The sequence below is a fragment of the Perissodus microlepis genome, chromosome 7, assembly GCF_051167445.1.
Source record: "Perissodus microlepis isolate ML-2025 ecotype Zambia chromosome 7, ASM5116744v1, whole genome shotgun sequence".
Classification (NCBI taxonomy): Eukaryota; Metazoa; Chordata; class Actinopteri; order Cichliformes; family Cichlidae; genus Perissodus; species Perissodus microlepis.
In genome coordinates this window covers 12,344,736-12,454,254 of record NC_140467.1, presented here as the reverse complement: position 1 = coordinate 12,454,254, position 109,519 = coordinate 12,344,736, and the positions used below count along the sequence as shown (strand labels likewise).

The following is a 109,519-nucleotide window of genomic DNA, read 5'->3' as shown; positions in this document are numbered from 1 at the left end:
ATGCTGGAGACTGTTTGAAGCCGCGATGGGAGTTAACGCATCCAAGTTTCTAGACTTCTTGTTCTTACCAGCGTCGTTGCGCTAAACAAAGACTTTGGGTTTCTGTTGTTTTCTCGCTCGCTCGCTCTCTCTAAGGGGAGGTTGTCTGCATTTCTGTCCTAGGCGTTTCTTGCACAGGATGTTGATGATATTGGAAAGCCGGGTAAGATCATAAAGTCAGTTCTCTCTGATGAGAACGACCTCCTCCTCTCCACCACCACCACCACCACTACACAAAGGGAACCACGGAACAAGTACTTTTTCTTCCCCTCTCACGGGATCATTTTTATTTGATTTTTGTGAATGTCATTAAGAAGCAGAGGGGGCTCTTTCAAAGACAAAATGGATCACTTTGCAGCAGAGTGCCTTGTTTCAATGTCCAGTCGTGCAATTGTTCATGCTCCTAAAGGGAATAGGGAGATTAAACCAGAAATCCCATCCTGCTCCAAGAACGGGGAGGAAATTAAGGAGCCTTTGGTGAAGGATAACTCCTCTCTTTTTGTGGTGGCGCGGATTCTGGCGGATTTTAACCAGCAGACTCCCAACAGTGTTGCCGAGCAGGCAAAAATAAAAGATGAGAGCATGCCGAACCTTAGAGATGATGGAAAATCTGCCACACCTTCCACCATCTCCGATCCTTCGCTCAAACAAAGAGGCAAAAAACCGCGGGGACGAACTGAGCAAGAGCCGCCTCAGAAAAAGCACAAATGCCACTATTCAGGTTGTGAAAAAGTTTATGGCAAATCATCCCACCTCAAAGCCCACCTAAGGACACACACAGGTCAGTTTCATTGGGTGCATTGGATGTTTGTTGCTGTGAACGTGGGTTTCCCTTATGTATCTGAGAACGGGTGGGATGATTTAAAACACTGAGATACCAAAAGTGTGGATTCTCGTACATTCATAGCGCTATGTGTACAGAGGAGGTGATTGCTGTGTTTCGAGTCAGTGACTCATAAATATTCACCCACGGATCCACCCTGAATGGATACTATGAGCACATTCAGTTTAGCAGTGGCCTGTATAGTTTCATAATGCAGTTGTGCGAACTTTATGAAATGTCCTTTTAATTTCGGTTGCAGGGGTTAGAAAACAGTGCCACTCCCACTCATGTCTCAGAGCTTTGTGACGGCTTTCCTTTAACCCCCCACCTTACTCACGCACACGCGCGTGCGCGGGAGCACACACATACTCACAAACAAACCCCACCGCATGGAACACTGTGTTCAAACTGCAGCGCAAATGCAGAACAAAATTACACAGATCAGATTTCGGGCGTTCTTCTGTTCGCTTTAATTAAAATAAACTTTGGGTTGTACCACGGCAACGCGAGAGTCGAAACCCTACAAAATACAGCCTAATGTCCCCATTAGAGAATAAGCCAAGTGTGCAATAAATAAATGTGGGCATGCTGAAAGTTTGCAGTCCAGCAAGTGCGCCGTCACACCGCTGAGAGAAACCCTTGCAAATGCGCTCCGGATCGGCAGTTTGCTATCTGTGACCTTCCCAAAGGATACCTCCACATCTGCGCTTTGCATTCCGCAGAATAGGCTACTGAGATAGTGAAGGATGTAGATCGACTCAAATTGGGGGGTTGATAAGAGCTGTGCAGTAGCCTGTCTGCCCAAAGCCCTTTGTTGTGATGTGCCACACCCCCGCTAGACAGACTGCCAGCTGATCTGGCCAGCAACAGACTCAGCTAGTTGAGCCTCGACTGAGGAGCCTTTGCTTTTCCCCTCCTGCTCTGTATACTGCAGTTCATCATCTTCTACACACATATCGAGCTGACAGACCAGAAACAAAACAAAACCTTTATCACAGGAATCGCATACAAATTTATTGTGTGAACTTGACTCATCTTAATAATTGTTATGAATAGAGAAAGAAATTAAACCAGAAAATTAAAACTATGTGGAATAGATTCCCCCCCCCCCCCCCCCCCCCCATCACTAGATTTACAGGGTGTGGGAAGAACTGTACATCTGAAAATCAGGCTAAAATTAGGCACAGGTTGTGAAAATTTATAAAATAATTTGCTGTTGTCATGTTGCAATCAAGTTTTCTAAAATTGTTACTGAAAATAATAGTTTTTATTTATCAGCTGCAGGTGGTGGCAACTGTAGTAGTAACAGTATGCAATCAGTGTTTGTCAAGGGAAGTTAAGAGAGTGAAACACAGATTTGGTGCATGCATATGCATAAAAAAGGGCTTGAGCTTTTTCTTCAGTTGCATCCTAAAGGAAATGAAAGGTCTCTCTACTGATGCAGTTCTATTGCTGTCACTCAGCCCTGTCCTTGTCCTTTTGCCTATTAGCCATTTCCTTTCTTTTGGGATTCACTCCCCTATTTCTTTGTGATTGGTTTGCAGTCTATAATTTCTTATAATTGGGATGGTTTCTGCTTATTTTACCGGATAGTTAGAGAGCGTGAGTCATCTCAGTTAAGCTGCCTTTTTTCTCAGCCAAACTTCCAGCAGGACTCTCAAAGAGCCAGCATTCAGCGGTGCTTCTCCTGAGCCCAAACCATGTGAGCTTAGTGCAGTTTCATTGCTCCGTATTAACCCTGCCCTTGTCTCTGTGCCTATTAAGCATTTCCTTTTTTCGCCTGCCTTTCTGTTTGGATACACTTCGGCGTCTGGCTTCACGATTGGTTTATGTCCCATAAATTGTGAAAATAATGACTGTTTCTGCCTGTCTGATTGGATAGGCCCAGAATGTGGGTCATTTGAGTTCAGCCGGGATGCCTCAGCCAATCTTGCAGTGCTTTCATAGAGCCAAAATCTGGCAGCGTGCTTCCCTTCAGCCCCTACTAGCAGAGTCAAGAGAGAATGGATCCCAGCCCAGTCAGTTCCTGCCAAACACCACTATCTAATTGAGGAGGAAAACACTGTAATAGACACCAAACAAAGAACCGGGGACAAGACGTCCTTACTTGACTCCTGTAACGCCCAAAGCCTCATCATCCCAGCTTTTGCATATCTTATGAGTCTTATTCGTTAGCATCTTAAGAGAAGATGAAGCCTGTAGGTTGTTTTTGTAAAGCAGTTCCATAAATAGGTCAAAACAAATCTTCCCCTTGAGTCACCATCATTTTTTATCATATATTTACATGTTTTATGTGTTATTTTATGAATGTCATTTACATGCGCTTACTTATACAGTTTATAGCAAATTTAATTAGAGTTTAGTGTACTGTCAATGTAATGTGTTTTTGTGTCTTAAACAAGCTACATTAGCTATGGAGCCTGTTTTTCCTCCAACCTGTAAGTTTTTAGGACTCTTTAGACGAGCCTTTTGCGGCCACTCCAGTTACACTCATAAACAGTATACTGAGCATCCCTGAAATAACTGTGATTGGTTTCATTAATGAAAACTGTCCACAACAAGGCCCGTGTTACTCAGTGTGATGTTTGGGCTTTCATTTACTGTCTTTGTGTAATTGTTTGTCAGTAGATTATGTGGTTACTGCTGACAGTAGAAAAATTTGCCACTCAGGGAGAGCAAAGATGTTCTTGATCCTCTCAACGGAGATTATGAAGGGTTCATTGTAGGTTTCTTTTGAGACTCACTGTCTAATGCAGCAGACATCGAGGTACACACTGAATTTAAATTGCTCATTATGCTGCATTGAGTTGTATGGTGAGGAATGCGCAGCAGTTTAAGGGTCAAAGGTGACCAGACAGCTTTTTGTCTGATCTCCTGGTGCAGGAGGTGGGCCTTTTCTGTGAAACATGCATTAGCCCTGCAATATGGAAAATGAAGTCATGTAACACCGATGTACATATAAACTATTTACGGTGTAACATTTGAATTCATTCAAATTATTTCTTGCGTTCCTCTCATTTTCATGTTCTTTCTGGCTTTTTAGCACCCTTTTCACCTTTTTTTTTTTAAGAGTGATGCTCTATTTTCTAAATAGCGTGTCTAATAGTGTGTCTTGCTTCCATAGAGAGTACATGATGTTCTTTCTGAAGCCTCATTACTCTGTTGTGGTCATCTCACCCAGACTACCATCAAAGGAGAGATGGGCCTTGACTATTCTTCGGCAATAACAGCTCAGACTTTCTGTGTCCTCCACAGCTGGGTCGTACAAAAGGCCATCTTGTCAGTGTAGAAGACCTATTCAGAATCTACTGGAATCACAGGGAGGAACAGCGTCAATATTCCTCAAAGACAAAGAGTCTAATGCCATATTTTACACTTGGGTTGATGTTTTGTCTGAACCTCTTTTGTGTTCTGCTGGAGTATCTCTAATACTGTGAGATGGCTGCAAAGCGTGCCCTAAAAATTAGTGGGAGCACCTGGTAGACCCAGTTATTCATACATGCTGTCTATTTTCAGTCAAATAACTGTGGTTAATTACGCTTTTTAAATGTAAAATTATCCCAAGTTCCGCAATGGAAAAAGCAACAGGACTCTCTGATTATATATACAACTTCACTGCCAGTGGTTTTATATTTGGCTGCACTTTTGCACAGAGTGCACAATGTTCCTGTGTGGCTGGTGGCATTGATGAGGTAGCAGGGGGGAGATGGGGTTTTCCTGCTCTTGCTTGGGCCTTAACCTTGGCACAGAAATCGGTAAAAGCTCTACTGGGGCAGGTCTGTCTGTCTACCTGCCACACGGCAGGATTTCCACCATTGCTCCCATTTGAGCTCTAATTCTGACATGTAATAAGAAGCTCATGCTTCAGTCTTGAGACAAGTTTCCATTTGTCTCCATCCAAATGTTGTACGAGGGATGTGGTGTAACAAGCTACTTCAGGTTCAAATTGAAGCTATGGGATGGATTGCCTTGATGTTATGATTCCCTCATGGTAAAACCTAAAAAACCTGCGGCTTTTCCTGTTGTGTTAGCAGCAGGTTTAAATCTTTGTTTTTGAATTTACTGTCGCAACTTAACTGTTTGCTATTAGATTCGATTTGGGAGATTTGTACATGTTAGCTACTCTTTGTTTCAAGGGTCCTCTTTTCATTTAGCACCATAAACAGGTTGAAAGTATCGTTTCTCCAGTGTTTGGTCAGCTTTACTGCTTTATTTTTCATAGTAAGTAGCAAATGTTCAATGCCAATATTCGAAACCATGACAATATAGTACTGCTGTAATAGTGTACACCTTGTTCTCTAATGATTAGCATGTTAGCAATGTCAATTTGACAGGAATTTACAGATGCAAACATTCAAGTGTTTGTTTTTTCTGTCGTAAGATTTCAGAATGGCATCTCTCCTGCACAAAATGTTGTTGCCTTATAAAGGTCACATGTAGGACGGTATGTGTCCAGTAGAAATAAGGAATCCTGTCTACTAGGGTGTAAATAAAACCAAAGTGGCGCCACCATTTTCTCTGTTATTCTGCTGGTGCAGTGTTTCTGCTCCATGGAAGACATTTCCAAGGCATGCGCTGGCGCACGTGCTGTCCATATGCTATCCTGTATATGCCCATGTAAAGCTGATAGTAGGATACTTCCTTGGTGTTGACATATAAACCTGATTTCACTGTGATTAAGCACCCAGGCATGCATAGAGGACAATCATAATACTGAAAGGTCGCTGTCAGGCAGTACCCTGAGCTGTGCTGCTTTCAGTGGCCCACAGGGCTTGTGTATTCTTTAGTTAGCTCTGGAGTAGCTCTATAAAAGCTGCTCTGTCTGTTTCCCCCAGCAGCCCCTCCCGCCCTTTTCCAGCCTGAAAAGCAAAATAGGTGCTGAAGCCTGCTGTGTTGCGAGGCTGAGCCCGGCCACGTTTTGTGGTGTGGTGTTGATTACCAGCGGCAGGAAGAGAGGGATACAGACCTGTGGAACACTGTGCATTCTTCATTTTTTTCCCACCTCCACCGCATCTCGTATGTGAGGGAGGGATCTGTAGTGCAAAGACAGAATATACAGTGCGGCATGGTGGGGGTGGGGTCAGTTACCAGGATATTCACTGTCAATGCCCTCCATTGATGTAGGTCATTTATTCAGCTGCATCTGCATCTAATCTGATTAACGTCTGAAGGGCTGCGACCTCAGCGGCAGAACCTGCTCCTGTCATCCTGGCACTTGCAGTGTTCTGTATGAGAGTTAGACTCTGACTGCGTCTGCTGCGTTATATTAATCGGAGCTTGAATAAGAGAGGAATGGCTGTGAGCTAACGTCAGAGGAAGTGTTTCGTTTCTGGCTGTGCTTCTCGCTACAGTACATAAGGTGTGTCCCCTTTCTCTGCATGATAAATCAGACTTGTGGCAGACCATATCATCATGGGGTGTGGTCCCTGGGTGCAAAATGAGGAGTATTTCATGGAGTCTTTTGAGAAGGATGGCCTCATCAGTCACTGTAAGACATGAAAATATTTCTGTCCCGCTCACCATAAGAGCATCAGGCATTATACTGGGACAGTTGGTATTATCTGTCTGTCCTCTTATTTCAGTGTGGTGGGGCCTCTCAGGATCTAACAGGGTTGTAGCCCTTTGTGTGATGGTGGTTAAGGATGTCTGTCTCAAATGAGCTATAGTGTGAGACTCTATCAGCAGAATAAGCTGGCACTGTACCGCGTCTATGCTCCCACCTGCTTCTGTGGACCAACTATAAACACCCTTTAATGGCAGCAGCTGTTTGCATGTCGTCAGTTTAACCGTTGTTGTTGTTTTTTTCTTTCTTTAAAGATAAGTAGGTTGCCTGCAACATATCAAGGCGGCAGGTTGTTTTAGCATGCACTCAAGGCTGAAAGAGAGTTCCCATTCCAGCTAATTGAGGCAAATCTGTTGAGCTGCTGAATGCAGGCAACCCCTCCCCGTTTTTCTCTTAAACAGTTAAGAGGATGAAGTAATGTATAGCAAAGTGTGTGCAGGAATCAGATGCTTGCACTCGACCCCTGCTACATGTCTCCGTGTGAACGTCGGTAGCCCGGCGCGGTGTGGACCGAGTGGAGTGAGTTACGGTTAGTACTTGCAGCCTGTCTGATTGAAATGCATTACAGGAGTGCTTCTCCTGCTGGAAGAGAGTCTGCTGCTATTGTTCACAGCCTGACAGCTATAGGCCCCACAAGGATAGGCACGCTATTCAACCGCGAGCAAGGTCCCTCTCAATGACGACAAAAGATGATAATACATTAAATACTCTTGTTTTTGAGCTTCTCCTGAAAAGCTTAAGCTGATTCTCGTCACAAGCACCTGACACACCCAGAGGTCCTTTGTTGCTCCTGGTGACTTATTCTTGTCTGCAGCAAACTCTGAATGGAGTCGTCTGAGAAAACATGTTTTGATTTTCTGGTAATTTGTCTGTTCTCTCACTCGGGTACAGCTGTAATTTTTCATAGACTAACATTCACAGAAACAGTTGGTTTGATCTCAAGTGTGCAGACCACAGAAATTTGTAAGCCTTTGTTGTTATTTTTGCTAAAGCGTTGCCTCCATATACCGCTTCGCGAACAAAAGAAAGGAGGAGCTGCAGAAGCCTTAATGTATATTTATTGTTCTGTGCACACATGTTAGTGTTTATATCACCTTGGCACATGATGGTGTGTGTGGAGGGAGAGGCTGGGCACACTTGGGTTAACCCTGTCTGCTCCAGTGGTTTATGTTGATGAGGGCCCCAGCAGTCATTTTAGTACTACCCAGAATCCCCATCAATGGCTGTCTGCTGGCAGCAAAGATGGCTTCTGGTTGTTTTCAGGTCATAGTCTGTTGTAAACATGGATCCAAATTATAGGATTGTGCTGCGCCCTACCATTGGAGTTAGTGGTGTCCCATTTCATGTTGCCAAGCTGGCTGTGCCACCAAAACCAGCCTTGAAGTGAGGTGGCTCCAACTGTAATGAGCCGTGATCTACAGCAAGGCTCCATACTTTCTCTTTGTGAATTGTTTGCCTCTGTGTAGGTGTAAGGTGCACCTTGTTTTTCTTGTAAGCTCCCTGAGAAAGATATTTCCTGCTCTGGTTCTCGCTGTGCAGGCACAGTTAACTTCAAGGTGATCTCTGATGTATTTTTCCCCCTCCTCTCACTCTGCACAGGTATTTAATCTAGTGCTCTTATAGCAAGTTCAAATGAAGTTTGCACATGTATGCCGTGTGAGTTTGGACCATGCCTGAGGACACACCAGGAATGTTATCTGCTCTCGGTCGGCGACTGAGCTCAGTTTCTCCACTGCAGTGCGCGTCAAGAAGAGATTTGATCTTTTCTTTTGCTGGCAGCATCCCTTACACCGGGAAGTCAGATTCCATTTCTCTTAAACATTTCTCTTGAAACCAAGGAGCCCAACTTCTCAGATATGAATGAGAGGAAGATGGAGGGAGAGGAGCAGAGATGAGCTGTTTATTCACTGACCCAGTGGACTCGCAGAGAACAGTTATACAACAAGAGTACCTGTGACATAATCTCATTGGCTTGGAGGGGGGACACTTGTGCTTAGTAGAGGTACAGTTTGTGTGCATGATGTATGATGTAACTCATTTTATGGGTAACTGGGTCACTGTGTTCGTTAGGGAAAAGCTTCCCTCATTACCCACCCACCCCCCGCTCTGCTCGCCCTCTACACATTCGGAGAAAGACAAACCACACCCTTGGCATGGCATGATGCCAGAGATGGGATAACCAATGGGTGGGTCCTGGCGTCACAGTCACTATGGTGCTGTGCTGTGACAACACTGGAAGTAGATAGGAAGAAAAGCTGGGTAAGTGGAGTAGCTTACCGCATTCTCCTTTCTACAGAAATGCTGAGTAATAGCTGCAGTCTATTGAAAAATTCTGAAAAGTGACACCCTCATACCACACAGGCTGATAGGCTCTATCATTATTTCCACTCATTATGAAAGCGTTTTGTTCTCTAAACCATCTCAATGTTAGCAGAATATATTTACCAGCTTCATGGAAATCCCAATCCCGGTGTTACGAAACAACACTTGATTGGGAAGTTGTATGCTTTTCCTTTATGGGAGTTGATATTTCAAGGCTGGCAGGTTTTTTCTTTTATATTAATATTCATATTGTTGGCTTTAAAACTCAAAGCTGCTCAGCGAGAGGTGAAAATGGGCACCATGTCTTTCTTTCTGCCCTTTCCAAGAAGTCACGGAGCTGCAAATAATTTGACCCATCTCAGAGAGTTGCTGCTGGATACCTGATGCTTCCACTACGCATTACTGTATCAGGGCAGATAGACTGGATATCTCAGTCTGGCTCTCTTGTGTCTGGTTAAATATTAATGTTGCCAGATCCGTTACACTGCTTATTTAGCTTTAAGCAGCCTGCAAAACTTAGCTGTGCTTTTAGGCCAATAACTAATTTTGCAGTGCCAGGTGGCAGCACTGGACTCTTCTTTTAGTAATAAAGCAGTGAATGAAATCACTCCATTATGAGCCATGTCAACCAGATGAGCGCCTCACTGCTTACTTTTTCTCCAGGAGCTCAAACAAACACAGTCACGTCGTTCTTTATACATTGTAATGCTGCATCACGCATGAAAGGATGTGTGTCTTTGTTAGCTTTGCTAAAAACTATAAATAGCTGCTATGAAAAGGGGACAGGGCTGTGTTTTGGTGCGCAAATGTATACATGTCAGTTACAGTGTTTAAATATACTGAGCCTTGTGTGAGCCTGCAGGAACTATAGTGGGCAGGGCTGACTGAGTTTGTCTGGAGCTGAGGTGAGGCGTCAGAGGCAGGAACACAGACCGGACTGTCTAGACTTGCGCTGTCTGTCGGCGTGTTTTGTAACCATGCAGTGTATGGGGAGGTGGGGAGGTGGGGGGAAGGGACTGAGACTTGTGCACCGAGTTCTTGTTGTTGAGACTCTCTGGCATCAGGTAGCATTTGAGTGTTTGATGCTTAACAGCACTCTTTCCATTGTGGCCCAGAGGGAAACCACAGAACAAAGAAATCATTTGGCAGCCTTGTTCTGATGTGCCACCTATAAACATCCACGCATCTCCTTCCATCTTTTCCCTTTCATACTTCAAATCCCTGCCATGGGCGTGCACATTATGATTGATTATTCTTATTCACTAGAAAGAGCCTAACCATTAGAAGAACACATCCTGCGGTTTCCTTTCGCTCTGTGAAGCCAAGCTGGTAAAATTAGACTGCTGGATTTCACTATTGTTGGGCAGGAGCTCAGTAAAATGGGGCTAAATGGAATATAGTATTGACCAGTAGATGCAGGATGCTGCATTTAGGTTCACTGCATACTGTTTCCATATTAGTATGGTAGGAAAATGCAGGATATATTGCAGTATACTGTACCATATGGCCTTGAGTATATTTCTGTCAGAGCCCACTTTTATTGGCTGTTGGAGGAGGGGGAAGGTTGTAATTTCCCATGTGCCGAGTCACAGATAGTTGCATGCTAGAAAATGGGCTGGGTAACCATTGTGAGCGTGATTAGCATCTGGAGCTTAGATAATTAAACTTTGGCTGCTCCTCCAGTACTCTGCCAATTTGTAGGTGATTTACATCCAGGTCTTATCGCTCAAACCTCTTTTTTTTTTGTTTGTTGCATGTTTCTTAACGGTTTGAAGTTATCTCTGTGGCTTTTAATATATTATGGAATAACCTTATGACTGTTGTTCCAGGATGAGTCAGTACTAGCACTGTGGTGAGCTGTTTATTATGTGGCGAGCACCATTTGTGTCACCAGAGTGCCGAAATATGCACACTTCATCATCAGTTAGTTTCATTTGATTTGAGTGAGACTCACCAAAGCCTCTGATACACGTGAAAAGCCCCGATGCATTACATTAAACTGTATTTAAAAGGCTAACAACGTAAGCATTGGAGCAGCTTTGGCATGTTTCGGCTCATTTACCACAAATCACATATCCTGTAAAATCCCGACCCACTGTTCGCCCATTAGTTTTTAAAAGTATTTTCATTTTGATTCTTTTGTGTCGACCTTTACAGCGACCGCTGGCTCCTGTTTATTTCACTACAGTGGTAAAATCAGCATGCGGAGACTTGAAATGTGCTCGAAATAGCAACTCTATCATAACGCAGTGATCCCATCAAGTTATGCTTTGGCCCGAGTTACAAAGTTTGTGTTGAATTTTAAAGACGCTGGAAACCACAAATGGGTTTGAAAACATGCAATCATGTAAAACAGCAACTAGGCTGCTGGCAGGGTGATGTGTATGGGCATAAAACCATGGACTCGTTCTAAAGGATGAATGCAACCACCTTGAAGTCACTCACTGGTTTCTGGTTTCTTGATTTATGGCCAAAACACTAGGTTTATGACCATCGCCATCTTGATTTTCCTGGAGCCATAATTTCTTAGCAAGCTTGATCAGCATACTGCATATATAGACTATATAAATGCAGCACGTAAAATCCTGTCATTTCACTCACCTAAAATTCTTAGAAAAGCAAGCCATATTATATGTCAGCTTATTCCTGCAAAAGGCACCGAAACTGCAATCAAGGTCTGGGAATCCATCCTACCTGCCAAACCATCCTACCTTTGTTAATGTGACCTACAAGTATACTTTAACAGCTAAAATTTAGTAGCAAATCGTCCTACCTTTGTTAATCTCAGCTAGAAGCATACTTTAACAGCTAAAATTCAGTGGCCAACCATCCTACCTTTGTGAATATGAGCTAGAAGCATACTCTGACGGGCAAAATTAAGTGCCAAACCATGCTACCTTTGTGAATGTTACCTACAAGCATACTTTAACGGGTAAAATGAAGTGGCAAACCGTCCTGGCTTTATGAATATGAGCTACAAGCATACTCTGATGGGCAAAGTTAAGTGGCAAACCGTCATACCTACTTAACTTTGTGCTGGAATTACTATGTGACAGCAGGTCCAGTTCATGTCTGAAATTAGCATAGATGAGACCTAGCAGGCTGCTGTGTGCTACTCCTGCCGGTATCAACACTACTGTCAAAGCAGCTACAGATCTAGCTTTAAGCCTTAATAAAATCCAAAAAGGTGCATTAAAAATGATCATTTCATCTCTGAGGTTGGGTATTTTTGCCATGAAAGTCTATGAGCATTGACTGTCTTGTGATTATTTGGTGGTTTTTAAAAGTATCATTAGTTTCATTTTAGAAAGTGTACTTTATTGATCCCCGTGGGGAAATTCCTCTCTGCATTTAACCCATTCACTCAGTGAAGCAGTGGGAAGCCATTGGGCGCCCAGGGAGCAGTGTGTAGGGATGGTACCTTGCTCAGGGGTACCTCAGGGTAGCTGTTCAGGGGAATCAAACCCCCGAACCCTCCGATCATGGGGCCACCACTCTACCTACTGAGCTATCCCTGCCCCTTTTCTAATTTTCTAAGCCCTAGTGGCTGGTGCTTGCATGAAAACTGTAAAAATGATCAGCTGAAATTGTCTTTAAAAAAAGCACAAATGTGGATATGGTTCGTCTGACGCTCTGCCTCTGTTTTTGCAGGAGAACGGCCTTTCCCATGCACCTGGCCCGACTGCATTAAGAAGTTCGCCCGCTCTGATGAGCTGGCCCGCCACTACCGCACCCACACGGGGGAGAAGAAGTTCGGTTGCCCCCTTTGCGAAAAGCGCTTCATGCGCAGCGACCACCTGATGAAGCACGCCCGGCGACACTCAGATTTCCAGCCAGGAATGCTGAAAAGACCCCACGGCGGCAGCGCCACACGTCCCAGCTCCCTCAGCGACTACAGCCGCTCAGATGCCTCCAGCCCCACCCTCAGCCCAGCCAACTCGCCTTAAACTGAAACCCGGTCGCACTTTTCTGCCTCGAGACTGTGAGGCCCGTGTTTTCATCATAACACTTTTGTTGCACAGTTGTCAGCTACCCCCCTTCCCCACCCTCCCCTTTGCTATTTCTGCGCTTGCTGTGGTGTACCATAATGTACATAACTGCTTATTGTAGTGCAATTACTTGCGTGATCCTAAAAGAAGATAATGCCTTTCCCAGATGGCAATATCTGCATTCAGTCTGTGTGTTTTTTTGGCTTCTGATCACGGCTACTTGTTAAATGTACAGTCGCAGTCAGCTAAACAAGGTCTAGACGAAGAAAAAAAAACAGACACCCTGACAGATCTTTGAAACATTTTTGTTTTGTTTGTTTGTTTATTTTTGCTTTGATTTTATTCCATTTATTTTTGATTTTTTGAAAGGGTTAGGAGAAGGGGTACACACACACACACACCTCAGGATTGAAGACAGTTGTGATTTCTGTAAGACCACAGTACTTAACAGTACTCACATTGACTGCACAATATACTCATCACTTTATTCTGAAATTCAACAGGGGTTGAATTTTACGCCCTGCTCAGGGATGGCCTTGTTAGCTTGAAAGAATGAACACGGTGAAGAGAAACATACAGTTCATATATAGCAGCCTTACACTCAACACAATTTGCACTCTTTGTTTTTTCTTCTTTTTTCGGCTCTCATATTTGAAAAAACTAGCCCCGCTGTCATGTGTAACGCATACACAAACATTTGTTTTCTCCCTCATGTTTGGGGAGGGGTTTCATATTTAATGTGATTGCTGTGTAATAATGGAACAATCAGAAAGGCCCCGCCACAGAAAACAAAACCCAAATCTGTTTCTTTTTTGCAATGTTAATATCTATTGACATTACACTGGGTTAAATGTGTACTGCATGAAATGGTTGTGTGCAGTGTAAACTGTGTGAATCTGCACTGTAGAAGGATTGGGTTAAGAGTTTTCTTTGTATTTATGAAGTTAGAGAAACGTTCCAACCACAGAGACAGTCAAGTTTCAAAGCAGCTGTTCATGCTTGAAAAGGAAGAGAGAGAAAAAGAAAAAAGAAAAAGCCGCCTCATCAGCCTACATTTCACTCAAAACGGACACAAAGGGACTTAAGTTGAAACAAGGTTTAGCCATCTCTCAAGCACATCAGAAAAAGTACCAAAGACAAGAATGAATGAAAGCTTTTTATTCAGTCCTGTAAGCCACCTTTCACTGAGGCCTCGAGCTGCTGGTTGGCAGTATTGCAGGTAGAGCCAGATGCCGGCTCACTTCCCTCCTCCTGGCTCTGCCTTTTGTGGCTTCCCTGGAGGAAACAGCTGCACCCAAAAGAAGCAATTCACAGCCTGCAGGAGGGGTGCTCGCATGCCATTCCCCAGGGAATCCTTACTCATCTGGCTCTACCTGTCCTGTCAAAAACCGGTAAAGCTCCGAGCCTGCTAAATTGCGTAAGGTTGCCTGACTTGTGGGTCAAATGTAGGCCACCGTGTTAGGCAGGCCTGAGCTGGGCTCTGCTGTGACACTGCAACATTGAGTACAGAAGGAAGAAAGCAGATATCTGCTGTAAACAGGCAAGAGAGGGCAGGCCCTGATAAAAAAAAAAAAAAAGGAGAGGTTTATCATGAGCTGAACAGCACAAAAGAGGAGACACCCAGTCGCAGACAACCCCCATTTCCTTCTCCTTCCCCAACTCCCCTCCTCCCACCAACTGTAGAAACAGCCAGCAGAAAAATGGCTGTAATTAGTGGGCTGATCCAAACTATAGGATAAGACTAAAAAGTCTATGAACAACAGTTCAAGCAGTGTGGGTGGGATGTATCCAGCTCCATCCCGAGCACAGACAGAAACCCCTGCTGCTGAGGAGTCAGATTTCACAATTCCAAGGAGGACGTAACAGCTCCAAAATTCATAAATCGGAGGTCTCAAACAGCTGCTTTCAAACTTCTTTCTCACAACGAGGGGGGCTTTTTAAAAACTTGTTGTCAAAACATCTGAACCAAAACGAACATATCAGCAAAAGTCCAGTGCTCACCAGCCTCACGTCGTCCTGCCTGTGAAGCTCAGATGTCCCGTGAGAAAGCTGACTTGTGTTTCTAGACAGACATGCCTCAATAGGTCAGGCGAAAGGCACAGTAAACCTTCCACGGAAACAGGCACGGCTATCAAAACTGCTGCTGCTGCGCCGCCAGTCTGTGTTATGCCTACATTTTCCTTTAATGCTTCAGCACTACAGTTGGAAATATGGTCAGCCTTTTAGCTCTGTCCCGTCAGACCCTTCCAGGCCGCTGTCATCACGAATCGCATGCGCTAGCTTCATCGTCTTGCCCCGCAGTCCTGTGCTTGACACTATATGCATGTTAACTTTGCCTTGAAAGCGTGGATCTTTCTTTCTTTTTTCTTTTTTTTTTTCCTTTGAGGCAGTCTGGCAGGTGGAAGTCCATGAATGGCAGACCTTGTCCCCCTCGTTCCTCACAGCAGCCATCGCTCTTTAAAGTTGTGATGAATCAGCTCTGTCACATTCTCGAGAAAGAAAACAGCCATTATTTCGATCGAATGCAGTAGTTTTCTCTCGCGACGCCACGTGCAGCATAATTTCTCTGCCAGATGTTTCAATGGGTTTCCAGACTGCAAGATGACACTTTGAATGCCACTGATCAGCAGCTCTGAGTGACAGAAGAAGCGAGAGGATTTTACACAGGAAAGAAGAAAAAAAATTGCTGATTTTCACAAACTAATTCTTGAAATTGCTGTTGAACGGCTTTTTGTGTCCATTTTCTTTTAAGTTTTAGGTTTGACCTGGTTTGCAGAGTAAATTTCTCTTGCAAAAAGCAAATATTTTCTCAGTTGCTCACCCTCAAGTAGGTTTCAGTAATCAGCTCTTAATCCATAATCTGCACATTTTCCTCAGGGTTGACATCTGCCAAGCAGATATGACACAGTTTGTGGATTTTGTTGTAACATCAGTTACCGCACAGATAAAGTCTGCCAGCCTCCTCTGATGGTCCTGGGTGCTTAGTGTTCACTGCTGGTCAGTGTCCGACCACACTGGAAACACAGGAATGCCTCGGCACAGGCTCGGCTCCTGCCTATTATGTCGTCATAAACCTACAGTCCCGCTATCGAGCACTCTGGAGTGAAATGTCCCTTTAAACACCTTTGACCCCTTAGTGTCAGTGGACTGTGTAAGGCAAACACAGCTCCCACCATCTGAATTAAAGCGACTGTGACAGTGTAATCATCCCAGTATATCAATCCATCCAGACAGCACCGGTGACATAAAGGCGTCCACAGGCAGTTTCTCAAAACTTTTTCTTCTCACTGTACCAAATGTACTTGAATAATTCAAAAGAAAAGGCCATTGAACACAGTTTTGTACATGTCCATTTTTTACTGTACTTGTGTTTGTTGTCAAATAATTATTAACCTCTCTGTAGAAAGATGTATAGTCCGTGCTTTTCGTTTTTTTTTTTTTCCTTTTCGTTTTCCGAGATTTTGCATCGTCTTCAGGTCATTTCAGCTTTTGAATTTGGCGGTTTTCGCAGAGCAGTTCAAAGCACCGTTGATGCGGAAATCTCAATTTTAGCTCCATTCATGGGGTTCATCCCTTTAATCAGGAACAACTAATACTTTGTTGATGTCAGGATGCAGGTTATTGCAGTTAGCCTGTCGTCCAAAAAAAGAAGAAGGAAGAAAGAAAATGAAAGTTTTAGGTTTGTTTGGGGTGATTATAAGTAAAGAAACTTAGTGACCTCTGTGTAAGTTGGTTTCAGATTTCGAGTGGCTATTTTTCTTTATTATTTTCAGAGCTTTCCATAAGAATAGAGACCACCGCATTGTGAGTTAGCAATGTAGTCTTACTTTTGTTTTGCTTTTTTTTGTCTCATGAAATATTTAAGGTTGTATATTTATCAAAACTCATACCTCTTGAAATACTTTTGTTGTACTTTAATATCTTTTCAAAACATCCATCATGTAGCTTGCATTTTCTTGACGAGTAGCACAAATATTTGTTGGTTTCATTTGTTCCTACTTGAATGAAAAAGTAAAGACGGAGAGACTTTTTTTGTAAAAAATAAATAAATAAAGAAACAAACAAAAAAATAAATAACCAAAACACTGGGCTACATTTTATATAATCATTCGATAATGCCAAGTCCTGCACATACATCCTTGTAGATGCAAAAAAAGGTAATATTTCAAGGCATTTAAAAACTGATTTTTCTGTTACAAAAATCTTAAAACATCCCTTCTCAATCTCATTTTCAACTTTTGCTCATGTAATGGGGTGATGTCATCTGTAAATTACTAGGAAACCTTATTTCAGCATTTCTTAATCCAGCTTTATGATTGTTATCCCAGTAAGAATCGAGATTTCAACACCCGTGAGAGCAGAAGGACTTGCAGCCGCAACAAGATACTAACTGTTTACCAGTTAACATTTTCCTCTTGATTGTAACATATATAAAAAAAAGTGAATTAAGTGTTGCCTAGTGTGTGAACAACTAACAATTTTATTTAAGGAGTTCATGTTAAAGACATCAGTATATCTCACAGAACTCTTCGTCACTGATCTCGAGCATGACGCGATGCAATTGTGTGCCAAAACTATAACGATAACTTCATAAAGAGGATACAAATGTTAAGGGTAAAAAAGAAAAACAAAAAAATAAAATAAAATAGCTACTATCAGACATTAAACAAACATGTACAGTTTTATAAAGTGTGACACGTCGTTATGTAATGTACAGGATTTAATAAAGCAACGCTGCGTATTTGATATGTAGGTGTTCTAAGTTAAATATTTCTTTTCCGCGTTATGTAAACATTTTGAGTGTTTAGCTTTGTTTTTGTTTGGTTCTTATTTACATTTTTTTCCCCCTTTTCTTGCTGTTCAGTACTCAAGCAGTGTATAATGGCTTAATGCAGGTATTTTCTTTGACAAAATCAGTCTTAATGAAGACAGACGCCCAACCATTCCAAAGGATTGACGCATTGCATTTACTATAAATGTGCTGCTTGCATCAACCCAATGCATTTTTTTTCTTCGGTTATGACTAGAAGTCTGTCTCGACTGTGAGGTTTTACACATTGTGAGTTGTGCACAAGGTACGTTTCCTGTTGTCCCAAATCTAACCCCTTCTTTGTGCTCGGAAATGTTTAAAAGTTAAGGATGAATAAAGTCTGTCTTAGGCTTTTTTTTCTTTCTTTTCAAGAAGCAGCCATAAAAGTATAAAGTGGTTCTTGATTGTTGTTACCAAAGGCTTTGAAGGAAAAGATGAATGTTGCAGTAATTGTGAATCCAACACCATTTGTACTTCTGGGTTCAGTTTTACGTGCTGTAATTGTCGATCAGTGGATGTTGTGCTCGATATGGACCTCCTTTCGCTCAAGTAAGCGACTTTATTTTGTTTTTGTTTGTTTTTTTTACAGCGTAAAAATAACTTGATGAATCAAATCCAATTTATTCATAAAAGTAAAAGATAATTCAGAATTTGTGAGTCACAAAAAAAGAGTGGTATGTTATGAAAAATTGCAGACCATATTTGTTGGTGGTCTAAGCTAAGCTGATATTTCTGCCCTTAAAAGATTAATCTGTTCTAGGTTATACAGCTCACAGTGCTGTCAGTGACCTCACCTTGAATACAAAGAGAGAGCCTCTCACCAGCCTTTTGGTTCTGTTTCCTGTACCTGTTTGTCCTCAGTGTACCTCCTCAGTGTAACGTTGCTCTCTTGATACCTCTGTGTGTCCCTCTCTGCCCCTCACCATCAGTTGCCTGTTGTAGTGACTCCATGGTGCTGCTTCCCCTCTAAGCACCAGTATAATCTATATTGTAAATAACTCTCGACTCAGCTATGGCCAGTACATTCTTCAATGACCTCATTCTAACCTTCAGGTGTCACTTGTTTTTTCTCTCACAGCAAACCAAAATCACTACATTCGAGTATTACAGTTGTACATTTACTGGGATTCTACACACATCTAATGTGCTGGTCTTAGCTGCTCTGCTGTACCTTTTTATGGCATTATTTTTTACATGTTAGACAATATATTGTGACCATGTCCTATGCAAATATGAAAATTAACAGATTGTTGAATAATGTATGTTGTCATAACTTGTATGCATGAAATAGTGAAGTTTACATTTGGAAATAAATTCATAAAATAAGCAGCCATAATTTGTTTCAGCATACTTTCACTGTGTGACTTTTTATTGAACTGTAGTCATGGTGACCATAATAGTAGGATATTAAAACAAGCGATTGTGTAACATTTTTACTAGTAGAGATATTAATTAAAGGAATAGCTTAAAATTTCATGAAATAGTCTACTTTTAGTGCCCCAAAAGACGACAGCACTGTCAGGTCTCTATGAAGTTACTCCCTGCAAACAGTTAGCTTAGCATAAAGGCAGGAAACACTGATCGTATATAAAAGATGGGCATAGCCACCTTATAGTGGTAGCTTTTTAGCAACTAGTGTCTTGGATGTTTTGGAGAAAGAAGTATAACCATATTTAGACACGAGGGTGGAATGCTAAGTAGTAACATGTTGCTGGTAAAACGAAATGACAGCTAGTAGCTAGTAGCTACTAGCGTGATCGGTTCAATTCTTTGTTTTTCTTGGTTCAGTATGTAGTCCATCTTTTTTGGGGGGAAATGAAAAAAATATAAAATTTAAAAATGTAAAAAATGCTGGACCGTTATTTATTAGGTATCGGATTGATACCAAAATTTGCAGTATCGCACAGCACTCCAGGGGGCAGCGTCACAAACAGTTAGCTTGTGGGCCACTACTGTTTGGGCTGTTGTTAGTTGTGGTTAGCTACAGAAAAGAGCAAAGTTGTAATATGAAAAGAGCTGAAATTTGTTTTTCATGCCACATTTTTAAAATCTCTTTGAGCTTTTCTTCGTGCGTCTTCCATTTCTTTCAACCAACCAGCGTTCAACCTACACATAGCGTCATCCAGCTCATTTAACAGGCTGTTGGTACCTTGGAGGACTCCACACAAGTGCATTTGTGTTGGTTGCATACCACTTTGCGTAGACTCTGCGTAGGCAAATACCTACCCAAATGCAGTCCCATAAAACAAACATTAGACAGCAGGGAAAATCTCCTCAGAACCCTGAATTGGATAGGTGGAAGAAATGGATGGAACATTGTTAGGGCAATTAACTACAGAAAAACCTTTTTTTTTTTTTATCAGTCAGGTAATTACATTAACACCACAGAGACAATCAAAAGGTTTGGTTTAGTGGCTTCAAATGAGCTCAGGTGACATGTAGCTTCTACATGTCACCTGCTAGTCAAAGCAGCCTCTAAAAATGTACACCTTAGCCCAGTTTAAACAGGTGAATTATATAAACATTCAACTCTCACTATAGTGATGATAGGGTAAATTAGCTACTGTACAAACTACAAGAGTTGTTTTAACCAGGTTGTAATAATAAAGTTTGGGTCTTCTTACTTGGTGATTGACTTGGTTTTGGTGCCAGACTCAAGTGGCCATTTCAGAAAGTGCAGTTTTTGGCACCTCTGTATTTTCTTTGTTTTTCACACCTGCAGGCTGACAGGACTAGACCTGCAGGCCTACACAATGCTATACTAGGAAGTCTAGCATTGTGTAAAGGTAATATAATGCACCCCTCCAGCTAATAATGCATTAAATTATATGCTTGTCATTCCTAGTCTAGGTATAGATATATCAGAGAACTAGATAAGCAACTATTATCCAAGATTAGCCACAAGCTGAAGTGAGCGCTTCACTGCTTATAAGTTGAACTCAGTTTTATTTGCTGAAGGGAGAATGTCTTTTTCTTTTTCAGAAACACATTCCTCATTTTCATATTGGCAAAATCCCTTATTTAAAATTGTAAAGTACTGCTAACGGCACAGAACTGTAGAAAGCTTTTTTTTCTCACCAGCCTGTCATGCGCTTCAGTATTATTCTTATAACAGGAAGTACACCTTGTTCCCTCATTTCACCCATGCAAATATTTACTGTAACTGCTGGGGTATCAACAGTGGGTGGGGCATCGAAAGCTGGGGACTCCTTCCTTCCTTATTGTGTTTCAGACCAAATAGATTGTGAACCGTGTGACGTTTCCTGCACACACGCATTCACACAGTGCGTTTACAAGAATGGACAATCTTCCTGGTGTACTTTAAACACCACATGACACAGAGAAAGCAGACTGCCTCCAACCTTCTGCATTTTACTGTTCTGCAAAAACCCTGCCAATATCTCTTTATCCCACTCTTAAGCTAAGTTTGCCAAACAACATCAGCAGAGATCACAGGCGTGGCCTTTCCTGCTCATACTGAATCGTGCTGAGTGAGACAGGAAGGAAGAGGAAGAACGCAGGCATTAAAATTCTTGATGAGGAGCATGGTGTTCTCCCTGCTCATGCTGCACACCTCCCGTCTCCGAGCAGGTTGGAGCTACCAGCACACCACGGTACGCAAGCAGACAAGCTGCCACCCCTGGCACCACCGCACAGTGACGGGGCATCACAGCCGGCATGTTGCTTTTTTTTTTCAAAGCCTGTTTGTCTGGCAACATGAAGGCCTTCTGCATAGTTCAACATCATGTGTTTATATTAAACTCTCTCCCTTTTTTTCTTCTTTGGATTGTTTTAAGCATTGAATAAAGGCAGGGAACTACTGTCAAGGAAAACAGAGCTCCTACACAAATCCTGCATCTTTCCACATTGTTGCAAAAGTCCTGCTAAATGCAAGAGTTGAAGACGCAATGGAAACTAGTAACTGAGTTAATTCACACATATCTCTGTGTTACAAGAACATCTCAGGTGACGGCTTGGGTAACGTGTTTGCTCTCAAGATGAAACGTTGTCTACTTCTTAGTGTGTTATTTTGCTACAGATGCAGGGCAAAGTACAGACAGCTAAATGAGTAGCAGGAGCACATATCTGCTGCTGTTACCCTGCAGACAGGATGTGGGGGTGGAGGAGTTGGTTTCACTTTGACTGATTTATCATTTTAGTCGCACCTTTTCTTTGGATTATCTGCTCTAGAGCATCAGGTTTCCAGATGAAATCCTGCTTGCTGAGCAAACTTTGCTTTCGTGCCATCTGCGAGTTATTTTCACCGCGGTTGCTCAGTGAAAGTGCAGGACAGTGTGTGAGAGAGAAGGAACACAAGGATGAGGGGGCGGTTTTGGTGGTGCTACCCAGCGCTGATTGGCGCTTAGAAACACTCAAAGTCTACAGCGTGGGAGGCACTGCAGGCTGGAAAAGGGTCTATGCTCCACTGAGGTGTGTGGGCATCACTGACTTTGAGAATCTATAAAATTTCTCCACAGAAAAAAAAAAGAGGAAGAGATGCAGTCAGCAACAGCAGCAGCGGGCCTAATCACATAGTAGCCATGTGTGTGTGTGTGTGTGTCTTCCTACATGCCAAACCCCAGAAGGCAGCCTGAAGGGCCATGTGATGCCACCCACTCTCAAGTGCAGTGCATGGCAGGGCTGGCGCTAGTTCTTGCGGAGAGCGGGTGGGATGAGCTCAGATATTGGAGGCTGGCACTGGCTGAGAACAAGGCTTAGCTTTGGGGAGGGGGTGGTGCTGTGTGGGGCATACAACTCACTGCAGCAGAGACATCAAAGGCAGCAGCCCCTCTTTGAAACAGACCTGAAAATACTGCGAGGTGCTTCCAAACTTGAAGAGAAGTGTGCAGAGAGGATTTAAACACTCAAATTGCATGCCCATGGATATGCATATTTGTCCCACATTTTCATTTCACCATCATAATGAGACAACTGCTTACCCAACAAAAATCAATATTTATGGACTATTGTGTTCCTTTAAGGTCTGTAATGGGCTCTAATTATGCTGAGGAAAGAAACAGATGCGGCGGGGTGTTTTTTTTTAGCATGAATCGCAGTTAGAAATGAGCTGAGTGAATTTGACAACATGGAGGCTGTGCAGTTTCGAGAGAAAAAGCAGGCCTGCCAAAATCCTGCTGTATGCCTGATAGAGCTCTTTGTCACTTTTGAAAACCAACAGGGGGGGTCTCTCCAAGGACATTCTGAGAAGATATTATCCAAGAAAGAAGACAATGCCCTCTGTCTTATTCAGTACTTGTTCATAATTCAAGAGCTTGGGGTATAACTGCTTTGATGACAGAGGCCCCTGTGTGTCATTGTGTGACTAACACTGGGTATCACGTGGAGATGTAATTCATCTTAAAGACCTGAAAAAGTCATTTCATATTCATATTCATTTCACATTATTAGCAGCCACAGTCCAAAACCACAGAGCAAAAGCTGGAGAGGTAAATCCATCCCACTTCATCATCGACTCAGTCACGAGACTATACACTCAGAAGTATGCAGTTCATCCCACACATTAGAGGACTGCTGCCCACCCTCAACACCAACTCCAGCCTGCTGCTACTGTACAGACTGTGCACATTTTAAAAGCCCGGTTTTGCCTCATTATAGGAAAACAAGGGTTTTAGTGTATTTCATAAGTCTGTGAGAAACTGCAGGCACTGATTTGTTTGCACTTCAAGTCACTCTGACAGGCATTTGTTTCTCTGCTGTCTCGCGGTTGCATTATGGTTTAATTTTAAAGACTAAGAGTAAAGCTCTAAGGTCATACGTGTTGCTTTGAGGTTTTTCTGACACAAGCGGTGGACAGCAGTGGAAGAAACTGGCTCTCTGTGTGAAATGAGCTCTTGTTAATTGGTAACAGCTTCTTAATGCACTGGAATGAAACCTTTCTTACTTCACTATTCTCACAAGCACCTCCTGCTCCGTGCATTTAAAGATTAAATTGAGCCGTAATTAACTTCATCCCTACATTGCTGTGATGACAAGTAAATCTCTTTGAATATCCTTTGAGTCATTTTGTGTGTGTGGTGTTTGATGTTGCTAATCTTGATATATGACTTATGGCTCACGTGCAGAAAGCCCTCATTGGATTTAATCACTGAAGGCGGGGGGCACTTCTCAAGAATGCGCTTGGAGATTTGTTCGCTGTTTTGTGCCATCCTCTTCAGTTGCTGGGTGTCAATCCTCTTGCCAGTGCAGGCGTGTCTCCGAGGGGGGATTACAGCTCCGAGCCTCAAATGCTGACCTATTTTAGAGTTCACTCAAGAATCCCAACTCCATAACCCTGATTTCGGTGGGAATTTTCCCCTCGTTGTGTTTGGATTGACTCATTCAAAAAACGCTGACTCATGATTCACGACCTGTTTACGGGAAAAAAGATGCCTTTGTTTAAAAATAGGCGAGACTGCTGAGTTGTGTTGTGGAAAATGTCAGCTATGACCGATGAGTCTGACCCACATTATCAACCAACAGTAAGGATATTTCAGTGCAAATGTTATGAGAATTCTTTTAAAATGCTTTTGCCAGTGTTTATTTGTCATCATAAAATTCATAAAGTTAAAGGGCACATTCTCATGTCAGGTAAAGACTTTATTGGTGAAGTGGATGTTGACAAATTTGAATTTTAGTGCCGATAAGGCAACTAGCATACTTATTTAATAGGTCAGTGCCCTACATTTATAAACTATGAGTAGCTTATTAAAGATAAACCTGATGAAATTCCTTTGGTTCTCATCTTGAGCTACAATATATTTAATAATAATATTTTACTCTTGTTCTTGTAGAAATCAAGTCTCCCCACTTGCCAAGGTGAAATCTTCAGATACAAATTCTGCGCAGTTACTTTAAAGTATTATCTAAATAAAACCCACATATAATATCACTGGTCAGTTCTGACAAAAGTGAACTGAACTGTTCAGTGTAGGATACTTTGTGTCCTATATCTCCCTCTCTCATCAGTTAATCTGTAATTGAGAAACTGTTTAACTCACCTTTATTTGGAAAACTGATATATCGTATCTTCAGTCGGTCAAGTGCAATTCTTATGTGAAAAAAGGCTTTTGAAAGACTAAGTGCATCCTTGCTGCTTCCATAGGAATTCAGAGGGTAAAAGTAGAAGTCATGTGCTGCTAAACAAATGTATTTGATTAACTAAACATCAGTAAGTGTGAGCACCTCTATAAGCGCTAAAGGTTTGGCAGTTTGTTGGTCGGGAGCATTTAGGTGCGAGTTAACGCAATGGAGAGGAGGAAAGAACAATGATCTCAAAGAAGCATTCGTTTCTGCCCATCGGTCTGGGAAAGGTTATAAGAGCAAACTAGCTGAAGTCCATCATTTTTCACTGAGAAAGAGTATTCACAAGTAGAAAACATTCAAGACAGTTGCATGGCGTCCTGGGAGTGGATGTCCCAAGAAATTCAGAGAGCGCAATGCTCAGAGAAACAACAAAAAACACCTCTGACTCTACAGGCCTTCATTAGCACGTTAAACAGTATAATCAGAAAAAGACTGAACAAGTATGACTTGTATGGAGAGGTTGCTAAAGAGCTTTAAAAATACCTTCTGGAAAGTTACGCTTTAGAGAGGAGACCAAAGCAGAGATGTTTGGCAAAGACAGCGTATTGGTACAAAAACCTCACATCATCTATCAAGCACGGTGGAGAATGGGTGATGGTTTGAACTCGTTTTTGCAGTCACAGGACTCGGGCAGTCACTAAGTTGACCACAAACTCCTCTATGTACCAAAGTATTCAAGAGTTTAATGTAAGGCCTTCTGTCTGACAGCCAAAGCGTGGCTACAACTGGATTGTGCAACAGGATGTTGCATGCCCCAGCATAATACTTGCAAGATCCCAAAGCACAGCAGTAAATCTGCAACAGGATGGCTGAAGAAAAAACTTAACCTGACAAATGCAAACCTCGAAGCAACCTTGAAATGAAGATTTGGAAAAGAATTCTTCCACAGTGATGTGACAGACTGATAAAATCACACAGAAATTATTGCTGCTAAAAGTGAATCATAGGTTTTCTTAGGACTGTAGCCCTAATATGCTCATCTACCAGTTTAGGGATGTTTGGTAATTCTAAGCAGTGATTATGGCAGGATAAATCTGGAACAGTTTTATCTGGAACAGTTTTAAAGGGAACCAAACCAAACATCCCCTGCTTTTATGCCTCTAGAAAGAGGACCAAAAGGTAAAAAAAAAAAAAAAAAAAAAAAAAAAAGCAAGCAGAAACTGCATGTAGAGCAGATTCTCATACATGACTCCAAACTCTGAGAACGCAGCAGTGAATAAAAATATTCTTAAGTCTCAAAATGTAATTTATCCGTCCAGATTTCTCCCGATCACTTTTTGGAGCTAAACAAAAATAACACAGACACACCACATTTGTAACAATAAACTATTCTTTTTCTCATATTTACATTCGTACCTAATGTGCAAATCAATAATTTAAAGTAGTGTAAAACTCTTAAAGAAATACAAAATCATATCTTACAGTCCTAAACATGGTGGAGAGTCCATGAACTAGTCGTCACATAGAAACAAAGAGGAGCAACACTGCAGTGTGTACAGGAGAGAGACAGAAGCAAACTGAGAGAGCAGTGGACATCCTTGGCCAGGACACACTAAGTTAAGGACAGCATGGTACATTATCCAAGCATCACCAGAACAAACAGCAACACAAACACTGCGTCTTTACAGTAGTCATGTCAAATGAGCAGAAAGCACTTGGAGGCCTGGGGTTTCTTTTTTTGTTGGTTTTTTTTTGGAAAAGCCCCTCTGATTGGTTAAAGCACTGATGATCACAAAGGCTTGTGGTGCTCATAGCAGCAGGTGCTTCTTTTTAACGGCCTCTAGATATGGAAGAAGAACAATCTCACACTGGACCGGTGACACATCTATACTGCATGTCACCACATAGTGCTAGTAGCATGATTGCACATTGTGTTGTGTTTGTGTGTGTGTGTGTGTCGGGGGCAACGGACATGTAAAAACACTTCAGACAAACACACATCGACCTGCTCTCACTACCCGCAGTTCTTCTCATCTAACACATTTACCAAGTAGCGCAGTCAACAGCAACTCAGAGAAACACACCATAAGCACTGCATATTTGAGAAGCAAATCATCCTATGCACATTGTTCAGTGTTTGGCACAAAAAAGAAACATTTTGAAAATCTGAACTGTACTTTTTTTTTTCTTTTAAGAAGCCAGTTTGGCAGTGCTTGTGGACTTTTAGGAGGTCGACTACGGGCAAAAATGTGAAACAATGTCTTACACAATAGTTTGAGTCCAATTCCGAAACGGCAAACCTTTGCAACTTGGCTAGAACAAAGGTACACTTCACATATGAGAGTTTTACATTTCATCCTAATCCGACATTACAATCTATAATGCTTACACATTTCAATTCCTGTAGTTCAAATTGGTTTACAAAAGCACACTGACGATCTTTTACAATGTACAAGACACAGTTAACCTACAGTAACTATATTATTGGTGCATAGACAAAATTGAGAGAGGGTGTAGCAAAAGAATCACCAATTTATTGCTTGAAATTCTAATATTATTCCCTCATTAGATTTATATTGATTGCAAAACAACTACAAATTTTTTTTTTCCACAGAGATTTTGAAGAACCGAGCAGAGGTATTGCATTCAAACTGATTAAAAGAGATAAAATGTTCCTTCCTGACGAGATGCAAATGTTCTGCACTTTGAAAAATAAAGAAATTTCCTTTCCACATACAGAAAGTTACATCACAGAGATGACTTTTACTCTAAAACAAGTAAAAGACTAAATTGAATGAGACAGAAGTCAAACAAAACTACGATATCTGGCCAAAGCTGCTCACTGTTTCAAGTTCTGCTTCCCCCATCATAAAGTAATAACCTTTACTAACAAGGGAAGGGCGACGGGAATACACAAGCATTCTTCAACAAAACAGGATAATGTTTGCCATCATGTTATTCTAAATGCAGAGTGCAGATGGTGTTGTTCCCTCAGGTCTCCTGCAGACTTGTTGACAAGCTGAAGTAGCGGTGATGGCTATACAGGCCTCTGCATTTTGCTCTCCCTCTCCCTGCGTTTCACCTCCTCTCTGTAGCAGTAGGAGCAGTAGTTGTCTGTCTCTGGCCTACCGTAGAAGGAGCAGTTCTCCCTCTTGCAGCGGCGCTGCTGAAAGCAGTACAAAGGGCTTCCAGAGCTCCGCCCTTTGGTTTTATCTTGGTTGAGCCAGGTGTGAGATGAGTTGTCCTCATCGGCAAACTCAAGGCAGTCCTGAATGTCTCCCGCATCGAATCCATTGGTGTAGGTGTGGGACTTGTGTTCGCCAGGCATATTGTAGGACAGCGAATCTATGGTGTTAACAGTGCGGACCCCTGACAGGCGAGCAGGGCTGTAACTCTGGGATGAAAGTGTGCGGTTCTGCTGGGGGTAGGTGGCGCATGTCTTTAGAGTGCCCACCACAGGCTTGTAGGGGTCATCTTGGAAGATGGAGGATTGCATGTTGACATCTTGTAAGTGGATCACGCTGTGCCTCTGGATGGGCGGTGTATGGCTGTAGTGGGCAGACACAGGAACAGGCCCAGGTCTCTTAGCACCAATACTGGGGGAGGAGTAAGGCGCAGGGGTTGGGGCCGGGTGCGAGACATGGTGCAAGGCTGGAGGTGGGGTGAGAGGAGGGGCCGGGACAGAGGCAAGAGGCGCCGCGGGAGTGGGACTGTTCCTGCCCTGCATCTTGAGACCCGGCGGGGGCTGGGAGTTGTTATAGGGGTGTGTGTGGTGAGGCAGGATGGGAGAGCAGCTCTCCGGAGGTGAGCTGTCTGATCTCTCCCTCTGGAAGACACTCTCATGCTCAGGCTTCTTGACAGCTACCTCATTGGTGACAGCGGGCTTCTTTTCGGCCTCCTTCCTTTTCTGCTCCTGCTCCTGGCTGAAGCGCTCCTGGGCGTTTGTCAAGTAGTAGCTGATCATCTCTTCGTGGAACTGGTGTCGATGGCTGGTGAGCAGGAGTCCTGCAAAAATGAACTTACGCTCCCCCTGCATGGCAGCCCGTAGGATGTTGAGGCTGAGCTTGACATCGGTGCTGTATTTCCAGTTTTCCAGGGTCTTGTCCCCTGAGCCTTTACCTGCACTGTCCTGTCTCTCAGTGGGCGAGGAGCTGGAGGGTCTGTCTCTGTCTGTAGGGGAAGGACTAGTGGCCTTCTCAGAAGAAGTGGAGCTTGCAGACTGGCCCGAGTCCTCCTTGCTTCCCTTGGTTGACTTAGACTCCTTTTTCTTTGCCTTTTCCCCTCCGTTCTCCCCACTGCGACCTGAGCCAGAGTTAGATTTGTTCATTTTGCCATGAACAAGGCCACCCAGACCTCCCATGTTCTTCTTCAGCTTGATTCCAAGGGTTTTGCTGAAGCTACCTAGTTTGTTGGCTACAGAGTCGGCCCGGCTCTTGTCTTTGTCTTTTCGCTGCTTGTCTTTATCCTTCTCCTTGCTTGGCTTGCCAGTGTTGACGTTAGAGTTGCTGCCGACAGACTCGCGGTCAGAGTCCATGGACTCGGCCAGAGACTGGACATCCTCACCTGCGGAGGCTGTGGGAGACTCTGGCTGAGCAAGGGGAGCCTGCACAAAGACACGCAAACACACACGACTGAACAGTTGTTCAAAATTCACCTGTGGATTAGCACCATGAAGATTTAAGGGGAAAGCTTGCCGCAAAACTTTACCTACATATTTTCAGCGAATCCATCTGAATTATTGTGGGGTTGACCAGTTTTTGCCTAACAGAACGACACCTAGACTGCACTCGCCTTGTGGTGCTCAAAACATGCAAAAAAATATCAGCATCGCTTGACCGACCTTGTAGCTCATAGTGAGCACCTTCATGTACTAACTACCTTTTCTTCTACCAGACTAGACCTGCTGTATCTGGGTCATGTTTTCTGATAAGAAACACTGCTGCTGAATTTTTTCACTTCTATTTTACCATGACCATTTGCACCATGAAGCAAGCGCCTTCTACTTCCATTCTATTAAACAGAAGAAAGACTTATCTACAGATGATTTTCCAAAAATTAAGCAAATCGTGGAAGGATAAACAGCACTACAGACCAAATATGCATTTTTAATTTTGAGGTAAACTTTCCTTTTCATGTATTCCCAATGAATTCCAAACAAAAAAAGAAGAAGAAATCAAACATGTATAATTGCCTGTTTTCTATTTTTTATAGCCAGTAAACACATAAATGTCTAAGATTATTGCTTTCTGAGAGTAAATAAAGCCAACTGATTGGACTCTGGGGCTTCCAGAACATCTGGAATGGAAGAGTCCCTGCATAGCGCTAAATTAACCATGACAAACAAGGCACACTTGTGTGAAGAAGAAAAAAAGGTTACCCTTGTTTCAGATGGAATTCGGATCCATGTTACATTCATGTAGTTGTGCAGCAGGTTTAGTTTGGCCTCCAGAGACAAGATGAGACTGGAGGGGGGGGGGGGGGACACACATGAATTAACAACAAGCAGCGGTTACAACACGTGTGTGACATTTGTGACATATGTTCACCAAAATTTTGTGGCACATGTGGGTGTGCTATAGCATTTGTAGAAAATACTGACAAACTCTTTGAGCCATCTTGCACGAACGTGTTTCATTGTTCAAATGCAGAAGTGGAACCACGGCGCAAACAACGCCCACAACGTATTGAGGGCAATATAAAGTCTTTTCTGCTTTGTTCACACTACAGCTTGTTGGGAGGATAAAATGACACCCTGACTGACAGGAATGTGAAACAGAAACTTCTTGCATAAACTCTTTCTTCAGCTCAGGCTTTCGCTGTTTCAGTGAGGCTCTACCTATGGGAACCTCACAATTTGCTCTTCCAGTGCTCTCATTCTTTTAAAGCGACTTGATCCTGAAGTAAATAATCTGAATTAAATCCTCCACATAGCACCTTGTAGGTGAACAGGCAGGACTCTCCTGACCTGCAGGTTTTACCCTCTCACGCCTTGTGACGCCGTGCGCCTTGTCGATAAGGATCGCCGAGTGATATACTGTACAGGACTTACTTGGCTAGCTTGGCATTATCATTGTCGTCCCTCCCCCACTCCCAATCCCTGCCGGGGTCCACGGCAAAATGGAGTGCCAGCAGCTTGTGCTCCGAGTCGGTCAGAGGGATAACAGCTGGAAGACATGAGATTATCAGAACATTAGCTTGGTCCAGCTTTACCACTGGAGACAAAATAGCATGCTACCACTTCTCTCAAGGCCATCGCACCGTCAGAGCGAAAGCAAGCGGCACCGTAATGACACACTAAAATAATAACACGTTAATGATCCCAGATGCCTGTCAGTGTGGGGTAAAGTATACTGGAGGTGTATTCACGCCGTCATTTATTTTTCAGGCAGAGAAGTGACCATGACCTGTGACTGTCATTCAACATGACTCATTCAAACACAGAAGGGCCTCAGTCAAACTTGATTGTTTATGATGTAATGCAGACTGGCGTGTTTAGTCTAGTCTAAACAGACTTTTATCTTTTCCACAAATAAAATGAAAGGAAAGAATTTCTTTATTATAACTTGGGTTGAAACTGGTCTGGACCCCCAAAGTGTTTTTATCATATAATACAACTGAAAGTTCTAAAAACAGTGACCAAATAGACATTATGGTGAGACTGTTTTATCAATTACTGCTTCCAAAATCATGACTGAACGTGCAATCCCAGCTTACACGCTGAAATACAGATGTGCTTACGTGTCTACAACACTGAACAAACTCTGGTCAGACTGCTCTTACTAGCTTTGTTCAATGCTCTCCCATTCTTTCACTTACATTTACGTGGCATAGTGTTAACATTACCAAAATGAATAACAGCCCAAAACGACTAAAATAGGACCAACCACTCTGGAAAAGAATCTCAGAAACCCATATTGCATTCATAATAGAACAAAGAAAACATATCAAATGTTTAAACTGAGAAAATGCACTATTTTAAAAACTTTTTAAATTTGATGGCAGCAACACGTCTCAAAATACCAGGAACGGGGACAACGCAAGGGTGGAGAGCCAAGTGGTACTAAGAAGAAACAGCTGGAGGAACTTTTTGCACATAATTAGGTTAATTAGCAACAGGTCAGCAGCATGATTTAGTATAAAAAGAGCATCTTAAACAGCCAGAGTTTCTCAGAAGTAAAGATGAGCAGAGCTTCACAATCTGGGGGGAAAAAAGAGGTGTCGACAAATTGTGGAATAATTTTAGAATAATGTTCCTCAATGTGAAATTGTAAAGACTACAAATATCTCATTATCTACACTACACGATATATTAAAAAGAATCATCACTGGATGCTTGTGATCTTTGGACTCTCAGTTACCACTGCATTAAAAACAGACATGGAAATCACTATATGGGTTCAGGAACACTTCCAGAAATCTTTGTCTCCACAAATGGAGGTTAAAGCTCTATCACGCAAACAAGAAGCCTGGGCTGAAACTCATTTAAAATGGACTGAGGCAAAGTGGAAGACTGTTCTGTGGTCAGACGGGTTTTGAAATGTGAAATTCTGTTTTTTTGGAAAACACACATGCAAGATCCTCTGGACTAAAGCGAACCCTCAGGTTTGATTGTATAAGGTTGCATTAGTGTCTATGGAGCTGCCAGCTTGCACATGTAAGGCACCATCAGTGCTGAAAGGTATTTACAGCTTTTAGAACATACGCTCCAATCCAGATGACATCAATTTCAGCGAAGTCCTTTAAAAATGCCTACTGCATCTGTTACAGCAGCATGAATCCCAGCGCTGAACTGGCCAGCCAGCAGTCCAGACCATTCACCAACTGAAAACACATCTGACGCATCATGAAACAAAAATATGACAAAGATGACCCAGGAGTATTGAGAATCCTGTATCATACAGCATTCCTCTCCCAGAAGTCCAGCAGCTGGTCCCCTCAGTTGCCAGACCGGATGTTAAACAGTGGTAAACATGGCTGATTTTTGGAAGCGTGTCGCTGCCATCAAATTCAAAATGAGCTAAATTTTGTCTTAAAACAGTACAGTTTCTCAGTTTAAACACTTGGCCTGTTTTCTACGTTCTATTTCTAGTTTTCAAGATTTTCAAATCATTGCATTCTGGTTTTATCTACGCACAATCCAAACAATTTCAGAGCTTGATCGTTCTACATTTGACTGAAGCTGCATAAGCTAAATTTGGTTCAGTAATAGACTGCAATCAGACACAGCAGCAGAGGATAAGAGCCGGAGTGCTGAAATAATTCCATTCATGCTTATCTGATATGATCAACTACTTAGAAGCAGGAAGAGGTTTTCAACAGTAATCACTGGACACAGAACATAAAACAGACACCTACCTGGCCTCCTCTTGTGGGAAATGTGCTTACAGTGTGTACACAGTGCAGGCATGTACAGTACTTGTTTTGGTCTGAGTGTGTGGGTGCCTTTTAAAACAACCGTACATAAGGAGGACTAACTAGACCTCGCTGGCCCACATGACAGCTCTCCTCAGGCTACCTAGTGTGGGGGTTGTTGTCCACATGACAGCAGAGAGAGGCAGGCTGTTCGGGCTGGGGACATTCCAGCCTTCACTGTCAGACCCAGATGGAAGACGCAGTCTCCTCCCTGCTTCATCAATTCTTCCACTGCCAATAGGCTGCTCTGCTCTCCAGGCTTCACGGAGACACAGATACCAGCAGCAACTGCCCCTCCTGCGTCCCTGCACGTCAAATCCTCACTCTGTGCCCTCTTGCGTGTCTTTTTTTAAGTTCATATGCATAATGAAATGCACGCGATTAATCATGCCAGGTGTCAAAATACTGGTGGGACATGCATCCTCGTGACGCTTGAAGCTCTTGAGACACAATTAGTCCAGCCACACCCACGCCAGCGTTAACCTGATCACTCATATATATCTGGCACCATTAGTCACAAATAAATGCCTGCTGGGTAAATATATTAATAAGAGCACTGATGACAGACATTTGTCCTTAGAGGTCACCGCTGCCTTTGACTGCTTGCAAATCACAACATATTAAACACAAATTTAAAATAAATAAATAAATGCATGACCTATGCCTGCAGCCGCACCGTCAGGCGGTAATGAGCACTGGCATGGCAGCGCTGTAAGCTGAGAGGAAAAGTGGTTTTCTTCATAGATGTTTTTTCCTAGAATGTCTTGCCCAGAAAAATTCAGTCATAATCGCAAACACACACACACACAGCCAGGCAGAGGACAGTGAACCAGCTCCCACTCAGTTCCCACTCGGGTCATACAGCAGGCAGCGGAGGTCTGCGAGGTGCCGTCCGGGCTCCCACGATGCAGCTGTCCGTCTTTCTCGCCATTCCAAAGAGCTGTGTGTGCTGTTGTTCCCATTTGGGCCTGGTCCAAATTTAGAGATTCAACATTGCCAGTTGAGCTCTGGGGGACTAAAGTGTGCTGTAATGTATTTACTCTCCCTGTTGGCAGCTTTGTTTTGCTGTCCTTGAATGACCGATTTCCTACTTTATGGATGGATGACATCACAGCGCTGCATGGTATGCAAGCTGTGCACTCAGCAGCATCGCTGATAGCTTGCCTCGCTGATAGCTTGCCTCGCTTTGCTAAGTTTGCAGTTTGATTCGGGGAGATACGAACATACAAAACGTGGGTGTGACATGTAAGGAAACAGCTGCTGGAAGTTAAAAGTCAAATGAAAATCACTTGATTGGTCATAAACATATTTGTCCTTCTTTTTTGTTAGTCAAGCAAAACAGCAGAATAAGATGTCAATGTGGCTTCTCCAACTTCTCTTTTTCCCCTCACTTAGACAAAGTCACCTTTTACAAGGTTTGATTGGCAGCAGAAACACGGAGCCAATGTTTCCCTCTGTTTTGAGATTCAAGAACAATTTGTACTGTCTGGAAAATGCACAAATTTGAAATTCCTGACTTTGGTCACTATGCACAGCTGCAGATTTAAAGGGCTCAATTCACCAGGGTAAACAGCAGTCATGCATATAAACAAGTCTGAGCCTTTTCCCCAGAAAATCATGGTGGATAATAGAAGTGAATCACATCTGAAGCAACACAGAAAACTAGAATAAATACAATTTTAATGGCCATTCCCATATTGTTATAATTTATACTGTAGGCACAATGTCAAAAACCCATGTTCACATTTTGCTTTCAAGGAGCCAGAGCTTCTTGTGTTTTTTAAAAGTGGTCTTGAGCAATAGTTGTCCAGGCTTTCTGAAGGTCTTTCCATTTTTTGTTAGACACTAGCTGTTTGTTTACTCTTTTTTTAATCAAATCCTTATAACTGACCATTTTCAGAGGAATGTTTTTTTCCTTTGTTACGCCACTTAACGCTGACCTGTGAATCACTCAAGCATAAAAAAAGGCATCAAACAAGGGATGAACCAGTTTTGTGTCTACACATAACAGACAACTTAGCAAAGAACTTTTTTTAAATTGTATTTTTAGGCACTTTGTTGCTAGCAGCCTGTAATTTGTTCCCATTTCTTACCAAATACCAAAGATAACGCAGTTTGAGTACCATAAAATAGCAATTTTGCACCAACAAAGTACAAAAGAGCTATTACGTGAACACTTGATGTGTTTTGGCATAGTATGCAATGTGTCCTTAAAAAACTCTCAGAAACTGGATGAGTGGAGGACAAAAAGAAGAAGTGACAGGCTTTAAAAAATCCAGTGAACAGTTTCTGAAAAGTCAAGTCCTTAAGTGACAGGAAACAAATCCAGGCAACAGGTCTTAAATGTGACGAATCTAAAATGTAAAAATCTGCACAGAGGTCAGGTGGAGGTTCTGTCATGGTTTGGAGCCAGTGGTGTTGGTGGTGTTACTGCCAGTGCAGCAAAAACATATATGCAAAGAGAAGCACACAGTGGCAATGAATGTGTCATGGACTGACCTCACCAGAGCCCGGGCTTCAACATTATTGAGGCAGTGTAGGATCATCTAGACAGAACAGAAGAAAAAGCAGGAAACATCCAAAGACCAGCTTTGAATGAACTATTCCTGAAGACTACTTGAAGAAATCACAAGAAAGCTTGCCTAAGAGAGTTCAGGCTGTGCTGAAGGATAAAGGTGGTCACACCTTTATAGCTATACTGTATTTCCGTGTATGTTTGCACATATTTCAATACGTCACTGCACCTACGTATTTTGCAAATATAAAGAAATGAGGGGTGCCTCAAGACTTTTTCACAGTACTGTATACTGTCCTTTTTTAATAGATGTGAATCTGGAGAGAAGCTGTGTAGTTAAATGACACTGTTTTGTAGGTGGTCTTTGCATAAAAGTTGTCCATTTACTTTTCATTCAAGAGAGTGTTAGAAGTGTGATGATGTGATGCCAAAGAAAACCTGGAAGTGTTTTGGTTTTAGGAGCAGAGCTTGAAATAGCTCCAGAGTTTTCCAGAGGGTCAGTTCCTCTTATAGATTTTTTAGCCACAGAAGCACAAACAAAATGATGAAAGACAGCAAGTGGCATCTACTGAGGAGCTAGTCATTATTACACAGCTGGTGACCATAGAAATGTGCACAGGTCTCTAGGTTCACCTGACTTCCTCACCCAAGCAAACCACTTGACTCCTGAGGGGAAAAAAAGAGAAAAAAAAAACCTTAACAAAACTGCAATAACCTCTGGCTTCAGTCACTCCTCACGTGTTGTTTTTTCATCCGCCATCAGTGCAACCCCAGAAGTCATGCAGGCATGCTATAAAAGGAGCAGAAGCATGATCTGTCAGGGTGATTTAGAGTCAGGTTACTAGGAAGGACTCCACTATAATCTTCCACACAGAGGGCGGAATAAAGAGCCACTATTCTAACCCAGTCCCTGACACCTGAACACACACAAGGCCAAGAGACCCTCGGATGCTCTTCGCTGTGGAAGGGGGAAATTGAGAGTAAGCATCCACCTGAGACGTCCACACAGTGGCCTTACTGTCAGAAGAGTGGGTTGGTTTGCTGGGGCCCCAAGCATCCCGGGACCCTGCCCATATGTGGTGATGTGGTGAGGTCTTCGGGGCTGGCTGGGTCTGGCTCTGCCCTAGTTGGCAGTGGAAGATTAGGTCTGTCAGTCAGACTGACCGCCTGTCTGTCTGGCAGCCGTACAGAGATATGAACCAGCATGGCCACACAGTACTGCATTGAGAAATTTACAAAATCTATTAAAATGCAGACGCACGTTATAAAAATGTGTGCATAAAAGGGAAATATGCATAACACATTTGCAGATGCTGACACTCATATTGAAAGCAGTCCAGAATTGTATAAGAGCCATGCAGTACGAGTTATCACATGGCATACTGGAGAAAGACTGCAGATGAAACACTTTCTGATCCTATCGCAGTACACTCTGTACCAGAAGGAAAAAGTACAGCCACGCAGTGGTGTTGTGATCAGGCTGCTGTGTGTTTTTTGGGTATATGCACCATCTGGTGGACAAGAAGAGAATCCATCAGCCTGCTAAATCCCCAAACACTAGTGTAAGTATTCAGTAGTTCTCGGCTGTGGGGTAGACTGGCTTTGATGTGCTGCTGGGGCATTAAAGGGAATGACTGCAGGGCAGGAATGGCAGGTTAGTAATCATGTCTGTCTGCTAGCCTGCAGTGGTCATAGACGGACTTAATAACTAGGTTGGTGTTTGATGACCCAGATTAGGACCTTGAATATTCAAAAAAGCACGAGAGAGAGAGAGAGAGAGAGAGAGAGAGAGAGGGGGGGGGAGAAGAGGAAAGAGGAAGAATGAAACTGCTTGTTCGCTTGCGAGTGAGAAAAAGAGACAGAGACGGAGTCAGCCAGCTGCCCCCGCAAATGACACGTGAGTTCCACCCACTGAGTCAGATACAGAAGAGTGCCGTGACTACTAAGACTGGTTGTCAGGGAGATCCACTCTGTTTATCAATTAAAGACGTCCGTGTGAGAAATGCTCTGACCTCAAGAGCGAGCAACGCACCCAGAGTGGGAACGCTGGCATCTGAGTGAACAAAACAAGCCTTGCTCAACACAAGGGACAATCCACACTTCCTTACCACAACATAACACAATCAATATGCTCTGCACAGCACCGTGTCACAAATTCCTGTGAAAGAGGCACACATATAAACACACACCCCTACTCTGACAAATTAAACTCACAACAGTGACTGCAGGTGAGCTTTGAATTATTCGGTCAGCTCCTAATAAGAAGAAGAAGCGTGCTGTCCACTTTCCTGCATGTTGGCCACTTTCTGGTTCCTGCTGCCAACTGGCCTGTTTAAATAATGGATCACGAGTAATTAGACTGCTGTCTCATACATTATTCACCTCTAGCAGGACAGGCAGACCACTCGCCTTCCCTCTCGCAGTCCTCCACCCACCAAGTTAAAAGCAATGGCTGTCAAACTACTGCAGATGTTATCAGGAAAAACCTTGAATTTTCATGAACAGGAGGTCAAGAAAAGGTTTTGCATTAAAGATTCCCACCTGAGGATGCCGTCGGCTCTTTCTGTCAGGGTATAGAAGCGGTTTTTGGTTTTTTGCTGGACATCTTCTTACCTTGCTCGCGCTGCTGGTCTCTCTGCTCCATGGACACCAGTGCGGAGAAGTGCGCCTGATCGTAGGCCAGGACCAGTGGGGAGCAGTGACAGCGGCTCGGAGGCACCTCGAGGGGCAGATAGAGCCCTCCAAACGGGATGGGAGCAAATGCTGGAATTCAGATAGAGAACCATATTTAGTTTCACTCTATCGCTTGAACTACTGTACCACAGAGGAGTGAGTCGACATGCGTTCAAGTCTACCTTCTCCTCCCGAGTCTCTGAGCATTGTATCAGCCACCACTACAATTGGCCTGCGTAGCACGTGGGCCAGCACAAACACATGGAACTCCTCCAGACTCTCATAGACCGGATCCTCTGAGTTATCCACCCTGAAGGGAAAAACCCCAAAAACATTACATTACACACTGCAACACTGTAGCAATTTCCTGCTTCTGTATTGAGGCCAGCCAAAATAGCAAATGTCCATGCCAATCATATGCCTAATCTGATCCTCTTGAATCCATTTCCCATTTGGCTCGCTTTAACAGACAGGACAACGATGCCCATCCTGTCATACATGTGTTTCAGTAAAAGAGAGCAGGAGAGGAAAACGAGAAAAGGGAAGGGAGAGCCATAGCTCTCAGGCATGCAGCCACCAGGGAACCAGAGGATGTACAACAATTAAGTTGTCAGCCACACAAACAGCCACGCTGCCAAATTCACTCTAATAAAGAGCCTCTTAATATGCGATCCCACTCATCCTATTTAGGGCCTCATCTCACACTAGGACCATCAAACATCCCTAACCTGATTACCGTATCACAGTCAACCTCACTGAGAGGTTAAAAACACCAGATTAAATGAGGAAATTATTTCTTTTAACAGAAATTTTTCAGCACTGGACAGCATTGCACCAACATGAGGAATAACACAGAAAAACTGTGCTGTTTTCAGATGTCGCACTCACAAAGAAACAGTTTGCAAGGAGGGTTTTTTTTGTTGTTGTTGTTGTGTTTTTTTTACATTTCACTTTCAACTGAACCAAAAGTTAGTGATGACGAGCACAGATAACCACAGCCTCCTTAAATGGCACTGTATGAATTTCAGCAGACACCGTGATGAGCCTGTCTGTCCGTCAGAGCGGTTTTCACTTCACTATAGCGAGCACCTACATGAGAAAGTATGTATGTTTATTTCAGTGAATATGGAAACAGAGACAAAACCACAAGTTTCTCTGCGTAGGAGGAGGAAACCAGAGTACGTTTCAAATCTGCCTCTGTAGCCTGAGATAAACCCTGCGTTACGCTTATTTATGCAGCTTTCTGCAGTAAAAGTAACCCACAGCTCAGGGGAGGTTCACAGCTCAGATGATTAATACTGACGACAGCCAGTAGATGGCACAGTTTCACGCGTTAGCTTCAGCAATGTTATTAAATGGAGGCAGCGGTTCTGAAGAGAAACTGTCCAAGTGGAAACAATGAGTTTCCCTGACAAATTGATTTTACTGAGAAGGTCACTTTTGTTTTAGCTGTGGGCTTTGTGCAGCGCTTCACCACACAGGGTTAGGAAACAAAGGAGGAGGGTTGTAATGTAGGATTAAAACGGCACTGCTCGCTGCTGCCTTTCTGTTTCGTTCCGTTCATTTTATGCAGTGATTCAGGAGCAACTTTTGCTGAATTTTTCAGCACATTCAATTTTTCAAAAATTGAATGTGCTTGTGGGCTCGATTGTAAGCCCGTACCCTCCACTGGTGTTCCCGTTTTTGCTGAGGTGAGTTCGAGGCTCGCTGGAGGCCAACTTTAGCAGTTCGTTCCACTCTTTCTCCCACTCCTCTTCGGTGTACACCAGCCCCGACTGCAGAAAAAAAAAGCAAAGAAAAGGAAATTCTGATTAGTATGCACATTGTTCACCCAGACAGTCCATTTTTTGCCATTTCATCTTGCATTTGTGGACATTTTGTCATATTTCCACGTTAATGAGTGTTTGGTAGATACGGGTAATTAGAGACAGGTGGCTGACATGAAACAATGCTCCGTGCCCAGACGCAAACCAGGACGCTGCGTTACATGAGATGCATCTTAGATCACTGGGCCACCAGGACGCCTTGGGCGTTTTTAAAACATGAGCATCTGGACTACTTCTTAGGGCTGAGCTATCTTTGGTGACACCGTTTTTCTAATAGATTTTAAAACTCTTTAATACATGAATATCAAGAAAATGGAGGAAATGTAGAGGATTTGACAGTATTAGCGGCACTGCTACTAATGCACGCTTGCGATCGTGGAAAGATCATTTTTTATCAAAGCAAAAAAATCAAAAAGTGCAAAATCAGAGACTATTAACTGCGGCTCATCTAATGCTTGCTTGCTCATATGGATTTATTAATATGTCATTAATGAAAGAGGATGCGGTGCATTTAGGAGTTTCAGTGTGTGAAGACTGACGCTCTCCCTACCTCCTTGTTCTGTTGCGTCTGCTGCCACCTCCATCTCCTCTTCAGAGCGTCTCTCTCCGCTCCGCTCTTCATCATGGTGTACAGGGACTTCCTCAGCATCAGGTCTCTGTCATGGAAGCCCCACATCCCTGATAAATGCACACACATGACATGTTGCTGAATGGTAGGACAGAGGAGATGAAACAATATGGATATTACACACAAAACAAGATTATGTTGATAAATCATTCAGAGGTGTCCATGGCTTTTTATTAAAAATGTCCTTCATCACTCCTCAAACAGCCTCAGTTGTCTGACAGACACAGTAGATTGCATTAACTCCGGTGCGCCTAACCCTGTGCTGCTAGCAGTCCTCACACTGAGGAGTCAACCACCTCTTTCAGCAGATACCTGAATATGGCGTTGTCTCTTAAACCCTACGGCTGAAAGTCTCCTGCAGTGTATAGGTCACTTTCCTCCTTCCCTTCCTTGGCTTTCTCCAGCTCCATCTTTCACAGACTATTCCTTATATTCAGCAGCTGCTCTGCAGCCCTGACATGGTTTTTAGATAGACATGACACCAGCTCGCACAGCTGATGCTTAGAGAAGCGCTCCATTATTACCGGGTTTTTGATTCAAGCGTAAATTATGAATAGTGAATAACTTACCCAACGAGGCAGCATGCAGGAGGCAGTTCCCATCCCCTGTGGTGGCCAGAGGGAGCAGCTTCTTGCAGCTGGTGCACATTGTAGACCACCAGTTCAGACGACCTGCGCACAAGAGCGAGAGCAACATGAGGATGTCAGAAAATACACTTATTAATTACACCACAGAGGCAAGGAAACACACAGTTTTTCCAACAAGCACAATTTGTTTCAAAACCAGCACGTCTCCCTAAAACAAGTTCCTCCTCAGCCCAACTTTTACAGTATGTACAGCTTTCCACTTCATCATAGCCGTGCTTGCATCCCTGAGGGAGAGACGACTGTTTCACAGCCCTGGGCACCACACAGTGCTTTACTGCAGCTAGCCGCACTGCTCTGAGCCCAGGGTGATCTGACTGCATCATTTATTTAACAACATTAAACACAGAAGAGTGTCTGAATGATTTACCCCTCAGTGTGGATGGGCTCAGAATGCAGATGTTTTCTCGATTTGCAGCTCCTGATTTTATTTCTCACAATAAATATTCGTTAATTGTCTAGAAAGTTGGACTAGCTTGACTTAGCAGCGGTTTTTATGACGTTACATCAAAGAGTAATACATGTGCCCTGCACATGGTATATTATGGCTGAGAATCAACCACCCATGAAGAAAGGCTAATTCACAACCGGTTGTACTTTACTGTACCTTTTCCTAATTGCAGAGATATGCACTTTATAGTAGTGGCTAAGCTTTGGTACCCACAGTCTGCGATTTATAAAGTTTAGAGTAAATTTGCAGCAGTAAATCCTTCACTTTTTCACAAGAGATCAGATAAATCTTGTGTTTATCTAAATATTTAACTATAAAGAGACTGATTCTGTCCTATTTATGTGTTAACGGTTAATTGACCCAATATTTCTCTGGCTGAGTGTTCGCAGACCTTGAACAGAATCAAATTTAGGAGGTTTTACAGTCTCTGCAGTCCCGGTGTGGAAAAGTCTGCAGGAAGATTGGAAACTTCTCTAACTAGTTTCTCGCCGTAGTTCAAAGCGTCGGCTGGGATATGAATCCTTTGGGGTCCCGGATGCTTTGAATTAGCTGTTGTCATCTCCCTTCCAGATGATGCTGCTACTCTGATTTGCTCAGTCTCTCTGTCTTAATTTCAGTCTAGCCCTCTACATCTGTCTGCTTCACTGACTTTCAGAGCATTTTCTCACTGCTACTGCTTTGTTAGACGAACATTTTATTCTCACTAAACTGAGAATATGGGGAAAAGCACGTATCCCATATCAGTAGGAGCAGAAGGACTTTAAGTGAATGTATAACATCCTACAGTACTCACCAGCCTGCTCCAAAGCCATCATGGTTGACTGCTCTATCAGATCTCTTTCTATGAAGCTCCTAAAGTCTTCGCTGTAGACGCTGAGGTCCGGTAGCTGGAATGTGTAAATGGGCATCTCAAGAGGGAACTGCTCGCTGGTACACTCACTAGCCACCTGCAACCGTGCCAGGGAGACGATAGCAGAGCTGGCATGGGAGATTCCACGCGAGAGACGCTTCTCTGAAAATGAGGGACAAATGAAAAGTGAAGGGACAAGTGGAAAGCAAACTGAAAGATGAAAGAAAAAGATTTCTTTGGATCTTGGCGATGGTCGCGCTGAGGTGGCCTGGCTACCTTGTGCATTGTCCTCCTGCTTCTGTGCACACGGTCTGTCGATCTTGCTGACATGGGTGGGCGTGTCACGCGTCTCTGGCTGTTTGTAATAGCGGCCCTCGTTAAAGACCTGCGGCAGGTTGGCAGTGTGGACCTGTCTGAGCTCCTCGTAGTCATTTAGAGCAGCACTGAGGTCCCAGTTTTTACCTGGAGGACACACACACACATTTTTTATTTTTAAAAAAAGGCTTTTCACAAAGAAAAAAAAAAAGCCAACATTCACAACAAGACACTCTTAACTACAGCTTACAGTAAACAGGGTTATCTCATGGTAAAAACACTACCTATGCTACCTATTGTGGGAAGTAAAGGGGAACCCTGGGACAGAATGCAAAAAGCTGCTGAGTATGCTGCAGATAAGCCACATAAATCATTTAGCACAGATAAATTCCGACAAATTTCTATATCTTAAAATTTTTAAAGAATGAGCTTCAGTTATAACGATGCAACATCCATATGGAGCAAAGTCACACAGTGCTTTTGCCCGAGGAAAACACGCTGCTTCACGTAAAATACAGACTTGGATATTGAGGTTATAAAGACAGTGAAGGGAAGCAGATCCATTAACATTATGACAGCAATATCCTGATGTGCAAGGAGGGACCCACAAAGAGACCCACACACATACTGGCAACACATGCAGAGACACAGTTGTCTCCTCTGGGTGCTGTCTCTCTAACAGAAATCCCCTCAAGGCTTTAAAGACACGAGTCAAGTCTCAGTCTTATTATACCACAGTGTGATATTTTTTAACAATGCCATAGGAACTCTCTGCAAACCAGTCATTTCAAAACCCACGGGTGTGTCTTCGTGTAATCGGAGCATGTTCGTGAGTCAGAGTCCATTAATGGAATCTCTTTGTAAAAAGAGACCTGCAGGAAGTTGTCCTCTCTTGCTGACTTCCAGACACGATGATTGCGAAGCGTCTGGATATGAGAACCGACACCACTAATCGCTGTCTCTCGCATCAATCAATGCAAAGCTTATTTCGCTCTATGGATCTCGGTATCTTGAGCTACACAAATACAGGAATACAACTTATGGTCCAGCTGCACAGCCACTCAGCACCTAATGCACTGTCTTTAAAAGCTTCCACATTAGCCTGCTATTAACTTTGGTTTGGAAAGCACTGTTTCAACGCTTTCATTTATAATGCCTGTCGTCTGCAAAAAAACAAAACAAAAACCCAAATAAATTCATGCAGTATGAACGTACATCACAATCTGAATACAATAAAGGCCCCAGACCAATTCAACAGTGTAGATTCAGTACTTAAACAGGCCTCTAGGGGGAAGCACCACATGTGCTCTGTCATGTTTCTCTGTCTCTTCACACCAACTTGATTCAGACCGCAGGGTCACAGAGCAGCTGTTTGATTCAAGCCTCTAAAGCTAAGACAACATCAGACCAAAGCACAATACTGAAACAGCTCACCCAGGCTCTTGTCTGCCTTGTCTGAGTGCACTGTCTTGTTTGGTGTCTGTGAGTGTCACGTGTAGTCCACCGAGGTTAAGTGCCAAAACAGAATCAGGAAAAAAACTGACAGTAGCAGAGAATCGGACGCTCAAAACTCTCACTCTTCATCCGAAGAGATGAAACTGGATGTACTATATACACCCAGACAAAAAAAAAAAAATTCCAGGACACACGCGTGCTGCCAGGGCTCCACGAGGATTTCATCACCCTAATGGATGCCTGATTACTGTGGTGCACGCTTTTATTCCTGTAAAGCAGACAAGAATGCGTTTGCACTTATGGTTCAGCGTGCTTCGCTTTATGCTAAATTAGATGAAATCACAGAATTTCCTGTGGACGAACGAAGAGTAGAAACGCACAACATATATATCTACTGAAGCTGATTCAACCAGCTATCAATCAGCTTTCTGAGGCCGTGTGCATTTTGCTGTCCTTTTTTTTTTTTTTTTTTTTTTTGGAGCTGCACCCAAGCTATACAAGTGCCAGTAACACTGTGCTCCTCAATGAGTTCCAATGAATGGGCACAAAGCTTTCTCTGGGGAGCGCCCTCGTAAAACTGTCACACTGGCCTCTAAATCAGCAAGCTTGCTCTCCGACGCAGGCCCCTCTCCTCTCCGCCCGTCTTCTGTTTTCTTTATTTTCCGTTCCGCTTATTTCCTCTTCTCTGCTCATGGCATAACTGGGAGCAGCCGATCAAAACAATACATATAAATATTTAGATTTCGCAAGAAAAGAGCACGTAGTCATCTCTTACCTTCCAGCAGGTCTCTTGCCAGACCTGGTTCTGCCCCGGTGGACCGAACAAAGTCTGACAGGACCGCATCCATGTCCAGAGTCATGTGATCATGTGTGTGTGCTGCCCAAGGTGCAGCGGTGGCCTTGGTGGACGCCAGCCTTCACGTTCTCATCTGAGGTGGAATATGGAAAAAAAAGGCAAAGAAAAACACAAGCAGGTTTTAAACACACTGTTCAACAGCATCGGCCACACCTTTAAAAACGGATTCCTCACTAACCCCTTTGAGAAGAGACTGCCCCGCTGCCTCGTTTTAATCCTAGCCAGCAGCCCAAGCCAGCTTGTACTGGTGTGCAATGCTTTATAGAGCATAGTTCATAGTAATGTGAAGAGCACTCAACTCCCAGCACTCCTCCCAGCCTCTTCTAACAGTCACAACATAATAACCAGCATCACAGATGCAATATGAAAACCACAACCAGGACTCACCTGCTTATGCCCAAAGAATCTGGCCAACTGCCCATGAACATAACAACACTGAGCTTCTTCCTGCCACTGAGTGTCAACCTGTGGTCTTTGGGTATGATCCAGTATCTGAACACATCAATATACGGATATTATTGATGTAGACAGAGGAAGGATGCCTCTGACTATTAGTGTAGTTGTGTGATTCAGTGTGATGTTATTTAGTGTGATGGGATTTTTACATCATGGCTATAACACCCGAGCTCTAATCATCAACAAACATTGCCTTGTTAGGTCATAAATAACACAACTGCGCACGCGCACTCACTCCCTCGGTCTATGGAATGAATGAGTCCACGCATAGCTTTCATTCCCCTTCCTTCTGTGTGGGTGACGGGGAAGCTGAGCTCAGAGCATTGTCAGTGAAGAAACAAACACCTACAGACTGGAGCTCTGACACCAGGCCTCTGTGTACTGACCAGAGGTTGGAGAACAGTTCAGATGTGAAACTTTGACCTTAAGAGGAGTGAGAGCATGTTGGAGCCATCCAGATACTCTGCCCACGCATGAGAGAGGCAAGCAAGACAGAAGCGCTAGCTCCAAGTGCGCCACATGGACTGGACTTTCCATCAGGGTTCAGATAAGCTTAGTGGGCCGGCAGACACTCCCACTTCCGAGGTTACAGAAAACCAGTGAAATAATCAAAAAGCATAATGAGGGACAGCGGAATATCGTGGCATCTTTTGCTGAGCACTACAGAAAAATTTTTATTTCAAAGTGTCCCCTCAGTCAGTATTATCAGCACATGGAAATTAAAGGCACGAGACATAAAAGAATATAACTTGAGTGCTTTTTGATTGTTGGCATTCGATTTAGAAACATCATTCTTCAAGACCCAGCAACTTCAGTCTTTGTCATATGCATTATTAATGAGTTAAAGCTGCACTTAAGCTTTAGTTTAGCTGACCTACTTAGTGTGCATTGTGTTGAATGTAGATTATTGTACCGAGAGAAACAGGAAATGCAACATTTACAGTGTTCAACTGTGAACATTTATAATAAAGCTATGAGCCAACGTTTATAATTTTGGCTTTTTACATACTTGAAATTGGACATTTTCTTTTTTATAACCAACAAACTTTTTATTTCAGCCATAAATGCCACTTAGAGAAACATCTAAACCCTTGAACGCAGTCTGTGAGATATTTATCTTCTTTGAGGACTTAAGAGGCACCAATTGTGTGCGTAATTACACTCTAAGGGCTCAATATGGATTAATAGGCTGCCTATCAGGGTATCAATAACGCTTTGCAAAGGAAAAATCTTTGACGAACGGTGGAGAAGGAATGAGAGAGAGCGGATTCTTTAGAAGCCAGGGTCTCATCTTTTCCCATAAGAGCAGCACTACTGAGGTCATTTTCCCTGTGGGAGGTAATTATGACTCAAACACCCAAATGTATGCTTTTCTACTTGATGTAAAAACATGTGGGCCATAATAACTATAGGTCTATCTAGCTTCCTGTTAGTCACCAACTCTGTTGGCTTTTTCGCACTTCTGCAAAATGTGAAGGCAAGTTGACAAATGCAGCAAAAGGACTGAAACTCAAATGCAACTTCTGTACCTCTCAGGGTCATTTTTGTAGAATATGGATGAACTACTTTGGAAAACTGACCAGTAACGTTTCTTTCAAACTGTAATATCCAGATATAGATCAGTGTAAATTCAGGAGTAAGCAGTTTTGGAATGTAAATGAGTACAGTCATTTGGCTGCAGTTGTTAAACAGGCTTTTTTTCTCTTTACTTTACTTTGATTTATATCGTTATATAAACTGTAAAAAATGGGACTTGTAGTAGAGGTAGTACTTGGACGGTGCTTCCCTGAAAACCTCCAAACCTGTGGAGATCTGTGCTCGCATAACAAAAAACTGAAGCTACACAAAAGTTAATGCAGAGCTTTGTGTACACTTTATGATGACCATATATGTCTGACTCTGACCTGAGAAGACCCTCGCCTTTTTGCAGAAGCAGAAAGCACATCACTTCCAACACTTTTCTGTTAAGCGTTCTGTGTACACATCTTACTATAAGTGTATAAAATGTGCCCTATTGTGACATTGTACACATCAAAGCGGTCAAGTTATCTCCAGCTTGATCAACTGCCATGAAACAGTAAAACACTACTTCCACTTTAAAGTGGATCTTACACGCCGTTTCTTATTTTCTTCCATAGATTTAGCATTACAGTGGTGAATAATCATGTTAAACATGGCCAAAGTTTCAAATACTGTGGTCAGCACTGGATAGGTAATCCCACAGTGTCAGAGAGATAATATTCCTTATACAATGATCTCAGGCACAGTTCTTGCTAAGAACACAGAAGCCCCACCCACCTGCTTGTTTAAACCTTCTGTATGCAAGAGGCAGCCTATCACAAGAAAGCTGGCTCAAGGTAGTGACATATAACATGCATAACTGTTCTGTTATTTACAGTTTTGATGGTGAGGTTTTTGCTCTGTGAAACATGTGAATGGACGTCACACAGAGAAGGCTGGAAGTGAAATCAACTATAGTACCCATGCCCATCACTCAAGGAAACAAGATGCCCACTGCAGAAGTGCTGCTCACTGATGTGTTTTTGACAAAGTGGGTGTCTATGACAGCCACATCCAGCCAATGTTATTATTGTCGTCTACCAGCTGAATGTGACAACATTGATGATGTGATGCAACTTTTTCTCTTTGGGTGGTGAAACATACATTCTGTATTTTCGCTGAGGGTTGTTGAGAAGCCATCGGATGACCCACAGAACTGCCAGGACCAGACGGTGGGCTAGTCCATGACTTCAGAGGCAGCAGAGGAAAGGAAGACACTGGGGATGCAAAGAAGAGAATCCTGAAACACACAAAAACACTGAACATTAGCATCCAAAAAAAAACTTCAGTTGGCGAGTCTGTGGAGCAAACTCTATGACAATCAGCACTTCTTGGTTTTCAAGTATTGCTCACAAAGGTGTTTTTAGGTTCATTACCATGCTGCAAAATGAATGCATCTCCACAAAGACGCAAACCTGTACACGTCTCTGATGACTGGAGTGCTACTTCTCTCTTGTCAAGGTGGAGTGGATTTGAAGCAGGTGGCCAACTCCAGAGAAGGCAAATAAATGAATACATAAATCATTTTGCAAGAGTGGTGAAGTGATTTAGAGACCACTACTCATTTTCCAAGACCACAACTAGACTATACTTTTGTTGATTTGGGGTCTTGCTATTTTCATTTTACGAATGTGGTTTGTGATAAAGTTGCTTTTCCACCTCTCTGTGACTAAAATGTGATTTCATTTTGTATTTACTTTACTTGTGATGCTTGTGCTTTGGACAGCTGACCCAGCATCCTTAAAAGTGCCATGCGTTGCCCACTTATGAACCTTAAGTCTAATGATCCACTTTCTGTCACTCTCTCTTACTAACGCCTATCACAACACTAATTAGTTAACAAGGTTTGACTGGAATAACAGGTGAACAACGGCTACAAATTAATTCACTTAAACAAATCTCTAGCGACTTAATCAATGCTTGAGTGGCATCTGATTCTTTTTCATATGCACTGCATGTGCCCTGAACACCCAAGAGAGCTGTGTGTGAACGCCTAGCGGCAACTTCCAGGACTGAAAAATAAAGCCAACATGAGTGCCAAAAACTTGAGGCTGAGTCTAAAAGTGAGTCAACTGCCAAACACTCCAAATTAAAATGCCCAATGTAACGCATACTTCTGGATACTGGAGTAAGAGGCGTGGTTGCTTTGATTGACAGGCGTCCTGGCTTTACTTGCACTAATTAAAGTCAGTGAACTGGACCTCTGTCGATGGTGTTGGTGCCCTTGGGAGCATTTTTAATGAAATTATCTGACACATGGCTTACTGAGCGGTGAAGCCTGTCCAAGAAGTTTGTGCTTCACCTTTCAAGAGTGAATTTCTAGTATTTTCCTCTGAATTACCTCTAATCACCACAGATGTTTCCCTGTGTGTTGTATCTGTGGAGTTTAGTTAAGCAGCTTGGTACACAGGCATGCTGGTGTTACCCTCCCAACATTAGCAGTTTAGTGTTGGGTTGCAGATGTGTGATTAGGCAATATAGCATATGTACACAAGAAGTGAGAGGACAGTAAGCAATAAGTCCCAGTTCAAATACGGCAGTGACTATTACGCTATCCTCCAATGGGTCACACCAACCAACGCCTCTCTCCACCCTTTCAGCACAGCACTGTGAAGTGCTGAGGAGTTAGTGTGAAAGCTAAGTGCTACTAAAATATCCTTCAGTGTCATGCATTATTCACATCAACAGAAGAAAGGTTCGTAAACTCTGTATCTTGTTTACTTGTACAAACTCAAAATTTGGCAGGAGCACTCTACGTTACCTTGAAATCTGAGACAATCCTCACTTTTAGTTTGAACTTGAATTTTTAATAAAAGGCACGTTGACCTCAGGTTATATGGAATTACAGCATTTAAGACAGGTATTGAATATGTCACCAATTTTCTAAGTAAATATATTTCTAAATGTGCTATTGACATTAAATTCTCACCAGATGTTGATAACAACCCATCGACTCCACTCAAGCACAAAAATCAGACCATCAATCCACAGATCTGAGCTGGTATCATGACTTCCTGTGCCTTTTTGCATCACCCTTTATTCACGTGTTAAATACATTTTTCCTTTGTCATTTCTCATTGTTACACATACCTTAACTGGCCATCTATGTCTGCCCTCCAGGTTTGATTTCTTTGCATGTGTGAATTTGATGGGTTGTTACCAACATCTGTTGAGAATTTCATGCCAGTAGCACCTTTAGAAATACATTTTCTTAGAAAATTGGTGGCGTGTTCAATACTTATTTTGCTCAGTGTATATGGTTTGAAAAGAGGAGTCAAAGAAGCCATTTACGTCCACTGTGAACGACCCTCTTTGAACAGAGGCGGTGGCTTATGACACCAACTGTCTGCCATCTATAATCAAGTTTTGAGATCCCTTCCCAGACGCCTTAACGCCCACTCACATCCTGGGCCTTTTGACATCAGGAAATCACATGATAGGGTGGGGCTAGATTTCACAATGAGTTCACCTGAAACCTTGGGTGATTGTGACCTACACCCGTTTTCACACCTTGGCTCGTGTGATTAGTTAGAGGATTGTTAGCGGGTCTATTTCCCTCTTGGGGGAAGACACTCCCATAGGGCTTATATCTGGGACTCTCTACCATTTAACCTTAGAACTGAAGAAGGTGAAGCATCGTCAAGCAACTTAAAGAAGTCCAGATGTTTTCTTTCCAAGCTCCTTAGACTACAATAACCTGGATGACTGCGAACCTTCACAGACAGTGTATATTAGACTTGTTAACAGTCACTCTCAAAGGTTCATGCTGGATCCTGACTAACTTTCAATAAAAGTGCACACTTCTGACCAAATGAATTACCACCTCTCCAATCTAGTGCACTCCAGAGGGGTTCATCTGCCATTTACGATTAATAGTTCAAAATGTAAGTGTTAAAATTTGGAGTTGCTAAAAAACACTCAGGTATTAGGAGCCCACAAACAGACCATCAGTCTTACGATGAATGAATGGTGAAATGCTTTGCCGCCTCAGCTCCAGCTTTCCTTTGTTTATAGTTCTTTCACTGGTGGATTGGTGACACTGACAGGAAAAAAAATCATTTTTGTCTAAGTAGATGTTCTTCTCCTTCACATCTGACTATGGGAAGTGTCGTATGGCATGACCAATCACAGAAGGTGCTTCCCATAGATTAAAAAAAAAAAAAATCTCACTTGAATTTCAGAGAACTAGGGTTAGCCTGGTAACCAAATGTTACTACCTTAGAAAGCTTTATTTTAATAATATGCAATAATATTTTAAAGTATTATTATAGCTGTTAATTCATGTCCAGAATACTTCTTTCGTTTCTAAAACTACTGAGAGGTTAAACAAAAGAATTTTCATAGTGTCCAAAAGAAGCTCATCAGTCCCAATATATGTTAAGTACATGCTGAACTTTCGACGCATGCTAATAAGTACCCTTTTATGCCAGTACTCTATATATCTGTCTCAGAGAGAAACTCGTTTGCTGCAAGCTGTATGTTCTGTAACTTTGATCTTGTGGTCTGAACACTTCTACTTGCAAACTAGAAGTGAAAAAAACAAAAAACAAAAACGTGTGGTCTTGCAACAGCCACTATCTCATTTTAACTTAAGTGTTTGTGTTCACTCTCCCTCAACTTTCGAGTAGCAGACAGATACACAAATAACAGAATAGAGTCAAAGTGTGTATTTTAACTGCATTTACAAAACAAAATTACTTAGATATAAAGTTTAGCTCAGTTACAAGTTTTGATAGACAACAACTTAAATTTAAATAAAAGGCGAGTTGACGGATCCACCCTACAGAGAGTAATTCGTTCCTAATGTTTATAACTGAAATACCAAAGATGCTTTTTATTGGGTGGCATTTAAGATGATTTATCGAACTATATACCACCAGTAAATAAAGCTACCTGCGTGAATCCTTTACTTAAAGGCCCTTATAGCCACTGAATTTTAATGAACCTTTTAAGAAATGCGGCATTATTTTTGAACTTATTTTTTTACCTCAACACTAAGCTAATACTCACACTCGGGGTCCCACCCACTACTTCCGTTGATATGTTCAACACTGCGTATTGGGTGATTAAAATGTGTGAAATTAGGTAACTGTGAGTGAATCTAAAAAAAAAAAAAAAAAACACCTAAGGAAAAAGTGCAGTTCTCTCTTTGCGAATAGTTAAATGGACAGGAAAAATCAATTCAACGCGATTTGTTCCACACAGATTATTTGTCATCTATTAAAGATGTCATTTTCCATAAATTACGCCATTATGTGAAAATGTGCCACCGGCCTCTTCTCTTTCCGTGATGTGCATGTGTATGTAGCCATTTTACAGCGAGAGGATGAGTTATAGCTGAGATAATTGTCTCCATAGTGAACGCTGATCGCCCACGTGCAAGGCTGATACACAGCAGGTGGGAGGTGAACATACTGTACAAACACTCACACTCTACTCTTTGCACTGCATCTGCTCCATAACTGGAAAATAGCCAGGCAGCAAACCCTATATGAGGTCAGCAGCAGTGCATGCATGTGCAGTTATGCTCTCAAACAGGATTTTCAAAAGCCTGCCTCTGTTTTGATTTAGATTTCCAGGTTTTGCAAATGTGATTTAATGTAGCTGTCAGATTACACAACCAATTGGTTACACGCTTTGCAGACTGTTACATTAATTTTCAGTTTGTTCATGGGTTATATGGCCATAAAAATGCCCTGTCTGCTTCCACTTTGGATTTTGATTGCCTCCTCCTTACAGCATGCTTTCCACAACCACCAAGCACTGCTTCTAATCAGAGGAGAGCAAACACACATACAGTATACTATTCAGAGGAGGGAACAAAAAAATACACATTACACAAGAAATACTCTATTTTGGTCCATTGATGGCATTGTCACTGGAAAAAATTGTATATATAAGTGGTAAAAAGAAAGAAAAGCTTTGTAAAGCTGATTTCACAATCCAGTACCTACCAGTGACACTAGATGAATGTCAGTAATTTTTATAAGCTGCTTATTATTACATCCAAAGAAATAATTTAGCATCAGGTGAAACTACATTGAAGAGAACTACACAGTTTGTATTACAACAGAAAATACTGTGCACTCGGCAGAATTGTAGCACAAAGCTGTCAATTTCCCATTAATTTCAAATATTAAATATTAAGATTTTATGTTTATCTCTCAGAAGAAGACAGAAAACACACACGCACACAAAGTCCAGGTTTGGTGCATGTTTTAACAAATTTTGCTCTTTAAAACAACACATAAACATCAGTATCCAAATTATCTGATGGCACTCTGGCTCAGCAGGAAGACTGGCATGTCTTTCATTACCTCTCCATACTCCAAATCTAGCTTGGTTTGATCTGATTGGGCTGATCTGAAACATTCTCCTCTGAGAAGGTGATTCACGGCGCCATGTCACACATCACCAGCCTTCAGCTAGCTATGAGAAACGACCAGTTTTGCCTTCTCAGTTCATCGCCACCTACTAGAAAACCAAAAAAGGGGGAAAAGATTCCAATCTTTTTAATTAAAATGATCAAATTTCCCCATTGATGCATTATATCAATATCATCCTTTTGAGATTCACAAGTTAGTTAAAACTGCAAAGCCATAATTTCACGTCACACCTCCACACAGATCAACACTTGTCACATAGCTGTCTGAGTGTGCATGGGTCTGCGGTAGGGCTGCCACAAACGATTATTTTGATAGTCGACTAGTCACCGATTATTTTTGCGATTAGTCGACTAATCAAATCATGCATCCATTGGACGTAAAACGTACAGCTTATTGCTTCTGCTTCTTCTTCTTCTTCTTCAGTGTTTAACGGCAGCTGGCATCCTTGTAGATGCATTTCTGCCATCTTCTTTTTCAGTCCGTTATTACACTCTTAAATCCTACTACTTCTTCCTGCATCTTTCAGCATCTTACAAAGTTTCAAACGACGTGTCGACTAGTAAATTAGCCATCGACGATTTTGATAGTTGACGTAATCGTGACTAGTCAACTAATCGTGGCAGCCCTAGTCTGCACCACACAACCTTATGCCTTGTCTTCTGTATGATTTGGACTTCATGTGTGTGCATGTAAATATTCGTGTGTGCGTATGTGTAGTTTTTAAGCTTGACATGATGAATGAGAGATAGATCACACTGTAAGAGTGCAGATTTTCTCAGAGTAGAAACTTGTCAGTCACAACGTAGACCTGTCCTGAAGCCCACCGTACCTTATCCACTTCTCACTCTTGGGATCTTAATTAATAAAATGACCATCACGTTGGTACAGCTTAAAACTAGACATTAAACTCATCAGGAAAATATTTATTGAAGACACGGATCAAAGGAGTTAAGGCATAATTTCCTGAAGGCCAAACCATTAGAAAGAATGTAGGATTAAGGCATGTTTTGCATAAACAGCCAAAGTTAAGAGAGCAAAGTTTCTGAGCAATGTTTTTCACCTACTTTCTCACCAGCTCTGCTCTTTCCCTCTTCTCCGTCACGTTTGTGTCAGCACCTAACACTCTCTATTTTACCGACTGAGCTACTATCTGTGCACTGTTGCTTTACCCTAATAACGTTATCCATCTTAGGATCCTGAGGTTTAAAGTCATTAAGAGTTAACGTCACTGGTACTTTTGTTTGCACATTTGGCATCTGCTAACTTTCCCGAAACAGCAGATGCCGAAAGTGCAAACAAAAGAGTTTGTAACCTCACAGAGAGAGGAATCGAGAGCACGCCAGGCGTTGTCCTAGTCGACCGTCGGCCCACCTCTGCAGCGCTTCTGCATAGTTGCTCCTCACTAGTGCAAAATTTGGGCTAAACACTATAATATTGCTGTGGTAACTTCCCAAAATAAAAGTGCTAGAATATTTTTTTGGTCCTTTTGTCTTTTTTTTGGTAAGACAATCTAGCCCATAAAGGAAAGTGAGGGAGAGAGTGAGGGGGCAAAGACACACAGAAAACAACCCAGGGTGCACTCAAAGGAGGCTGCAGGAGGGGCTCGGCTTTGCTATAGGGATACCTGTAAAGGTGCTAGATTTATGAGATCTTAATTATGCACTACCTACAATCCTGCACTTATATTCATGCATCAACTACAAAAGCACATTTACATGTAATTTTCATGTGGACGTGTCAATATTGAGGTAAAGACAAGTAATTCTTCACTGTCAAAGCAATGGTGTTTGCAACTAAGCTATCATTAGCTAGCTATCGAAGGCTTCAGTCTCATAGGCTGAAAGAACAATCAGTAACCTACTGACATGCTCTGGTTGGTAGGAAAAATGTGTATTCTCCATCCAGTTGGCCAGTGGTTGCTGGCTGTCACTGGGGCAACCAAGCAACCTCTAGGAATCACTTAGCAATTGGAATCCATGCTTTCCCCGATGAGCAGTGGTTACCAGGGGGATCCCTGACTGTTCTCTGAGCTGGTGTGACTGGTGCTTTAGCAAACAGTTTCATAGCTATTCCCAGCAACCACTCCAGAATCAGTTGGGGAATACTCACTTCCTTTAGCCATGTGTGACAGGGGCCTATCACCGATCCATCAGCTACCAGTTTCAGGGTCACTGTAGTCAGCCCTGTTGGCCAGTACTGACAAGGCAGTAGCAGTACATCTGATACATTCTCCTCTTAGAAGTTGATTTATGGCATCAGGTCACACATCACCAGCCTTCAGCTAGCTATGACAAAGTTCATCGTCTTAACATTGGTTTCCACCTAATACGAAAAGAATTCAACATTTTTAGTCTGACGATGGTGGATGAAACCTTTTTATAAAGACTTGGTGTGACATGGTGACAATCTACTGCTAAACTTGCCAATGGCAGAACATCTGGTGTCAGTCTTCAACCCAACGCCAGCATGAGAGGAGACTGTTTTTCCTTTTCTTTTCTCTTTATAAGTGTACATATAAATTATCAACTTTGATTTACAATTTCTTCTGATCTGATTTTTGTTTTTCTGCTGATTGCTCATTGTGCGATGTGTCTTCTTGTTAAAGAAAACTGACTGATTGGCTCAAACAAAGATTTTTGGTCGATAAACATTTGTTACTGTTGCAAAGAAAATGACATTCATAAATAAATAACAATGCAATCACAGAGGCTGACTCAGCGCATTCTGCTCATAAACAACCTGTTCACTATATAGTTTCCCATCAGTATACTAGTTCAGTGTCAGCAGAACATCTGAAACCTAAAACCTGAGCCTGGTTTATAAAACAGTGGCATGAGACCCATGCATCACGGTTGGATGGAAGATGTGGGCTCGTTGTTTAAACACAAATTGAATCAAATCAGCCTTCGAAGTGTACAATCCCTCCGCTAGTGGATGGAATATTTTGGATTCTTCAAGGCAAGCAGGGAATAAAATCTTATATTCTGGCTCGCAGAAGCAGCTTCCTCAAGCCAACTGTGGCTTCATCACCAGCGTGTGAGCTGAGCTGCAGTTAGCAGTTTCAGGAACCGACAGGCCCAAACTGCTGCGCTCAACACTGGTAGATAAACACCCTATGATCCCCCTCTCTGGAGTTCATGAGTGTGTGTGAATGCAAAATATGCACACGTTTTCCTGTTTGTGTGGAACACTGTGGCATGTTCACTCAGTGTTCCCTCGGTGTGTTTACCAATCTCAAAGCTAACGGAGCAAGTGCTTCCACAAAGGGCTGCCAAAACACAGAAGACAGCTAATAAAGGATGGCATTCATTCTAACCCAGTACTTATTCACATGCCTGTGCACAGCAAAATGTCAAGCCACCCTCTCAGTTATGGTCTGAGAGAAACACAAAAACAAGCCCGTTATTTTTGCAACAATGGACACAGTTCAGACATTTTAATATACTACAAGATGAAAACAGCAAAAGCAAACAACAACAGCATTAGCTATTATTGATGAAGCCAATACATAAATGCACAGACTGGCAAAATACAGTAATGGAAAAACATTTAACTCGGGGTAATTATATGTCGGAGAAACAAATGAGCACAGCTCCAGGAAAACAGTTCATTTCCACCTTGCATCGGTACCGAATAATCAATGCAGTCCATTAGCATGCTTCAAAATTACAATGCACACATTCCTAGCATGGGAAATGCATGTAATGGGATATTATAATGTCTCGCCAAGCTAAACACTAAGCACTTTGACTGTCCTTGCTTGAGAGCACAAAATTCAATTAGCGAATTTCATTGCAGAGTGGTGGAAGTGCCACTTGCTATTCAGACTTTATATCAGTTAGCCAGACTCAATCTCTGTCCCTCCTTAATTGCAGCTATAATAACAACCTTGCAATTGTGGTGACTGCATACGTGCTTCAAAAGTGTGTGCATGCGCCTTCACGTCACAGACTGTAGATAAAAGATGGGCCTCAGGTTAGCTTTATGGCCATCGTCATCGTAATTTCCTGGAGCTAGAAGTTACCATATTTTTGATGAGATCTATCAACGAATGAGGACAAATTTGTTAGAAAACTGCATAAATGAACTGTATGACTCCAATGCGCAAACACAGATGCCTGCTAATCCGTGCTAAAGCAGCCACTCACCAAAACTGGACCGATGACTTCTTTGATGTGCTGTTCCATGCAGCAGGCCGTATTATTTAGACAGTTAATGCGATTTTTTTTTAAAAAGAAGAAGAAAACACTGCAAAAACCAACAATGCCTGAAAAACCATCAGGCCCGTGTCAAAGCAAATGTCAAAGCATGTCAATTCAAGTGGCCACATCTCTAACTTAAAACCTTAACAAAATCCAAACATGTGGGTTAAAAAAGAATAATACTAATATTTGATGCAGATGTTATGAAGGGAGAAATTAGCAATAGAGACCAAAACCATTTGAATCTCTGAACACGGACACTGCCTCAAGTGGCTTTTTAAAGAACTGCAGTTTTTTTTTTACTTCTACATTGTTTCATTTTTCAAGGTCCCCGTTTGGTTTAAATGCGTATATCCCATCATCTAGACAGTATAATAGGTGGACTGTGGAATGCATGCTGTGTTTCAATCAGTGCACTGGACAGCAGACGTCTTGACCAGGTGTCAGCTCATCAAGGTAAATCATTTTGATTTTTGCGAGCACCCGCCATGTCTGTCCCTCCCTCTCCAATCAGCATCTGGGAGTGCGCTGTGTCCCTGCTTGCCCCTCCATAATACTTCATTCAGTAGCGGGACTTACCCTGCCATCAGAAAAACCAACAGATGACACGTCTTCGCAGGGATTTGAGAGCATCCCCACACTCAGAGAAATCAACTGCTGAGAAGCACTTCCATGGACAAGAATATGGAGGAAGAGGGTAAGCTGACAATGTGGAACGATGCGCTCTGTTTTACGTCAAACCCTAATTACTTTTGTTTAATGCAAGGCAAAATTTCTTGACCTCTTGACAGTGTCTATAATGAAGTGGCGTACAGTGTACACTCATACCGTTACCTTTTGTTCTTCTCTCATACTTTAAACTTCAAAAAAAGCACACCTCTGCGCAGATTACTGTTAGCTGCTGTGAGAAAGATGCTGCCAGAAGCAATAATGTCACTTTGCATTTCATTACTGCGCTGCATACCACCACCACAGCAAATTTATGTAGTGAAGAGATTTTGTCAATTAGCGCTAAAATGTATTATCACATTATTATTATTTGAGGTAAATTGTGATTAATGATGCATTCCACAACATGGATAATGTGCTGTTTACAGTACCTGAGGGACCTTGATCGTATAACATCAGTTAAAAGGAAGAAAAAAAACCAAAAAACCAACCTACTATCAGGTTTATTAAAGTTTACAAACAACTTTTCTGCTTTATGCTTGTTTTGGATTATTTACAGAGACAAAAACAAGAGTTCGCACCTCATACATCATTTTGGAGTCCTGTTAAAAATCTAAGTACACCCTCGGGGTGTACTTAAACGGGGTAAGGAGCAGCCCGGTGCTGTTAATCAAATGCACTTGATTAAATGATCATCAGCAAGTGTGAGCACCTCTATAAAAGCATACGTTTTGGCAGTTTATTAGTGTGGAGCATTTAGATGTGCGTTGACACAATGCAACAATGTTCCCAGCAAATACACCCCAAGGTCAGACTGTGTAATGCTCAGAGAAACTGCAAACAAACCCCGAGAGGTAGATCTTAAGACTCTACAGGCCTCAGATGGCATCTTAAATGTTAAAGTTCAAGGCAGTACAATTAGAAAAAGAAAAAAGAAAAGGAACACGCCAGCACAGCTTAGATTAGACAAGAAAGAGCAGCATCCGCTTGACAGAAGAGACCAAATGAAACTGAAAATCAGCACATCAGAGCTAACACCTCATATAAACTGTCAACCACAGTGGTCAAGAGGTGATGTTTTGGGTTTATTTTGCTGCTAAATGACCTGGGAATCTAGCAGTCATTGATTTGACTACGATAAGTATTCTAGAGTCAAATATGAGGTCATCTGATTGCTAAAACTAAAAATTGGCCAAAACTAGTTCGTGCAACAAGACAATGATCACAATTGCAGCAGCAAATCTATAACACAATGGCTGAAAAAGAAAAAAATAAAGGTGTTGCAATGTCCAAAAGTCCAAACCTCAACCTGACTGACAGGCTGTGGCAGGACCTTAACAAAGCTCTGCATAAATGAACATCCACAAACCACAATGAACTGAAGCAATGTTGTAAAGACGAGTGGACCAAAATTCCTTCACAAGAATTAAGAGACTGATAAAGTCATACAGAGTCTTTCCACAAAACTTTCCTTCTCACATGACTGTGGAGTGAAATTTAATTTCTGGTTCTGGCAGAGCTGAACACAGCTCAGCTGTGTGTACAGCGTGCACCCAAACAAAGAGCTGGTTGCTGAGGGGCACAGAACAAGATCATCACCCCTTAAAATGTCAGTCCCTTCAGCCTTCCTGCTGCAGCGGCCAATTCCTCTTTTCCCGACTGGTTCCTTTTAGAAAGAATGCCACAAGCAGACAGCTGCGACTACAGACTGAAGCACTTCCAAAGCAGGAGCTTGACTTTTGTTGATTTGAAGAAAAAAACCAAACAAAGGCAAACAAAAAACTTGCATATTGTGGATATAAATAGTACTTAGCAACCTACGTCAGGTATACTAAAGTCTTGCAGAGAGTGTTTCAAGCACGTAGGGTAAGATATGCACAGATTAGATATATAGAAATGCTTGTTGTCTGAACATGATGAATCTTCTGATGCCACGTGAGATAAGTGAAGCCAGCTGGTGTTTCCTGTTTGAGTTTCTGCTGAGGGAGAGTGTCCTCTGTTAGTGCTTGCTTTCACTATTCTCACAAGCTCAAAGGCCTGCAAGTCTTTGAGTACTCTCAGTTCTTGAGGAACTCTTGTACGATGGGTTTATAAGCTTTTCATCTCCTGCAGATTATCCAACTACACTGTTACTTTACTTGTCTATGACCAAAAAATGTATAAAGTAGGTTCGAATGATGTCCCTTCAATTCACTCTTTGAATTTCAGAATGACCACACAGTTATGGAAAGAGGATATACAGTACTTCAAAATATCTTGCTAGCCTGATTATTTCCATGATTTCATCTTGGTACCATGAGAAATCGGGAGAACAATACAGTGTAGGGCGCCCTTGTGCTGCTTTTACCCTTTGATGAATGGACTGAACGTGCCCTCTGAAGATGTCCTGTTGTACTGGGCACTGACACGTTAGAGGCAAATCCATGTTGCAGTATATGTTGAATTCACAGACCGGATCCAACACATCCCACAGATGATTACACTGAAACCCGCGGAGTCTGGAAACCAAGTCCACAACATAAACTATTTCGGGCCACTGCTACCAGGAAATACTGTTGCCATGAGCGGCTATATGTGACGAATGCAAGGATGAAAGATTTCCCAGGAGAACATTACCTAAAGCTTCATACTGCTTCTCCCAGTTTGCTTTTTTCCCCTAATGTGCATCCTTCTGCCATTTACTCCCAGAGTAAACAGTAACACTGCACCGAGATATCCACATGATATAGTTTGGTCCATAATTCCTTGGACAAAGACAGTTTTTTGCAGTTTTTCGTCTGTACATCACCACAGGAGCAAAGCCAATATGTGATTGAAGTGATGGTACCAATGATGGTATCAATTTAAAAGGTTTTACGAGGATTTTGTTAAATGTTTAGTAATTAGAGTGATTTTTATACACAGTCTGCAGCATCATGGCTACATGAAGCCTGTTAATTTCATTCTTGCGTGATAAATAAAGGAGATTTAATATGTGAAATTGATTCAAACTGCGACCTGTCCAGGGTGTACCCTGCCTCTTGCCCCAAGACAGCTGGGCTCCCCAGCATCGAAAGGTCTGGCAGAGCTCATCAAGGGAGGAATGCAATTGTTCTTCATGGGTTCTAAACTTTAGGGAGTCATTAACTGCAAAATACTTTCAAGTATTAAAAGCAGTCTTTATGATTAAAATTACATTAAAGTATGTTTTACAATTAATGTTGAATTAATTCCTAAACAGTTAATGCAACCCTTTTGAGAAACCACTTGATTACTTGATTTAAAATCCACTGTGGTGGTGTACAGAGGTAAAACTGCAAAAACTGTGTCTCCGTCTGACAAATTATGGACGTAACTGTAAAAAACAACACAGAACTCATCAGACTGAGCCACCGGTTGCCATCGCTCAGTGGCCTAGTTTGGATATTCAGGCCCATTGTAGATGATTTTGGCAACAGACAGGTCAAGATGGGCACGTATACCAGCCTGCACTTACAAAGCCCCTTATGAAGTTCTCTGTATATTCTGACAGCTTTCATTAGTATTAAGTCTTCAGCTATTTGCAAGACAGTAACTCTTCTGTGAAATTGGAGCGCAAACCCAGCCCTCTCTCCCCCAAAAGGATCAGTCAGCCTTTAACACCCTTGACACTGTCACCACTGGCTCTCCTTTTTTGTGCACATTTGGATAGGGAGAGCTGCTGTTTTGAAGATGCTCCTACCCAATCACCTACAAAAATCCTTGTTTGACAGATGTCTTTGTAACAATATAATCTATTATTAAAACAATACACTACATAGGCAAATAAGAAATTTCATGGTCATTCGAACAAGAAGGGAAACAGATAAAAAGATATTCTGACACCTGTTATATATCAAAATCTACATCACACAATACCAACATTGTACAGAGTTTCATCACTTTTGGATTGATTGTGTGGGAGGGTGCATGCATGGCTGTGCATGTACACTCAAGTAGGTGGAGAGGGCAGTATCACATAACCTTATCCTTAATATAGTACTCAAAATAAAAAATGTCAGGTATACAAACCCCTAGGGAGCATTTGTACCTTTATACTCTCCTTTGCTAAGCCCTTCCTAAACAGCCTCTGTCCAATATAAGGAACCCTAACAGGACAGTTAAGTTTTAATATGCAAAGATGTTGAAAAAGTATTCAAATAACTAATCATAACAGAACATAATCTTGGTATTAAATGAATATATATCACTCAAGTAAACTCGAGTGCAGTTTAAGAGACAATTAGGTTTACTAACCAAACGAGATGAAGAGGGATGCCCAAGGAAACAATTTCAAAATACCCCTTGTTTGATCTGATTCATAACATTTGTGGAAATCTACCGTTCTTCCAAAGATTCGCTTATTATTTGGTGACCATCAGAATTATGATCAGGATAGAAATGTTTTGTCACAGGATGAAAGCGAATAGAACAAAACTGCGGTGACTCTTCCTTTTAAAGAAAAAGGGGACCCAAATCCTGCCAGCAAAATGCCCCCACAACGTAAGAGAGCCACCAAATCCCTTTAATTGATTCACTATTTGGGTTCAAAGGCTCAGATTTTCCCTATATTTCCCATTAATCTGTACATTATTCACTTCAACACCACATTTTCCTAATGTGTTCCTAACTCTCTGCATGTTATCGAACCCATACCAACCTATTATCACAGAGCGAGCAGGACCTCTGAATGCCCTGTTGTGTCTGCCACCAAGGCATACGCAGAAGATCCTTTAAATTCTGTTTCCAGTTAAAAGTTTGTCTCTTCTCAGAACACAGTTATTAGGGAATCACCAGTGGAGATCATAAGTTCACCTTAAATCTTGCTATTTTGGTTGTTTGGCCTTTTACCAACTTCCCTACAGCTAGGCTAGCCACTTCCCCCACATCCTAATGGCTGGTTACAAGAGCCAGCTGTTCAATTTGCCAGGAAACCTTGAGGATTACAATCATAAGACACTAAAATCTTACGCACCACAGCAGTTAGTGTTGTCAAACTGACTAAAGCGAGCACGGTATTTTCAAAAGTATCACTGAATTCAAATAAACTGCACAAATTGAAGCACTACTCCTTCTTTGTACGAGAAACAATTAAACCATCTTTTAAAAAAATGCTCCGTGACCCCAGCCTACACGTACTGTGACCTCACATGGAGTCCAGACCACGCAGCTAGAGTATGTAAAAAGATGCACCAAAAGCTGGTGGGAGGAAACCAGCTGCAGGGAAATGATCAAAGCACACCTCCCACCACAGATTCTTGTGAAATTATGAATGTATAGTATCTGCAGCTATGTGACTAAAAATATAGGGGGACATCAACATGTTCAGCGAAAACGTTCATAAGTAAACAAAAACTAAAGTTATTCCTGACACAGTCGATTTCTCTCAGACATTTCTGAACTGGCTCCTGATTGGTCCGTGAATGGGTTTCATCAAACATTCAATGATATATTCTTTGGCTTAACAAGCAAAGAGGAAAGGCAGGGCAGTGACAGTGATAGACAGCGTAGCGTTTTCTTTCTCTACTTAAGAAAATGAATGACGTGAAGACTACAGTCAAATACAGCACGGCTGCTTCTCCTTACCCGTACCCGTGAGTGCGTTTGCCTTTTAATATGTGACAAAATGGAGAAACACAGAGTTTCTACCAAATACAGCTGGAATTTGCAGGAGAAAAAGAAGCCTGACCTATTTCTCGGAATGAATGGAAATGACCTACGCTGTGGGCCTGCATGAATCTAAATTGAGTCACCAAGGGTATCCTGTGCAACAGTGTTCTGTTTGATTTAGAAACTGCTCCCCTGCTGATTCGAGGCAAGACAGGGGATGGCTGTGCCCACTAGGCCTTGAGGGGGGAATGTTTCAATGGCAGACGTCTCCAGCAGCACCCTGCTCCCAGACTCAGCACCAGACAAGCCAAGCAACACAAATGCAATTAGGTGCAGGAGGAGCAGACACAAACGTGTTCACACGCATACGTCTCCTTGCTACAGCCTAAAATCCAGTTCCTGTAGCCCCCTGTCTCAGTTGAGCCCTCTTTCTTACAGGTTGCGTTTGAACAAAGGTCATATCGAACCATCTGTTGAAACCTGGTAGATTCAAGAAGTTGTTTCTTAAGTGGCTAATAAAAGGAAGTAGAGTGAGTTTCAGAGGTTATTTTCTAAATTAAACATCAGATTAAAAAGTGAAGACAATGGGGAAAATACCTTAAGTCGCTCACGGAAAGCTGACTGTATTAAACATTATTCGACATTAAAAGGAAAGCTCTGAAATTCTCTGAATTTAAATGCTTTTCATTTAAACGTGGCTTGTGGATGCCGTTCCTGTTAATCGACTGACAAATGATTCATTTCGACAACATAAAAGGTGAAAGAGGGCCATCTTTGTGGGAGTGTTTGCTTGATTGGCATGTGTCTCAGCTTATCACTTTAAACAAAAACGACACAAAAATGTCAGCGCTTCGTCATGACATAATTTTTAAGGAACCTTAAGGTTGCGTGGCTCCCCTTTGGATTTTGGTTGCAAGCTTATACGTAGCTCTAAAGTTATTCAGACATCAAAAACTCGAAACTGTAAAACACAAGCCCTTTCTAGTAAACGTGGACAAATATAGAAACTACAATAAAGGATTTCCACAATAATCTTATTACAACACTTCTGTGAATGAAGCCTTTACCGCAGTATGAAAGGAAATACTTCTGTAGGGATTTATTGGAGCTTTATGAGACAGGTGATCTGTAATTTGGAGGTACACGTCATATTTTCATTCATACGCAAATTCAACAGTGTGCTGAATTAGGGCCTCAAGAAAAAAGGCCTCACACTGGACCAGAGCGCAGTGGCTGGAAAGCTAACCACTACCTGCTATGCTGATGTGTGAAAGAAGCCCCTCTGCCTGCATCTTTGGCCTCTAGCTGACCTCCCTCTGCCTGCAGACAGACCACTTAACACTGCCTCCCCACCTGTAGAGACGTCTGAAGAACAGGACCCACTTCAGAGCTACGCAGTCAGTGATTGGCCATGATTACCATGGGCACTTGACTCATTTCATCTCCTCTGAAGCACTAAACTTTGGGGCATCAGGCAAGGAGATGGATTCTTCTTCCCATCTATATTTTTTGATTGTGTACATTAATACCAGTGTAGAAACACTATAATTAGAACTTGTTTCTGATGCAAAATATGCATGAATGTAAAATGCTGAATATCTGAAATGTTGCATTTATTATGCATCTAATGTTGTTGGGGTGTTTTTCCATAGTGATGCATTGTGAAGGGAATTTCTCTGCTAAGGTTTTCGAGTAGGTAGTGGAACTGGCACCGATGTTTGCAAGGAGGTGTCATTCTGTATCAGCCGAAGAGCAGTTTGATAAAGCGGCACTGCCTCGGTGACATGAAAGCCCAACTGAGTTCAACAACAGCCGTCATCTCTGCTCTGCTTTTCTGTAGATAAATGCCACTGACAGGAACAGAATTCACTGTGGTAACTGATCAGGTGCCAAGTGCCCTCTCCCCAGTGCCCTGCTGCACCGAAGCCCTCCACGGAGCTGGCATTGGCCTGGCCTGGCCTGGTCTTGCAGCCACAGGCCCAAGCTTTGTAGCTCTACCCTCGACTATTCAAGCTATCTCCAAATCACACCCGCCTGCTGTCAGCTGCCCGACTCACAAACCTAAGCAAACAATTTAAAACCCGGCAGTAAAGACCTGACTAGGAGGCAAAGTTAAGACAGCAAAGTTGACTTCATCGGAAATCTAATCTTGCATATTTATGTGGTGTTTATTACACCAGCGTTGCAACTAGCTCAAATATAATTAGTGATAGAAGAGGTGTTATTATGTAGGTCTTTGTCAGAGGACGTGAATGTGTTTTAAAAATACCACAGCAATGAATCAGTGGCCTCACTATCTTTACAGGCAGGCAGAGCTGGTAGGTTTTGTCAACCAGGGTAACAATAAGAGAAGCATACAGGCACCAGAATGAAAGAGGCAGTGGTGTTTGCACTTATTGTTTGGCTTCAGCTGAAAGTGAGACTGCTGTGATTTAATATAAAACAACCAGCCGTTATGCATTTTACCACCATCTCCATGTAAAGCCACCTGGCCCTCCAAAAGAAAAAAGAAAAAAAAAACATTGGGATGATTAATATCCCATGTCTGGAATACTCAGAAAATATACATATTATAACCTTCACGGTTTCACAGCCTCATAAACCTAATAGGATATTTATTTGATTTTATGTTAGTTTAAAAAATTATTTAAGGCTAGGCTGCAAAACATATACCCAGCTGCCTCGGATGAAGCCTATATTATATTGCTACATCACAAAGGTCTGTGACTAAGCATTGAGGTCCATGTTTACAGCATCCCAGACCGTCGAGGAAATCTGTGGCCTCGGTGCGTTTGTCTTCGTCCAAAGAAAATTAAAGGTATTCGCACAGGAGCTGAAGTTGAATGCATCGAGGCACGTACTCCCATAAAGGCAGGTGCACCTGTCTGCAGTGGCAGCCTTTTGTGCTCACTACCAAATGAGCCACGAATCTACGTGTCGCGCCGTGTGTGCGAAATATAGCATAGACGTACATGTAAAAGGAGATGAAACCATCCGTGTCTCTTACCGTTCTGCCTTCAGTCATGGCTCCCCATCATAGCGTTTGGAGTCCAGACCTCTGACGAGCCGTTTATTCCTATCAGGCTGTGTCACTCACTCCCTCTCTCTCGCTCATCCCCATGTCATGTTTCTCTCCGCTGCAGCAGAACCAAGCCACGCCTCCTCCGGTAACCGCGTGACGTCTGCCTCTGACGAGCCCTTTTTTGCACACGCCCTCGCATGCGCGTCCGTCATTTGGCCGCCAGAGGCCGCTGTGCATGAACCAATAAAGAAAAAAAACAGAAGGAAAGAAATGAAAAGCCAGCGTAATCACAGCCTGTACGAAACTCCAGCGACTGCAAAGCTATTCTCCTGAGATTAAAAGCACACTGAAGACTGCTGCACTCATTTACCACTTTATTAGGAACACATGTGGATATATAAATCTGTCATACATTTCACAAGGCTTCTAAATGTTATGTTTTAATTACTTTAAAACAAAAAATAAGATAGAAAAAGGGGGATCAGTCTGCATAATGTTTATTACTGATGTCAAATTAGGTGACGATGGTGGTGGTGAAGTAGACCTCTGGGCTAATGGGTTAGACAATAGGTTAGTAAATCTTTTTTTTTTTTTTTTTATCTTTTTTTTTTTTTTTTTTCATTTTTCTTTAAAGTTCTGTCATACACAGGCAAAATCTCGAGTTTCTACAAGAAACAAATTCTCCAACAGTATTTCATGGTGTTATTTTAATAGACGTACCTAACAGGTAGACGTTTGGTTTGGGATCTACATTCCAGTGCTGGGGAAATTATTTATCTATCTATCTATCGTGACTCACAGAGAGTGGGTGTTTTCTCATTTTCTTTGGCTCGTTGACTAAATGCTCACCGCGGTCCATTCTCATTGTCCAGTGTTTCACTTGAACTGGTCCAGCAAGTTATCTCTGGGCTGGTGCCTCACACCGAGTCCCCATATCGATCCGCCAGCTTTACCTGCTGCACGGACACTGCGCCTTTGGAGACAGTCCTCACTGTTTGCCGTCTTTCTCACTTTCAACCGAAAGTCCTCGGGCACAGCCATGAGGTCCTTCGTCGCGTTTGTCATTCTCCTGGTCTTCTGCGTTGGATTTACTGGATGTAAACCCTCGTCGCCCTGTCCGAGTGGCCAGTTTATGCTGAAGAACCAGTGTGTCCTGTGTCATCCCACCTGCTCCGAGTGCTACGGACACGAGCTGTTTGAATGCACTACCTGTGGAGTTTGTGAGTAGGATTTTCTTAGCACGTATAACGCAGTGAATATGGGGCTGTTGTTGATGGCTTTCTCAAATGAAAAAAGGCGATGTTTATTAAATATCCATTACATTTTCCCCACACACTAGCTTACAGTGCATTTGATATACCCACGGATTTGTTTAAAGTCGTGTATCTTATGTGACAATAACTTAAGTTTTCATCATCATTGGCAAAAAGATTCAACACAGTACCTATGAAATGAGGACATGAGAGCACTAAATTTGCATACCATTGTTCATATAATTGTTTTTTTAAAGGATTTTATTATAATTTGTTATTATTTTACCACACCTATACCAGATTATGACAAAGACCTGTTGACGACTCAGTAATCCAGTTTTTTTTTTTTTTTTTTTTTTTTTTTTTTTTACTAGTCTATTTAATGATTACCCAGCTCTTTAAAAAAGGCTTTTGTTCGATGAGGAGCATTCAGCTCTGGTTTACCATTTACTCTTGTTAAACAATCAGAGAGGCTGGCTGTAGGACTTGCTGGCTACCCATGAAATAGGGAAGGGTTGAATGTATGATCGTTTTTCACCCGAGTTTTCACGGTGTAATGTGATCGTGTCAGAAAGAGGCCTTTGTTAATCAGAACAGGGAAAAAATATCTGGAAGAGCTGGAAGTAGTGCTGTTGCAGTTGACTAGGCTCAACCTGCAAAAGCTGCAACTCTGTCCCTCCTTCCCTCACACTCTCCCTCCCTTGAACACACACTGCTGATTCTCTTACTATACATTGTTGCTGGGTGGACCTATGCTTGGTTGTCATGTGCCATATTTTTCTGATCATGCTGTGATTGAGGGAAGTGGAAGGATAAGAGAGGCAGCAGCTTGCAGCCGCTCTCCTCCCTGTCTCACACGTCTTCTGTGTGGCGCTGAGCAGATGAGACAATGCTGTAACTCGGCTGCTCTCAGAGATGCCTCAGGTGCCACAGGTGCCTTGCTAGGCTAGTGGCAGGTGGCAGAGCATTAATCATGAGGGCCAACACAAGGCTGTCTCTGCTTACAGCTCTGATCTCTGGTCTGCCGCTAATTGCCAGTGTTTATATTAGTTGGAGCATCAGTCAAGAAGTGATCTGGCACTGTTGCTGTCTGCAGTCAGTCTGCAGTCAGTTTATAATGATCTTTATGCCTTCCATTCGCCTGCCGCTATTCTCTGTTTTTATTAAATATGCATGTGAAATCTCTGAATCCAGCACCTCCCAGCAGTTGCCACAGATTCCCTCAGCAATCCTCATCTTTCATTAGGCACTTACTTTTACACAGTTGCAGTGTCTTTTTAACTTTCCTTCATCCGACTGGCTGTCGGATGAAGGAAAGATTAAAGCTTACCTCTGTATTTATTACGAGAATCTGAATGTTTTTCACTCTCAGAATACGGCAAACAGCATTTTTATGATAAGGGAAAATAGAGTATGCTAACAGCTCCTCCGTGACCTCCTCTTCCTCCTCAGATGAAGACGGACAGGAACGTTTCCTCCACCAAGGTCGCTGTCGGACACACTGCCCACGGGGATTCTATCCTGACAGGGGTCACTATGCCTGCCTGCCCTGCATAGCCAATTGTGAACTGTGCACAGATGGCAACATATGTGCCAAGTGTCGAGGACATTACAAACTTCACAATGGGGTCTGCCAAACAGCACTGTGCGGCATAGGTAAGTGCAAAACAGAGTTTTTGTGGAGGCGATATCTTTGCCCAACAGAGAGGCATTCAGTATTCTGGACCTCTGTGTTTCAGGGCAGGTGCAGGACCCTGATACAGGAGAGTGCATTGACTGTGAAATTGGCTGCAAAACATGTTACACAGGTAAACATGCTTTCTGTATGAGGCCCACACACCATTACTGTTTAGCGATGTATATTAAAACGCTGATAAAGGAGCACAATGCAGTTTGTTTCTCCCTATGAATGCTAATTAATCACCTTTTCTCCTCTGTTCCCAGAAGACCCAGAGATCTGTAGCAGCTGTGTTGAAGGTTACTTTCTGTGAGTGTTTTTTTTTTCTTACCTTATTATTATATTTTGATAACTGTGTCTTCCTGTTCTGCTCTGAAATCATCCACAGACAACGGCGTCAATTGGGAATTATCTTTTCATTGTTTATGGATTTGACAGGTATTTTCTATTAGTTTGAATATTAGTAATTATTAGTAAAAAACACAAAAAATTGAAATCATTATTTTCTGTAATTTCTTTTCAGATTTTTAACAGTTTTAAAATTAGTTAATCAGTTTACGCTTATAAATTTGAGTTCAAAAGGACTGAAATGTTGCAAATAGTAAAATGAGAAAACTCGACTTAGTTATTTGTTTATCCGGCATGGAACAGTTATGCTTTTGCACGCTATGCTTTATGATTTTTCAAACAGTTTTTCTTATTTTATGGAGATTAAATATGCTGCCAAGAAGCAATTAACCTCACAATGACCCTGTAATTGTTTTTTACATTCAGTGGTATTGCTTTGCAGGAAAAAAAACAACAACAACAAAAAACGGGTCTTGTAAATCTACATGCACTGTGAGGCATTATATGGCCAACCATTTCACAAATTGCTTATCAGAATATGCTTAACTTTCTTGCCTCTACAGAAAATTGCATCTATATTCCTCTTTACGCCAGCTTATCAATTGGACGCAGTGTGTAACACAGGTTATAGAGCCAGAACAGACCCCCCAATTGTGCACTCCTCCCTCGAGTTTAGGCCTCCTGGAATCGTGTGAATCAGGTTACCTTCCATTCAGAATCATACGCTGTTACCTGAGCCTTGGTTTTGAGCTCAGAAGAGACTTAACAAAGTGTTCTTATGTGTAAGGAGTAGAGAAAAACAAGTAGAGATGGAAGAGCTGCAAGAAAATCCAGCACCTGCTTTTGTGGATGCTACACAGGTTTATTGGGATAGTCTATTTTTCTGCATCTGCTTGTGTAGTTTTCTTTAAAAGTATGGTTTTAGAGATTCAATATGACTGTTCATCTTAGCATTTTATGTTGTTATAGCTATTATATATATCTACATGTGTAGCAGACAAAAATAAAATAAATATAATCCAGCAGGGAGCTGTTATAAATTGGAAAAACAGCCACACTGCGACAGATTGTGACAGTTTTGAGCACTAAAAGAAATTCCACCTTTTGAGATTTTGCTGGTAGTGGTAGTGAAAAATGTTAAAGTTCGACAGCTTTGGCATAACCATGAATCAGTGAGGCTAGTGTTACTCTTGCATTAAACGCCGCCTTTTAAAAGAAATCACAGCATGATGGATGTTTGGTATTTATTGGCATTTACTTTCCTCCCCCAAGGAACCAAAGAAGTGCAGCAAAACCAAAAATTGCTGTGATTCATTCTCACTATAATTTAAATCCTTCATTTCCCAGGGCTTTCTCTTTTCTGAGACTACCTGCAGTATATTTTCTTCCTTACTAACAAAGTCCAGGAGTAAAAGACCTAAACAGAAGTTGCGTTGGAAATGCAAATGTGCTCTTCTGGAATGGATAGCCTGGTGTTTGCACAGGGGGATTCTTAAACATCCTGCAGATTTTAAAGCAGAGTAGTTTTTCCTGGCAAGAAACGGGGCCTGGTTTGTACCAGCTGCTATTGTGAACCACTTGATGGATGCATCGTGGCGCCTCCAGCTGTTCCTCCTCAAACAACCCCCACATCTTAGCACCAGATCCACGGCAACGCAGTAGGAAGGGCAGGTTGGGCTGTCACTGGTCAGGTTCCCTTATGTAGGAAGGTGGTGGAATAGGCTACACAAGATGCTGCATCACATATGTTAGTGGCTTATTTGCTGCTTGGCTAAGTCCCTCTTTCTTTAATGTTTTAGCGTGACATCTTTGCAAATCAAATCTTCACTTTTTTTAAAGCTCGTTTCTGGGGCAGCTGTCTCATGTTTAATAAGACAGTTAAGCCCCGAAGGACTGATAGGATAGGTTAATGACAGAAATCACCCCATACCTACGGGCTACAAATAAAACACCAATTATCTTTTCACCTTAAGAAGAAAGTAGAACCACAATATGCTTGAAGAAAGCCAGCCTACATTGTGCTTCCTGTCCCTACTGTTGTTCGTCTAAACTGCATGAGTTGGGAGAGGAGTGCTCTGAAGTCAACAATTCATCTACAGGTGTGCGGCTTACTGACACAATGCATGTTGGGATTACCGCTTGTGTGTGGTATACCTTGTGTTTCTGCTGCCATCAGATCATGGTGCTTTTCATCGGCTTTTTTGATATCACAATAGTTCTGTTCAGCATGTTTGCTTTGCAAAACAGAGTCTACTTTCATTTAATAGCTGTGGCAGGGAGTTCAAGTAATGCAGTCACTGACCTATTAAAAGTTCTACTGAGGAAAAATACTTTGCTAATTGCCAGGGATTATTATTGCTCACCACGTGCAAACAAGTTAAAGAAACCAATGGAAGATTTTCAATGAACCTTTTTCTACAGTTTCAGGCACCAGTGTCGCAGACATTGTCCTCAGAGCACCTATGAGGACAGAGGCAGGCGTGTCTGTCTCTCCTGCCCAGCACCATGTGAAGACTGCAGGAATAACACGCACTGCTTTGCCTGCCAGCCTGGTTACTTCCTCAACGGTAGAAGCAAATAACAATCATATATCTATGCTTTCCTTACTATCAGTATAATAAATGATGCAGACGTTCCATACCATACTAAAAGAGTATATTCAATATATTCTTTAATCACTTTGTTTTTGAGACTAACCAAAGACAAATGAAAGCACTCTGTGTCTTAATTTGGCTTGCAAAACATGTTCATTTAAGCAAATCTGTAACATAAGATATGCAAATGTATGATTTATGCAAACAAAGAAGAAGGGATTGTGTTTTTGTGTTCTGTAGGCGTGGGAGAAAAAGGTCGGAGACTGTAAATAAAGCCTGGAAACAAAACTATAGTAAAGAAAGGTTGGCGAGCCCACTGCTGCACTAATCGGCCTCCACCTTCTCGAGCTACAAGGTCCAGTTTCCAAAAAAAAAAAATAAAAAATCTAGGTCATTGTTTTGTGCCTGGGCAGTCAGATGGAATTTGGAGAGAGAGTGATCCTGTAAGGGCAAAGGAGAAGGATTTACACAGCAGTGAACAGCTCACTTATGAGAATAAGTTTATCAGCACCATTTAAAGAATAAATAGTGTTTTACAAATCAAAGTAACTTCTTATGGTTTCTCTTGACTTATTTCTACAGAAAAAAAGTAGAGGAGAACATGTAGAGAAGTGCTTTTGTCTGCTATAGTATCCATGTTTTTAAGATTGTCAGTATAGAAGAAATGCTGTAATGGAATAATGTCGTAATAACATTAGTCCCTCTCTGTGCCTCTGTGTCTGTGTCAGAGGGACAATGCATTAAACAGTGTCCTCAGCAAACCTTCAGCGACTCCAGCGGGTGGCGCTGTCAGTCTTGCCACAGCTCGTGCCAGACATGCCACGGACCTCGTGCAACAGACTGCGACCTTTGTCCTGGTGGGAATTTTCCTGTACATGGACAGTGTCCTCACATTAACTGCCCACAGGGACAATATTTTGATGGTAAGTAGAAGAAGCACGATGAAAGCTGACTTAGGCTGGTTAAAAAAGAAGTTTTATGTGATCCACTGTAATCCAGGTAAATTACAGATTTACAAATTTACCAACAAAAGTACAGAATGACATATCAGGTCATAGCTGAATCACAGATAACACTCGTAACACGATACTTCTCTGAATCTCGGGTGGAAATGATTGCTTTTCTCCTTTGGGTGACACTGGAGGTCAGTACACTGTGCCAGAAATGTGGAGGGATTCATCGTCTTGCTCAAGGACACTTTAGGAAGTTGATACTTGCTGCTGAGCCCACAAGCTTGAATCCTGCTGAAGGACCTCTGGGGTCATCTGCCTCAAGCATCTACCTCTCTAGCCCCTTCTCTTTTGTGTCTGTGTCACCAGCACTTGGATACAATACTCCATTGTTCTTGTTATCAGCCGTACACGGTTAATAAGTCGATTGTTTTAATTTCCACATCATTGGTTTCATTATTTGCTTACGTGTGTGGATAAGCCAGCTTCGTCAGGAGCAGTTCGCATTCAGCCATCAAGTATTTTTCCAAGAGCTGTTATTGCGCATTTGCAATTTAGTGTATTTTCTTTTTAAAACACTAGTACCTGTTTTATCCTTAGGCAACACTGAACATGAATGGTTTTAGAGCAATACCTTTTCTAAATGTTTGCTTTTGAATACAGAATGCAATAGTCCAAAAGCTCCTGATTATCAATCATTTCTGTTTATTTCTGCCCAGAGCCCTTTCTTATACAGTCTATTTGTGCCTGAGACACTAAAGTTAAATCTTGTTATGGTTCCCTCTTGTGGTGGGGATGGTTAAAACAAGCTGTGTGCTGTATGTATATTTTTTGCATCCAGGGAAATATGGTGAATGTCACACGTGCAATGTTTCCTGTAAGACCTGTTTTGGCCCACAGGCACTGGATTGTTCTTCTTGTTTTAAAGGTAATATTTACTGCTTTTAGCCTTTCAGAGTAAACTATCTTAATCGCAATGTTAATTCTTGATGCCAATCGTGCGAGTGTGGATGTGTGTGTATTTGTGCTTCACAGGATATTTCCTGGACCAGGACAGTTCCTGCGTAGAGCAGTGTCCACCTGGCTCATATGCGAACTCTGCCACTCAGCTGTGTGAGGACTGCTCTCCCAGCTGTGAGGCCTGTGTGGACGCCAGTGATAACTGCATCAGCTGTTCCAAAGGCACCGATAAACTTTTTCTCCACCAAGGCCGGTGCTGGTCCAATTGCCCAGAGTAAGCAGTTTGATAAGCGGTGAAACAAACACGGAGCTATGCAATGATGACACGATCTTCTTCATGCTTCGCTTCTCTTTTGTTTTCTCCCAACCGTATTGGGGTTATTTTTGTTTTGTTTTTCTTTAGAGGTTTCTTTGAGACAGCAGAGGGGTCGTGTGAAGCCTGTGATAGCTCCTGTCTCACCTGTGATGAGATCAAATCCCAGTGTCTGTCCTGTGCTGACGGCTACTACCTGGAGAGTGGTATGTGTAGACTCAACTGTTCGCTGGGAATGTATCCTGCAGATGATGGTACCTGCAGACGATGTCCTCCCCACTGTGACGTTTGCTCAGATGACAGGACCTGCTTCCGTGAGTTATTAGCACAGTCAGCAGATTTAAAAGATATAATGTTTGATACAGGTGAGAGATTTGAGTTACAAATTTTTCACTCCTCCAGGGTGCAGTTTCCTCTACTTGATGCTGAATGGTGAGTGTAAGGCTAGTTGTCCTGTGGGCTATTATGAGGACATGGAGGAGGGCCGCTGCGGTCAGTGCCACCCTACGTGTGGCAGCTGTTCAGGGCCTTCAGCGGATGATTGTGAGACCTGCTCAACCTACAGCCCCAAGCTCTATAAAGGTGTATGCTCAAAGGACTGCCCCGCTGGTACTTACTATGAGACTGCAGCTATGGAGTGTCAAGGTGAGCACCTGGATTCACAGATTTGATTTGGTTTTAAACACCAAATATGTGGAGTTTTCTTGTTACGGCTTCACCGTTCTACAGCGAGAATTCTTGCTAGTTTTCATGATGCTACTATGTCAGTTCAAAGACCATAAATGCAGATGTCAAAATGATTAAAAAACATTTTTAATCATTTAATCATTTTAATATTTATTCAATTTTGATGAAATTGAAATTTTAGAAATTGAAACTGTAGCAACTATGAAATGCAACTGTCAAATTTCATTTCATTTAAATCCAATGATATTACCTCTGTTCGAGTTTTGGATTTGACCTTCCTAGTAGCAGGAATTCTGCAGTGTTGCAAAGTTATTTGTTTTTATCCCTCAGCCGTAAAAGGCTGATGGGGTGTGGTTGTCAGCTTGCGGAACAGGTGGCTGGCATGAACACTCAAGTTTATGAATGTGATAACTCGAGAAGGAAACCACCTAAGACTTTCAAATCGATAAAATTATTAATTATTTAATTATTATTTAATTAATTAATTATTAACTAAAAATTTCAGAAAACTTCAAATCTCGGTGACCTCGACCTCAAGGTCAGAAGTCAAGTTTTCTGAAAATCTTGTGAATGTGATAACTTCAGAACAAAGCAACATAGGATTTTCACATTTATACCATAGGTGCATCTACTAGGAGCCTGAGGGGTACTACTGGCACCACCAGAATTTTTAAGATAATGTTAAGATAACCCCACAAGTAATATTCTCTAATGTTTTTTCACAATGTGTTGCTGAAAGTACTTTGACTCACAGGACTTGCATCTGTGTAATATAGAGTTGGGATATCCCTTTGAATAAGTAGTTGGATAAATTAACATGTAGATGTGTTGCAATAATCATGCCATAATACTCTGGGTAATTGTTCAAACTGACCCTTTCCATGTCATAGTTTTTAGTGAATTGATGTAAAAGTTGATGTATTATTGTATTTTCTGATTCATTTTTATTTGATTCTTTGATTTCAGAGTTTCATTTAGTTTCCAGAGGGGGTTTGCTATTTTCAGTTTTGGTTTTACTGTTTGAAAATGTTGCCTTTTAGTTTAGTTTGTATTAGTTTTAGTGTTTATTTCATGTGCTGGAGGCAATGTTTCGGAAAAAATCTGGCACAGACTTTTTAAAAGCAGTTTACTCCTAGTCCTGCAGTATTATAGTATTTATACTATACTGTAGTGTTTATACAGTCGTACCTATACTACTGTATAAATTAGATCATAATGTAAAATAAATCAGCTTGCAGCACCACATTCCTTTCAGCAGAACTGCTGATTTGGTCCTATTGTCACCACTTGAATTTGTATATCAGCAATCGGTTCTGGATCTCCTCCGCAACGTTAGAAGTGTGACCCTTCAACTTGTCTTTCATTTTGGGGAAGAGGATAAACTCACTAGGAGGCAAATATGCCAGAGTTGGGCCAGTGGTGACAACACCACGTAGCACAGTGGAGATTGCTAAAGTTTCTCTCCCTTAGACAGCTCAGCGTAATATAGTAAAGCTCACCACAGAGAATCAGACAAATTTATGGTCCAAGCTCTGTAAAAGTATAATAAAAAAAAACAAAATGCACATGTGCCGCCTTGAGGTTTGAACACTGTGGACTCCACACACGCTAATGTCCACAGACATGAAAGTTAGGTTAGCTAGACTCAGAAAGTTAAATGTTTGCTCTGTGCTTGAGGTCCATGGAGTGGTTAGAATGGCACTCACACAGAACCGTCTATAAAGCGTGCACTAGAAGTCCACACCAAGTACACAAAGAAAAAACCTTGAAAGCGAGATCATCCAATTTTTTCCTCACACCTTCTATTAGACTTTCTTTTCCATACTAATTACCTTGAATAATGTTAAAGCTTGAATAAGCGTTAAAAATAAAATAAAACAGAAAATGTGTAACAAAGGGAGGTTAATGCAGTGGCCAAAAGCATTTACTAAACTCACAACTGAGTGATAATGAAATAAGCTATTTGCTTAAAATGAAATCCATTCACCTCTAAAACATGATTATTGTACCCTCTTGTGTAAATGTGGTAATGTGACATGAAGGTGTTGCAATCTGCTTTGCTTGGTTGTATTTAGAGTGCCACCAGACTTGCCTTAGCTGCACCGGGCCGGACGCCAACGAGTGCACCCAGTGCGAGAGAGGACTCGTGTTGGATCCAAACACGTTACTGTGTGGTGTGACGGGTGATACAGCCTGCCCACCGGGGACCTACCTACACAACGACCAGTTCACCTGCAAGGGTTGCCACCGACACTGTCTTTCGTGTGAGGGGCCAGGCAATGATGAATGCCAGACCTGTGCTGTCCCCAGATACCTTTACAGTGAGCATTTTCCACAGGTTTATGTGCAGACACAGAGGTGATTTGTGGTATAAATGAAAATCAGCACAAAACTGATTGTTTTAAAGTTGATTTATCATGCAAAGACAAAACAAATCTGAATCATTTATCTTTTAACTGTTAGCTCTACATGTGCTTGAAAAAGCCTTTTCTCATTTTAATCACTAATGAAATTTTTGGCCCGAGTTATAGACTTTGCTTTTGCATTTAGTGCTCTCACAGCTGGCTTCATAATAATGGCTTTTGTAAGACTATTTGACAATTTCAGGTTAAACAGATTTATGCAGTTGTACAACTATTGGACAGACTGGTTGCTTCTCTGAATTGAGTACGCCACCAAGTTAAGGTGCTAACTCTGTTGCTGTATGCTTTTTTCCAGACAGCACATGTGTTAATACGTGTCCTGATGGCACGTATACCACAAGGCAGGAAGCTGATGGAAAGACGTTGGGACTCTGTTTGCCTTGTGACCACGTGTGTTCCTCTTGCACTAGTGCATCACCAAGAGATTGTCTTACGTGTTCTCCAGGATATCTGCGGCTCCTTCAGCTCTGTGTCACCCATTGTCCCACTGGGTAGAAAGCTCTGTTACTATTTGTGAAATGTTTACCTTAAGTAGACAAACAATTTCTGCAAACAGACCTTTATGCTTCAGTGACCCCAAACTAGAGATAATACAGTATTTGTTTTGGAAGTGAACCAAAGTTTCTTAGGAAGAAAGGGTGTAACGTGGTTTCTCCTTCTTCAGCAGCAAAGTAACTTTTTCTTAAAGCTTTTTTTTATCAGTTACATATTTGACAAACATGGAGGAAATGTTTTAACCTGTTTTTTTATGCATTTCTTCAGGTATTACAGAGAGGGCTCCCAGTGTCATAAATGTCACCAGTCCTGTCAGCTGTGTACAGGACCGGGGCCTGAGTCTTGCAGGGCATGTTCCCCTCCTCTGCTGGAGCTGAAAGGCACCAAGCTGTGTGTCGAGCGCTGCCCACACCGCTTCTATCAGTCTAACGACATCTGCAAAAAATGTCATATCAGTTGTCAGACATGCATAGGTAGGTAGAGGTGAAATGTCAAACCAGTGAGTCAACAGAAACCCATTTTTAAGCATTCAGGCATGTTTTTTTACATTTTATTTATTTTACTGTGTTACATACATACAGCTTTTTGTTCTAATCATTTCATTTAATTTCAGTTCAGCAAACAGAAAAAGAAAATTCCTTCTGAAATGTAACACTGATGTAACTATTTAGACCATTTGCTTTCATTTTAACTCAGGAGTCTCTCGTTTCTCTTAATCATCTTTGAGATGTTTCTGTACCTTGATTGGCACATGAAAACAAAATCAAAGGGGAAGCAAAAGGAACTCAAAAGCCCTCCCTAAAGTGCTTGTAGACATGACTGTGTGGAGGCACAGATCCATATTCTTACAGGGAGCACATTTGGAGCAACAAGCACTCTTCCTGTAGACAAACGATTCCCAAACTGAGGAATCATGAGAGCAAGATTGTGGTACTAAAGGTGGTTAGGAACCTGGTGACCTCCAGAGAACCTGTGGTGACATGGGACAAATAGAATATGCATTATAGCAGCACTCCAGTGATCTGGGTACAGTATCTAGCAGCACAGCTTCATTCAGTAGTATTAAATGGGAAAAAAAAAACCCTCAATTGTTACTTTATTTTTTATTTTGTAGACTGACTGTTGACTGTAGATGGTTTTCGGATACTAAATGGTGGTATGTTGGGTAAGACTATTACCTCACAGGGTCCTGGATTTGAATCCAGTCTAGAGTCCTTCTATATGTGGATGTCTGCATGGGTCTCTCCAGTTACTCTGGCTTGTTCTCACAGTGTGATGAACTGGGTTGCAACCACCACCACCTTTGACCCTGAACTGGGGCTTGAATAATTTCTGACTGTACTTTATATTTCCAAACTGTCAATATCGTGGATTCACTTTCTCATTAGGTATCTGCTCAGTGCCTGTATGTGTGTTTGCAGATGCCTCTCCTCAGGGCTGCTTGACTTGTGACTGGGGCAGCATGCTACAGGACAAGGTGTGCTATCCACGCTGTAAGGAGGGACTGTACTTTTCTGAAGAGGTGGGTTATGATTAGGGCTGTTCGATATAACGATATATATCGGATGACAATATAAAAACGTCTATCGTTTCATTTTATGCTATCGTTTGTTTCGTGGTGTCGCAAAATAAACTGTTTACGGCAATATTTTTTCATCATTTTGATGGTCACTGTAGTGGCTATATTAATTTCTTAAAGTTCTCTATTTCTCTTATATTTAATATAACCACACTACAGACGGACAAGCGCCTGTTTTATGCGTTGTGGTTAGCAACAGCGACGGTAACACCATCGCGTGTCCGCTTGTTTATGTTCCACATAAACCTTTCACAATAAAGCTCAAGATCCTGTTGAGACTTTTCAAAATAAATTGAATAAAGTGAAAGAGCAGATTAGTTACGGATGAGAAGTAAAAAGAGAGCCGCCAGGTGCTAAAAAATAGACCTTAGACTCAAACGTTAGAACAGGTTTTTCCCCGCAGCACGCCGTGTAATAAATACTCACAAAGAAAACGGCGGGCGTTACAATTTATGTCTAAAAATGTATAGTTTCATGCATCAGTTAAAACACTCGACTCCAGGTACGACGCCCAGCTGGAAACACTTCCTGCAAGTCGAGCTGCCCGAGATTCACAGAATTTACAGAAAATGTTACATTTTTGTGATTTATATCGTTATCGGACGATAGAATTCTCATATCGGGATATGAGATTTTGGTCATATCGCACAGCCCTAGTTATGATTTAATGATCGTCTTGTCATTGTACTACTCTATGTATCATAACCATTGTATTTAAAGGCAAATGGCAGGTGTTCTCGCTTAAATTGATAGCATAGAATCTGCCTACAGACACTAATTGATCACACCACCGTAAATGAGTGAAATAATAAAAAACACTGATCCAAATTAATATTTTAGTTTGGCTGCCACATATATTCGTAAGCGAGCTACCACGGATGTTTGCTGTATGCCTACTAGCTTGTGACAGTACACAAAAGAAAGTACATAGACCTCTCAAAACCAGGATGTAGTAAAACAGGATTAACAGTGAGTAATACTGACATACTGAATTGTCAGGTTAGAACTGATAGTGGTGAAACAGGCTGGGCTATTTGCCTTCCATTCTCTTCAGAGCATAACATAACCTGTGGCATAACCTTTTATCTAATGTCTGTATCTAACTGTTCGATTGTAGGAAACATGCGAGCCTTGCAACAAGTCATGCAGGCATTGCTACGGCCCCGGACCTGACCACTGTCTGACTTGTCACACTGACTCTGCTCTTCATGCTGTGGAGAACCGTTGTGCTCCATGCTGTCAGACTGGAGGCAATTACACCAATTGCTGTGTTTGTGACAGCCGCTCAGGTAGTGATGCTGTCTTTCATAAGCGAAAGAAAACTGTTTAGATGTGACAGTTTACTAAAGGAATTTTGTGTTTTTTCTAGCACTGTGTGTGGAGGCCCCCCACCCTAAATCAGGAGACATCCAGGAAACCGATATGAGTTTGTCCTCCAGAACTCTGAAGCACACCTCAGCTGCCTTGCCTATTGCTCTGCTGCTGGCAATTGGTTTTGCTCTGGCTGTATTTGTCTTGGTTAAAGCCCATGCTAGGAAGAGGCTTTGTTGGAAACGAAGCTATGAGAGATTGAGTGGTAGTGCGAACATTAACATGCCCCACGGCGTGCCTGAGCCAGATAGCGGAGATGAGGTAGATGTGGTGTACACCAGCAAAGGTGGATCCGTTTATCGGCGTTACAGCTTCATCCACGAGCAGGACACAGATGCAGACCAGCATGTGGATGAGAACATCCGTTTTAGTCATTCTTAGATGCATTTAGAGCTCAGAGTAATTGAGGAATGTTTCGGGATGCTCAGTATCAAGACGGACACGTAGTCAAAGTTAAAATAGTTAATGTTTAAAAGAGAATGCCGCAGTAATTTTCTTTGGTATGTTTCTTTTGACTTCAGGTGAATATTTATTCTATGAAGTGCCTGTATCTGTATAATGGAAATTCTTAGACACGTGAAACAGTACAGACCGTACACGTTTGTGTAAATGTATATGGGTTTTTTTCAACTTGATATTAAAGTCGTGCTTGTGAAACAGTGAATTGGTCATATACTGTAAGTTAAACTTGTTTGTTGGAAAGAGAAAATCTTTTCTAATTTACACCGTTTGAATGCCTTGAAACAACTGCCTTAAACCCTGTCATCCTGGTAATGTTATCAGTGGCATCTGGTCTATCAGTGGCATCAGTAGAGTTGAATACAATTCTGCAAACTGTAAAATACTCCAGGAATGTTTTTCGGTTTTCCACACCTTAGTTTTACATATTTCCTTATGTAATGAAACAGTGCAGCCTCTCACCATTTAGTCGAACTGTAACCTGCACTGAAGACAAAGTCACCTGTGCGGCAGTCCCCTTCAAACAAGGATATGTATTTTAAGAAGCATCGTATGTTAAGAGCTCGTTTTCTTACCTTGATGGTTTTGTTCCTTTCTTTTGCTCTTTGGAGATTTGGCTCTGAACAGTCATCGTCTGATCTGCAAATACCTCCTCAGTTCTCAGCTGATCTGCCTGGTTGTTCGACTATTATCACTGGTGATGTGAAAGGTAAGGAAGGTGAATTAGAAAGGCTTCTGTCATCCAGGAAAAAGAAGAATGTTTTTTCTGAGGACTTCTACATTAATGCAACAGTGAACTGTCAAGCTTACATTGAAAAAAGAGGTTTCATCACAGCTCCTCTCAGTGAGGAAGAGAAAGATTTCCCCATTGCATATTCCATGGTGATTCATGACAAGATTGAGATGTTTGAGCGGCTTCTACGAGCTGTTTATGCTCCTCAGAACATTTACTGTGTACACGTGGACCAGAAATCCTCTGCAACATTCATGAAGGCTGTGGCTGCGATAGTTTCATGCTTTCCCAATGTGTTTGTAGCCAGTAAATTAGAAAGAGTGGTATATGCCTCGTGGTTCAGAGTACAGGCAGATCTGAATTGCATGAAAGATCTGCTAAATACTCACATCAACTGGAGGTACCTGCTTAACACCTGTGGGACAGACTTCCCCATCAAAACAAACAGAGAGATGGTGAGGGCACTGAAGCTTCTCAATGGGAGGAACAGCATGGAGTCCGAGGTGACTTCTGGCTACAAGAAAGGTCGTTGGCAGTATCACCACAATATCACAAACAGTGTTATCAACACAAATGTGAGGAAAAGTGACCCACCAATCAGCATCCCCATGTTCTCAGGAAATGCCTACTTTGTGGTCACAAGAGCTTTTGTGGAACATGTGATGAAGGACAGAGAGGTTCAGAAGTTTCTGGAGTGGGAGAAGGACACATACAGCCCTGATGAGCACTTGTGGGCCACCCTGCAGAGGATGCCCTCTGTTCCTGGGTCAATGCCCCAAAATGGGAAGTATGACATGTCAGACATGCTAGCTTTGGCTCGAGCAGTGAAGTGGTCATCTTCAGCAGGAGATATGAATAAGGGAGCCCCATATTACCCATGCACTGGTGTTTACAGAAGAGCTGTTTGTGTGTATGGAGCGGGTGACCTCCCATGGCTCCTGAAACAACACCACCTGTTTGCAAATAAGTTTGATCCAGAGGTTGATGATGTTGCCATAAGGTGTCTGGAATCAGTGCTGCGTTTCAAAGCTTTAGGCCATGACCCACTGTCCACTCAGGAAGATGTGACCATTGAGTAATACTTACAATGATTAAAAAGTGTAATTTGTGATATTTGAGTTATTTAAGTAAATATCATAGCATTGATATGTAGTTTTTGAGATTTAAATAACTTATTATAAAGATTTATATTAAGTTTTTTTGTCATTGGTTTTAGCAGAATGTGATTTGAGGAGATACCAGGAAGGCAGAGCGCTGGAGTGGTCACATAAAGCCAAGCAGCATTAACAACTGAGCAATGAGTTAATCTTTCTCAAAATATTGAGAAACATCTAAAATGTGAGTCATGTAACATCTAAAAGCCTGTGGTTGTTACTGTGCTATTGTTTGCTAGATTGACATAAAATGTTTTGGGGGGGTTTATTTTTGCCTTTAGTGATTAAAAAGATGATAAGAATGTTGGGAGGTGTTGTAACAAAGCAAAGGGGTCTAATGCCTTGCTCTTTCTACAACAGAAGATCTATTTGTGTGTATGGAGCGGGTGACCTCCCATGGCTCCTGAAACAACACCACCTGTTTGCAAATAAGTTTGATCCAGAGGTTGATGATGTTGCCATAAGGTGTCTGGAATCAGTGCTGCGTTTCAAAGCTTTAGGCCATGACCCACTGTCCACTCAGGAAGATGTGACCATTGTGTAATACTTACAATGATTTAAAAGTGTCATTCATTATAAGTGAAGTTTGCGTTGTTTGTTGTAAGTAGAAAGTCCTTTCTAAGTTACACCCGTAGAAGATCCTAAAACAAACAACTGCATTATACCCGCTCTTCTTGGTAATGTTATCTGATTGCATTTAACACTACTCTGTCAGCGGCATTAGTAGTGTTGATGCTCAACTATGCAACAGGCAAAACAGTCTCGGATTTGTTTTTAGGTTTTCCACACCTTAGTTTTAGATATTTCCTTATGTAATGAAACAGTGCAGCCTCTCACCATTTCGTCGAACTGTAACCTGCACTGAAGACAAAGTCACCTGTGCGGCAGTCCCCTTCAAACAAGGGTGTGTATTTTACAAAGGGTCGTATGTTAAGAAATCTTTTTCTTACCTTGATGGTTTTGTTCCTTTCTTTTGCTCTTTGGACATTTGGCTCTGAACAGTCATCGTCTGATCTGCAAATACCTCCTCAGTTCTCAGCTGATCTGCCTGGTTGTTCGACTATTATCGCTGGTGATGTGAAAGGTAAGGAAGGTGAATTAGAAAGGCTTCTGTCATCCAGGAAAAAGAAGAATGTTTTTTCTGAGGATTTCTACATTAATGCAACAGTGAACTGTCAAGCTTACATTGAAGAAAGAGGTTTCATCACAGTTCCTCTCAGTGAGGAAGAGAAAGATTTCCCCATTGCATATTCCATGGTGATCCATGACAAAATTGAGATGTTTGAGCGGCTTCTACGAGCTGTTTATGCTCCTCAGAACATTTACTGTGTACACGTGGACCAGAAATCTCTGACCCTCTGACTGCAGGTTTTCCCGAATCGTATAAACTCGTCGCATATTAATAATCAAGGAACTGGCCTCCCAGCCCATTGTTCCTTCAGTGGTGCTAATTTCAGTCATTATGCAATGTACTGTTTATAAGATTGGGGAAACCTGCTGAGACCAGCGGAGGTCACGCTGAACAACGGCAGGACGTTTAAGCTTGATCAGCTGTTGTTAGCATTTATTTAATATTAATTTCTAGTATCAGCTGATGTTCGGTGGAGCCACAGCTGTAAAAGCTGCTGGTCATGATATCGGTTGGTGTATGTGGTGAGAGGGAAACATGAAGATGAAACCAGGAGATGTCCTTACTGAATCAGTGTTTGTGTGTACAGAGAGACAGCCAGGTTCACAATGGATATAAGAAAGTTTTTTTCAAAAAAAGGAGCCACATTCAGGTAAACTTGTAAAATCAAATGATCCGTGAATCAGCAATAATGTTCGATCAGTGTTTCAATATTTATATCTTTTATTAGATATACATGTGGTTTGGTTATTTGCCTTTGGGTTGAAAGTACACTGAGAGAGGACTTTTTGTTAGTGATCTTAATAGTATTTTTTTCATATTAATTTAATTTTTCATCTAATTGTATATAATCTATTTGTGTAAGATTGTCAGTCCAAAGAGGGAGAGAGGAAAGAGGGGAACATGAGGAGAAAGTACAAGGTCAGGAAGCACCAGGTAAGAAGACAGACAGGGAACAGTGACAGGCACAACAGAAACTGTTAAACTGACAAAGAGAAAAAACCTGTTAAACTGACAAAGAGAAAAAACCTGATTTTACTCATACAGTCTGGAAGTTGTTTTCTCCCTATATTAAACCTGCTATGCAGAATCTGCAAAACCAACATAACATTATCATTGATTGGGGAGATTAAAATTAATGATATATTTTTATGTGGTTCAGCCACAACTCTACTTAAACCTCAGCCAGTAATAGGTAGGCCAACCTTTGGACCGTCCAGTTGTCTGTATGACTGCCGCAGTACGTACATCACATTTGCACACTATCAGAAAGTGCCAAACAGCCCTGGTGGAGTGAGGAGCTGTAGAGAGAAGCAGAGTGCTCTGTTTCTATTCTAAAAATGTTTTAAGCTTGTTTCAAAAGATTCTGTACTGCAGCTTTAAATGTTTTCCAAAAGCACACATACACTTATCAGTGTTTCTCAAACTTTTTACAGTGTGTACCACCTGATAAAATGTCAAGCTCTCCCAAGTACCACTATGAATGTATGAAACTCATAAATCTTACAACACAAAATTAGAATTATTAAATTAGTAAAATTAGTATCTGCAGTAAAGATTTTTTCATACATTTTATACATTCTACCACAGGCAAAGTTGCCTCACTTTTCATAGTTTTTTATTAATATTTTGTAATAATTTATTTGTAATAATTTATTCTGTTTTGGGAGTGTTTTTTTTTATGTATCCAAAAAATGCAGTCAGTTTACTTTTTACTCACTATGAGCATCATTCATTATTCTCCCCCAGTAATTAAGGTTAGGATATGTATTTTTTTTTATTCCAATTCATTCTTCTTTTGCAGCATTTAAATAACCTTTATCAGATTTGATGGTTTTGCTACAGACTTTTCAAAAAAGTGTTTTGCATTTCTTCCACAAATGTGGGGATTAAATTGTGTTTAAATGTACAAAACAGTGATGTCATGTTTTGTGACGAGGACCCAGGCACAGAGAGTAGGGATGGGTATCGAAAACCGGTTCTTGTTGAGAACCGGTTCCCACTGTTTCAATTCCTTGGAATTGTTTGCCATTTTTGCAAACGATTCCCTTCTCGATTCCAGTTTCCCCGAATGACGTCACCACGTTGCGGAGCGTCATTTACCTGGCAGGAAACATGGCGGCTCAAACGCTCAAAAGTTTGGTTATACTTTTCGAGAACGGATGACAACAGGGCAACTTGCAATACTTGCAAAGTAGATATTTCATTTAAGGGAGGAAACACTACGAATATGCAAAAGAATTTGCTCACAAAACACGCGATAACCTTAAATGAATGTCGTGTTTTTAATTCCGCTCCGGACTCGTGAATCTCAACCCAGCAGCAGTGGTAACATTTGCACGTCCTCTCCCGTTAATGCGGCAGGTAAATAATCAACTAACAGTGCATATTATGTTAGCGCGATCTGCCTTATTACAAAACCTGCTATTACTGTGCATTTAGGTGACCATGATGAGAGAGACAGACAGAGTCTGGCTGGCTCAGATGCTGGCAGTTCTCGCTGCAGTCTACCGGTAGAGTCTCCTTTCAGGCCAGGATAGACGAATGTCACCGAGCAGTGACTAAGTTTGTGGTAAAAGGCTTGCACCTATTTGCCACGGCAGATGCCCCCGATTTTCGGTAAGTGAATGTGTTTAATTGTAGGCAGGGACATTACTGGATATTCTTGTGTAATTGCTACAGAATAATTTATGTTATACTTTGTTATTGCTACAGAAGAATATTTATTTTATTATTTTACATTTACAATTTTTTTTCCTGGGGACCCTGTGACACCCCATTGAAGAGCCATAGGCTGGATCTCTTAAGATCTCACTGTTGGGTTTGTAAGGCCATGTTACTCCTAAATTTCTATCTTGTTCAAAGAGAAGATATAAAACAAAGTTCTAAGCTAATCGACCTTAGTGTTCTCCTTTTTTTAAAAAGAATCGATAAGAGAATCGATAAAGAATCGAATCGTTAAACAGAATCGAAAATGGAATTGGAATCGTGAAAATCTTATCAATACCCATCCCTAATTGAGTAATACTTACAATGATTTAAAAGTGTAATTTGTGATATTCGAGTTGTTTAAGTAAATATCATGGCATTGATATGTAGTTTTTGAGATTTAAATAAATTATTATAAAGATTTATATTAAGAATTTTTTCATTGCCTTTAATAAATAGTGAGGTGACGAGGAAACAGGAAGGCAGAGAAATGGAGTTACATGAAGCAAGGGTCCAAAAGCCATGCAGCATAAATAATTGAGCTATTGAGAAACATCGACTAAAATATCAGTCATGTAATATGTAAAAGCCTGTGGTTGTTACTGTGCCATTGTTTTCTTGAGTTTTTTTTTTTATTTTAGGATCAAAATGTTAATGCCTCAGATGCATCTAGAGCTCACCCTAACTGAGGTATGTATCATGGATCCTCAGTATCAAGATGGACAAGTATTCAAAGTTAAAATGGTTAATGATCAAAAGAGAATGAAGAGTTAATTTGTTTTGGTAGGTTTCTTTCGACTTAAGGTGAATATTTCTTCTATGAGGTGCCCGTATCTGTACAGTATATTACAATTTCTTAGACCACGTGAGTAATGTCTGAAAAGTAGGGCTGCCACAAACGATTATTTTGATAGTCGACTAGTCACCGATTATTTTTGCGATTAGTCGACTAATCAAATCCATTGGACGTAAAACGTACAGTTTATTGCACCAGCAGCATCTGCTCTTATATAACTATCATTAGCTTACAGCTTTAAGTGTTTAAGGTCTGTGCTAACTAAAAATAAAGACAAGATGATAGTTTATTAAATTTTAATGAAATTTGCAGATTGTTTCGGTGAAGTTTAATAAACTCCTTGCTATCTAAAATATAACAGGACACCGGAGTAAATTCTCGAGCATCTCACACTTCTGATAATCAGCTGTCTGCTTGAAGTTTATTCAGCTGTGTAAAAACTATAACTTTAATCTCAGCCAAACCGATTTACTCAGGAACAAATAAAATACTAAAAAAAAAGCCAAACAATAACATATTTAAGTTATCTAAGTGACTTATATATGTTTAACCTGAGTAGCGAAAGACAGCGGTGGGTTTGGAAACGATTTGCCGGGAGTCCGGTGTTCTCACGGCTCTAGTGAGCCTTGCCCCCGGCTAGCTATCGAGCTAGTGGGTAACAGACGTCTCCGAAAACGTCGGAGCGCTTTTGAAAATATGTGGTGTCTTGATAAACTGAGCAGATATTTGAGGTTTACACAGCTACATTCTCACCTGAAAATATGTTAAACGTTTATTTTGTGACCCAGAAAGAATAATAAGAGTAATATTAAAACTAACTAGCTGCCGCCATTGTTGGAAACTGAGCTGGGCTGCGCTATGAATTCTGGGACACAGCTACTTCTTCTTCGGGGTTTAACGGCAGCTGGCATCCTTGTACATGCAGTGCTGCCATCTTCTGTTTCAGTCCGTTATTACACTCTTAAATCCTACTACTTATTCCTGCGTCTTTTGGGATCTTACAAAGCTTCAAACGAAGCATCGACTATTAAATCAGTCGTCGACGATTTTAATAGTCGACGTAATCGTGACTAGTCGACTAATCGTGGCAGCCCTACTGAAAAGTTACAAGTTTGTGTGAATGTATATATTTTTTTCAACCTGATATTAAATTTGTAAGTGAAACTTGCATGATTTATTGTAAATAGAAATAAAATCTTTTCTAACTGATGCAATCAGTACACCTTGAAACACACCAGCGTGTTATAAACTATCATCCAGAAAATATCATCTGTTTGAATTTGCACTGGTGTATCAGTGACATCAGCACTACTGATGCTGTAAGTAATAGAGAGATATTTTTTAATGCGTATCTGCTCATTAGATTGTTTTATGTAAAAAGAAGGCCAGCTTTGAGACTAGGTCACAGGCTGACAAGAAACTGCATGTTTTTTGTAGAGAAACTAAGTTCAGACAGGTTGCCCTGGCAGCAGACCTTAGAAAGGGGAAGTTATTGCAAGCTGCACATGAAGTTTTAGTGCACAGGCATATTAATAGATAAGACACAGAAAAGAGGAACTTTGCCATATGAGGAATGTTGGTATCAAAACTGTGTGACGTGTAAAGTACCAAAATAATATATGAGACAGTTTATGATTCTAATGTTAGAGATCCTGCAACTGGCGTTTGGGCTGTGCAGGGGTCTCTCTCTTCCGGAAGATGATTGAATAAAAAGAAATATAAATGTTTTAACACACTATGAGTTGGTTTTCTCTGTTCTATCATGGGGACAAAAGAATCAGGGTTAATAGATGTAATAGGCATAACCTCCCAGGTAATGTTTTTGTCTCCGCCTTAGCTTGACACACCTCCCCACGGTGCAGCCTCTCACCATTTAGTCAAACTGTAACCTGCAAGACAAAGTCACCTGTGCGGCAGTCCCCTTCAAACAAGGATATGTGTTTTAAGAAGCATTGTATGTTAAGAGCTCTTTTTCTTATCTTGATGGTTTTGTTCCTTTCTTTCGCTCTTTGGACATTTGGCTCTGAACAGTCATCGCCTGAGCTGCAAATACCTCCTCAGTTCTCAGCTGATCTGCCTGGTTGTTCGACTATTATCACTGGTGATGTGAAAGGTAAGGAAGGTGAATTAGAAAGGCTTCTGTCATCCAGGAAAAAGAAGAATGTTTTTTCTGAGGACTTCTACATTAATGCAACAGTGAACTGTCAAGCTTACATTGAAAAAAGAGGTTTCATCACAGCTCCTCTCAGTGAGGAAGAGAAAGATTTCCCCATTGCATACTCCATGGTGATTCATGACAAGATTGAGATGTTTGAGCGGCTTCTACGAGCTGTTTATGCTCCTCAGAACATTTACTGTGTACACGTGGACCAGAAATCCTCTGCAACATTCATGAAGGCTGTGGCTGCGATAGTTTCATGCTTTCCCAATGTGTTTGTAGCCAGTAAATTAGAAAGAGTGGTATATGCCTCGTGGTTCAGAGTACAGGCAGATCTGAATTGCATGAAAGATCTGCTAAATACTCACATCAACTGGAGGTACCTGCTTAACACCTGTGGGACAGACTTCCCCATCAAAACAAACAGAGAGATGGTGAGGGCACTGAAGCTTCTCAATGGGAGGAACAGCATGGAGTCCGAGGTGACTTCTGGCTACAAGAAAGGTCGTTGGCAGTATCACCACAATATCACAAACAGTGTTATCAACACAAATGTGAGGAAAAGTGACCCACCAATCAGCATCCCCATGTTCTCAGGAAATGCCTACTTTGTGGTCACAAGAGCTTTTGTGGAACATGTGATGGAGGACAGAGAGGTTCAGAAGTTTCTGGAGTGGGAGAAGGACACATACAGCCCTGATGAGCACTTGTGGGCCACCCTGCAGAGGATGCCCTCTGTTCCTGGGTCAATGCCCCAAAATGGGAAGTATGACATGTCAGACACGCTAGCTTTGGCTCGGGCAGTGAAGTGGTCATCTTCAGCAGGAGATATGAATAAGGGAGCCCCATATTACCCATGCACTGGTGTTTACAGAAGAGCTGTTTGTGTGTATGGAGCGGGTGACCTCCCATGGCTCCTGAAACAACACCACCTGTTTGCAAATAAGTTTGATCCAGAGGTTGATGATGTTGCCATAAGGTGTCTGGAATCAGTGCTGCGTTTCAAAGCTTTAGGCCATGACCCACTGTCCACTCAGGAAGATGTGACCATTGAGTAATACTTACAATGATTTAAAAGTGTAATTTGTGATATTTGAGTTATTTAAGTAAATATCATAGCATTGATATGCAGTTTTTGAGATTTAAATAACTTATTATAAAGATTTATATTAAGTTTTTTTGTTATTGGTTTTAGCAGAATGTGATTTGAGGAGATACCAGGAAGGCAGAGCGCTGGAGTGGTCACATAAAGCCAAGCAGCATTAACAACTGAGCAATGAGTTAATCTTTCTCAAAATATTGAGAAACATCTAAAATGTGAGTCATGTAACATCTAAAAGCCTGTGGTTGTTACTGTGCTATTGTTTGCTAGATTGACATAAAATGTTTTTGGGGGTTTTATTTTTGCCTTTAGTGATTAAAAAGATGATAAGAATGTTGGGAGGTGTTGTAACAAAGCAAAGGGGTCTAATGCCTTGCTCTTTCTACAACTATGGTGAATTAGATTTTTTCAGATCAGCAATAATTTATATTAAAATGTCAGTCACGTAAATGTAAAATCCCGTGGCTGTCACTGTTCCTTGTCATTTTTGTTACTTCTTTCAAGCCTTCTTGTCAAGCTGTCAATAGTTTCATGTCAGTGAAACCTGTAATTGCAGTGCCATCTAGTGGAGCTCAAGTATGGCAGAAGAGACATGCAAAGGTGAAAAACATTGCTTAAAGTATGTCTATTAAACTTTCACTACAGATCATTTGAAATTCAAATCTTTTCTTTTAAAGTGTATTGTCTTTGTATTGCATTTTTTTTTTTATTGCATTTAAACAGAGGTTTCTCTAATTTTGTCCTTGCAATTACTAGGTAGTTAACTCAGCTCACATTGTCTCAAGCAAAAGTTTTAACCTAACTGAAAGCACATTTACTGCAGAACTACTGCATTAGGCTACATTTGTATTTCCATATAGACAATTAATAGCTGATTGCACGTTGCCTTTTGTTTTTGTTCTTGTAAATTCTCATTTCCTGTTAAACATAGTTTTTGCGCAAAAACTATCTTGTTATTCCCGAAGATTTTGCATTACAAAAAAAAAAAAAAGATTTAAAACTAATAATAACAACAATAATAAAAGATACAAAGCAATCAGAATGGATCCATGGCTTTACTTTGAAGGAAATGAGAAAATAAAGACCTACATCCTTGGTTCAGATAGTTTCTTTCACAAGTGTTCACCCCCAACAAGCAAAAACAGTACATTCAAGTGAGGGGCCAAAAAAAAAAAAAAAAAAGAAGATAAAATAAAAACAAAGATTTCCTTTCCCCAGGCAGGATTTTAACAGAGAACATCAGCAGTGAACAGTGAACAAGATGCTATTAAACGTGTTCCATCCAATGCCACTCAGTGAGTCAGTGACCTAATACGCAGTTTAAAATCAGATCCATCATAAAAATATATTAATTTATTTCCTTTGACACCTTTTGAATATAAATATATAATTTTAAATGTAATAAAGTAGAACATGCATCAACCACTTGTAACAAGAGTGCCTCAAATAGTGTACATACACCAGTAGCTACAGGGAAACCAATGCGCTTAGTTTGACATGAGATACAGGAGTAAATAAAAAAGGATTAAAAAGTTTATGACAGCATGTGGACAAAGTGCCGCAGATCAAACTGGTTGACACAGAAATGCAGCACAAAAACAAAAACAAAAAAAGTTCCAACATGTAACAGGCAGCATCATGTCAAAAAGGCACTTTCTTGATGCAAAGAAGCCTCCAGTCCCATCACCCAGAAAACAAACATGAATGGCTGCAGTCCTCAACATTCTTCACCGTTCCTTTCCACGTCTCGAAGCGTGAGCCAGGTCACTCCGGGACAGTAGCAGCTGCGCTCTCCGTTTTGCCGTGCATGTCCTGATCGATTCTGCAGACAAGTTTAGTGGTCATTAAAACTGTACAAAATCTGTAACACTATCAAAATGGGATTTTTTGATGTCAGGATTATTTCTATACACAGGAATGTATAAAAATGATCAGACTCACTAGACCAGTTTGCCCCAAAAAAAAGAAAAAAATGAAAACGCTAAAATATATACAAATCCCAATTTGTATATATTGTATATACACATGTATATATTTTGTATACATGCAACTTCTTAAAATGTCTGATCAGTACAAAGATCAGTACCAGCTGTATCGTTAAAAGTTTTCTGTTTCCATTGAAAAGTGAAAAATTTCTACTTTGGCTTCTACTTTAGCAGTAAAAATACATTAAATATTGCCAGAAAAGCCTTTGTCTTGCTGAATACCATCTCTTCCTGAGTGGTCATTACTGAATCAACAATAAGCAGAATATTAAAACTGAAAGAGGTGGCAATTACCAAAAATCAGCGGGCAGCGGGTAAGCAGTGAGTCATGCAAAGAGCTGTGAGAATGAACAAACCGTGTGTTCAGTGAGAGCCAGTTACTAAACCATGTGAGGAGACGGCTGCAGTGCAACCAAAAACCCACAGTGACTAAGGCAAGCTACTTCCTTACTTGACCCCATTCATTTGTACACACGAACAAACTTACCAAACACCAACCTCCTCAAAATACGAGCCTGTTTTTCACAAGATAAATGCAAGTAAGTGCAACTTAATGCCCTGGCTTTTTTTTTACCTTAACAAGCAGCAACACATTCAGCTTCCTTGAAACCTTATCTTCATGTAGCTTGTGAAGTTATGACTTGTGACAGCAAGTATGAGCTGTGAGCAAGCACGCTCTGCGGCTTTAAAAAACAAACAAAACTATAAAGTGCTGAATACAATTTTAAGGTAGCTGATTTACTTTGAGGTAATAAATGTAAATGCAATAGTTTTTTGGGGATGATCTTCACAAAAGTGGCTCAGAAAATCTATTTAGCTGGTTAAATAATCACCAAGTCACCTATTTTTTGGAGACCAAAAAATGTACTCTCAATCTGTTAATTAGGAAGGTAAATCCTGAATCAAATCAGATGAACATGTGGGGCGTTGAAGAGGAAAGCTGTTGATTCGGGACAAGCAGTAACTGGAAATCATCCAACTATGAAAATGAAAGAAAGTTAGGTGTCTTGGTGCATTTCTGAAAGCCAACTCATCATTTCTCTGTTAGTTTTATGAAATGCAGAAGATGCGGAAGCTGACCCTGGGTGAAAGTGCATATACCTTTTACGGCTTTTCCTATTTTTTTCCTCGTCAAACCTTAAGAAGGGGGCAGGGAAATCGGGTTAGGCAGAAGAAGAAACACACAGCCGACAGCAACCACACATCCAAAAGAGAAAAACATTTTACTGAGTTTCACTGAGTCAAAATGAGTTATTTGTGCTGCCTTTTTAAATGCCGTGACGATACAAGATTTGTCACGTGCAGAGCCTCAAAGAAGAAGACAGCATGAGTAATTTGTAGTGCAGCTCAATAATTATGCATATTAGCAAAGAAATGAAGACTACGATATTTAACAGCAGCTTATAGAATACTTACAAAACAATAACCTAAGCTGTGTATACACTGGAAGCAATATGTAGTGACGTGGCAACGTTTTTGCTATTGTAACATGGGATCATGCATATATGATGATGATGATGATGATAATAATAATAGTAATGCTTATGGGCTTTGGGCAGACTGTATCTCCTGTATAATGACGCAGTGTGCACATTTAGGTCAGTGGGACACAGCTAACTTACGGCCTACCCTTGCCACGAGGAAAACCACTATAATGCAACACAGACATCAGTGCTACAAACACCATACTTACTGTTTGATACAATCTGGTATGGACACATACTCCATTGGAACCAGGTCAGCAAGGTCTGACAAGCTGTACACGTACTTGATTTTCTGACTAAATTTGGAGCTGTGAAAAAGAAATCAGAAACATTCAGAATAAAGAGATTACACCACGAATGTCTTTGACTTGTTATTACCTTTTTACATTACAGTTACCTTATGAAAGGTTTGGTGAGTGCCAGCAGGGTGCGAATGAACCAAGAGGGGTGTACGATTATCAAGGATTTCAGGTTCTTCCGTAGCCTGTACAGAAGAGTGAGGACAGGTGTTACCATCTGATGCTTATTTGTCTGAAGTGACCCAAATATCTATGTTCTCATATTGTCTGTCTTTTAAAAAACAGTTTTCCAAGTTGTGCAACTCACTCACCTCCTATCAATCTGCTGATAGCACTTTCTAAGCCAGCCAACAGTTGGCATCTTCTTACGAGAAGTCGCCCCGTTTAAATACACAATCATATAGTTCTCAGCAACCAAAAGCTCCAGTGTGCCAATGACGTACCTGAAACAAGAATATCGCATTTGACACAGCTCTCTAAAATGTGTGAAGGAACTAAATTTCAAATAAAAACTCACTTGAATAAATTCTCCATGATGTATCTGTAATTTGGCTGATTGCTCTCCGGCATAAAGCACACAGCAAACACAATTACGGCATTCAAACCGTCTCCATAGTAACCTGCAATGAGAGATTCAAACGCCACAAAGTCATTTTTAATATTTAAAAAAAAAAAAAAGGAATTAATACTGCGAATACACACAAGCTGATTTAATCATGTCAAACGTGTAATACAGTTTATTCATCCACTGCTGCTACCAAAGAACTGATCGGATAAAATATGAGCCAATCATAACATTGTTTTGGGTTTACTGTGTCTATAACATTAATTAGCATGCCATTTGTTCTTTGCTCTGGTGGGAGGAGCCAGACTATGGCTTTGATTGTGTCATCACTGGATTTAACCGTTAATGAAGTCATAATCTTGTGAATCAACGTTTTGTAAAAGTGTAACCTCTGTGATGAAAGTTTTTTAAGCCTCAAGCTGGGGCAGATATACCTAAGTGTCTTTGTTGTCAGATTTCACCGATGACTCTGTAAATGTAGTTTTCATGTCCTGGCTGCCGCTGAAATTAAGATTAGGAATCACTCATAATTTATTTAGAGAGGCCCTTAAAAATAATACTTCTAATAAGTACAGTGAGATGCTGCCAAATTGTATGTAAAGTTTCAACACTTGCTACTAGAGGTACTTCAATGGTACTGGCCTCCATGGCTGATGACTCTCTTGTAAGGTTCAATGGCCTTCATGTCCACTCTGTGTTCCTGGTCTCCAATACGAAGCATCTTCCAGCGTCGACTGTCTTCCCTCTCCTCTGAGGCCGAATACTCGTGAACTGACTCCACGCCTTTCTGTAGTAGTTCTGTGGGTTTTGGCTTAGGAAGATCATCTGAAGGAGAAGAGGCAAGTTAAACTAACAACTTGAATGCTGCAAACTTAGCACATGATTCAAATCAGATTCTTTTTGGTCAAATGTGATACAATTTTGAGATCACTCGATAATTCGTATTTTAACTTTCAAAGCATATGCACATTTATTTTCTTGCTTTAATCTTGTGTATCTTGAGGGATGTTCTTTCTCTGAATCAACACCAACATTCACATCCTCAATTCCATATGCCCACTTCACTTTTTCTGGGGAGAAAATTCATAATTTCCTGTGGGAAAGCAAAAGCAAAACACACTGCTACTGTAGAGTGCTGCATTTGCTCAAATGCCCAAGGATATCTGAGGATCGTTTGTAAGATTTACAGTATAGCTGCATGATGTGCAGAATGTCAAGTTCATCGTGATGCAGACATCAAGGAAAGTACTCACATGATCACATGATATCAAGCATGCAACAAGCAAATCAAAACTTATGAAACCGTGAGATTAAATCAAACGGACAAACTTGAGTGTGTTTTCTGTGAAGAGGACCAAAAATGTTCTTAATTTAATTTAATTCTAATTGTCTGGTCTCATGTCTTGTCTGATTTTGGAACAATATAACTTAATACAAGTTTAATTTAAGTTTTATGCTTAAGGCATTTACTCTTTTATTACTGTGTTAAGCAACTGTGGCAAATCAATTTTCGTGCAGAGATCAATGAAGTTTTCTTGTTCCAGTAGTTATTCTCTGAAATTTGAATGCTTTTAAATTGTGACTCACTGAATAACTGATAATCAAACAGGACAAAATGGCCAACAATTTCACCATTAAGTGATAACCTGCTATTGTTTACTCAAGCAGGAACAATTGAAAGAAAGGGGGAGAGGAATCAAATATATTAAGTAAAAATGAAAGGGTATGAAATATGGTGGGGAGGAACAAACCAAACCAAACCAAAAGAACAAAAATGGAAAAACAAAGAAAAAAAACTTGATTTGTTTGAAAAATAAAAGACAGCTGTCCAAAAGATCTTACCACAAGGAACAGAGAAACCTGTTGCTGGCCTGCAGCCTGTTTCCAGGCAGAGAATGGAAACAATTCTTCCAAGTGAAAAAGAGGAAGGCAGCAGTGTGGAAACAAAAAACAACAAAGCATATTTTAACCACACTGCAGGCAGTCAGCTGCCTAAGCAAACCTGTAAAAAATACAGGAAGAAAAAAAGCACATGGACGCAAGAACCCAGATATTAAAAAAAAAAAAAGGAAAAAAAAAAAGACCGGAGAACTTCTGTTTGTTGTGAAAATAACTTCCCAACTAGACCTCATCTAAAAGATGATGTGTAACATCTGCCTTTAAATAAGCAAAGTGAAACAATGAGGGTTAAAGGATAATACCAGAAGTACCAGACCAATATTTTTAATTATTTTTAATTATATAAAATTCCTACCTTCCCATTCAAATTCATTGCTGTTGTCCGAGGGCGTGTCCATGTCACTGAGGTCTAGCTCTGTGCTTTCATCCAGCTCGTCAGAGAGAAGAGAACCTTCACTGCGGTCAAGAGTGAGACTGATGTCTGGAGCTGCAAGTTTTTTCTTAGTCTTCTTGCCATGATTCACTGCGTAGCCTAGGGTAGGATGTCAAATCAATAATGATTATACGGTCTACTGTGAGAACAGCTTTTTGAAAGGTTCAAGCTTTTTCAGGTCAGAGGTAACACAGTGATTACATGTGGTGAGCAGTTCTTTTCTGGTGTGTCTCTTATTTAAGTAGGGATTGGAATCATGGGTTGGTAGGAAGAGGCATTTTAACCTATTGCATCGGCAGTATTCTTGTTGGTACTTAATGTGTGTGTGCATCATATGCTGTAATACTAAAAGCTTTGGAATAACCTTTTGCTGATAATAAACTCTTTAAATATCATTTTCAACAAAAAATGAATGCAGGGCTTTTAATTTTGACAGTATTTTTAATGTGCAGTCTTACCAGTTTTCCTTATAAAAGAAATTATAAAAACTTTCTACTGCTAATACCAAAAAAGATCTATTTTAAATTGGTATTTAAAGACAGAAACGGAAGAGCAAATTTAAGAATTTATGGAGGGAAAATATCCAAAAATAGTTAGAAATATGCACTAAAATATGCTATAAAAATTATTTTTTGAAACTGGCTCAGAGAAATTAGTCCATGTATTCATACTGGGGAAATGAAACTACTGTAATGCTCTATTTGGCAGATTATCCAAATCATCAGTAGCTTGTTCAGAATGCAGCCAAAACCTTCACACATACTTGTAAATTTGAACACATTACCCAAATTTTGAAGTGCCCCCAGTTCAGTACAGAATTTACTTTAAAATGCTTCTATTAGTTCATAAAGCCCTCAATGGTTTGGCTCAACAGTAGATCTCTGACTTCCTCAGTATCTATAACCCAATTAGACCTCTCAGGGCATCAGGTGCAGACATTTTAATGGTTCCAAACATCTTGGATATTTGGCACACAGAGCAGCAGATGCAGATGGGGATCGAATCACCAACTACCTGATTAGTAGGTTAGCCTGCTCTACCACCTGGCTGTAGCTCAGCACACAGTGTGTGTGAGTGTGTGTTACCTTGTATTTCTTTGTCAAGGTTTTTTTTTGTTTTCATCTTTTATGACATTGAGTTTACATGTCATGAAATGTGCTATATGTGCTATTAATCGACATTAATGATATTGTTTATATACTCATAACAAAAAGGAAATCTCTCTTCCAAATTTCTATAGCAATGAAAGCAGAACTGACAATGCCAGGGATAATGAGTACTAAAGTATTTAATTAGCTCCAGAGCCAGTTTAATACTGTGCTTTGGTACTTCACAGAGCTTGTTTATGAAAAAATACTTTTCAAATACTTTGAAGTTCAGCCAACACTAATGTGAAGCTTGGCTGCTATAGAAATTAAGTGACACTTTCAACATTACAGTCTTTTAAAATGGAAATTTTGGTTTCAGCAAACATCATTCCACTGCAGCTTGGCAAAGAAATATCACGGTATAATTTGAAGCATGTGCGGTAACGATATATATATCGCGATATATTCTTTTCTTCTGTATAACGTATTTTTACACACCATTGGGCACACTTAAAATCATTTAATTTTCTCAAAGATCGACAGTGTGCCTTATGTATGAATTCTGGTTGTGGTTACTGACCTCGAACCGATTTTATGTAGTACATGGCGTGCAGAAATCTGTCAAAAATGTTTCAGTACGACTTTGGTAAGCTATGAAGGCGCACCGCTTGATGGATTGCCGGAGCATTACGGCTGCCGTAGTGAGGAGCCTTGCGGAGTAATCTGGGTCCAAAACTCTGTCTGCTTCAGGTCCCAAAGTCAAACAAACACTGCGGCATCACTGAGAGTTAAAAACTGTCTAAATTCTTTCACCTTTAATAAAATGATCAGCGTTGCTGCTTTACCAGGTGTAATAATTACGTTTAACATCCAGGCATCCATAAAAACAGAATTTATTAAATTTAACAGAGTTAGAAGTTAGCAGGAAGTTAGCTCGCTAGTTTCCACCTAAACATGATATAGCATGTTCTGACTGAGAGATCTCTGAAAAAATTCAAACGTACAGCTCTGCTATCACTTCCAACATAAATGAAGACAGAAAACGAAACAGCAGTGACTTTGTAGGGTTACTGAAGTTGAGCTAGCTGGTATATAATGATGTGCTACGTGATCGCTAGCAAAACAGCTATGTTAGCATAACATTAGCACAGTGAAGCTGAAGGATGGCCGCTAACTTTTTTCCACTCGATAAAAGTTAAAATGAGGGTTTCTGGTGGTTAGGGACATATACAGTCACATGTCGGGATGCTTGGGCAAACTTCAGTCAGGAGAACAACTGAGATAATCCATTCACAATACGAGGTTAGTCATTAATATACTGCAACAACATGGGAATAGAGCAGCTGCGAGAGAATTCAGTAAAAATGAATCAATGGTACGGAAGTCTAGGAAGCGCAGTTTTTGGCTTTCCCCATATTCCAAAAGTGCTTAGTCTCTTTGCTATTACCGTCGCCCGGCATAATTTGCAGATGATATTGTTTGCAGCCGCTGCGATGCTTTCGACCAAAACAGGCGCAGCTTGATGACACCATCAACTAGCGCTATCGCAGTAAAGTCAAAATCTCTACCGTTGGCCAATTTTATATTGTTTCTACCGTATACCTTTTATACTGCCCACCCCTACCTGAGAGGATTTTGTACTAAAAAGACCACGTCAGAAATGACTCTTTTGATTTGTAAAACTCAGACTGCTCAGGCCTCAGTTTCAGCTGAATGCACATGAATGGAAGAGCAACCAGTATGTCTTTTAACTTCAATATGGCCATGTGCATTTTAAAATGCAAAAACTTTGTTCTTCAGTGTTCTGTTTTTGACTGTAGCAATGCAAAGAACAGTATTGTGTTTTCATTACCAGAGTTTCCTGCCTCAGAAGCTTCTGCGAAAAGCTCATCTTCAAGCTCCTCTTCCTCTGGGAGAGGCCTAAGATTCATACAAAAGATAATGATACATTCAGCAGAGTCACGGTTAATGGGACTTTGAAAAACCCAAACATGTGATGCAAAGCTATGAAGCATGATATAAGTGTGATTGAGACAGTACCGTGGAAAGTCCTCATCCTGCCACTCTTCCTTAAGTTCAACTCCTTCCATTCTGAGGCGGGCTTCTGTTGTGGCAACTGACTCTTGACGTTCAAGGCTGGGAATGAAAAGGGGAAAAAGGTTGAACAATCTGTTATGGTTAACAATCTCTAACTGCTCGATTGTTGTCTTGCACTTGAAAATGTATCAAGATCAGGAGGAGGGCAAGCGGAAATTATCTGTGAAATCCAAACGTGTAATTGGGCATCTTAAAACAATGACTTGTTTAGTCTTAAAATGATTAAGGGGAAAATGTAGACGCACTCCTGATGTGCTGAAAGTAAGGCAATTTTTGTCCTTGGGCTAATACATCATCAATTAAAATCTTCAAAAAGTCAGTGTATAATAGGTACACTTGGCTACACAAAAGCACATGAGCATACACTGTACAAATAAAGAAGGAAGAACATCTGCCATAATAACTGGATTTATTCGAAACAAATCAATTCGATTTTAAATTAATAAACTGACAAGGAATTTTACTTAAGCTATACTAATGCAAAAGGTACCCAACAAACCCAAAAAAACAAAACAGTCCTCTAATACTCAAAATGCTGCCAACTTACAGAATCAATATACGTTTACAGGTCTGTAAGTCCAAAATAAGGGTTGGCATTTTTGAGTAATTTTTGACCCCCAAGAACTGTAAGGAGGTGAAAAATATCTTTGACCCTTACAATGAAGGCGCCAGAGCCTGCAAGTATTGATTCACCCACCAATATTACTTATAACTGCAAAACTAAAATCTTCTTTACATATCACTACTATGCAGTGTCACATTCATGTTTATTAAAGGAAAAAAAATATCTAAAATATTGAACTCATAAAATAACTAACTATTGGTATTGATCCTAAAAATCATATATCTGTCAGGCTACATTTTCATTGCCAACAAAGTAGAGCAACTGTAAAGTGTGGGGTAAAAAGATTATGGAGATAAATGCATGTTTTTGGACTGTATATTCAATATTCTGGCTTTTAATGATTAAAGCAACCTAAAAGGAAGCTTATCCTCATTGCCTGTGTTTTCAATTAATAAAATGTCTTAACATGAGACAAAAGTAAACATATGAAAAAGATGCTTGAAAATCTCAGTTTCAGGTTGCAAGTGACAACTTAATCAGAACCATAGCTTCTTAAAAAGCTTACAAGCTTGTGCTAAGGGCTTAGTTTATAAACCGACTGCTCACCAGTGCAGACCAATGGTATCTGTATCCATGTTGTACCAAGCTCCCTTTGATGCATTAATCATATAGACTGCGGAATTTGTACTTCCAGACACAAAAACATTCTGGGCATTCAGTACTCAACATTTCATAATATGTCAGTTTAGCTGTCTACTTGTACATGGTGCTAATCCTCACATTACATCTGAAATCCAACTGCTACAGGAATGTAGTTTCCTGAGAGGGAACCATTGCAATCAATGCAAATGGAAGCATATAGAAAGAAATTAGCTACATTAAATAGTCAAAAGGAAAAGATGACAGAAATTTTAAAGGTGTAATTATTATACTGAGCACAATAGAGAACTGAATTAATATGGATATCAGTGGGGGATGGTTCAACTATGGAAAAACTTTAAAGATGCAATGCTAATTTGTTTAAATAAAGCTCAAGGCAAAAGTAAATGTGTTACCAGTTAAGAAGTCATTTTTCATATTCAGAATTTCAACATAAATGAAACAAATACAAGATTATTGTAAGATTATCATTCCATCTACATTTATTTTTGCTGTGTTTTTCTGTTTTAGTTATGTGAAGGGTTGAAGTCTGTTACCATTCTTTATAGCTCCCTCCAAGTTAAAATTCACAATACTTAGTTTAAAAATCTCTCAGAGGTGCAGAGCAAAGTGCACTAATGTCTGTAGAGAAGACTTTCAATTTCACATCTTAACAAGTTCAGAAGTTAGGCAAACCTTTGTAAATGACCAGTTTGGCTAAACTGAAACAGCTTTTTCTGAACTTAAGATCTGCAAAGTAATCTGATGGTCCTGAATTAGTTTTGGGATGGCTGGTTTCCAACAGTTTCTGGCAAGATGTTGAAGACAACTATTTTTAGAGCAAAGTACCAGTGCTACAAAGACATAGATGAACTCTGAGGTTAAATGATGACATTTTCGTAACTTAACTCCTGGACAAGCAATTTTCAAGATTACTGCAAAAAATGTAAAATAATAAATAAAAAACACACCTATAAGTACAATGTTTTAGAGTTTAAGTATCCACGCCATGTCAAGTTGCTTATTTTTTCCTGCATGAAAAAAACTTTACTGACAAATATCTAATAAGAGAAATGGAATGAAGACACAAGAGTGATTGGCTCCCAGTAAGCAATATTTATTGACAATAATAGTTAAGGATAGGTGGCTTGTCAATTCTGAAATCCATAGCTTTGACACATCTTTCTGCAGAGGATCGATGTTGTGCTAAAAAGTGACTCCTGATTTTTCCATGTTTCTTTTTTAATATGTAATATGAATTTTTAATGTCAATGAGACTTTCAACCTGAATAAATAAAAGGACATAAAAGTCACTCTTCCAAAAACTGATTTCAGCTTCTACCCTATGACAGGGATGCTTTTCTGGCTGAAAATGACTTCATTCATGAGAGACATGTCTGAGATATATTTCACAGACTGTAGGCCAATGATACGACGCTCTTTGGCACGCCACCGGAGCCTATCCCAACTGACACAGCGCCGTCAGACTACGCTATAACCAATACAAAGGCAGATAAACAAACAGTCACATGTACACCTAGGTCCACTTTAGAACCACCGACAAAACTATCGTTTGACTCTGGGAGAGACTAAACCATATCTGTGCTAATTTTCTCATAGTTTGCTTCTATGTAAGGAAAACACAAAAATGTCTAAATACACACCTTCCAGTGGCTCCAGCTGGTGAGCGTGGCTGGGGAACGCTCACCGGGGTAGAGCTTTTTCCTCGTTGCTTCTGCACATTGTCTGGAGTCTTCCTTTCTTGTGGCGTACCGCTTGTTTTGGTTAGACTGTCTTGAAACTCCTCTTCGCCCTTTTCTGCAGCAGAAGCTGTGCTATTTTGCAATTCGTCTGTTTCCTCGTCATCGCCTTCTCCCGATACACCGGATGATGACAGGCTGGAAGTCTGTCTGTTTCCCAAATCCTCAAGAGTCCTCCTGGGTGTGACAGTATCTGGGCTGCTATTGTTCAAATTCATATCACTTACACCCTTCAGCACCGCTTCACTCTCAATCACATCCGATGCCATAAGTTTCTCCGGTTGTCCCGGTGGTACAGCAGATCAGAGTTAAAGAGTCTGACCGTGAAATGCTTTAATCACCGTTCAGCTCCTTGACCAACTCAACCAGAAAGAAAAATCTGACTTACACAACTTCTTTGGAAGTTTGTGGCTAACAGGATAGCTCTCGTCTGCTGTACAGCTAGCCCAGAGACGTGGCGCTAGCAGCTAGCTATGCCAACTAACAGCATATCTCATTAACCAAACAGTGTCAAATATCACGCGAAGTCTACAGATAGTCACCTTTTCTAAACGCGTCACGGTGTTAACTCAAGAGTCCTAAAGAGTTCTAGCTTTGCAGAAGCATAGGTGCGCAGTTATCCTACTTATCAGTTTCCTTCCTTCCTTCCTCCAAATCCAGAGGGCTCTCCGGTGGACGTAACACATTCAGTCAGGCTAGCTTTGGGGTTAGCAAAGTTTAGCCACGACAAAACAAGCTTTGTATTCCAATTAACGCTGTCTATGAGCCAAAAAAGAAATAATTCGGCAGTTATCAACTACAGCTCAACGTAAAGACAGTCTTTTCTTGGACCCATGTTAAATACAAAGACTACTTCCTTTTAATTTGCCGACACACGAACCTCGGCAACTAAACGGCAGAAGTTAACCGTTTGCTAACAACGCCTTGCTCTATCATGGATATGCATACAGTTTATGGTCAGCGGAGTTGCCAGTTGTGTTTCCTGCAGATTCTTCGGCATAAACGACACAGTTCGTGGTCACGTGTGATTTATGCATTTATTTTTTGTGTGCAAGCACACAAAAGCACGCCAAATTTCATTAAAATGTCATTTTGGTGCACTGTAAGCTTTTCTTTTTACTGCCCTGCTGTGACCACGAGTAACATAATGATATTCTATTTTCAAAACTGAAACTTCTTTTTGAGTGTCCCGCATAAAATAAAGTTAGCAAAATTTAGATTAAAAAGTATGTAATAATAATGATAAAAAACAAAACAACGCAATATACCTAAAGAGTTAATCGCTCAGACTGCTCTGGTCCGTGGAAAACGAGCAAATCTGGCACCCCTAATAGCAACGGCCCTTCCATGAGCCGCAGAAGTGTCTACCCTAGCAAGCTTCACTGCCCTCTGCTGATACTGGAAACATACAAATGACAAGGTAGAGACTACACAGTCTGGTTCACACACGTCTCTAATCCAGCTCTGTTGTCCAAATTGTATTTTTTGCTTTCATCTTGCTACCCATTAGTGATTCGTGCAGCAGTGGGTTAAAGGTTAAAAACCGCAACGTGTTGATTTCGTCTAATGGTTTATACTAGGGATCGCACTGTTCTCTCTTATAGTGGGAAGTAACTGCTAGTTATTTGGTCAAGCCAAAGTATTTTTTTTTTCACTTTTTCTTTTTATTCACTTTATTTAATAAGCATTAATGACGCTGTGTCTGAAAAGGCAACACTGTAAAAAAGAGCTTGTGTTATGATTAGGGCAGTAACATTTATACCTAATCCAGCAAATAATCTCTTAGCTAATAAGGTTACACAAATAAGTAACTCTGAGCGCGATTCATTTTTAAAAAGATATGTAATCGGATTATAGTTACTTTGTCAGTGATTACTTGATTATCCTTTCAGTAATTATTTAAAATATGACTTTATTCATCATTACCAATGAAATAATGAAGCTGTTGAAGTGCATACTTGTAGCCTGTCTTGTATAGTAGGCCTCTGTTTTTGCAAGGCTAATTTGGTTTGACTAACTGTAAATGTTGAATATGCAAAGTTCTCCTGTTTGCATAGAAATACCGAAAAGAAAAGCATTATTGTGTAATGCTTTATCCATCTCTAACTTTGCAGTAATTACTTTCAAAGAAATTCTAAATTAATGGATTTAGTTATTAACTACATGAAATAATATCAGTTATGGTCATTAGCTGACTATTGCAAAGTAAACTGAACCAGTCCTGTGTATAATGCAATGGAATTGGTATTTTAGAAGCCCTGTCTGTTTTATCAGCTTTCTACCTGCAGCCTCCAGCCAAGAGATTTTGTGTGCACAAAATAATACTCAGTTTTGTATGTGAGAATGCAGAGTTGTCAGAAGTTTACATACACTCATCATGGCCATGAATATCATGGTAATTGGGGGCTTTAATGATTTCTTTGAACTCTTCTTTCTTTCAGGGTGGAATGATACAGTGCATATATTTAATGACTTTAAAAAACAAAAATTGGGTGCACAAGTTTGAATTTGAATTTATTTTACTCTTTCTTGGCAGAAGAGTTCATTTAAATTGGTTGGTTTCCTGGCACTGACCCAGCTTTCAAACATAGTCCACAAATTTTCAATAGAGTTTTGGTCAGAGCCTTGGAAAGGTCATTCCAGTTGCTTTATCCATTCCAAAACCGGCTTTGATGCATGCTTTGCAACAGTTGTTGATTTGAGATGAAGCTGAAGAATTTTCAGGTAGTCCTGCATTATTTCTTCCACTTTGTGCAATGTACCAGTACTACTGATAGCAAAACAATCCTAGAACATGATGATACCACCACCAAGTTTGACAGCTGGTTCAGTGTTATTAGGTTTGAAAGTTTCACTTTTATTGTGAAACTCAAACATAGCTCTTTACTGTGATCACATAGCTCAGTCTTTTTGGTCAGATAGTGTTTCTCCAGACTTTCCTCCAGAAGGCATTTGGCTTGTAAGGTGTTGATTTTGGAGCAGAGGCTCCCTTCTTGGTCAGCACCCTCACAGGCTTGAGTTTTGGTGGTTCTTGGGTTGTTCTTGAACATCCTAACCAATTTCCTCTTATCTGAGGGTGACAGTTTGGACACTTCTTCCAGATTTTGGCAAAGTGGTGACACATGAAAATAACCTACACTACACTTGTTTAAACTGATGATCTTGGAATCGGCAGTTGTTTAGAAATTGCCCCGAGACCTTTGCAGCTTATGCAAATCTACAATTTTCCTTCTTCACTGAGCTGCTTAAACGTTCCCTTTTAAAAAGTTTTGCTCAATCAAATTAGTGCTGTCAAAGAAATCCTTTTTATGATGAGAGGTGATGAGAAATTAGCAGTTGTAGTCAACTGTGATCACTAATGAGAACCTTCAGCACCATTTATTAAAAAAATAAATTAAAAATACAATTTAAAAAAATGAAGTTTATGTACATGTTAAGAGTCTGTATGTGTACTTTTGGCTGTGTGGATTAGAGAAAATCCAAACTAAATTCAAACCTGTGCACCCAGTATTTGTTTGTTAAAGTCATTAAAGATGCATGCTGTACAATCAGTTCACCTGGGGAAAAGATCAGTTCAAAGAAATCATTAAAAGATGGTATTGTATTTTTTTTTTTGTTAACATCATTAAAAAATGTAAAATTATAAAAACTGAAAAATATACAGCTCTATATAGCTCTAGCCTCAGTAACCAACATTTACCACTAGGTGGAGGCAAATGCTTACTTAAATGCTGTAGTTTAGGGGGACACCTTTATTGATTAAAATCTGAACTGTGCAACGTCCAAATTGGACAAAGTCTGAGATTTATTCAGAAGTAACTGGCAGCTGCAGCCACAATTACAAGGCCCTTTCCAAATTAAAAACAAATTAGGAAAGACATACGACTTGAGGAATAAATACATTACTGAACAGCATGTACATATTTTTTTAAATAGTTAATTTCAGTATGATATAATTTCAGTCACAGCTAGGGGTGGTTTTATTTACACGCATTGCTGGTCAGTTGGCTCTTTAGGAGCATATCAGCTACATCGGAAATAATATAATTTTTTTTTAGATATTTTATTCTTATAAGAAAAGAAAAGACAACTCTGAGTATAATATAACGATGCAGCCTGATTAATACCTCCTCTGTGTGCAGCGGATCATTCACTGTAATTTCTAATTAACACATTGCTATTTACTCTGCTGGATCATTAGGCCTCATCACAAAAGATAATCCAGTCAAATTGAGAGTTTATGCTTCCCTTTCACCTTCCAACATGGCACTACATGCTAATAAGGCAAGTTGAAATTGTCCAACAAATTAAGACAAATGTTGCCTGTTTAGCCAAGGAAAATATACTGAGCCAAGGAATACCAATTTATCTTAAATATTTATAAATGATGTGATGACTTTTTATTTTTAGTTAAGTGAATCCTGGAAATATTTTAGGAAATCCAAACAAAAGTGAGAAATATTTAAATAATTTGAAAATAAAATACTATCAAATGAGAAGGACATGAGACAGTAAACCCAGTGAAAGAGAAATGTTGTGGTTTTGTGTTGCACCGTTTTTTTTTTTGGTAAATCTCTTTCTTCAATATACAGTTAAGCACCAAGAAGCAGGCATTCAGAGTACAGCTGGTCCACTGTAGCCCAGCATTGGGTTTAAACAGTAAAATCTAAAACAGCATTGTCTGATGGATAATATGTCAGGATTAGTCCTCCTTTTAA

At 41.0% G+C, this 109,519-nt stretch overlaps 6 protein-coding genes across 15 annotated transcripts in view; 4 read left to right on the top strand and 2 right to left on the bottom strand.

The window, feature by feature from the left end:
• Nucleotides 1-18,882, top strand: part of klf13 (Kruppel like factor 13) — a 19,261-nt gene extending 379 nt beyond the window's left edge. Inside the window, exons 1-2 of the mRNA XM_084933460.1 lie at nucleotides 1-820; nucleotides 12,399-18,882. The exon at nucleotides 1-820 is cut by the window's left edge and continues 379 nt beyond it. Of these exons, the coding sequence (XP_084789586.1) occupies nucleotides 343-820; nucleotides 12,399-12,694 (774 nt within the window). The 5' untranslated portion in view covers nucleotides 1-342 and the 3' untranslated portion in view covers nucleotides 12,695-18,882. The remainder of the gene's footprint in view (nucleotides 821-12,398) is intronic.
• An 8,199-nt stretch (nucleotides 18,883-27,081) lies between these two features.
• otud7a (OTU deubiquitinase 7A) lies at nucleotides 27,082-67,247 on the bottom strand. The gene is made up of 13 exons (XM_084933459.1): nucleotides 67,082-67,247; nucleotides 48,315-48,450; nucleotides 45,114-45,267; nucleotides 42,845-43,030; nucleotides 42,512-42,730; nucleotides 41,193-41,294; nucleotides 40,546-40,673; nucleotides 39,832-39,944; nucleotides 38,352-38,479; nucleotides 38,110-38,259; nucleotides 30,619-30,733; nucleotides 29,947-30,031; nucleotides 27,082-29,172 (listed from the first exon to the last, which is right to left on the bottom strand). The coding sequence occupies exons 3-13, from the start codon at nucleotides 45,196-45,198 to the stop codon at nucleotides 27,607-27,609; spliced, it is 2,877 nt and encodes a 958-aa protein (XP_084789585.1). The 5' UTR covers nucleotides 45,199-45,267; nucleotides 48,315-48,450; nucleotides 67,082-67,247; the 3' UTR covers nucleotides 27,082-27,606.
• A 624-nt stretch (nucleotides 67,248-67,871) lies between these two features.
• Nucleotides 67,872-82,411, top strand: LOC146382644 (uncharacterized). Of its 2 annotated transcripts, none has more exons than XM_084933456.1 (16): nucleotides 67,872-68,316; nucleotides 69,802-70,005; nucleotides 70,089-70,157; nucleotides 70,297-70,336; nucleotides 72,797-72,942; nucleotides 73,698-73,892; nucleotides 74,761-74,847; nucleotides 74,955-75,153; nucleotides 75,283-75,506; nucleotides 75,595-75,837; nucleotides 77,955-78,200; nucleotides 78,598-78,793; nucleotides 79,065-79,270; nucleotides 80,219-80,319; nucleotides 81,494-81,665; nucleotides 81,746-82,411. In XM_084933456.1, the coding sequence occupies exons 1-16, from the start codon at nucleotides 67,938-67,940 to the stop codon at nucleotides 82,126-82,128; spliced, it is 3,090 nt and encodes a 1,029-aa protein (XP_084789582.1). In that variant the 5' UTR covers nucleotides 67,872-67,937; the 3' UTR covers nucleotides 82,129-82,411. The 2 variants fall into 2 exon arrangements, with proteins under 2 accessions (XP_084789582.1, XP_084789581.1); XM_084933455.1 differs by having other exon boundaries at nucleotides 70,294-70,336.
• Nucleotides 82,412-82,508: 97 nt separating this feature from the next.
• LOC146382643 (beta-1,3-galactosyl-O-glycosyl-glycoprotein beta-1,6-N-acetylglucosaminyltransferase 3-like) lies at nucleotides 82,509-84,019 on the top strand. Its single transcript, XM_084933458.1, has one exon. The coding sequence runs from the start codon at nucleotides 82,738-82,740 to the stop codon at nucleotides 84,016-84,018; it is 1,281 nt and encodes a 426-aa protein (XP_084789584.1). The 5' UTR covers nucleotides 82,509-82,737; the 3' UTR covers nucleotide 84,019.
• Nucleotides 84,020-87,186: 3,167 nt separating this feature from the next.
• Nucleotides 87,187-92,633, top strand: LOC146382642 (beta-1,3-galactosyl-O-glycosyl-glycoprotein beta-1,6-N-acetylglucosaminyltransferase 3-like). Of its 4 annotated transcripts, XM_084933454.1 has the most exons (3): nucleotides 87,187-87,841; nucleotides 88,573-88,621; nucleotides 90,759-92,633. In XM_084933454.1, exons 2-3 carry the CDS (start codon nucleotides 88,580-88,582, stop codon nucleotides 91,941-91,943), a joined length of 1,227 nt encoding a protein of 408 aa, XP_084789580.1. In that variant the 5' UTR covers nucleotides 87,187-87,841; nucleotides 88,573-88,579; the 3' UTR covers nucleotides 91,944-92,633. The 4 variants fall into 4 exon arrangements, with proteins under 4 accessions (XP_084789580.1, XP_084789577.1, XP_084789579.1 ...); XM_084933451.1 differs by having other exon boundaries at nucleotides 87,187-87,586; nucleotides 87,665-92,633; XM_084933453.1 differs by having other exon boundaries at nucleotides 87,187-88,621.
• Nucleotides 92,634-93,023: 390 nt separating this feature from the next.
• Nucleotides 93,024-105,787, bottom strand: bnip2 (BCL2 interacting protein 2). Of its 6 annotated transcripts, XM_084933450.1 has the most exons (12): nucleotides 104,706-105,786; nucleotides 101,781-101,876; nucleotides 101,593-101,660; nucleotides 98,575-98,751; nucleotides 96,963-97,145; nucleotides 96,273-96,375; nucleotides 96,067-96,198; nucleotides 95,854-95,940; nucleotides 95,666-95,764; nucleotides 95,074-95,109; nucleotides 94,460-94,487; nucleotides 93,024-93,809 (listed from the first exon to the last, which is right to left on the bottom strand). In XM_084933450.1, exons 1-11 carry the CDS (start codon nucleotides 105,068-105,070, stop codon nucleotides 94,475-94,477), a joined length of 1,359 nt encoding a protein of 452 aa, XP_084789576.1. In that variant the 5' UTR covers nucleotides 105,071-105,786; the 3' UTR covers nucleotides 93,024-93,809; nucleotides 94,460-94,474. The 6 variants fall into 6 exon arrangements, 5 of the variants coding, with proteins under 5 accessions (XP_084789576.1, XP_084789575.1, XP_084789572.1 ...); XR_014800668.1 differs by having other exon boundaries at nucleotides 94,460-95,109; nucleotides 104,706-105,787; XM_084933449.1 differs by having other exon boundaries at nucleotides 93,024-94,487.
• Nucleotides 105,788-109,519: the final 3,732 nt, after the last annotated feature.

Excerpts from the sequence above, each read along its gene's own strand:
- otud7a (XM_084933459.1), bottom strand. The coding sequence starts at position 45,198 with ATGACTCTGGACATGGATGCGGTCCTGTCAGACTTTGTTCGGTCCACC. Across the intron at positions 42,731-42,844 it reads GCAGGAGGACAATGCACAAG|AGAAGCGTCTCTCGCGTGGA; the intron begins GTAGCCAGGCCA and ends CCTCATTTTCAG. Across the intron at positions 41,295-42,511 it reads GATGGCTTTGGAGCAGGCTG|GTCGTCTGAACTGGTGGTCT; the intron begins GTGAGTACTGTA and ends TCTTGTGCGCAG.
- LOC146382644 (XM_084933455.1), top strand. The coding sequence starts at position 67,938 with ATGCTCACCGCGGTCCATTCTCATTGTCCAGTGTTTCACTTGAACTGG. Across the intron at positions 78,794-79,064 it reads GTCACCCATTGTCCCACTGG|GTATTACAGAGAGGGCTCCC; the intron begins GTAGAAAGCTCT and ends GCATTTCTTCAG. Across the intron at positions 79,271-80,218 it reads CAGTTGTCAGACATGCATAG|ATGCCTCTCCTCAGGGCTGC; the intron begins GTAGGTAGAGGT and ends GTGTGTTTGCAG.
- LOC146382643 (XM_084933458.1), top strand. The coding sequence starts at position 82,738 with ATGTATTTTAAGAAGCATCGTATGTTAAGAGCTCGTTTTCTTACCTTG.
- LOC146382642 (XM_084933451.1), top strand. The coding sequence starts at position 90,663 with ATGTGTTTTAAGAAGCATTGTATGTTAAGAGCTCTTTTTCTTATCTTG.
- bnip2 (XM_084933445.1), bottom strand. The coding sequence starts at position 105,070 with ATGGCATCGGATGTGATTGAGAGTGAAGCGGTGCTGAAGGGTGTAAGT. Across the intron at positions 97,146-98,574 it reads CAATGAATTTGAATGGGAAG|ATGATCTTCCTAAGCCAAAA; the intron begins GTAGGAATTTTA and ends CTTCTCCTTCAG. Across the intron at positions 96,199-96,272 it reads ATCATGGAGAATTTATTCAA|GTACGTCATTGGCACACTGG; the intron begins GTGAGTTTTTAT and ends TTCTTGTTTCAG.